The sequence below is a fragment of the Cynocephalus volans genome, chromosome 7 (assembly GCF_027409185.1).
Source record: "Cynocephalus volans isolate mCynVol1 chromosome 7, mCynVol1.pri, whole genome shotgun sequence".
Classification (NCBI taxonomy): Eukaryota; Metazoa; Chordata; class Mammalia; order Dermoptera; family Cynocephalidae; genus Cynocephalus; species Cynocephalus volans.
In genome coordinates this window covers 110,960,485-111,104,663 of record NC_084466.1, presented here as the reverse complement: position 1 = coordinate 111,104,663, position 144,179 = coordinate 110,960,485, and the positions used below count along the sequence as shown (strand labels likewise).

Here is a 144,179-nt window from a genome sequence, read left to right as displayed (position 1 = left end):
AAAATTTCAAAAATATGAACATGAGGATTTTATATGTGCAAGCAAGGAAAGTCATTAGCCTGGAAAGATGTTATTCTACTTAAGATGACCTTCCAACCAGATGATTTTCCTGACCTAGATTTTTCACTTTAATGGTGTCATTTTCATCCTATTTGTCTAAATGCTGATTTGATTTTCATTTATATGTGCCAGAAAATAAATCTGAAAACAATGTGTGCTACATTTTAGATATCATCAATGAAATTGTAAGAAACTTCTGCTTCTGCCAGTAAAAAGCTCCTATTAACTCTTCTTAGAGGGAAACTGCAGCATTACACAAGGAAGCTTAAACATCCAAAGAACACCTTGAAAAAGACCAAGACTCTGGCTAAATAACTAGCTTTGGAATTTGGATTACAGGACTTAATTAAGGCCAGTTAATCTACTTACAACAACTAGAAGAGGAGCAGGTTCTTAGACAGGGCTGAGGGTCCAGCCAAAGGAACTGTGATCAGCCTGCTGGTTAACTGCAATGATAGTGATATGACAAGTTTAAGGGCCAGGAACCATACAGAAGGTAAAAACAGTAGGGGAGTAGAGTTGGGGACAAAGCAAGGAGGGTTGAAGGCAGTTGGTTTTAATGAAAGTGAAAGAAATTGAGTTAAGGAAATGAATCAAGCTGACTTCAGGTTATGAGGAGGTCACATGAAAACTCTAAAGATATTATTAATATTTATCTTAGGATACGCACTGACTTTATATATAAAATAAGGTGTGTGATTTAAAGCTTGTCCAAACACTTTCTTTCTTAACATCATCTAACTTCTTTAGCAGTCACATTCCTAGTACTTTCATGTGTCCTTGCTGTATTACAGATGCTCCTGCTCCTCCCACTACTCCTGACAGGGGCAGGGTGTACTCATATCCTGGATATAGCTGAAAAGTCCAGTATTGCACACTTGATCCAAAATCAGGCAATCTAGTGTCTAATAAGCAATCAGTAAAAGTATCCCTCTCAAGAAAAAATTAGATGTATCTCAACCGTACTCAACGATTGAAAGTTACTTGAGCTGAAAGGCTATGTACATTCTAAGATTTCCATGTATCTGGTACATTTAGATAACCAAGGAGAAGTCAATCTTCCTGTGAAGAGAACGGAGCAGAAGTAAGAGATGGGGTCCTAGAAAGAGTGAGAGAAACATAGAAGTCTGTCTGCCTTGGTAGCCCATAGCTTATCAGGCTCAGCTGTAATTTGTATGAGGCCTACCTACATATAACTTGTTCGGTGACATCTCCATATCTTCACATCAAATCCTCTCTTCTTTATTTGTGTTAGCCAGGGTGGATTTTTATCACTTGCACCTAAAAACACTTTGGCTGGAGAGCATAATTATTATCGCTACTATTTTCAGATGATCTTGAGTGGTCAAAGCAATCATCTAAAGGGAAAAATAACTTTAGGAAAAGAGCAGAGAAAGGAGATTAGAGAAGATACTAAGGATAATCTTTGCCAATATCAATGTTTTCATGAGAGTTCAGCCTTTATATTCTGAAATGTTCATGCCTAAGCATATGCACATTTCCATTAAAACAGTATAAAATACCATAGACTCATCATATGACTTAAAATTACTATAGTTTTTGATGGGCTTAGAGTTAACTTCAGTCACACCTTATAATTGTTCAAAATGTTCTTGGAAAAGTGCAATTAAAAGATAATATGAATCTATTTCTTTTCTTTTATATTCCTTGTTCTATAAATTTACAATGACTATTCTATATTCTACTAAAAGGAAAAGCTGAAATATCTGTTTCTTTATGCCACAAAATAAATTCTAGCTGTGTTGTAAGAAAAGTTGAGCAAGTAAAATTAAAAAGGACAATTTCATTATTTTTATGATGAAGGAAAGAAAATTAGATAATTTTGCTTCTGAACCTTTAGGGGAAGGAAGTTGCAAAGGAAACACGTGCTACTTAAAAAACAAAAAACACATTTTCTATCAATGCTCCTTGACTGCAGTATGCAAGATCACAAATAAGAAAGAAATAACCGGAAATTCTAGTTTATTAAACAGGTATTTCCAAGTTCAACATAAAGGTAAGTCCTCTAGTAAAAGGCATAATAACAGATATTTGAAAACTATTTAAGGCTTTCTTTTATAAAATGAACAAAAAAGCATGCAGGTTTTTTGAAGTTGCTCTATTTCTTTGTTTATTTTTTTTATTTTATTTTTTATTTTTTATTTATTTATTTATTTATTTTTAATTTATTTATTTTTTTTAAGTTTTATTTTGTTGATATACATTGTGGCTGATTATTGCTCCCCATCACCAAAACCTCCCTCCCTTTTCCCTCCCCCCTCCCCCCAACAATGTCCTTTCTGTTTGCTTGTCGTATCAACTTCAAGTAGTTGTGGTTGTTATATCTTCTTCCCCCCCCTCCCCGGTTTGTGTGTGTGTGTGTGTGTGTGTGTGTGTGTGAATTTATATATTAATTTTTAGCTCCCACCAATCAGTGAGAACATGTGGTATTTCTTTCTGTGCCTGACTTGTTTCACTTAATATAATTCTCTCAGTGTAGCATTGGTAACTAATGAGTCCTGTGGGCTTCCCCTTCACCATCGGTCAACGTCTGAGCCAACTTAGTAGGGGGAATCCCTGACCTGCGTGGGTGCTAGTGCTTGCTGCTATAGGATCTCCAGGCACACCTGCCAGACAGAACCTAAAGGAAAGCCTTTTTATTTTGGAAAATGTTGACTAAGAGACAGAGGGTAAAGTCCCATCTGCCTCTCTGATTGACCGAGGGCTGTGATTCATACAGGTAAATGTATCATGAAGACAAGATGTAGCATCTTCAAGCATGTTGTACAGCTGCTTCCTGACATTATCTATGAGACTAAGGTCTAGTCTGGTTTCCCTTCCGTGATGCTATGTTTGAAAGATGTATCGGGTGAGACAGAATAGTAGGGTTTTCGAGCGTGATGGACAGCTGCTGTGATACAATCTTAGTTAATCATTAAGGTTAGCTGCCAAAGGAGAACAAAATTAGTTCTATAGCGTATATGTGGGTATGGGCTTTTTTTTTTTTTTTTTTTTTTTTGTACATTTACAGTGTTTTGTTTTGTTTAAGGCCATGAAAGGCAGCTCTTTGATAACCTTTAAATTTTTCTGTGATTGTGGTAATTTTAAATGTAAGTTTCATTATTGTCTATTTTATCCAGTCCTCCAAAGTTATTCATATATTGCCTTTAATTATGTTAGTATCTTTTGTTATGTTCTGTTTTTCCTTTCAGGTTTACTTTCTCCCTTTTTATGCCTTTGAGTAGGTTAGTCAGTGATATGTATATTTTAGTGCTTCATTAAAAATATTAGCTCTTAAATTTATGTATCAATTTTTTCTGCTTTCTGAATTATCAATATTTTATTGCTTTCTCTTTTCCTACCTTGCTTCGCTCCTTCCTTCCTTTCTCATTGTAACAGGAATTTGAGAGCTGGAGCAGACTATTGTTTAGGGACACCTGGACTGGACACTGATTACCTCCCTGGCTCCCACTCAATATGGATAGGGCTTTTCTGCCACAACACATGTTGCAAGAATCAAGATAGCTTGATATTTATAAACATATCATCAAAGAGAAGTGAATGAAAAAGTAAGTTGTAAAACTGCATGTATAGAAATATAGTAAGCTCTCATCTTTAGTAGATAACAATATATCCCAGAGATTTGTGTGTTGAAATAGTGTTATTTCTATCTACATGGTGGAATAACAAATTACTCTATTTATATCTTTCTTGATGATCTCTATTTTCTGAATGCTCACAAGAAATACATATCACTACAGTAAATTGTTATTTTTAAGAAAAATGTAAGTGAAATTTTGATCAAGCAGAAATACCTCTGCCAAGTCCTTGTTTATTCTGATACTATTCCAAGTGCTAATAATAAGTTTTAAAAAAATTTTTGCTCAAAAAATAAATAAGTTAGATTTATAAGTCAAAGACACTTGAAAAGAAGTTTTTAAGTTTTTTGTTGTTGTTTCTTTGTTTACTTTTTAAAGCAATCTGACAGTCTACTAGATAATAAATCACCATCTGGGAAAAGTATCATTTAATTATCATTATAATAGTCTCCAGTAAGAAAATAATCTGTTCTTTCTCATATACTTATCTTCCCACTATTTTTCCTTCACACTATTCAGTGTGAAGAACTTATATAGTTGATCTTTTCAATCTCTAATTGTTTGTCTAATCCTTTGCAATGTATTAAAGTGTACAGGAGATAAAACAGAAGTTGTCAAATTCCAAGAGCAGAATCATAGAATATTTATTACAGCTAGAAGGAAACTTACAGACCCTGTTACCCACCTCCTCATTTAGATATAATGACAGTGAGGACCAGAGAGCAGAATGCTAGTTAGAGTCTACCATGCTAGTTACTGTCTTCTGCACAAGTTTGTAACAATCACTAGTTCCTATGAGCAGAAATAATGATTTATTATGAAATCCACATCCACAGACATTAGAAACTTAAATCAAATGCTAAGATCTTGTCAAGATGATTTTGGCATTGTCACCATTACATGGTGACCTTGCAATACAGAAAACAGAGATGCCAACAACATTTAGCACCCAGAGTCTAAAGGGCATCACCAGGAGTGCAATGGACTCTGACATTAGACAGCAGATCTAATCATAGCACCCCAGGGCAACTGGGTAGCACTTTAGAGATAATATGACGGTTTCCAAGCCTTTCACGCATTCATTCATGTTCACTGAGCACCTTTCCTGGGTGAAGTACCATGAGACACTAAGGAACTGCCAGAAGGTGAATCAGAAAGACAGGCCTCTGCCAGCATAGACTTTACTCTCTGATTGTGGGGTATAGCAACTGCATAAACCAGAAAACAAATGAACAAGTATTTAGAGAAAGCTGTTGTATTTTTCCATCATGGTTTAAAAAATGCCTTCTTTTAATTCATCTCAAGCCAAAACTTCAGAAAGTCATGTTTATCATCATGCCCATTCTGTTTTCTATCAAAAAAATGCTTGTTGAAATTTCCCAACTAATTATCAATAGCCTCTGTCACTCAAGTATAGCTTTTCCATCTCCAATTGATGCCTAGAGCCAGGAAATTATAGAAATGGAATTGTTTGGTAAAGACTAAGCATGTTTTGTCTTTGAAAGCTTTTCCCAAGGAGTTTTGCCAGAACAAACAATTATTCTAAGAGTTAATGTGAATATTAACATTCAGACTATGAATAGCACTCTGCCTCTGTTCTTTGTTTGCCAGGATAAAAGATTGCCACAGCCCTCCCCACCCAATTCAGAAACAAAAAAAGAACAAAGACAAAGAAGAAAAGATAAGCAATTTTATTACAAGTCTCAAGAAAGTGACTTTAGCTCCCTCAAGGCTACTGCTTATAACCTAGAAAATGGAATAAATAAAAATTTCAAAGAAGATATTTACAAACTCACCAATAATTCTTCAGATGTCCATTTTTGACCATATTATAAAATTTTGAATTGGTCCACACTAAGGTAAATCTTAAATAGCATTAATAAAGTAATTTACAAGAAGGATGAATAAATGCATTAAATCCTCATCAAAATTAACTGGCAAAAGCCCAGCCAAGAGCAGAATCCAATGTGCACCTGATCTTTTGTATCTAACAGTTTATAAGGCAGCATCTTTCAGTAAATGAAATTGATGGTTTCATCCTGAGGCTCATACAATAATAAAACTGTTTATACTGATTAACACACAAATGAATTACATCTCCATTTCAAAGCGTCTGTTTGATATCTGAAATGTTTGCCTTACCTCATAAGCCCTAACCTCTTATCAACAGGCACAACCTCCTTTAGGTATGTTTCTTGCTGCTACTATTGATTACAGGAGCTACAAGTAATTCTTAGGGGAATAGCTAGCAAGTAGTAGGCACTCTTCACTTAAAATTTACTATGGTAATAAAGCCCTTAGGAAGAAAGCAATTTGAGAAAGTGTAACTTCCCTGTAAAAACGTAAACTGAATGGAAATTTTAAAAAATATATATAGAGAGAGAGAGCATTCACCTCTGTATCTGCTAGCAAGACACTGAGATAAAATGGGATACATAGTTTATTTATTTATGTTAAAACAAAACAACAAAACCTAAGCATAAATTCAAGGAAGCAAAGAAAGAAGATAACAGATGTCCTGGATCCTAAGTGGAAAATTCCACTGAGATTTGGATTATGCCTTTCCATCTAGCTTTTGTCAAAAACGTCAGAGGCTCCTTCAGGCTATTAAATACTCCAATGCAGGCTATTAAATATTCTAATGCATGGTCTAAATTAAAATGGGATTAGTGTCTATTCGAAAGATATTCATAGGATTGTGGAAGTGAGGAAGAGAGAAATGAAGAGAAGTAATCCTATTTTTATATCTCATCCAAATATGAATATAACATCAGAAATCTTGGGTAGAGAAGTTAGGAAACTACTTTTGTGACATATGAACATCATCATCACTGCCTAGTTTTTCATTATTCTTTAAGGGATTCTTGATCCCAGTACTTTAGATTTTAGCTCTTAGTTGATAGCCTGTAAAAGATCACCATGAATTAAACATGGAAGGATCACAAATTTCCCTTACTACAAGGGGAAGTTGATCAGGTTTAGCTTTATATACACATGGTTAAATAAAATATATGAATAAATCTTTTCAGAAACAAGCTGTATACAGGAATATACAGAAATGTGATAAAATAAATGGTTGACAAATGTACCTTCTGCAATTGGTTTTCTAAAGAAGAAAAAGAAACATGAAAAACAGGTCCAGAGACAGTGTCTTATCATTTATTTATTGAATATGTGCATGCAACATACTAGGAGCTGGGGGTAAAAATAATGAATAAGGCAAAGACGTTTCCACCTGCATGCAAATTATATTCTAGACTGGTGGGTGGGGAACATATGATTAGTAAGTAGTGACAAATAAAGATGAGGGTACTATCTTTTGAGGGCTCACAATCAAGGTGGGGAGAAAGACATACAAATAAATAGTAACACCAATATAAGAAGCAGTAAAGAAAACACTGTAAATAGGGATGGTCAATATTTGGTCATTTATTACCCTGTCCTCATCTGATGAACAGATGGTTTCTATGAGGACTAGTCCAAGGCCAACAGAGTCACATTTTATCAGTGATGTTAGTTATGAATGAGAGCAGGAGGAGAAAATAAATGGAGAGATGTCTCAAACTCTTAGAAAGTTGTGACACACTAGAAATCTCCCTAACCATGCGTAAGGGTCAAAAGCAATCTATTTTTATGGAGAGACATATATGAAGAAAATGCAACAAACACAACAAAATCCTGTTGTTTGCACTATAGGAAAAGGCTTTAAGCCTTGATTCCTTACTCAACCAGTTGTTCTTCTGTATTATTCTCCAGAATTAGTCCCAATAGTCAGGAAAGAGGGGCCTGCAGCAAGCACCAACTTTCCTATCCCGTACTTTGCCTGATCAGTGTGGATTGAGAACATTTCCAACCTCTGTTTTTATCAGTCTCACCACTTAGTCCATAAATATTTCTGTATTAGTCCATTTTCTGTTGCTTATAATTAAACACCTAAAACTGGATAATTTATAAAGAAATGAAATTTATTTCTTACTGTTTTGGAGGCTTGGACGTCCAAGGGCTAGAAAACACGTCTGGTAAGGGTTGTCTTCTTGGTAGGACTCTTCGACAGAGTCCTATGGCAACACAGGGAGTCACTTGGCAAGGATGGTATGAGCAAGAGAGTTAATGTGCTCACTTGCTTTTCTTATAAAACCATCAGAATCACTATCTGATAACCCATTAAACCATTAACTCATTGCTCCAAGAATGGATTAATGTATTCACAAGGGCACAGTCCTCATGGTCCAATCGCCTCTTAAAGACCCCACCTCTCAAATACCATAATCAGATTTCCCACCTTCTTAACACTGTTACAATGGTGGCCAAGCTTTAATAAATTTGGAGGGGACATTCAATTCACAGCAATTTTCTTTGAGGCTCAAAAGTCAGACTCAATGTTCTTTCTTGGGATTTAGAGTCTGAAGGCCTGAATTCATATTCAAATGTGTTATGTGGGATTTATGATATTTTAAGCCATTAATCACATGGTCACCATCCATAGCTTCTGTGATGATGTAACTAAGGGCAGTAACTTCCCACCGGATTATGCAAAATTCCAGGGATTCTGAGTATATGACTCAGAGGTCATGGAAGGAGGACAGGGAAAAGCAGGAGCGCCTCCTACTTTATGTGACACACAGCCTGATCTTCAGTATAAGACTTTTTGCTTTGAAAGAACTTTAAAAGACACTAACGTAGGTCCCATAGAAGCATCTATATAGGAAAAACACAACATAGTGTCAGTAACATAGTAGACACTTCATGTTAAAAAGTTACTATTTTCAAAAGCAGTTTTCTGGCCCTGTCCCCAACCTCAAACCGACCCTGAAGCTTTCTTAAACAAGGACACATTTTGAGGTTATTCGTTTTTACTAGATAATAAGCTCCTTGGGTTGGATGTGCTCTTTACATTTTGCCATTCAATGAATCGTATTTATTTCTTTCACAGCTTCTTTCTGTTGCCTCCGATGGCTGGTAAAGAGCTCTTTATGGTGTCACAGTCATACATCTGACTCTCCTTCAAGACCATACCAGGTAGCAATAACCTACAGAGCTGGAGAGAGAAAGGAACGCTGGTACCAATTTAGCTCCTACCTTCTGAGTGCCCTAATCATTTCACTGGAATTTGAGAAATGATACAGAAAGACTCATCAGGAACTCACTTCCGGTACCATGGAAAACTAATGTGATCACCAGGACAACACAATTTTGGCCACAAATGAACCTTTTCTTCCTTGCCTTCTCCCACCCTGGCCATTTTTTGTGTGTATCACCCCACACAATTCCTATGTTTTCTTTTTTCTCCTTCCTTCACCCTTCTCTAATGTCCTTTGCCTTTTTTCTCCATTTGCCTTTTTGTCTACTTTTCTTCTCAATGATTAGTCCTAAATGTGTAGAAAAGGGATAAGCATCAAGTCACGAATCATGGATTCAGATTGGGTCTCATTATTTCACAGCTGTGTGTTCATAAGGTACTTACTTAACTTCTCCAATTTTGTCTCTGCCTTCCTAAAATGAAGATAACAATACCTATATTATAGGTTATTGTGAAAATTAAATGACGATAATGCTTTTAAGTATCTTAATATTATTTAGGCTAGAGTAAATGTTCAGTGAAGGGTGTTTGTTATTATTTATTACTTTCATCATTAAGCATAACTTCGTGTGCTTCCCAAGCACCCTCCTTTCTTTCCCAAATTATACTATTTGAAACTCCACTGTTTCTTACCACTTCATATTCTCCAAATATGATGATAAAGCGAACAAAAGAAAAAAAAGAGGAGGAGAAATAGGAGAAGGAGGAGGAAAAAGAAGAGGAGGATGAGCACAAAAGGAGGAGGTGATGAGCACGGCCGCTGTAAAGAAGAGAACTTTCATTCATTTTGTTCTCACTATAGGTAGGAATGCTGGTCAGAACTCACTCCATCTTCATGGCTTTTGAGGCTCTGGCTTCTTTAGTAACAATTTTTCCCCCACACAGGTCAATTAGCAACTGAGGGAGAGACAGGAACAAAATGCTATCTATGCTCATAAGATAACGGGAATGACACTGGCAACCCCAAAGACAAGCAGCAGGAGGCCGTGGAGAACCTGGGAATCTTGCACTTCTGCAGCCTTTCTCTTTTTGGCATAGTTTCACTTTTGTCTCTGAGCCATTTATAAGGCTCAACTCTCCCCCACCCCAGGATGCCGGGAAAGCAGATGCATAGAACTCAGATGGATTTATACTCCACCCGATCCTTGTAAGTAACCACTCATCAATATGATGATGATGATGATGATAAACTCCTAGTAAGCCATGCCAGCTTTTTCTCAGGATACCTTTCAGTTTGGTGTGCATTATATTCTGTTAGCTCACACTTGGACACTATATCTATACATTCCGTTTCACATTTAATCCTCAACAATTTTAGAATGTTTGCTCTATTATTATCCTCAACCCTTTTCTTTGTTGAGAAATGAGAGTTTAATTAACTTGAGGATGTTTACATAGCTAGTGTGCTGGTTTGTTTCCTTAATAAACATATGCCAAGATGAAATTAGATGCTCAAGAGATTTTATTGACAGAAAATGCCTGTGAAGGATAGAGAAGGAGGGATAAGGACCGGAGGAAATGGGGGGAAAAAATGTAAATTATTTAGTAGAAATCGGTTGAGGGGTTTCTCTGTTGGAAGAAATAATGGATTTAAATAATTCCAGATAATTAGTATCAAGAAAGGCTTAAAATCCTGCTGGAGCATAAAATTTCACATATGACCATGAATTTATTCTGGAGCAGTTCTAGCTGCAACATAGACTACACTGTTGCAAGGAAAAGCTAAAGTGGTGTTCCTAAACTGGGTCACCTCCTAATTCAACAATGAAGTGTCAGGAATGTAGAGGGGCAAAGAAGAGAAAAAAAGAATGGAGGTTTACGTGTGCAGAAAGAACACTAAAAGGAAGGTGGAACCCTCAGAAAAGTGTGATGATATTTTTTCAAAAATTCAGTGTTTTATTTTTCCCTTACTGAAAGAAGACAAATTATATTAGATATTAATTCTCTCATTTCAGGATTTGAGAGTGGTTTTGTTGCAATGAAACTCATAATGAGAGATTAATCCTAAATGAGTTTCAGGCCACAGGTGCTACACTTTGGAAAACTGTCATAGATTGACCCAAACCTCAACAAAGCTGATTTTTTTTCTCTACATATTTGCTTTATATTTTATATAAAGTAAAATAAAACTCTATAAAACTCGGCTATGTCTATAATTCATAGCATTGATGTTGTTCAAAATTTTAATGTTTGTCATATTGTGCCACTAGTGCTTTTGTGGGAGAAACATTACTCTAATAGCAAACTGGTACTGAGATTGGTGGCTGCTGCAGCTGGAGTAATAGGTACCGCAAGCCTTATGCATTCTGTTTTTCTTCTTGGAAAAACAAGACACATACATTTACAGTTGAGTGAATAATGCAATTTGAAAGGTGTTAATGGTGCTAAATAAACAACTTTAACTCCATGAGAGGACAGTTCAGGCTACAGTTACTGAAAGGAATCAGATATCTCACTAGACACTGCTGCCTGGAACTGTGTGAACTAAGAAAAAATATCAAGTTGGCTTTGTACTTAGAGATGTTTATTTTTCTGAACTAACAAAGGGATAGAAGACTTTTACACTACGAATTTAGTTTCTGTGAGGAAATAGGTATCACCTTATTAAAGAGATTTATGTTGTGCAAATTTAGAACATATTTTATCATATCATAAATCATATATCATAAATGGTTATTAATCATATCATAATCCATAAAACATAAATTATACATAATGAAACAGTTATTAACAATGCAGGATTCAAAAATAGAAAGATCCAGATTGAAATCAAACATTCAATATTTTTCGATCAGCCTTCTGAATTGCAACTTGAACTTTCTTATCTTAATTACGCCAACTTTAATATTGGCTAATGAAACACCATACCTCATAGTGTGTGATGGTTAATTTTATGTGTGGTGTTTTTCTCATGGTGTTCAACTACAGAGGTCTGGCGCTAGTCAACCCCAACAAAAAGAGCCCAAAACAACAGATGAACAAATATATTTGACCATAATGGCTAAAAAAATATGCTGTAGAGCACCAGAAAAGTGACAAAATCCATGTGATGTATGGAAGACGAGAGTGGCACAATAGAGAGCAGAGTAGGGCCTCTAGCTCTAGCTACCGCAGGAACCAGGTAAGAATCAGGCAAGAGAAGGTAAGCTGGAAATGACCCCAGATGTTTCCATTACAACAACAAGTACCAGTGATCTCCACCACGAGAGGGTTCCCCAGTCTTTCTGGGATCCAGACCCAGTCAGAAAGTAGCTGGGAGTCAGTGTTCCTGCACAGTCTCATAATGGAACCCCAAAGAGAGGAAAACCCTTCTTGTGGTGAGTGGCTGCAATACAGTACTGTCTTGATGCTGAACTCATGGCTGGAATGCCCTCTATCCCAGACCTGGTGATAACTCCTCTTGTCTGGAGGCCCTGCCTATATTCTATCACATTCACATGAGTGTCAGAGGGATCACAGTCCAGGCTGTCTGGTGCCTAGAACAAAGAGAAAGACTGAGATCCCAGTGTCTGAACCCATAAAGGACCACTGCCCCCCATCCCTGGCAAAGAGGCAGAACAGCTGAGCAGAAAATATAGGCACAACTTACCAAAACCTAAGGGGTACTGCAAAAGCAGTGCTAAGAGGAAATTTTATTACAATAAGTGCTTACATCAAAAGAATAGAAAGACTTCAAATAAACAACTTAACATTAAATCTCAAAGAACTAGGAAAACAAGAACAATCTAATCTTAAAACTACTACAAGGAAAGAAATAATTAAGATCAGAGCAGTACTAAATAAAAGAGACCAAAAGAATGATACAAAAGATCAACAAAGAAAAAAGTTGTTTTTTTGAGAAGATGAACAAAATAGACAAGCCATTGATTAATTAAAAAAAGAAAAGGTCCAAATAAAATAATCAGAAATGAAAAAGCAAACATTACAAGCAATACCACAGAAATACAAAGAATAAGTAGAGACTATTATGAACAACTACTTGCCAACACATTTGAAAGCCTGAAGTAAATTGATAAATTTCTGGACACATACAAACTACCAAAACTAAATCAAGAAGAAATATAAAACCTGAACATACAAAGAACAAACAACAAGATTGAAGCTGTAATCAGGAATCTTCCAACAAAGAAAAGCCCAGGACCAGATGGCTTTACAGATTAATTTTATCAAACCTTTAAAGAAGAATTGACACCACTTCTCTTAAACTTTTCCCAAAGATTGAAACAGAAACCATTCTCCCAAACTCATTCTATGAGGCCAGCATCACCCTGATACCAAAACCAGATAAAGATATAAGCAAAAAAGAAAAGTATAGGCCAATATCCTTGATGAATATAGATGCAAAAATCCTCAGCAAAATACTAGCACTCAGATTACAGCAACACATCAAAAAAATTATACACCATGATCAAATGGGATTTATCCCAGATATGCAAGGTTGGCTCAACATATGCAAGTCAATAAATGTGATACACCACATCAACAAAACCAAGGACAAAAACCATGTGATTATCTCAATGCAGAAAAGGCATTCAACAAAATTCAATATCCCTTCATGATTAAGACTCTCAGCAAATTAGATATAGAAGGAAATTATCTCATCACAATAAAAGCCATATATGACAAACACACTGCCAACATCATTCTGAATGGAGAAACCCTAAAAGCTTTTCCATTAGAGCAGTAACAAGACAAGGATGCCCACCCTCACCATTCCTATTCAACACATTATTCAGAGTATTAGCCAGAGCAATCAGTCAAGAGCAAGAAAGAAAAAGCCTCCAAATTGGAAAAGACCAATTGTTTGCCAATGACATAATCCTATTTATAGAAAAACCTGAAAACTCTACCAAAATACTCTGAGAGCTGACAAACAAATTCGGTAGAGCTGCAGGATACAAAATCAATACACAAAACCCAGCAGCGTTTCTAGACACTAGCAACAAACAAACGGAAAAGGAAATCAAGAAAGCAAGCACATTTAGAGTAGCTACCAAAAAAATAAAATACCTAGGAATTAATTCAACAAAGGGTTAGGTAATGACATAGAAACAGACAAATGGACCATTGGAATAGAATAGAGAACCCAGAAATCAATCCATATACTTATAGCCAACTGATCTTTGAAAAAGGCACTAAGGACTTTCATTGGGGAAAGGACAGCTTCTTCAGCAAATGGTGCGGGGAAAATTGGATATCCATGTGTAGAAGAACGAAACTAGACCCATACATATCGCCATACACCAAAATCAATTCAAAAATGGATGCAAGACTTCAATATAATACTTGAAATTATAAAACTCCTAAAAGAAAACATAGAACTGGGAAAAGACTTTAGAAGACTTCAGATATACGGGCAACAAAAGGTAAAATAAACAAATGGGATTATATCAAACTAAAAAGCTTCTGTGAAGCCAAAGAAACAATCAACGGAGTGAAAAGACAACCTCCAGAATGACAGAAAATTTTTGCAAACTATACACCTAACAAGGGAATATCCACAATATACAAAACACTTAAATAACAGTAGAAAAATAAATTCTCCAACTTAAAAATGGTCATGGGAGCTGAATAGACATTTCTGAAAATAAGACATACAAATGGCCAGAAAGTATATGAAAAATGCTCAACATCACTAATCATCAGGAAAATGCAAATCAAAACCACAGTAAGATATCATCTCACCCCAGTTAGACTGGCTATTATCAAAAAGACAGAGAATGACAAATTCCGGCAAGGATGTGAAGAAAGCAGAACCCTTCTACGCTGCTGGTGGGACTGTAAATTAGCATAGCCATTAGGAAAAACAGTTTGGAGGTTTCTCAAACAACTACAGATGGAACTACCATATGATCCAGCAATCCTGCTACTGGGTATATACCCAGGACTGGAAATCATCATGTTGAAGAGATAGCTGCACACCCATGTTTATCACAGCTGTTTTTACAATAGCCAAGATACAGAAACAAGCTAAATGTCCATTGATGGATGACCAGATCAGGAAAATTTGATATATATATAGAACGGAATACTACTCATCCATAAAAAAGAATGAAGTTTTGCCATTTGCAGCTACATGGATGAGCCTGGAGAAAGTTATGTTAAGTGAAATAAGCCAGGCAACAAAAGAGAAATACAGCATGTCATTTCCCATAAGTGTGAGCTAAGAAAAGAAAGAAAGAGAGAAAGATCACAATAATTCCTTGAACTTTCATAAGTTGAGAACAGCTGTGGTTACTAAAAGTGGGAAAGAGAGAGGGGGAGGGGCTCAGTGAGAAATTGGTTAATGGACACAAAGGATGATTGCGTTTTTTATGAGCAAGCTAATTATCCTTATTTGACCATCACACATTGTGCACAGTTATTGATATTCAACTTTGTACCCCATAAATATGTTTAATCATTTATTTTTCAATTAAAAAAAAATGTTATGTGTCAACTTGGCTAGGCCGTGGTGCCCAGATATTTGGTAAACATTATTTAGATGTTTCTGTGAAAGAATTTTTTAGATAACATTTAAATCAAAGTTTGAGTAAAGTAGATTGTACTGCTTTTTTTTTTTTTTTTTTTCATTTTTTTCAACGTGGGTGGGCCTCATCGAATCAGTTGAAAGCCTTAATAAGAAAGGAAGAAGAGGCAGTTCTTCTAGCGAACTATTTCTGGACTCAAACTGTAACTCTTCTCTGAGTCCCCACCCTGCTGGCCTACCCTGCAGATAAATTTTGGATTTGCCAAGCCTTCACAAGCCCTTAAAATAAGTTCCTTAAAATAAATTTCTCTCTCTCTCTCTCTCTCTCTCTCATCTGTATATATACACACATCCTATCAGTACATTTCTCTGGAGAACCCTGATGATACACAAAGTTACTGTGAGGATTTAATAAAATGATGCACGAAAAGTAGCCAGCACAATGGAAAGCCATCAGTAAGTGCTACATACCGTTTTAGTTGTAATTAATATTTAGACTTTACTATTTTCTGGTGCAAATAGCATGGTGTTATCTGGCAAGCTGGTTTGGAGATAGGGTTGGGGGAGTGAAAAACCCCTCAACTTGATTGAGCTCTTACTATGCGCTGCAGCCTTTACTGGGTACCATCATCCAGAGTATGTATTTTATTCCCGTCTTTAACCCTGTTGCAGATACTATTATTGTGCTATGGAGGAAAATGAGGTTGAGAAAGATGAAGCATCAAATTTAGGGTAAACAGAGATACCTATTAATAAATCTAAGCTGCTAAATTCAGTCCTTCAGACCCTACTCTTGTAAATTGTGCACTACAGTTCTTCAAAGTAAGACATAGTTGAGCAAAATTCATGTCAAAAAATATAATGGATTAACTTCTCCTTTACTGAGTAATATGACTTTGAATTTAGCCTCCAAAAGACTTTGGGGCAACATCAGAGGCACTCACAAAAGCCATAAGGAACAAAGCTGCCCATCCCACAGGTCTGCAGTGCCGAGGTGGGGATTAAGCCAGGTGCCCCTTGAAGGTGGGGGCAGGACTTCCCTCATGTTCACCTGTTCTCTCTCTCACTCCACCCTAAAGGAGGAGAAGTTCACTATGGGTTGGACCATTGGCTTTGGATTTGCATCTGTTCAAAGGAGTTAAATATCATGTCCATAAATACCCTCTTAGATACAAAGTCCATTATTATTGTTTTTCTTCTGCTGAAGAAAAATAAATGGAAAGAACTCTCAATCTTAGCACAAGGAGGGGAGAAGGGAATGGAGGACATTAAGTGTAAACTAGAGATGTCATCTCATGTCTAAATCCGGAGCTGCTACTCAGCTCTAATCAATTGTATTTATGCAGGTCAACAAGACCAGTTACCCAAATCTTTTGATTTTTCAGGAGATTCCAGAAATATTAGAATTTACGAGAAATATCTGAACGTGTAATTGTTGGGAATGACTAGTAATTAAAAAAATAAAATAAGACAACCAACACAGTTTAGCAGACTATCTCCATAGGAGAGTTTTGACATAGGGAACTCGCATTTACAAATGCGGAATATAATTGAGATAATTAGAATAATAAGAAATATACACTCTCGTTTGACTTTAAAACTAGATTAATTCTCATGAAATCTTTGTGCTATGATTTAAGAAAGATTGAAGAGAACGAGATCTCATCACTATTTATCATCTTTTCTAGTCTCCAGTCAAAAGTTAAGTGATTTTCTTTCTTTCAAAGTGCCTGTTGGCCTGATCACTACAACTCAAACAAGACAAACAATGGATGTAATTGCCTGGATAATTCTTAGTAAGCAGGACATTCATATAGCATTCAGGATATTCATTGAAATTTTTATTTCAAATTAGGCAAAATAATGTATCGGTAAATCAGATAAAGACTATTCACACTTATCAGGCAAAACCAATGAGACGATATGCAAATATCTCAACCTTTCTTATTTTTAATCACATGAGGCAGTTCGGTTAGTTTATCTTTGAAAACACCTTTCAGATAGCAAAGAGTCTGTGAAGGCTCAAAGCAAAACAAGACTTTTCATATGGTCAGTTATTATTCAATCACTGTATAATGTTACTTATTTATAACTGAGTGGTTACTGAAAGTCAAAAATAGGGGAGAACTTTATTTTTTCTTTCCTTGAGTAAACGTTGAATTTTAAATTAAAAATATACATATACATATATGTAAAACACCTACCACTGAACACTATTTTATTAATCAATGACTGCTGACCTTCTGATGATTTCAAACTTGTAGTCATTATATTCTACCAACAAGCACAGAACTGAGCCTGATAAAACTAAAAGAAGCCATTCTTTCAAATTGGCGTGTTGTTAGTCTTATCCTAACCAGTGAGCATTTAGGTAATATTTTCTTCCCAGTGAGCATAGCAGGAATCCTGAGTCTTGTTTCCTATGAGTCTAAGAAATAAAAGCATTCAATGTAAAATCTAAAACAAAACAAAACAAAAACGTGTTGCCAAAACTCCATCTCTGAGTTAAAGCTTTAAGAGAATATTTTTGTCCCAATGAAATATTCATGACATTTTGCCTGAAGAAATAATTGCAATCTCAATAAATGCCTGCACAAAACAGTCTAGTTTGGGAAATATAAGCTTTCTATTTTTTTTTCTGATTTTACATATCTTTCAAATAATAAAATATTAAATCAGTCATGAAAGAGCCTTTACAGTTTACTTCTCCAAAGAAGTACCTAACAAAAATGTAACATATAAAACTTAGAGACTCTGGCTGCCCTAAACACATGTTGATCAGCCTTGTATGAAGACTTTACTATACATTGTATTGTTATTGTACAGAAATGTGATCATTTGTTAGGAACTAGAAGAAGATCATGATAATTATTGGAAAGTCAAAAAAGACTGTTTTCCACATGATGTGTTTTTGAAACTGATTAACCCAATGTACAACCAGAGAATGCCAAATGTCAGTAGCACAGAACTGATTTTGGTTACTGCCTTTCTGGAGTGTAATAAAGAATGTATTGCTAGAGAGTTTTACAGCAGAAAGTTCTGGAGTTATTTAATTAACAAGCAGGACGTGGGTAGCTAATTCAGAGCTGACAGGAAGGAGGTTTGCCCCCAAATGGAAAATTTATTCTGGTTATTTTTCAATAGTTGAGGCCAGCAAGGTCTGATTAGCTATGAAATGACAACACTCATACTTAAAGCTACATTTAATTGGAGGGCTTTTATACTTCACATCACTAAATGACAAGTTCAATTGATTTTTTCATTGAATTGACTAGTTGTTAGACACAATTGTCTAAAATTGACTGGTAATTCCACCTGTGCCTACATAACACTAAAATAACAGATCAACCCAGAGGGGAAAAAAATAAGAATCAAGTAGACTGGGTTCACACAAATTTAGATGATTGACAGAATTTTTCACCTTTTGACCCACCATTTCTGTGTCAGAGATAAACAGTCTCAGCTCAGCAGCAATTCTGTCTAATCCCAAAACCTACACACAGAGAAAACACCTAACCCGGTCTTCCATTTTTGCCTTTAGGAAATGAACACTGTTACATTCGCATTTGCCACCTCCATACTAATCAGTGAGCTTGACCAGCCCTAGGAAAAATAGTAAAACAAAGTCTGCTTTGGGGATGTTTCAAATACCATAACCAAAGTTTTCTGCTTCTTGTAACTTTTCTAAAATTCTCGTCTTCCCAACATTCTCTGGATAACATGTGAACTTCGGTGCCACAAACTTGCACCTGTCCTTCCCAAGTTCTCCTCAGTGCTTTAATCTCAGTGCATTACTGATGACTTTTGATAATATAGTGAACTACTTAAGGATTTTAAAGGTAAGAGCTGATTGTTGATTACATTCCAATTAACTGTCACATTTTAACATAGAAGACTTTGGCACAAATAGTGACCGGTGAGACCATCAGAACCTCCTTAGGTAGAAGGGGCAAAAGGATTTGGAAACCCTGGGTTCTTTGAGTGTTCCTGAAACTACAGGTTCAAGCTGTGACTACACGTGAGGCTGATCCTAAAGAACCTGCTTACTCTATGCTTAAGAAATTACAAATGTTACTCCAAGGGCAGAATTCTGCAGCTTTTCAAATTTAAGATGCCCATGCCCATTATCCATCTCCAAGGATGCTGACTCACTGTACCTGGGCTAGACCCAGACATCTTCATTTTTAAAAAGCCACATAGGGAAGTTTGAGGCATAGCCAAGGCTGAGTGTTATGTGACTAGATTCTGGTCATTAGATGTGACTAGATCATTTTTGTGACTGGGCATTAGATTATTATCCAGAAACTTGAAAACATTATGCTAAACTAAAAAAGTCAGTCACAAAAGATCACATATTATATAATTCCATTTATATGAAATATCCGGAATAGACAAATCTATAGAGACAGAAAGCAGACAAGTGGTTGCTAGAGTTATAGGAGAGTGGGGAACGAGAGATAATGTAGTGATAGCCAAAAGGGTTTCCTTTTGAGGTGAAGAAGATATTCTAAAATTGACTGTGTTGAGTTTTGCACATATCTGTGAACATACTAAAAACCATTGACTGGTACACTTTAAATGAGTGCATTGTATGGTGTTGTGACAGCATGTATCAAGGACAAAAACTGTTCTCAGCTAGTTCCACTTCCTGAGAGGGATGCTATTAACAGAGTTTCAGGCTGTTTTTCAGGATATAAGCTGAGCATGCACAGAGAAAAAGACCTTTCTCTGTACAAAATAACCTTGGAACCAAGACTCAGCCACCTGCCTCTGGAACCCAAGTATCGGAAATATTGCCACCAGAGCCCTATATGAAGCAAGAAGTCCTTCAACAAGGAAGATCTGGCATCCAGCAGCTGGGTCGCCATATATGGACTGATTCAGAGCTAGCCAATCAACTTCTGCCAAGCATAGAGATTCTCTCAAACTTCCTCATTTCTACCACTACTTAAATTTGTCTGAAACCCTAGATCAAGGAGACAGATTCTAATCATGCTTCCTGTCTCCTTGCAGGTTGACCGACAATAAGAGCTTTCACTTTTCTCAAAAACCAGTACCATTTTACTGGCTTCTACGTGCATAGAGCAGTGCACTTTTTGCTCAGAAACAGTTTGTTAATTATATCTCAATAAAGCTGTTACGAAAATGTATATGACATGAAATGAAACATATCTCTCCACAATTGTGAGAGAAAAGTACATCACTCTGTCTCACTCTTTTTGGGCCTGAAGACTTTATAGACAGAGAGTTTCAGTAGCAAAAAAGCTGCCAGGTTTTAAAATTCAGATTTTATTTTTCTTCTAACACTCACCATTAACGAATTAGTGGCTGAAATCCTACGGAGACTCTACTGTGCAACTGAAATGAACTGACAGTCCTCAGAAAAGCATCAGTGCCAAATCATTGATAATATAAAAGAAAGTTCCCTGTGGATGACAGAGTTCATGTCTTTATTGATGCCAGTATGCTGTTCAGTTTGTATGGGTGCTTATTTAATTAAAAGAGCCCATTATTCTGTCAGGGTGAAGTTGCTTTCCTGGCCACTCATCAAATCTTAACGCAAGCACTCTATCATCTCCTGTTCAAAGCCAGCACAAAGATCTGTCAGCCTTGAGAGAAAAGTAGCTACTTCTGCTCAGGCAGATTTGATGTTGGAGCTGCAGGTCCTCGGATTTCCTGAGGGAGAAATCCCATCAGGGACCCACAATAGCTTCAAGCTCACACCGCAGAGTCACGCTACACTCAAAGTTTATTGCAAAAGTCAAAGTACCCACAGGAGATGTATATGCGTCTCCTTGTGAGGATGAGAACCCTGTGACTTCTTAAGGAAGGGTTTATATGTTATTCTTGGACGAGGATGTTTATCTTAACTAAGTGGAGGAATATTTAAGAAAAAGGGGGAGAAAGTGGGGATTTGGTGCCATTTTGCTTGAGCAAGCTCTTTTCTGAGAATCAAAGGAAAAAGGGGATTTTTGTACTTTGGTGGTTTTGTTTCCTGTTCAGAAAACCACAAGGCTCTGAAGAAAGTCAATTCGTAGGGCGTAAGGTGTTGCTGTCACCTTGGGCAGCTTCCCTGGGGCGAGTCCTTGCTCAATCCTGCCTCAGATTTAAGCTTTTATTATCTGTAGCCATGGTCAATTCAGCAATGCTCGGTGCAATCAAAGAACCAATGTTAAAAGGCATAATCCTCTAGATATGTATTAAAGAACAGTTTTACTAAATGTTTTTGAGTGAATGAATAAATAAACGGACATACAAAAATTTTATATTTATTTTGGCAACTATGACTATGGCATGTTTTGAGGTGCTCCTAGTGCTTTCTGATTTAAATACTCTTGAAATGAATGGTACAAGCTAATAATTGTTAAATATCAATGACAATTAAATTTTATGTGTATTTATTGAGATCTGTGTACATATTGAGACTTAAGATGAAATGTTTATCCAATAGGTTTTTAAATGCTAAAACAGAGCATGTTTTAACCTTTTTGTCAACACTAAACTTCCCTTTATGAAGCTTAGTTTTCACATATGTATTTTCCTTGGAAGGAAGCTTAATCATATCTCTTATTCTCTAGATAAGAGAAAGAAGGCCAGAGATGTGAAGTGACTTGTCCAGTGTCACACAGCCAGGAAGTGGAAATGCTGGAGCCAGAACAAGAATTCTAGGGTGGAAGCCTCACCTGGAGGCACAGGACTAATTTAGACCCCAAAGCACCACTCAGTCTGGTCGGGCTTACAAGTACCTCAAACTCAAATATCATGATCCACGAAAACAGGAAATAGTGGCCAGACTGCCATGTTGCCTCTGACTCTGTTGAGTCTGATAAGCCAAAAATAGCACTTTCTTTTCCACCCACCCTCAAGTTTCAATTCACTTATTCAGCAAATATTTAGTAACTACTATAAGAATCAAGCACTATGCCAGGCTTGAGATACAAAATTAATGAGCTCACTTCTTGTTTTCAGAGTACTTATGGTTCAACCTCACTTGTTATCAAGAAATGCACCAATAACAGTAATTCCTTGACCATCAAATTAACAAAGATTTGTAAAACACACTGCATCTTCACAATGAACCTGGCACTCTTTATAAATTGCTGGTAGTTTATAAATGAGCATAATCTGTCAATGCTTATTTATCAACTACTATGTGAAAGAACCTTTAAAATTTTTAATACATGACTCATTTAATGCTCACTACAATATGATATAATATCGTCTTTCCTTAGCTGAGGGAAACAAGACAGGGATGAGAGAGGACTTGTCTACGGCCCCAACGATGTCATTAAATTGCTTCCAACAACTTTGTCATCTACTTTCCTTGTCTGCTTTTTATTCTCAGTCCAACAATGACAGCAAGCCACAATCAAAGCTTTAATGTCATAATATTTAAATTTGTAACAAAAATGAAGAATTTTTCTTGTACTGCTACATGAACAGGCTGTGGTCTTCCAGTTGGCCAGGTGGAGAAGCATCTGCTCTGCAGACCTGGCTGCTGATCTCAATACCTACTTGAGGTAGTCAGTGAGCCACTATCCAATCTGGCTTTATTTGCAACCAAGTAAATTCTACATTTTGATTTCTGCCTACCTGCTAGGCTTTTGGGGTTAGGTCTCCTAACTCTCATATACATTGCTTGCTTTCTCTTTCTCTACCCTTTACACACACACACACACACACACACACACACACACACACACACACACACATGCATGCACATTATCCTATGTCTGAACTTTAAAAAAATAACTTTATGGCTAGTTATCTTTACTCTGAAGAGAGAGACACACACTTTACATATGCTCTTTGTCCCAATATGCCTCAGTGTGGATTTTGTAAAGCATTATTGTAACTCCCACCCCAGAAAAAAATCAGTGCCAGCTATTCCAAAATGCTTATAAAAGAACATTCAAACTCCTCTTTCATGTCACCTCCTGTATGCAAACTCCATTTATACTGCAGGTAGAAATAGAAAGATACTTTTGTTGTCACTTTTTAAAACTGCTGAGGTTTTTTAAATAGCATTGGTTTTTAAAGAATCAGGTAAGGTTGTAATGGAGAAGCAAGTGCAGCTCCCAATAGTTTTTCCTCAGTCTTTTAATAACTTCCATTGCCCCTATGGAGAGCTTCAGAGTACATTCCAAGGGTAACCAGGAAGAAAAAGAAAGAAGAAAGAATTTCATACAGAGAAACAATAATGATACCAATGAAACCTTCCTATGTTTAAAGAAACTATCTTTTCCAGCTTTTAGCTACATAAAATCAAATATCTCAAGTCTGACTTCGTCAGATTGGAATTGGTGATAATACACATTGCTTTGTTTACTTTTTTTCTTGGATGGAAAACAAAAGTTTACTGAGAAGTCAGAGCATTATCAAGCATAGGTGAAATTTTCTTAGAAAAAATTTTAGAAAGTGTTTAAACAGTCTTTGAAATTTTTTGTAAATATGGTCTTCATTTAAGAAACAAATGCTGTTGGCTTGTTAACATATTTTATTTTGTCTTTAGTAGAAGATAAAGACAACACAGTCACACACCAGCTGTGGTGGAAGTGTTTTCTTCCATGCCTATTCTTACTAACTGGCAGGACTCACCTGAACAGATATATGACTCCAACAAAGCAAAATTAACTGAACTGCCTGTATATAATCTGGAATTAGTGAAGATTAGCATACAGTCCTACAAGGTTCTAAAATTTCTCTTCTATCGCTTCTCGGCCTTTTGGCTAAGATCAAGTGTAAAATTTCTCTTCTTTCACTTCTTAAAATGTCCATTTACTCACAATGTGACAATAATATTCTTAGACTTGTGTTTTCGTGTGTAAGTGACCAACCATTATATTTATTCTATTTATTAAAAATAAGCTGTATAAGAAGTTTGAATATAAGTAAGTAGATGTGAAAGAATGCAACCAATTTTTTTCTAAATATTCTTGTATTCAAAATTTCATTCTAGTTTGCACTAATCCAGTTAATCTTAATTAGTGACATTTGGACAATGGCTGTTGAATTTTTTATGACATTACCTGCTAACTCTCTATAAAATACTTTGCAATAATGAGATGTACTATAACTGGGTTCTTTTGCATTTCTTTTGACTAGTTATGATTATATATTCTTCATCTTTAACTGATATTTTAAAATAAATTTTACACTAAAAGGTAATATACAAAAATTCGCATATATTTGTATATGTATATATGAATATATACACATAATAAACATGAATGACATCTATTTATAATCATACAAAATTTATCCTGATATTTTTTTCATATATTTCCTTTTAAAAATATTGATGTTCCTGGCAAGTTGGGTTTCAAGTAAGGAATGATTTATTCAGCATCTGCAAATATTCATTTTACATATGGGTGAGGTGAAGGAAACATATTAACTGGAAAAGAAAATGCATTGTAACCTGCAAGGATATTGATTTGACCATACAGATGGGACTTCACTACTGTATTTACTAGCAGGAATCTCTGGTTTCACCCCTTAGGGTCAATATTCCACTATAATTTCAAATTTTTTGTTTTTTGTTTTTTGGTTTTCTTCTCTCTTTTCTTGGCAGCTGGTGTATACAGGGATAAACCTTGGACCTTGATGTTATCAGCACCACACTCTAATTAACTGAGCTAACAAGCCAGTCTGTAATTCCAAACATTTGAAAGTCACATTCTTTCACCAATTTACAAAATTATTCCTTTCTGACATAAAAAATTGATTCCTCTGAGTGTTTTCTATTTTAGCACAAATTGTTTATTGCTAATACCTTTATGAGACAGCAGGAACTATGTTTACCTCTTCAATATCTTTTTATTACAAAATGGACAGGAATCCATCAGGAACATTTAGTCACATTAGGAGGGAAGGAAATTTGACTAACTTTTTATTTTCTTATGAAAGTGTTTAGAAGGGGAATTTTCTAGGGCTGAGCCCGTGGCACACTCAGGAGAGTGCGGCGCTGGGAGCGCAGCGACGCTCCTGCTGCGGGTTCGGATCCTATATAGGAATGGCCGGTGCACTCACTGGCTGAGTGCCGGTCACGAAAAAGACAAAAAAAAAAAAAAAAAAAAAAAAAGGGGGGAATTTTCTAAATAAGTTCTGGTCTTTGTTAAATATCTCTCCATAGAAAAATGCCATTATTTGACTGAAGTGACAAAGCAAAGGTATCCCCCGTTTATACTTTGTTTGCATGATCTGGGTAGAAAAGCATAGAAAGTAAAGGGAAAACTAATATTCTTTAAACTCAAGAAAATAGATTGTTATCAATGCAATAGTGTCATGTGCAGACATGACACTAGCTTATTAATCGTTAATGTAAATAAAATCAGCATCCTCACCATTACTAACGATCTTCCATTCTATGTTTGTTATAGAATTCCTTTAAAACAACTATTTAAAAATTGGGAAACGTGCTACAACATTTTTTTAGAAAAAATTGTTTATTTAAGATGGACTTTGAAGATCTCCTTTCTGTCTATCCATTCCATCCTTACACAGACAAGGAAACTAGGTACAGGAAGAGTGTATCAGTAAAGGTTCAGCCAGAGAAACAGATCCAATAGGATATATATTTCCCTTTAGATAGATAGATAGATAGATAGATAGATAGATAGATAGATAGATAGATAGATAGATAGACAGATAGACAGACAGACAGACATATAAATGGACATTATGGGTTATATTGTGTTCCACGAAAGATACTGAAATCCTAACCTCCAGTATCTGTGAATGCGACCTTATTTGAAAAAGAGTCTTTGTAGATGTAATTAAGTTAAGGATCTAGAGATGAGATCATCCTGGATTATATGGATGCACCTTAAATCCAATGACAAGTGGCCTTGGGTTGAATGTCCCCTCAACACTTAACCTCCACTGTAACAGTTGAGGGTGGGAAATCCTGTTATGGTAATTGAAAAGGAGGGCCTTGAAGAGGTGATTAGGTTGTAGGACTGTACAGTAGAGAATGGATTAAAAATGATGGTCATGGGCATGGTTTGGAGGGCTTTAAAAGGAGAATGTAAGAGGAGGTTAGTTTCTCTCTGCTTCCACCATCTTGCAGTGTGCGATACCTGGGTCACTGTCACCACCACCAAGGTCTACACCAGTTGTGTTCCCTGGAGTTTGTACTTCCCAGCCTAAAAAACTCTAAGCAATAAATTTTGTTTTCTTATTAATTACTCAGTTTTGTGTATCTTGTTATAAGCAACAGAAATTGACTAATACACAAGTGTTCATTTAAGAGACACGTAGAGGAGAGACACACAGGAAGAAGAAGACACAATCATGTGAAAATGAGGCAGACACTGGAGATATAAGTGCGGCCTCAAGCCAAGAAATGTCTAAAGTCATTGGAAGCTAGGAGAAGCACAATGTAGCTCTCCCCTGGAGACTTCACAGGGAGTACGATCCTGCCAATATCTTGATTTTATATTTATGGCCCTCAGAATTGTGAGACTATAAATTTCTGTTGTTTTAAGCCAGTGAGTTTGTGGTAGTTTGTTAAAGCTGCCCTAGAAAACTAGTACAGGATAGGTCATCAAAAAGAGAAGGCTAGAACTCTCGGGAATGAGCTGAAGTTGCAGCTCACAGGTGGAATTTAGTCTTTGTCCAGAAACCTCAATTCTGTTTTTAAGTCCACTCAATTGGTTGAATCAGGCCCAGTCCTATTATCTAGGATAACTTCTTTACTCAAAGTCTACTAATTATGAATGTTAATCACATCTACAAAATACCTTCAGAGCAACTCCTAGATTCATATTTGATTGAATAACTGGAGATGATAGCCTAGCCAAATTGTCACATAAAACTTCATCATAGAGGACAACCGACTTGCTCAAAATCACAAATTTAGTAACCATTTTTATTCTCAACCCAGTCAAATATTAAGATAGATCTTAGATCTGCCATTTAACCTGGGGAAAAAGATGGATACCATCTAACATCTATTTATATGTACAGCAGACAAAGAAAATAACAACATATAGTCTCAACCTACTCTTCCTTATAAACATGGTGCCAAGAATAGAAGAAAGACAAGAATTTCATCTGTAGATGAACTGGGATGAGAAAAGTCCCCTACAGTGCTTGTTTGTGTACTAATAGATGGCAAATGTGAAATGTATACTAGTAGATGGCAAATGAAAGGGCCTTCTGTTTTGCTGAAGGATCATTCACACAGTGAATGAATAACAAATTGTCCCAGACCACATAGAGGCTTACAATGGACTATGCAAATAAAAGGGGGAAAAAAAACATTTGGAGCACAAGGGGACAGGACAAAAGCAGAGAATGAAATGGCAAATTTGATTAAGTGGTTTTGTTTATACCACGTCAATCCTTGTCCATGTATCATTAGGAAATGATTTGTTTCTTATTAATGTAAGAGGAATTTGGATCCATTTGAGGTTTGTTTCAAGTTGAGTCACACTTCAAGATAAACCCAAGACAAGAACATTGTCTTCCCTCAGGAGCTCTGTTGCACTGGGTTTTTACTAAGATGATCTTAACTAAAATTTCCCTAAGCTTGATCAAACCTCAGACAGGTTTCTTCCTGACTATAGTCCCTTGACCTCCCCCGCTTTTCTTAAAGCATTAGTTTAGAAAATTTAAATTGCAAATTCCTTCTCTGCCCCTCTGGTCTAAATCTTCTCCCAGCCACTTGCCAGTTTCACAACCCAGAAATGTCTTTCCAAAGAACCTGGGAGCCATCCCTTTGAAATTTAGTTGGGCTGGCCGGTTAGCATCCCTTTGAAATTTAGTTGGGCTCGCCGGTTAGCTCGGTTGGTTAGAGTATGGTGCTGATAACACCAAGGTCCAGGATTCCATCCCTATACCTGCCAGCCATAAAAAACAAAACAAAACAAACAAACAAACCAAGGAAACAAAAATAATTCACACCTAGAACGAGTTCTAAATAGGATCCTAACTTTGATAAGCACCAGTTTGCAAACTCAGACTGCCTAATCACATTGACCAGCATCACTACTAACATCCTCCATTACTGACTTTTGCACTAGTTCACTCCAGTGACTAAAAACCCTAAACTTTTTGTTTCAGCAGACAAAACTGTGCAGTTTTTTTTTTTGACAGTTCACATAGATTATAATTTCCCAATCATGTGCACAGACATGAGGCGTGCCGCACATGAGTTGGAGATATGCTGCAATATTTACACCCTCTAGGCAAAGCTAGATGGAGCTGATGTACACAGAACCACAGCCCAATAATCTCTGGGTACAAGGAGCCTCTTCCATTTAGCCAATAACCATTCGCTTCTATATAATTCTTTATGTGAGTTCTCATGCAAAAGAGGTGGGTGATCACGACATGGGTGATAGAAAGCACTACATTCCTTATTTAATATATATTTCTAGACCACCTCTTATGTAAATATTGCATTCAAATCGAAAGGGGTTGTGAGAGAAGCAAGGGAGGTGAGAAAAGACTAAAGTGCCTGAGGAACTTGAAATATAATATCAAGTAATAAAAATACTGAATGGGACACGTTGAAGAACATAAAAACAAGTTATATAACATCACAAAGATCAAAAGGAACTATATAAATTGAATTGATGGAAATGAAAAGGATGTCCGGTAAAGAAAACGTAGTATTGTGTGTAGTGAGTGAGCACAAGATTGAGTAAAGGAAGAAAGTTGGCTGAGTTGTGGGCAGTGTTACTCTGGAAAAGCTTCATAATAAAAAATGTGAATTCTCCAGATCTGATCTATGTCCTGAGCGGCAAGTAGGACAGGCTGCCAAATGCTTTTCTGGTGACCCGGGAGAGCAGCCGTGGAACCTTCTAAAAACAGACTTGACTTGCTTCATCTCTAGCTAAGGATTGCCCCCACCTGGAGAACCATGACAATTTCAGTTCTTTTTGAGACTAAATTCCTCTTTCAGTACCCCTTGTTCTACAATTGGGCAGATGTTTGAATCTGGAGGCCTCACCAAAGTCCATAGAACTGCGGGAGCTAAGACATGATCTGTCACAACCTGCCTTTCTGGGAGCCCCTGCCTACCTCTTGTTCATTCATTCAGCAGCTGTGTGCATTGAGCACCAGCTGTGAGCGAGGCACAGTGCTCAGCCTGGGGCACAGTCATGACAATCTTTGCTCTCAGAGGTGACAATCACTCAGGAGAGCAACTGTAAGCACATAAATGCTGCAAGGAGAAGCATGGGCTGCTGCAAAAGGAGGAGGTGGCTGAACTTTGTCTGAGGATCAGAAAAGGCATCTCAGAAGAAGTGACCTGTTGGCAGCTGAGGCTTGAAGGATGAGCAGGAATTGGCCAGGTGCCTGTCTTGTCACCCCCATGTCTCCAGACCCAGGCTCCAGAGGACATCCCCGATTTGGTGCCTCATCCTAACTTCCCTTTCTCAGGAAATACTGCCTTCCCCATTGTCACTCCCCAGCCCACCCCCCAAAATGAAAAAGTAAGTCGTTGTCTCGGGGCCTTTGTGACTAGTGCTTGTAGACACATCATCTGAGATCAACATTCTAACTGCACAATAACAAGCTTTGTGAATAATGGAAGTCATATTGCTTTACTGAGCCCCATACTCCACACATGTTAAATAGGATAATGTCTGACTGCTTGACAGGGAGAAAAGTGAATAAAAGTATATTGTTATATTGCTACATTTTAAAGGAGAATGAAAGAAGAAAATTATTAATTTCTGATGGGAAATTTTCCCTCAAACTACCTTCTTATGTGTTTGCACTTAAACATAATCTTCATCTTCCTCCTCATCACCATTAAAGCTGATATATATTGCTTGGTGATAAGGTGAATGTGATAGAGACCCTATAGAAATACTTATTCTATCATCTAATCCCCCCCAAATTCTATAATGATAGTAATATTATATGCCAAGTTTAACAGTTAAAAAATGTCAGGAAGAGATTAAATACCTTGCCAAAAGAGCTGCTGTGCCTGTGAGTACATCATTGCTGACCTTTCTTTATTTCCCAACTATCTGCTTCAAGACCCCTCCCCGTATTGTGCCCCTGGTATTGTTCTCTGTGGTCTGGATTAAAATCAGCTTGGTTCACCCTTTCTTTTGTAGCACCACCACAGAGCTGTCTTTTACATGTTGAAGTCATACAAAATTTCAACACTTTTCTTGAACATGCAGTCACAGTGTGTTACAGAATGCGACAGTGCCGCACTCTACAGTCACTGATGGAAAACTAATTCCACTGAGTGGTATAGAAGAAGCAGGTAAAGTGAAAGCCTCCTGCCAAAAGTGTTAGATGTCCTTTTAAACAACAACATCAACTTCTATTTACAGACAATGGCATGTGCATCCATCAAGCCTCATGACTCATTGCTTCTATTCCAATATCTGGATTAGTTTCAGAGAAGCAAAAAAAGAAAATGTGATACTATCAGAGAACCCTGTGTCTTTTTATTTCTCTGCAATGTTTTGGCTACTGATTATCACTATCAATGCACTAGATAAAATAAGATATTTGCTTGTTTTCTCAGTTAAAACTCATGGGAGGCTTTCTTTGGAATAGACAGGAAATTGAAAGTCCTAGATATATGCCCAAGGCACTCTCAAGAAGCCCATTTTCAAAAGAAAGCTGAATCTGTTACCATGTAGGGGCACAACTAAGAATGTTCTATATATAGTGAGATAATAACAGAAGAACCAAGGCTATAAAACAAAGAGCTAAAAAACAAAAACAAAAACCATAGTCATTCAAATAAAGTATTCACCTCGGGAAGCTAAGTACTTATCGATAAAATGTCAAGCCATCCTATATGCTGAACAACCCTAGTGTCTTTCTTGCAAGATGGAGCTGGATGAGCCAAAGGGCTCTAAGGTCACTAGCCCTTACTGGGGCTAGCATAGAAATTCCCTAACTTATTGATATCTGGGCTTTGAACTTTCCCTTTTCCCAAAAAGGCTATTTCTTATAAACAGAAAGCTTTTGTTGCCAATGGGTTAGCCTGATGTTTTCTGCTCCCTCTTAAAACTCTTAATAAATATATCAAATAGCATAGAAGTGAACTAACTCTCTGGGAAAACTTTTCATGGTACAAGTAGCTGTGGCCAACCACCCATCTCTAGCAGACAATAAGAGATCTAGTCACACTGGATAACTGAAAGTAGAAATGTAGGCAGCACTAACATTTATAAAGCAAATGTATTTCACAGGGCCTATTTTCCAAAGCCCTGTAGTCTCAGGTTTAGCCTAACCTTTTGGAATTATGTATAGAAATGTTAACCTTGCAAAAGACAGGAAACTTTCCTCAGGCTAAGGTCTTTGTAACACAGCAAAGGTGCTGGCTCAAGGACAGACAAGTCACTTGACTGATATGTAAAAATACTGGGGAAATTGCTGTAGGAAAAAACAGTGTTTGCTAAGATGTCACTTTGCTTGTTTCACTGATGTTACCAGCCTCTATTGTTAAACTATACTTGGCCATAACCCCATCTATGTTCTTTTCCTGTAACTTCGTGGTCTGGAGAACAAATGTGGGAAGAGAACCCCAGTTTGTGGTTAATTTCCAAAGGAAGGAATGCCTCTCTCTTGAGGGTTCTGGGAAATTAACCCCTTCAGGGTCTCTCACTGCTTGGAAGAAATGGGCTTTGAGTAATCCTTTTGTGACTCCATCACCCAGGGGAAGAGAGGTTATAAATCCATGTGAGGCAAAGCAGCATAGAAATAATATTGTTTTTTGAGCAGTAAATGGGCCTGGGTGTTACAGCGGGTGAAGCAGTGCATTCTGATTTCTCTTTGTTTGGAAGTCTTCTCTAATAAACCTTGATTTATGTTTGGCCATTTGACCTGACCCTTATTTGTCATGCCTTATTGATAAGGAAAGAAAACTTAAGCAATTTATTAATTTCTCAGATGTAATTGGAATAATAATCTCTTTCATCTAAGTTCATATAAGGATTAAATGAAAAAATTCATGTAAAGCTCTTAGCACCGTGGCTGGGCCAAAGCATGTACTTGACTAATATTAGCAGTTGTGCATGCAAAGTATTTGGCAAAAGACCTAGTGCATTGTAGGCACTTTCAAAAAAAAAGTATTCTTCTTCATGTCCACAACTACCACAACTACAATCCATACCCTTTAGTCTTTTTAATTAATTACAAAATCTGACTTCAATTGCATTTTGGCTATTTGCAGAAATGACATCATGTTTTATAGAACAAAATGTACCAGTTATAAATACAGTGTGATAATGGCACTGTCTCTGTGGACAATTTCAGAACAGCAGCTTCTGAAATGTATTGAACAATGGAAGCATCATTTGTTGAAAGATTTTGCAGACAACAGGCATTTTGTTGTATAGGTTAGGGCTTGTTTGAATGAAATTACTAAAATGTCAGATAATGTCAGTCATTACTGGAATTTTCCCTCAACTTAGTTCTATAAACATTAAGAGACTCTTCCCCTCACAATATGGTGGAAGGCTCTGTAGGGAGTGCAAATAAAGTTAGGGCTGGCCAGTCAGCTCACTTGGTTAGAGCATAGTGCTGATAACACCAAGGTCAAGGGGTTGAATCTCTGTACTAGGTCAACAGCCAAAAAACAGACTTAATAATGTAAACCTATATCCTCCCAAATTAATGAGATTGTTATAAAAATTAAAAAATAAAATGTGTATGTTATGGCTTTTGTGAAGTTCTAAATAAATACTGAAAGTATTACTAAGAAACTTTTCAGTTACAAATAACAAATTCAACTAGTGTAAAAGTGGGAGAGAGGGTGGGATAGGAAGACACATAATGCTTGAAGGAATTGAAGTCAGGGAGAATTTAGCTTTAGGCCTGGGTAAATCCTGAGGCCTAAGTGATGTTATGTTTTTTTTTTGTTTTTTGTTTTTGTTAAATTTTATTTTGTCGATATACATTGTGGCTGATTATTGCTCTCCATCACCAAAACCTCCCTCCCTTCTCCCTCCCCCCCAACAATGTCCTTTCTGTTTGCTTGTCGTATCAACTTCAAATAATTGTGGTTGTTATATCTTCTTCCCCCCCTCCGGTTTTTTTTTCTGTGTGTGTGTGTGTGTGTGTGTGTGTGTGTGTGTGTGTGTGTGTGTGTGTGTGTGTGTGTGTGTGTGTGTGTGTGTGTGTGTGTGTGTGTGATGTTATGTTTTGTTTCTCTTCTCTGTGCCATCTTGGTTTCAGCTGAGTTTCCCCTGCACTGACTTCTTTAATAATATGATTTGCCTTTACTGTGCTTTTATCTGTTTAGCCATGTCCAGATTCATACCCTTATAGTTTAACATTCATGAAGGAAAGAGAGCCTTTCTTCCCCAAAAGGTTTAGCAAAAGGCCTGGGAATCTGAACCATTATTCTTGTTTAGACTGTGTGACCATCCAGACACCAATCGCTCTGGCTCACGGCATGGAATGTTCTGGTCGACCAAGACAGGGTCATGTTCTCATCCAAGAACCTAGAAAGTAAAAGCAGTCTTATCCAAAAAATTTAGATTAAAAATAGTATAATTAGTGTAGAATTTTATGAAGAATAATAAAGGCATGCTGGGAAATAAAACAAAAAACACTGCAGGATGCATAGTTAGGATTATGTTAAAAAGTGTCAGAAGCATCATTCAGAATAACAGCACTTTACATAAAATAAATGTTTCTCTCTTACAGTTAAAACTGAAAGGAAGTCAGCCACCAATTGATGAGATACACAACAGTATAAGAAATTCAGGCTTATGTTTCTTGCTCCAAAATGGGTTTTATTCCTCAAAATATGATATGGTCCAAGATAACAGCTGTAGTTTCAGTGATTACATTGCATTCTATCTAACAGGTAGCAGGAAATACTTATGGAAGAATCCCCTCTCCCTTAAGAGCACATCCTGCCTGTAGCACATAAATTTCCACTGGCCAGAGCTAAGTCACATAGCCACATCTAACTATAAATGAAGCTGAGAGATAAAAGGGTACTTCAAAAAGTTTGTGGAAAAAATAGAATTGAAAGATATTAAGAATCCTTCCATGAACTATTTGAAGTACCCTCCTATGTAGTCTTTGATTTGGGCAGCTAAAAACTGGGGGTTATATTATTGTGGAAAAAAGGATTTGGGGCCAATTAGACGTCTTCAGCAAACACGTGGAAATAAATAAATATAATGGATTAGTGCTGTATATACAGACACAATAGAAAAATAACAAGTTTGGGATTTGTCTTTCTGGAAAGCTGTGAAGCTCTAAAATCAAAACACCTTCTTGATAACTCTATCAAATCAGGAAAACATTGATTCTTCTATACATTAAGATAATTCTAAATAATGATAGAATAAAATTGTGGCAGTCAGCTACTTCAGGCACATCACAAACATACCTTTGAAAATATATCGGAGACAATCTTCTGAGAATAGTAATGATATAATTTCTTAGCCTTGGGATTTCAACATCTTACGTCTTCCAATTATTTCAAAAATAGTAACAAGCAGTTTACATGACTATTTAAGGATGAAGTTAAAGAAATTAGGGCCCCATTCTATCATCAAGAAACGGAGGGCAAGTGAATTAGGGTGGACGATAGCAAAAAAAAAGAATTTAAACCAAGCCAATAATCTCTAATGATTCCGCGTAGTTTAGGACAGTTGTTAGCAAAATTTTTCTGTAAAGAGTAGATAGTAAATATTTTAGCCTTTGAAGGTCATGCATGGTTTTTGTCCAATCTATTCAATTCTTCTCTTGTAGCCCAAAAGTAGCCACAGGCAATATGTAAGCAAATAAATGTGGTTGTGCTCCAATAAAACTTTATTTGTGGACACAATTTTAATTTAACATAAATTTAATCTCACAAAAATATTCTTTTGATTTTTTTTTCAACCTTTGCCCTCATGAATGAAATTATTGCATATAAAAGGGTTTAAGGAAATGAACTAGGCTGTTTTGGCCTTGTGTTTCTTCTGCTGTTTTAGGACACAGCATAAGTCCGTTCCAGACAATGCAACAATAAGGTGCTGTCTTGGAAGCAGAGACTGGTACCTCACCAGACACTAAAACTGCAGGGGCCTTGATCTTGAACTTCCAGCCCCCACGGGTGTGAGAAAATAAATTTGTTCTTACCCAACATCAAATATTTTGTTATAAAAGCACAAATGAACTAAGACAAGCATACATTTCTCATTTATTATCTATGGATTCTCTAAACCTAACTAGTACTACAGTAAAACTAGATTATTCAACCTGAATATTCCCATGCTTTTCCACCTGTCTCTTAATATGCTATTTAGTCCTGCTGAAACTTACTGAGAACATTACAATCTATTGACACTTATCCTTTCCTTTACAATTGTAAAATCACCAAAGAGTGAGAACAGTAAGTAAAACTAACAACTCCCCATCAAAATGAGAGTGTACCTACTCCAAAACCCCCAAACAGATGAAGAAATCTAATGTTGAGAAAAAGTAGCTATAAAAATCAGCTTAAGATAATTTGATTAAAAAAACCAAAATAAGTATGTCTAGAATGGGCAGATACAAAGAGCATTGTTAAAAGGAACACTGAAATGCTAAAAATCTAAAATGCTTTCTCAGAAACTGATATATGAAGCAGAAAATGAATAAGGAGAAGAGATAACTGAAAACCTGAACAATAAATTATTTTGCTCTATTCAATACGAACAAAACTAATAAGAGAATGAACATCAATAAAACTGTTTTAAAATGTACAGAAAAATTTTCCTTCAATTTTAAAAGCCTGATGAGAAGGCATTTTTTTAAAATAAAGAGCTTGAAATTTTTATCTGTTTTCAATATATTGGAGGCACTAAGCATTGAGATAAAGACCGTATCTTGGAACCCCCAAAATGAAATCAAACTGACCCATTACTTTTAATCTAATTAACATCTAAAAACAAACCACTATTTTAAAACTTTTTTCAAACAAAATGTAAAAACATCTTAATTCCAGTAACATCAGTAATTTTTAAAAATTAATTTCAATTGTTAACTGGTTTGATTAGAAACAAAGCAAACATATATCTAAATACAGCAATATATAATAACACACACACACACACACACACACACACACACACACACACACACACACATATATTTTAAACATATAAAAACTCAATTTGTCTTTTTATTTCCAGGGACAAAAATAACATTTGACTCATTAACTTGAGTATGTATTTCATGTTATCACAGGGCAATGTACTTTCGATTTTAGTGTTTTAAATATTTTCAATGATTCATTTTTAATTTTTAATAGAGATTGTGGTTGAAGAACTCAGAATCCTGGAGAACCTAATAATTTCAGTTAGAAAAAATAGACAAGAAAAATGGCAATCCACATAAAATTAACTTATAATAAATTTTTGGTATCTTTAAAAGTTTGATAGAATTCAGCTGTAAAACCATCAGGACCTGGACTTTTCTTTTTTGGAAGATTGCTAATTACTGCTTCAATCTCCTTGATTGTTATTGGTCTGTTCAGGTTTTCTATCTCTTCTTGGTTCAGTCTTGGTATTTTGTACGTGTCTAGAAATTTATCCATATCTTCCAGATATTCATATTTGTTGTCATACAGTTGTTTATAACAGTCTCTAATGATTCTTTGTATTTCTGTGGTATCAGTTGTAATGTCTCCCTTTTAATTTCTGGTTTTTGTTATTTGGGTCTTTTCTTTTTTTGTTAACCTAGATAATGGTTGGTCTATTTTATTTATCTTCTCAAAAAACCAACTTTTTGTTTTCTTGATCTTTTCCATTGTTTTTTGGGTCTCTATTTCATTTAGTTCTGCTCTGATCTTAATTATTTCTTTCCATCTACTACATTTAGGTTTGGATTGTTGTAGGTTTTCAGGTTCTTTGAGGCATAGTTTTAGGTCATTTATTTAAAGTCTTTCCATTCTTTTGATGTAAGCATTTATTGCAATAAATCTGCCTCTTAGTACTGCTTTTGTAGTATCCCACAGGTTTTGGTATGATGTATCTTTATTTTCATTAGTTTCAAGAATTTTTTTGATTTTCTGTTTAATTTATTCTTGGACCCATAAGCCATTCAGGAGCCTATTATTTAGTTTCCATGTATTTGTATAGTTCCCAGGATTATGCTTATTATTAATTTCTAATTTTAGTCCATTGTGGTCTGAAAAGATACTTGGAATACATTCAGTTTTTTAAAATTTGCTGAGGCTAGATTTATAACCTAATATGTGATCTATCCTGGAGAATATTCCATGAGCTGAAATGTTTTAAGAGGAGTTAATACCAATTCTCCTCAAATTTTTCCAAACAATTGAAACAGAAGCTACTCTCCCAAACTCATTCTATGAGGCCAACATAACTCTGATACCAAAACCAGATAAAGACACAACAAAAAAAGAAAATTACAGGCCATATCCTTGATGAACATAGATGCAAAAATCCACAACAAAATATTAGCAATCAGAATACAGCAACATATGAAAAAAATTATACACTACGATCAAGTGGGATTCATCCCAGGGATGCAAGGATGGTTCAACATACGAAAGTCAATGAATGTGATACATCACATCAAGAAACTCAAGGACAAAGACCATATGATTATCTCAATAGATGCTGAAAAAGCATTTGACAAAATTCAACATCCTTCATGATAAAGACTCTCAACAAATTAGGTACAGAGGAAAATATCCCAACACAATAGAAGCATTTCTGAAAAGCCCACCACCAGTATCGTTCTGAATTGGGAAAAACTGAGGGCCTTTCCCTTAAGAACAGGAATGAGACAAGGATGCCCACTCTCACCACTTCTATTTAACATTACTGGAGGTACTAGCCAGAGCAATCAGGCAAGAGAAAAAAATAAAAGGAATCCAGATTGGAAAAGACAAAGTTAAACTTTCCCTATTTGCAGATGACATAATACTATGTATAGAAAAACCTAAAGACTCTATCAAACACTCCTAGAGCTGGTTAATAACTTCAGTAACACTGCAAAATACAAAGTAAATGCTCCCAAATCAGTTGCATTTATATATTCAAATAATGAACTAACAGAAAAAGAAATAAAGAAATTAACCCCGTTTACAATTGTCATGGAAAAAATAAAAAACCTAGGTATCAATTTAACCAAGGAGGTGAAGGACCAGTACAATGAAAACTACAAACCACTTCTGGAAGAAATTAAAGCAGACCCAAAAAGATGGCAAGGTATTCCATGCTCTTGGATTAGAAGAATTAACATTGCAAAAATGTCTGAACTACCCAAAGTGATCTACAGATTCAATGCAACACCCATCAAAATACCAATGAAATTCTCCACAGAAATGGAAAAAACAATCTTACCTTACATATGGAACAAAAAAAGACCCTGAATAGCCAAAGCAATCCTGAGCAAAACAATAAAGCCGGAGGTATGACACTACCTGACTTCAAATTATTCTACAAAGCTATTGTAACCAAAACAGCATAGTACTGATATAAAAATAGACATTCAGACAAGCAGAATTGAGAACCCAGATATCACCCCTCAAGCTTATAGCCATTTGATATTGGACAAAGGCAATAAAAATCTACATTTGGGAAAAGACTGCCTCTTCAACAATTGGTACTGAGAAAACTAGATATCTATATGCAGAAGAATGAAAGTAGATATGCATTTCTCACCATACACGAAAATCAACTCAAAAGGGATTAAAGACTGAAGTATAAGACCTGAAACTGTAACATTACTAAGGGAAAATATAGGTGAAACACTTCAGCACTAGGTCTGGGCACAGACTTCATGAACATGAGCCCAAAAGCACAAGCAGGAAAAGAAAAAAATAAACAATTGTGAATACATCAAACTAAAAAGTTTCTGTACAGCAAAGGAAACAATCAACAGAGTGAAATGATAACCTACAGAGTGGGAGAAAATTTTTGCTAACTGTGCATCCAACAAAGGATTAATATCCTTAATATATAAGGAACTCAAGCAATTATACAGTAAAAAAAACAAATAACCTAATTAAAAGTGGGCAAAGGAGCTGAATAGACATTTTTCAAAGGAACACATACAAATAGCCAACAGGTACATGAAAAAAATGCTCAACATCACTAGTCATCAGGGAAATGCAAATTAAAACTACATTGATATACCACCTCACTCCAGTTAGACTAGCTATAATCAAAAAGATGGTGAATAACAAATGCTGGCAAGGGTGTGGAGAGAAGGCAATACTCCTACACTATTGGTGGGACTGTAAGTTAGTACAACCACTATGGAAAACAGTATGGATTTTTCTCAAACAACTACAGATCTTCCATATGGTCCAGAGATCCCACTTCTGGGTATATACCCAGAGGAATAGAAATCATCATGTTGAAGGAATACCTGCACTCCCGTGTTTATTGCTGCTCTGTTTACAATAGCCAAGACATGGAACCAACCTAAATGTCCATTGATGGATAATTGGATAAGGAAACTCTTGTATATATACACCATGGAATACTACTCTGCCATAAAAAAGAATGAAATACTCCCATTTGCAACAACATGGATGAGCCCAGAGAAACTTATGTTGAGTGAAATAAGCAAAGCACAGAGGGAAAAATACTGCATGCACTCACTCACATGTGGGAGCTAAGAGAGAAAGAAGGAGGGAAAGAAAGACCACAGTGGTGTGTTGGATTTGCAGAGGGAGAGAACATTTTCTTGGGCTACAAAGTAGAGTGGGGGGGTGGAAAGTGGGAGTGGGAGGGAGGTTGGGAATAATTGGGTGGGGAACACAGGGTACAAATGCAATTGTAGTAATGGGTATGCTGCCAGTATGAATTTGCCCCTCACATCATGGGCATGAAGGGTAACAATCAGCTTCATATCTCATGAATATTCATAACCAATAATAAAAAGCTTGGTATCTATGACTTGAAATTATTATTATTATTTTTTTATCATTATTATTATTATTATTATTATTATTATTTTGGCAGCTGACCAGTAAGGAGATCTGAACCCTTGAACTTTGTGTTATAACACCACGCTATAACTAATATTACTAACTCATCAGCTGTGAAATTCTTTTAAATAACAAATAAAACAATAAAACAGAAGGTTAGCTTTAGACATGCTCTAAACTCTATGTATTACCATACAAGTATAGTATTTTTGATAACACAATATTAATACTAGTCTTCATTGGTTATTAGAACTGAGAAATGAGTAGTGTTTTTCATAGAATCCGTATTGTTGAGGCTGAGGTTATGCAATATAAATTACAGGGTTTACCACATTTTACAACGCAGTAAATATATATTTCATTTTTTTAACAAAGAAAATATTTTATTGTGAATTACTTTTTGCTGGCAATAATAATTGCCGTGATTTCGGAATTTAGTTATCCTTATTGTCATTCCTCCCCTTCTTCTTTCCCTCCCTTCCCTTCTTCCTCCGTCTCCTCCCTTCCCCTCTCCTTCCACCTTCCCCTTCTTCTTCATTCCATAACTTCTTCAATTACTCAACATTATTTTATGCAGCACACTATACATGCACACACACGTGCACATACACAAGAGTACTTCAAAAAGTTAGTGGAAAAATAGAATTAAAAGATAGTACAGATCTTGTCATGGGCTTTTTAAAGTACCCTGTTGAAGAGTATATATATTCTTTTGAAAATGAATTAGAAATTCTGCTTTTAAATGCAACGATTCTACGTGATTTCAACAAATAGTACTTCTGATATGCTGTTCTGAGCTTTACATTAAATTATGAATATAAACACAATTTATATCTAAAGTAAATTTTTAGTAGCTTCGTACACACTCAAAGGCAGTATTTAAAAAACAATTTATGCCTTCAGTAGCTTGATAAGTCATTAGTTTAGCTATGATTTTAGTTCAAAGGTTTATTGATAAACCGGCCACAGAAAGCTAACAACCTTTAAATACTGCATAATGGTTTTTACTGTTTAAGGTAAACAGATGATCAATCCATGCAGCACTATTTTCCCTGTTGAATCCCATTATTATTCATAGTTTTCTAATAGACTATTAATTAGTTTTACTGAATAAGTTTATAAAAAGTTAGCCTTTTACTGTAAAAAAAAAAAAAGAAAGAAAATGTAAACATAGAATCAAACTGTCATGTTTTTACATAGCATTTCAATTGTACATATATTTTTTCCTGCCCTTCAATGTTATTGACCCATCCCTTCAAACATGAATGTAACAAACAGTTCAATTGTTTAAATGTCTAAAATTTAGTTGTCTAAAAATAAAATAAGTGAATGCTAATGTCATCAACATATCCCTGATCTTTTGTGTTGCTAAGGAACACATGAGCAAAATCTGTAATTTGTGCATCTATTTCTATATTCTTCTATTGCCCAGTGGAAAAGTGGTAGAAAAGGTTTTCCAATTGGGAAAGTAACATTTCCATTTAACTCTTCCCATGACATGTTTTCCACACATTGTCTTGCTCTGTACTTTCAGCTTTCAATGAAATCTGATTATGATGCTTTTTTTAAAATACCTTTTTGTATGCTAGGCATACAGTGTTTACTAGTTTTGCCTAGCAGATCCTTTATGCTTCTATTCTCTGTGGAGTTTAGGATGTCAAGGTTATTATTATATTCCTAAACTTATTTTTCTGACAGTTGCCCTGTAAATGACAATTCCCTGTTGAAATTTTGTCATTCCATTTTGTAGTGGTTAGCTAAAATGAACCTCCACAAATTAACAGTAAAAATATTATGTAAAAGTTAAGCTACTTCCAGCTTTTCAACCTCTGTAGGGTATTTTTGCCTTCTGAATACTTTCTTATGAAGATCCTGTTATTAAAAGAAAGTGAAAACTCCTACAGCACGCAAAGTTCCAAGATTATAATAAAATTAGGAGGCAGCTGTAACTTGTGAAGCAAACAATTTTAGTTATGTTTCCCACAATCCATTATAGTTAAAGAGATAATTATATTCTAACACGTAGATTTGAATTTAAATTAATTTTTTATAAAGTTACTCCTAGTAGGAAATGTGAGTAATACATATGTAAAGTGGGATGTTTACTAAGCCAAAAAAATTTCTTTTCTACAGAAAGGCAGGTACTTTAATTTTCTCTCTCTCTCTCTCTCTCTCCATACACACACACACACACACACACACACACACACACACTCTCTCTCTCTCTCTCTCTCTCTCACACGCACACACACACATACATAATAATGAACAAGTCCTGTAGGATTGCCCTTCACCATTAGCCAACAAGAGGCTGGCTTAATTGGGAGAGTCCCTGACTCTAGAGGGTCTGAGTGCTTGCTGCTAAAGGATTGACAATCACACTTGTCAGACAGAACTTAAAGGACAGGCTTTTTATTTTGGAAGACATTGACTGGGAGACAGAGAGTAAAGCCCCAACTGCCTCCTGAATCAACTGAGGTCTGGGGTTCATATAGGTAATGTATTGTGCAAAACAGGATGCTTTGAGAGACGTATACAGATGTAGCATGTCTTCTTCAAGTGTGATGGACAGCTGCTTCCTGCTTTGCAAGATGTTATGCTTTGAGAGATGTATTAGAGGAGACAGCATACTTTGAGAGATGTATCTGGATGTATCAGGCATGACAGGATGTCTACTTTTGATACAATCTCAGTTAACATTTCGGGCGAGCTATAAAGGGAAAACAAAGTTAGTTCTATAATGTGTATATGAGTGTGGGGAGGGTTCTATGTTTACAGGTCCGTTATCATCGAGTCACAAGGGGTTATGGAGAGGTCTTTCAGAACCCAGAGATTGATTTTATAGTGAACTCCCATTATTCAAAAATGATCAGACTCCATTTTCATCCCCAGAAGGGGTGTCCTTTAGTAGATGTCATATACACACAAGTAGGTTTAGCATACCTTCAACTGCATCAGTTGAACCTGATAAGCTATTCAGGCATCCCAATTAAGTTTTTCCCCTACCTCTTTAGATGCAAGAGTGGCATGATAGTCCTGAACTGACTGTGTTTTTGTACTACTTATCTGACAGTGGTAGAGATTACCAGAAGTAGCCAGGGTTCCAGGCCTAGATAATGAGCAGGAAAAGAAATACAATAAGATTAGTAAATTTTATTTAAATTTTAACTTTGAATCTGTAATGGGCTGGACTTCCCAGCTGCCCGGATCATATCTCTTTACTTAGGTGTGATGTACCCTGGTGTTGAGTTCCTTCAGCTTTACTGATGAGTGAGTAACAAGTAACACATCATAAGATCTGAGCCATCTTGGTTGCAACTGTGAATCAGGTGTTTTTCTCTCCAGGTCTTGAGTAAGACTTGGTTACCATGTTTTCTTTTTTAGCATGTAGAGGGACATCTGTTGGGTAAGCCAACCTGTTAGAAGCAAATTCATGTAACATAAAGCAGTTCCAATTTGTTTTATATACTTTACTAATCTATAAGCAATTCTCCTTTCAGGGAAGAAGGTTTGGTAGGCCCCTGTGCCTGATGAGTCAATGGTCTGCCATACAAAATTTCATAATGACTTAAATCTGCCTTGCTCCTGAGGGCTGCCCATATCCTTAGTCAGACCATAGGTAATACTTGGACCCAGGTTAGATTTGTTTACTGACAAAGGATTGCCAGGGTCCTTTTCAGGGTCTGATTCATTCATTTAGTTTTCATCCGTTTGGTCTCCAAGGAATATGTAGTTTCCAACTTATATTTAGCAATATGGCCACTTCTTGGGTGATTTTGGAAATGAATGCTGGTCTATTGTCACTCAGCAATGTTTTGTGGTAACCCAAAGTGGGGAATAATCTGCAAAATGAATTTAATCACTTCTGTGGCCTTTTCTGTTTGAGTGGGGAAAGCTTCTACCTACTCAGTAAAAGTGTCTACTAAAACAAGCATGTAACAAAGGTTTCCTGGAGTCCTGGGCATCTGTGTAAAGTCCATTTGCCAATCTTCAAAGTGGAGCACTGGATAAGTGCTCCACCATTACACTTCTGCTCTTGGAATCTTGGGTTCCTGGTTTTAATACTAGGAATATAAGAGTGTTATAAGGGGAATGACAAGGTCAAAGCAGACCAAGTTGCAAAATTTAGTAACCAATGGCTTAACGCCTAGTTGGGCTTGTAGTTTCAGAGGGTACTGTCTAATTTTGGGTTTCTCGTGCCCAACCTAGGTTTTATTACCACCAGGGTGGTGTCTACTTTCACAGAGGTCCCATTGGCCCATGCTTGAGGGTCTACTTGGTCCTTTATAGCCTCTGGGATTACTAGGTCCAGACTAATTTCAGAAACCAAGGTGGTTTGTAAAGTCCATTCTTGCTCTTCTGGAACATAAATATAAAGTGAATTTTTCACAAAGGTAATTTGTGCTTGGAGTTTGGTTAATAAGTCTTGTCCAAATAAAGGAATTGGGATTCAGGCATATACACAAAGCTATGGGTCAATATATTTGAGCCAAACTTGCATTCCTGGGGCTGTAAGAAATGGCACTGAGCTGGCTTTCCAGATACTCCTATTATTGACATGCTTTCAGGGATAATTCAGCTAAATTTAAATTAAAAACAGCATAGGTGGCTCCAGTGTCAATAAGATAACCAGTTATTTTTCCTCCCACCTCCGAAGTTGTCTGAGATTCTTGGTGGGAAATGAATGTTGCAGGTAGCTTTTCTCCTGACTGTAAAAGAACCTCTGGACCCCAACAGGCAATTTCTCTTCTATCTAAGCTAACCATCTGGAGTATGTTTTTATTTTTGTTTTTCTTTTTAGCTTTGGGCAATCTTTATATCAGTGGCCTTCTACCTTACAGTAGGTGCATTGAGTCTTATTTAAAGGAGACTTAGATGAGGTCCCCTTCTGAGAGGACTTTATATTTTGTGGGCCTCTTTCCATTTTTGGATTTTGAGCTAGGCCACCACTATAAGATGGGCCTGTCTCTTATCCATCTGTTGTTCCTTTAACTAATCCTGACAGAAAAAAACCTTATAAGTTACTTCCACCAGGCGGACACTAACAGGATTAAGGCACCTTTCAATTTTTGCGGGTTTTTTTGGATGTCAGGTAAACTTCATCTGATAAAGGTCATATTAACCAACTGGGTATTTTCTGAATTATTTGGGTCCACATCTGTGTATTTAAGGTAAGTTTCCAGAATCCATTCCAGAAAGGCAGATGGATTTTTGTTAGGTTTCTGTCTTTTCGTGTACTTTCTTGAAACTTTTGATTTTGAGTGCCTCTTTCCACAATCCTGCTAGTGTGCATGACCAAAAATGCTGGAACCTACCTTCATCTCCATTGTTAATGTTTCATTCAGGATTGCAGCAGGTGACAGCTTCCTCAGTGCTGGCTGTTACCAGGTTGTTGCCGTGTAGTCAGTTGGCTTCTTCCCTGGCTTTTTCCAGTACTAATTGGCATTCCTCTGAAGTCAATACAACAATGAGAAGAGTCTGTATGTCTGCCCAAGTAGGGTTGTGGGTGATAAAAATAAACTCAAAGAGCTCAGTTATTTTAGTCGAGTCCTCCCGATAAGTGGTAAGTGGAGGGGGGTTTTCTGGTTTTTTGTTTTTTGTTTTTTGTTTTTGTTTTTTCCAATTGTAAAGGTACTATATACTCACATCATTCCGACTGGTATCCATCTTCATTTAATCTACCTACAAGCATTTATCCTAAGGGGAATAGCCCAACAGTGCAAGATGGCCTTTAGCCAAATTGAGTACACTTTCAGGTACAAGCGGAGACCATGTTCTCAGCTGGGCCAGGTTACTTTTCTTCAAGTAAATCTAGGGACAGGTATAAAGTTGGAGTTGAAACTCTAGGTACCTTAATAGTATAAGGTGAGCATTGAGTAGGGGAAGCAGTCCCAAGCTCATTAGTTGGTGGTTGTATACCTGCTTTTTGTCCGAGGCCAGCACTAGAATCAAAATAGGGGCTGGGCTGAGAACAGGCCCAGGAACTGAATCAGGCAAATAAACCTGGACAGGTAAAGGATGAGGAGCCGAGGGGGTAGTAGGGTCAGATGGTGGGGGAGTCCCTCTCTCAGCCATTCACTCCACCAGAGATGGAGGCAAGGGCCATTCATCTAAAGGATCCAGATGTGGAAGCAAAATTGATTTCATTTTCTTATTTTGGAACTCCTCCAATCTTTGCATCAAGAATTTACAAATTTCCTGATCTGTTTCACTTTGATACAACAACATGAAAGATTGGACATCTGGTATCTCATCCTATTTACTATGATTATGACAAAATAGATGCAATTGTGGAAGTGTATCATAATTTAAGCTTCCATTTACAGGCCACTTCTCCTGATCTCCCAGTGTGTATTGTGGCCATGCATTATTACAAAAGAAAATCATATTCTTTTTCATGGGCATATAGCTATATTCAGCCCAATTTTGTAATATACATCCTACAGGACTAATAACTTGGATAGATGGTTGATCTACCACATCAACTTAAACAAACAACACACTAAAATATTATTCACAACAAATAGCACACTTACCAAAGTACTGTTCACAAAACAAATAGCACTCTTACAAATAGGCCTGTCAAACAAACCCTTGGTGAGTCCTTATAAAATGATGGGCAAAATACTGCAAATAAAGTTCTTTAAATACTATGCAACTGCCCAAGTGGTAGTACCAAAAGGACTCACCTGTCCAAACCAGAAAATCCCATGCTCTCCTTTATGGATGAGTTTCAGTTTTCCACGCAAAAGAAGCTGGCAGTGCTTGGGGAAGCTGGAAATTCCTGGTTATGTCCTCTTCCTAAAAAGGGCCAACCAGCTGCTTGGACAGCGAGGTGAAAATGTCTGTTCCCCAGAGGCACTCAACCGAAAGGCCACTCAAGCTGTGAGCAGCTCTCAACATGTACCCATGCTGGGTACCAAATATTTGGTAACAAATGAATCTCATAGGATTCCCCTTCACTGTCAGCTAACATGTGAGAGGCCAGGTTAGTCAGGGAATCCCTGATCCGTTTGGGTCCCAGTGCTTGCCACTATAGGATTTACAATCACACTCGCCAGACAGAACTTAAAAGAAAGCCTTTTTATTTCAGAAGACATTCACCAGGAGAAAGAAGGTAAAGTCCCAGCTGCCTCCCCAGTCAACTGAGGGCTCAGGTTTATATAGGTAATAAAAATAACATAGTATTCTGGAAGAGAGAGTCTGGGGAGGTCAGACACTGGACCTCAACACCTTCCTCTGCCAGGTTCTCGACTCTGCCACAGGAAAGAACTCAAGAGCAGAGCTGGAGTAGAAAACATAAACAGGTTTAAAGCAAAGAGAAAGAAATACACACTTTACTAAGTGTGGGCTGGCTCAAGATTGAGCTGCAGCCCTGCCTTCTTCCTGGACTTCAACTTCAGAGTTGGCAATTCTGTACATATTCATGCTATCTAATTAATATTTAACTAAGGGGGCGGTTCCTGGTATGTATGGTTATGTACGTAACTGGTTATGTAACCTAGCCTTTCAAATGCTCTGTTGGTCTCCTTGGAGCATGCCGATCCGTCAAATTCCAACATATACACCAAAAATTACTTTTAAAAAATTTGGTGCTCTCTAGTGCCTCCAGTGGAAGGCCATTCAGGATAAACTCCTTTTTACTGAGCCTGCTTGGCTACTGAAATCATGTAAGTTTGCCTTTTGTGGTTTCAGTCTCCCTGTGTTGGTGCTGAAAATGGGTGCAACAATTAACAGTAACTCATGACTCAAAGGAAGGCCTTGAGTCCTAAGGGAGTGGCCTGAAACTCAAACCCAGGGAACTGGAGACCTCCTATCTCATTAACACACAGGAAAGTATAGATAAATTTCAACATCATTAGGCTGAGTGAAAAAAATCCACAAACAAAAGAGCAAATCTATATGATTTTATTTAAAGGAAGCTATTTGATGATAGAATTCAAAATAGTGCCTACTTTTGGGAGGGTGGCAGAGAGCATCAGGGTAATGGATATCTTCTATACTCATGGTGGTTTTATGTCGTACACATATGTAGTCATTTAATTCTATTTATTAAGATTTATGCATTTTACAGTCTGTAAAATATACCTTAATAAAATCCTCTTCTGGGATTACTAAAAATATTTTGATAAGCAACAAATATAGTCTTAAGTGTCATCATTATTGTTTTGTTATCAGGGTTTTTCTGTTTGTCTTTAAGAGTAGCTTTGATTGCCTTTGCACATAAGTCAATCTTTGAGAGCCCTTAGGGAGGAAACATTATCTCTCTTCCAGGCCTCTGAGGAAACATCAGATGCATTATTGTAATAAGTCAGTACGCATGTCTCTATTAACTGTAGCGTTGTCAGTTTTCTCAGAGCTATTGATCCCTCCTTAAGAGAAGGGACACTCCATAGGAAAACGTCTCCGTAGGCCATCTTGAGAACAGTTGCTTACAGTGTACTAAAAGAAGTGTCATCTTTCATTCCTTCACCATTTAGTATGAACGGCCATGGGCATAAGACGATTCGGTCTTTGACTGCAAGGAATTCCAGATCCAGTTTTCACCTACCGGTGACATGACTTTACCAGGCTTCTTCTCCCAGGGAAGGGTCACCAGAAGGCCTCTGCCACCTGACCTCTTGCTGGCACCAAACTCGACAATTGACTTGGGGATACTGTGTGCCCAGCCATCCACTCACTTCACAACGATGAGGACCAGCAGAGACAGCAGAAGAGTAGAAGGGGATGTGGGATTAAACTATACATTTTGGGTGGGATGGATGTAAACTTTGACGCTGGAATTTATGGTATTCCGGGTAAACCAAACAAGATTCAGGTAAGGGGGCAGGTGGAGGACTTTCACTCCAGTGGTGCGAAAAATGACCACCCCCCTTCGCTGGCACACTAAAATCAGGGAGAGGAAGCTCCTAGCTCCTCCGGAGAGCTTCAGACGCACCTGGCAGCCTCTGGTTTCCCAGCCCAGCGACAGATGTGTATGAGGATCCCTGCTGGTTCATACCTGAGGTGAAAATAACAAATGCGTCCCCTGCTGGAGAGGCTGGAGAAGAGCAAGTGCAAAGAGGACAGGCAAAAGCAGCGCCAAGAACAGGAGAGCACAGCCAGAGCTGCAGCTTACAGGACCAGAGGTGCTTCCCCTTTTCAGCAAGTTGACCTCTACAGGTTTGTTTCCTTTTGCTAAGACAAAGGCGATGTTTAAGGGCTTGAGAGTATGTGAGCTCCCGCGGAACACTAGGGTTGGGCGCCAGGGTTCCCTGTCCCTAGAATTTGTAGGATGGACAAGGCAAGCTGTCGTTTTCCCTGCTAAGGGTAACTGACTCTGGGGAGAAAATAGGGGAAAAGTGAGGAGTGGGGCTTAAAAGCTGACAATAGGCAAACATCAAAAAATGGAGTCAGATTCCCCATGACACACCTTTTCCATACTATCCTTCAAAAGGAAGTCATTATATGCAGCCCACACATCAGAGGTAAAGACTCCATCTCTTTGGAGTGTAGGGGTTATCTACATAAATTTTTTGGAATTCTTTTGCACAGGAGATTTGGCCTTTTATTTCTCCAAACATTTATTTATATCAACTCAGACTTTAGATATTTATCTATGGATCATGGATATTTATCTTATACTTTAGGTTATAATCCAATGTAACAATATGTATTTTGTTGCTAAAATTGTTCTAGCATTGGACATTGGAAGCTCTTTCAATTGGCTACTGTGTTTCTTTGTTATAACCCCATAGGCTTTTTCTTTTCTTCTCTCTTTTTTTTTTCTTTATTTTCTTTCTTTGTGGCACTACAATTATACTACAGACTATTGTGTATACTCCCTGCCCAGTCCTAGAGTCAGCCGATTCTCTAGTGAGCTCTAATTCCTTTTAGTGGAGTATACAAATAGACCCTATGATCTGTGTATACAATTTATTTATTTTTAATCCTAATTCACTGAGTGTAAAACAAGCTTCATGGGGCGTTTTTAGTACCGAAAAGTGACCTCTGTTTTGAATGTGGAAGTATTAATAATCCACATTATTAAAATGAAAACAATTCAGAGGAAATGACTACAAGATTTCTTCTTGGACATATGACCCCTCATATATTGGATTGAGTTGTATAGTCATAATTGATGAAGTACAAAACCACACTGTATTATTTGCAGAAATGTATGGGCTAATTAACAAAATGCTCAAAGACTAAGTGGGATTTACAAGCAAAACAATTACTCTAAAGCAAACTAAATCTTTGAAAGAAAAGGTAATAAAGCAAGAAGACAGAAGCACATGTTCGATATTTCAGGTATTAAACACAATGACTTAAAGGCCTTTTTTGAAGTAGCAACTATACAAATTTGCTGAAATCTTAATGAAAGACTATATCAAATATATTTGCTTAGGAATTTTTGATGAATCATGACCAACAAAGTAGTTCAAATACAACTTTACAGTGATACTATACCCAGCACTTCTGGAACTGGTTAATGATATTGAAGATGAACACAAATAGAAGAAATAAAGCTAGAATTTTTTCATGACAGCTGGATGAAAGCACAACTGGATATTGTTAATATGGAAATTTGTTCAGCGTATCTTTTATTTGAACATGAGTACAGATGTGAAAAAATATTTTATGTGGCTTAATTGCCAACAAACCAAGCATCTCTGAAGGATTACAATGTTAAACAAAATTTGGAATTTAAGATTTGAGGAAGAATGGGTTTTGATTTTACAACTGTAATGACAGGAAAACATTCTGGATCATTTATTTTAAGTAACTCTCAGTATATCAGGAAAAATAGTCATCACCTTTACCATTGGGTGAAATGGATTCTTTTTGTATTTTTTGACATTTTTAGTCACTTTTTAAATAATTTACAGTAATGAAAATAAAGAGATAGCAGGTAATAACTTTATCAGAAATCTTAAAAAGAATTTAAACATAGGAAACATCTTTAAAATAATATGCATTTGGAACACATCTTTTTAAAGATAAAAATAACATTGCCACACACCCTTTTAGCAAAATTGGTTTTTCTGGGTTCTTATTGTAAAATATTGTTTAATAGAGTCCTTTCTGTTGAATGACTAACTGCCTCAGAATACCACATTTTCTTTTAGTTCTCAGAAGGAGGTTCTTTTCTCATAGATTCTTGAGGCTGAGAAAATCCATCATTTGGAGACTTCTAGTCTGAGGTTCAAATAGTGAAGAGAATGCTGCTCTGTCTCTTTATCTGTCTCTTCTGATTCTAATAATTTGCACATATCATCCTCGGTCAGTTTTCTTCTCTTTGCCAATATGAAAATAAAATAAAAACCAAAAGCAGATCACAAAGAGTCTGTATTGTAATAGTAATTTTTATTAAATTTTAGCTTTACATTCTTTGTTTAAATTTTTGTTACATTTTAGCTGCTCTCGTCACAAAAAAGTAATTGTGTGAGATGATAGGTCTGCTAATTCATTTCAATATAGTAACCATTTTACTATCTATCTGTATATCTATCTATATGTATCTCATAACATCATGTTGTAAACCTCAAATATAAAAAATTAAATTTATTTTAAAAATACTGCATTATTTGCTTCATTTTGAAAAATATTTTAAAATAAATAACTTGAGGCTGCTAAGGTGGCCTTTAACATGTCTGTTCACATTCCAGTTGACATACTTCTGAAAGACTACATTCTTTACTGTATTAATAAAACCAATCCTGTAAAATTCAGCCATGCTTTCCCCCCTCAAAATAGCATTACTGTCAATCCAACCTAAACTAAATAAGTTGACAAGCAAGAAGCAACTCACTTGTTACATTACAAATTTATACCATATGTTGATACACACAGTATTTGTTTAAAGTATGTATATGTTTTTAATATATGACATCTGCATTTCATTCACAACTTTTTAAAGTTACAATTGCAGAATGACAAAAACAAGTATGAGTTTTATAGTAATTTTCTATATTGATCACTGATACATTTTCAATGAATGGTGTGAATACATTAAAAATTTTTTTCTTCTATTAATGATTGTTTTGCTTACATTTGTTGAAATATATTTCGTGTCTGTCTAGTGTAATGTTTAAACAGGACTTTTTTTTTCTTTCTTCTAATAATTCATTTTTATTGTAGTTTTATCAAATCTAGAAAAAATTGAAATAAAAACATCCTTCACCCTGGATAATTTTAGCAATCCACTCTAGAGTTTCTTATTTTTTCTCCATCATTGGCCCTGAACTGAAAAAATACGGTTAGCAGTCTCTACGATGACCGTCCCCCCAGTGATCCCTGACTTCTCGTATTAACACCAGTATCATCTTCTCCCTTCCAGCATGGGTTGGACTTATTGATTCCCTTCCAACTAAGAATATAAAGGAATGAAGCGAATTTCACTTCTGAGATTTGGTAACACATAGACTGTGGCTTCTTCCTTGGGCTCCCTCTTTGGCTCTCTGTTGACTTTGAGGGAAGCCACCTACCATGCTGTGAGGTATACCCTGTGGAGAGGCCCTGGCATGGCACTGACCTCTGAGGCCAAGAGCCAAGGAGAATCTAAAGCTTATCAACAGCCATGTGAGTAAGCACCGAAAGAGATGCTACATCAAATGGAGTGTTGAGATGACTGCAGATCTAGGGGCCACCCTGATTGTAGCCTTGTGAGAGACTGTGAGTCGGAAGTACCCAGAAACTGACACACAGAAACTTTGAGATAATAAAAGTTGGCTGTTTTTAGCAGCTAAGCTTTTGGGGTAAATTGTACAGCAATAGATAGAATTAATATTGGCAGTCTGACTAAACTATGAGAGGCAATTTTAGTAAAGGTGTTGGAAACTTTTTGACAGGGTGTAAAATTTGGCAACAGGGAACGTCTTTTACTCTTTACAGTGTATGTATGCTGCCTTATCACTCAAAGAAAGATCAGAGAGGAGTCAGGGGGCAAACAGCGTTATAAGGCTCAGGAAAAAGCATCCACAGCATAGATGATACTTAGTATCTCCTTAGGTTACCTGGAAAGAGTTAAAAAACAGGCACTTTTTTCTGCCTACAGTGCGCCTCCCTGCTTAGGTCCCTGAGTCAATAACTGTGCCTTGCCAATTTGGAACCTGAGGCAAATGGAAAAATCAGTAATACTGACCAAGTCTTTATATTTCGTATTTTGATACGTTGTGCATCATGATTTTCTGCCTTAATTTTAACTTTTTAACAATGCACTAAAATATTATTTATCTTTATTATTAAGTTTTTGCCTGCACACGTACTCTCTCCCTGCCCCCACCTGTGCCCAAGGCAAGTGCCTCATTCACCTCACCCTAGACCTGGCCCTCCACAGCGTGCCCTTAGGTGGTCTCCAATGGAGGGCCCTCCCTGACTTCTGCACAACTCAGGAGGAAGAGCAGTGATCAGTGCCCATGGATCGATGTCTGTGAAGACAGATCCGTACTTTTATTTTTATTTTTATGTATTTGTTTATTTATTGTATGGTGTGGTGCCTTCCACGAATGCAGTCTGTGGTTAGCGCTGGCAAACAGGACCTTACAATCTCTTGCTTCTGTCGGTGACTCAAACTCGCGGTGCGGGAAGGGCAGCAGAAGCTAGCAGCAAACGAGGACGCGTCCGAACCTCCAGCGGGAACACGGCATCCGAATGAGGCACGCGGCTGGCACCCGCTTCCTGCCCGGACCCTAGGGCTCCGGGCGACTCAGGAGGCGGATCCACGGTTGATTAATCGGGATCGTAAGGACATCGTGCGGAACGTGGCACCCCACCCCCTTGGGGACCAGATTCTCGCCGGCTCCACCGCCAGACCCGCGCGGCTCCCTCTGTTGGGGGCGGTAACTGGGGCTGAGTTGACACCTGCGGCCTGGAGGAACCACAGCGGCTCCTCCTGGAGCGGCTGACCCGCTCTCCCAAAGGAGGAACGACGCTCGCGAAGGCGGAGTCGCTCCTGGGAGGTTTTGCAGCCCGAAACGTTACCCCGCCGTTCCCTCCCGCCAGGGCGGCTCTGCCTCAAAGCCACACAGAAGGGGTCTCGCCCTCTGCGGTCCCCCAAAGCCTCTGTGTGCCCTGGGCCCGCGGGGGTCTTGGCCACAGACTCCCGGGCAGAGACGCGGCGGGCGGGGCTGCGGTCTCGGCGGCCTGAAGCCAACGCCGGGCAGCTCCCAGTTCATCGGGTGGACGGAGACAGCTGGCCCTGGGCACCCGGGGTCTTCCCCGAGACCTGGGAGGGGTCTCAGGACCGTCCTGCAGCTCCGGGATGCCGGCGCCCCGCTTCCTCCCTGGACACCCACTCTCCGCCTCAGAACTGGCTCCACGGCTTCTGCTTGTTCTCATGATTCCTACCTGGAGTCACCTGTACCCCTGGTCAGGTAACGGGAGGCCTTAGAGACCGTGGCACAGCCGGGCAGTCAGGACAGCGGTGCGAGTACAGGCTGCATCCGTCTGACGCCCATAGCACCACGTTTCCAAAAGCGCGAGGAGGAAAAACCAAGACAAACAAAACAGGAGTCCCCTTGAGTCTACCCACGATGGGTCATTCACTCTGACGTGTGGATGATCTAGCAATCAGGGCAACGCTGCCTTGCAAAACCCCATTCATTCAATCATTCCTTCATTTTAACAGGGCAAGTCTACGACAGGTTATTTGTACTGTGTCAGCTGCAACTAATGATTGCTTTGCTTCTCTTATTGCCTCTACTTTTTAGGTACCTCTCTAAAGCTGGATATTGTGACCTCCTAAAAAGTACCATGTACTAGAAATGTTTACACCATGTGAGAAGTTGGCAACAAATTTGACTCAAATTTTTCTGGAAAGCGACTTTAATAGGAAAACTTGATCGGTTAAGAAGATTATCTCTGTAAAGTGAAGCTAAATCTGGAAGAAAAAAAAAAAAGACATGCATAGGTGAGACACTAAAGGGCGAATTATCACCACATCAGCCTCTCAGTAGGTATGCAGAGTCTGTAGATAATCTCCATTTTGTGCTTGCCATTCCCCTCCACCCCCTGTACAATGGATGCGAAGACAAGAAATTAAGCAGCAGCCCCCTTACCCCCAGCTGTAGTACATGAAGAAATATGTAGGATTTTCATTCCGTTGTACTACATCAGTTTCGCTTTTTACATTGTCCAGAAAAAAAATTCCATCCCATCTTTACTACGAAATAATTTTATTTCCAGTTTTTTTTAAAAAATGAGAAAAATAAAATTCAGATCATACATCTGAATTTGTTTTCACACTACAGGCAGTGCCCCACCACCTGTGGTTGTACCTAGGTTGAAAGTATCAAACGTTTTCTTCATTTTAGACCCTTTTACTATCAAGGTAGATGGTAAGAACCACTTTTCTCTCACAGTCTCTGCTGCTAAGTGTGCCAAACAACAATCTCCTTATACTGTTCATTTTCAATTCCTTATTTTATTCTTAAAACAGAGAAGATCTCGTTACATTTATGGGTGACAATGACTATCTAGGTCATCTTCTTACATAATTTGTGAATGGAAAAGAGAGAAAGGGGTCATGAAAAGATCATTAACATACATTGGAAAAATATTTCTGAAACTTTCTCTTTTGGGAAAAATAAGACACTCTTTCTATAATGTTAACAAATACCAGAACGAAATAAAAAAATTAGAAAAAACTGGGTTTTTGTTGTTATTGTTGTTGTTTCTACTATATCAGCAGCTTTGTCTTTTGCACAAAAGGAAGAACTCTTCTTTATATTTTGAATTTACCTGAGTTAATCCTTAGGGAGAGTAATAAGGCCAGTTATTCTTAATCCACTACAGAAAAAAAGAAAGAGAGAGAGGCAGGAAAGGATGAAAATATAAGACTTTTTGGTAGTCTATGATAAGCATTTTTTTTTTTGATATGGGAAAAATTTAAATAATAACACTGTAATAAAGAAAATACATCAAAACTTTCTAATTATTTTTATAAATAATGGCTACACAATTGGACTAACTTTGTAATAAGTTAGAGGATCAAAGAATGTACAAATATAGCTTTTATTCTTCTTACAACTTTTTTATAATTCTTTTTAATCACTCAGATATATTAAAATTAATTAAATTATGAGACATACTCAGTATTTGTTTTTAAATTTGCGTATATTTTTGAGATTTTCAAGATGACAAACCACTTACTTTGGTAATATTTTATGAAGTGAAATTTTTTTGAATGTGACTTTAATTTCTCAATATATCAGCAGAACTGATGTGTCAAAATTTGGCTCTCCTCAAGAGATTAGTCTTTATTTTGTAAGCAGGAGCATGCCTTTCTCTAGACAGAGTTTACTGATTAAGATTCCAACATTAGCTCACTGTTTCTCATTAAAGCATTGTAGAACTATTTCAAGCATTTTATTAAAATTTAGTTATTCAATAAGTATTTAACAAACAGAATTATCTCATTGCTGTTAATTTAATTTGCATAGACTTAAATGGAGTTCAAGAATAGGCAGTATGAATGACAGAGTCAAAAACAGAATATTTCTGTGTCGTCAGGCATGAATCCAAGTCTAGATATCATTTGCTTTTCCCTTTCTCCTGCTGTGTCTAAGGAGCTCTCCATGATGCATTTTGTAGGTATAGGAAAATGGCCAGAATTCTTTCATTTCCAAATATTTTCTTTCACTCTGCACCTAACTCAAGTAAGTTCAAGAAAAATTTTACCTAGTTACTTTAAGTTACAAGTATCTGTGTCTTTAATTCAATAGTGTAGTCTGAAGCTATGCAATTCAAGATGGAGAATACCATACTACCTTCATGTATTCATTTATTCTTTCATTTAATTAACATTTTCTGGATTTTAATTCATATTCTTTAAATGAGAGTACTTGTCCATCAGAGATTAGGAAATGAGTAATTGAGTGAGAGGAAAAGTTGATTCATAAATTTTAAATTCCAAGTGAGCCTTCCAAGATAGTTTGCTAATCCTGATAAAATATGAACTTGAGAGTTGTTACGATTTGAACATTGCTTCCCAAAAAGAATCCATTGAAAACTTAATCCGCAATGTGGCGATGTTGGGATATGGGGTTATTAGGCCATGAGAGTGGAATGAATGGATTGATGCCATTATGACTGGAGTTGGTTTATTGTTGCAGAAGTAAATTCTCCATAAAAGGGAGTTCAGCCCCCTTCTATCTCTCTCTCACCATCTCACCTTCCTCCCTGTGAGCACTCAGCAGGAAGGCCCTCACCAGATGCTAGTGCCTTGATTTTGGGTCTTTCAGGCTCCAAAAGTGTGAGCTAATAAATTTCTGTTCAATAATAAATTACCCAGTCTGAGGTATTCTGTTATAACAGCACAAAATAGACTAAAAAAGTAGTCAAATATCAATTCACAAATATCTGCTATGTACCTAACACTGTGCTTAATATGAATGATTAGAAATAAATTGTCTATTGGTGAATATTCCAAAGCTCTTGGTATGGAGAAAAATTAAAATACATGGAATAACATAAATTATGAAAGGTATAATTTTAGGATCTTAAAATATTTTTTTCTGCCAGAGTTTAAATCAAAGGTCAGAAGCTTTTTTTTTATTAGTCCTCTGTTAAACATCAATATGGACAGAGATCACAGAATGAAAAATTCAGTAGAAGCGTTTTCTCATGTATTTTAAAGGTCAGGTGGGTCAGATTAGATTGCTAGTTCTGATAAAATTTTAACTCAAGAAAGACTTCCTGCTTTGAAACCCAGAAAAACCAGGGACTTGATCCTTAATACTGATTCAGTTACTATGAAATTAAAAATGAAAAAAAAAAGAGGTTAAATACCTTAAATAAAACATCTAAAGATCATTAAGTGGTATCACACATTCTCAAAAGTTTTTCAGAAAAGCTGCCAATCAATTTGAAAGGATTTTTTCTGAAATCCATGACTCTAGTGGCCTTTCAATTTTGATTTAGTTAATGATACAAAATAGATGAAACAAAATGTTTTAATAGTTTTCAGAGATATTGTATAGTATTAAGTACACTTTTGATGAACAATAATTTCTTGTCCCTTTTAATAAACATATGTAGTTACTTTCTCTCTCTCTCTCTCTCTCTCTTTCTCTCTCTCTCTCTTTCTCTCTCCCACACACACAGGCACACACAGACACACACACACACACACACACACTCCTAGAGAGTTTTTAAAGTGGATCATTGATTGATTACATGTGGAACTTGTGTGTATTTATGTAAAAAATGAGAATTAGGCAAATAAAAATGAAAACAACAATGCAATACCACTATTGGCTATATAATGAAAAAGAAGGAAAATACCAGGTGTTGAACTGTTTGCAAATTAACTGAACTGTCATACCCAGATCGAAGGTCTAAATTGATACAACCAATTCAGATAATTGTTTGGTTGTATTATTATGACACAACAATTCCATTTCCAGATATATATACTGTAATGCATATGTATTCACGAAAAGACATACTTTAGAATACTTATAGAAAGCCCAGACAAACAAACAAAAAAACCAAACATGCATAGAGAGTATAACAAGTAAAAAAAAAATGTGGGATATTCATGACATGTATTACTACACCACAATGAGAATGAATAAGCAACTACATCAATGTGGATGGCAGTCTGACATCACGTGAATCCACTGATTGTGTGAGAACACTGAAAGTGGGACCACCAGACATTGTATTCTTCATGCTATGATTCCATAAGAAGTACTGAGTATCATCTCTGAGGTATATTGCCTAACATTGAGCCTGAGTCTAATCACATCTTTAGTTGTAAGTACCAGAATATAAGAAATATAAGGACATAAGAACTGGGTAGATAACATTACTCATTGGTCAAATCAAGAATGTGGGATTTTCTAAATGATTCAGTTTCATAAACAAATCATTGTCATGATAAAAAAAAAAAAGTCAGGTAAGACTGTTATTGCAGGAAAGTTCTCCAGTGGCCTTGGACTGACCCAGTTCACCCTTTTTTGCTTGTGTTTCTTAAGAACAACTGTAGAATGTGCTGGAAATGAAACACCCTGAGATAAGTGAGGGACTGACAGGAATAGCTCTCTGTTCAAGACTCCAGCCATCCTGGGTAGAATTTATCTGTATGTAATACATTCACTTCAAACAACTTGTTATGTCCATGGGTGTTCTGTCTCCTGGACTCAGACAAGATTGTAAATAGCACAGTGAACCCGCTTCACAATTATTGAATAAACGAGATTCAATGGCACCTATAAGACGGTGAACCTAATGGCACATGATTAAAGATTATATGTAAATTTTACTTCAAATCTGAAATAATACGTGTTCTGAGAAAATAATAACTCAAGTGAAGGATCCTCTTTTCTCTCAAATTAATGCCACAACCCAACCACTCCAATGATTCTCACCGTTCATGGAGAAGAACAGGGATGCATCTGAGACCTTGAGAATTTAGGGCAGGAGGTGTAGATTCAGAGCAATTTTGCTTAGGGCAGGCCTAAGAATTCAGATTTGGGGAAAAAATTTGTCTCTCCAGACTTTATCTATGCAGATGCCTGGGAGTGACTCAGGATAGGAAAGATTTGGCAGCAACCCTCTTATCCAATAAATCTCCTTCAGAGCACAAAGGTAGAGTGCCCTGCTGAGACTCGTGCTCAGGAGTATCACTGAAAGAGGTTGAGCGTTAATCTGAGACTGTCTCACATCATTTGTACTTGATAAATTAGAAGCTTCCTTTACCAAAAGGAAAATCCCCAACATGCTATTTCAATCACTGCTAGTTCACTACAGTATTTCCATCACTTGTGTGTCCTCTATTATTAGAGAGAATTCAGCAGTCTAAATTGCACAGATTTCTCTCAGCAGTGGTTTGTAGTTCTCATTATAGAGATTTTTCACCTCCTTGGTTAACTCAATTCCTAAGTATTTTATTTTTTTTGGTGGCTATTGTAAATAGGCAGGCTTTCTTGATTTCTCGTTCTGCATGTTCACTATTGGAGAAAAGAAATGCAACTGATTTTTGTGTGTTGATTTTGTATCCTGCTACTGTGCTGAAATCATTTATGAATTCCAACAGTTTTTTTGTAGAGGTTTTAGGCTGCTCAATATATAGGATCATTTCATCTGCAATTAGAGAGGATACAAGAAGATGGAAAGATATCCCATGCTCTTGGATCGGAAGAATCAACATAGTGAAAATGTCCATACTACCCAAAGTGATATACAAATTCAATGCAATCCCCATCAAAATTCCAAAGACATTTTTCTCAGAAATGGAAAAAACTATCCAGTCATTTATATGGAACAATAAAAGACCACGCATAGCCAAAGCAATGCTGAGCAAAAAAAATAAAGCTGGAGGCATAACACTACCTGATTTTAAGCTATACTACAAAGCTATAATAACCAAAACAGTATGGTACTGGCATAAAAACAGACACACTGACCAAAGGAATAGAATAGAGAATCCAGAAATTAACCCACACACTTACTGCCATCTGATATTTGACAAAGGTACCAAGCCTATTCACTGGGGAAGGGACTGCCTCTTCAGCAAATGGTGCTGGGATAACTGGATATTCATATGCAGAAGAATGAAACTAGATCCATACCTCTCACCGTATACTAAAATCAACTCAAAATGGATTAAGGATTTAAATATACACCCTGAAACAATAAAACTTCTTAAAGAAAACATAGGAGAATCACTTCAGGAAATAGGACTGGGCACAGACTTCATGAATACGACCCCAAAAGCACGGGCAACCAAAGGAAAAATAAACAAATGGGATTATATCAAACTAAAAAGCTTCTGCACAGCAAAAGAAACAATTAACAGAGTTGAAAGACAACCAACAGAGTGGGAGAAAATATTTGCAAAATATACATCTGACAAAGGATTAATATCCAGAATATATAAGGAACTCAAACAACTTTACAAGAAGAAAACAAGCAACCCAATTAAAAAATGGGCAAAAGAGCTAAGCAGGCATTTCTCTAAGGAAGATATACAAATGGCCAACAGACATATGAAAAAATGCTCCACATCACTCAGCATCCGGGAAATGCAAATCAAAACCACATTGAGATACCATCTAACCCCAGTTAGGATGGCTAAAATCCAAAAGACTCTGAACGATAAATGCTGGCGAGGTTGCGGAGAAAAAGGAACTCTCATACATTGTTGGTGGGACTGCAAAATGGTGCAGCCTCTATGGAAAATGGTATGGAGGTTCCTCAAACAATTGCAGATAGATCTACCATATGACCCAGCTATCCCACTGTTGGGAATATACCCAGAGGAATGGAAATCATCAAGTCGAAAGTATACCTGTTCCCCAATGTTCATCGCAGCACTCTTTACAATAGCCAAGAGTTGGAACCAGCCCAAATGCCCATCATCAGATGAGTGGATACAGAAAATGTGGTACATCTACACAATGGAATACTACTCAGCTATAAAAACGAATGAAATACTGCCATTTGCAACAACATGGATGGACCTTGAGAGAATTATATTAAGTGAAACAAGTCAGGCACAGAAAGAGAAATACCACATGTTCTCGCTTATTGGTGGGAGCTAAAAATTAATATATAAATTCACACACACACACACACACACACACAAAAAAAAAACAAACCGGGGGGGGGGAAGAAGATATAACAACCACAACTACTTGAAGTTGATATGACAAGCAAACAGAAAGGACATTGTTGCGGGAGGGGGGGAGGGAGAAGGGAGGGAGGGAGGTTTTGGTGATGGGGAGCAATAATCAGCCATAATGTATATCGACAAAATAAAATAAAATAAAATAAAATAAAATTTAAAAAAGTCACAAATTACTTAAAGGGCACAGTAGTTTGAGGAATGAAGACAGGCCAAACAAATGATTGCTCTTGTCAACTATTTGAACTAAGGATGCCCTGATCAATTCTCTATAAATAAAGTGATAGTTCATCTTTTGGGAATGAAATAACTCGGTCTCAAAAGTCAAGATCAGCCCAGATTTGGTATTTATAGAGATAATTCAAAATAAGCTCCTAGATCTTAAAAGATACGTAAGTAGTCACCCTCTATATGCTGCAAAGAGAAATTGGACTTAAATTGTAAGAAGTGACCTAGATCTGTAGATGTCTGCAATTAGATTAAGACAAAATCAGAAGTGGTGGTTGGTGTACTAATACTGTGAAAAAGATACTTTGTTAATTTCCAGTTTAAAGCTCCTATTTTTTCCTCTTTGTATATAAGAACTAATACATATGAATTTAATAGAGTATTACCATCAGGATGATTATTTAGTCAGTCATGTTATGAATAAGTGAGGCCACCTTCTAGGAAGTTAAAAAGAAAAGAAGGAGAGTATGTAGAAAAGGGAGAAACTGTTTTTCCAAAGCAATTATTAAATCAGAGACCTCTTGTCCATAGTTTGGTTAGGGTTAATAATCATCATAAAATAAGCTTTAACATATATACCAAATAACTAAATGATACTGCTCAATGAAAAAAGAATTCATAGACATAGATATTCGTCTCCTTAAGCCTGTGTTTTAAAGTGACAACATCAAAGACCAAAGAATGGGAAGCAAAACTGTAGAATAAAATGACAGTCTAAGTAATTAAGGCTGAAACCATTCTTCAAAATTACCTATTTCATTCATGAATTAAAATAAACTAAGGGGAATTTAAAATATATAGGTCTCTGAAAAGAAAGTAGCTATATTCAACATAATATACCTACCTGATTATGAGCAAAGGAGTATGAAATATGGATTAAAGAAATGTAAAAAAGGTTGAACAAATAAACACATTCATGGTAATTTTTGTTATTTTTTATCTTGAAATAATTGCAAATAATATTTTGGAATATGAATTTTAATACATTTATCCATGATGACAATAACTTAAAGACAGGCCTAGGGAAAACGTTTTAAAAGAGTAATTGTTTTGTAAATTATAATAACATTAAATAATTATTAATGGTATTTATAACAACCTTGTCATTGAGAAAAAATAGAATAGTTTAAAACAGTGAACAATCTAAAATAAAGTATAAAGAATCTTGTTTTTAAAGACAGCATACTGTTAGGCCGATTTCTTTAAAAGAGCAATTCTGAAACTGAGAAGTTAAATATAGAAAGTAACAGGATGATACATAGTTACATACTTTAACATTGTAACAACCAAAATAAAGCTTTTGTGTGTTAAGGATAATTCAAAAAAATCAACATTTGTTGTTAATCTTGTATCTAATATATTAGAGAATACATTTTGCCACTCCAGCCACTTGAATATACAATACTGAAGACAAAATTTTATAACATTTGAGACTTCTGGAACATTTTGAAAGCCTGATAAGTCATAATATACTGAAACTGTAAATGATAGTTAAGTAATAATGAAAAACCAAACTGTGATCAGCAAATACATTTTTGGTATTCATTCTGGTGGAAAAGAATTGTTTCAAAGTATTTTTCAAAATGAATAAAATCTATTCAAATAACTCTAATAGTGCTAGTAGATAAAATGTATCTAGAGGTATAAGAACATCATGCAATCATCACAGGTAATATAAAAGAGAGTATGAGGTAAGTATTCATTTTCTGCTAAAGGTACATAAACTAATTTTGAAAAAATAGGAAGGAGAAAAAAATGTTAAAATATATTAATATAAAACAAATATGTGTGATCACAGTTGTCCTTATACTTGTGCATACTTCAGAGCACACCCACGCTACTTCACACCTACCCATCAATTTTTCACAAAACATCTCCCCTATTCACCCAATTAGCAGTACATGAAACCACACAATATTCACTACTTTATGTTGAATACCAGCAGACTGTACCTAAAAAAATTACTATATGATTTTCTATGAATTTATAGTCAACTGTACAAAGCTCAGTGCCTGAAATTGAGCATTCGCTTTTCATCTTCATTCTACAATAGATGAACTGTAACATTGAGTCAATCTTGCTATGAGAATGCACTAGGAATTCTACCTGAGTTTGCTGGGATAAAGGAAAAGCTTTATGCTTACTTATTTTTCAGTCTTGGTAATTGAGAGACACTGATAAAAGATCTTTTGTCTCCTTTCTCTCTCCCTAAGCTCTTTCAGTGAAATGCGAAATTTGTTTCAAAGTGACACTGTGAATAAATACAGTCAAGCCCTTCAAATAAACTTAAGATTTATAGTGTTGAAGAATAAAGATCTGGGCTGCAATTTAATTGCTATGCCAATCATAATCAGAAACACAATGTCTTAAAATGGAACTCTTAAAGACCAGATAGCATTTATTTTATGAATTTTGTATGGTTCAACCACTTGAAGAAAATAAAGTTAAGCCATTTGATTATACATGGAAAATTAAGCATTTAAATTTCTTGCAAATACAATTTACTATTCTATTTCTCAAAATATTAAAATTGTAAGTGTAAATCAGATATGGCCAAGGCCTTTGGAACTTGTCTCAATCAAAAAGGAAGATCATTTAAAAAACAAAATAAGAAATTAAAATGCAATAAGGACACCGAGATAAATATAGGCAAAAAAAATGCAAAAACAAACATTTGGAAGAGAGAGAATGCAAATTAGGTTTAACTAGATGTTAACTTCTTAACAGTCCCTATGGTATAGAGCATACAGTTAGTTATTAAATATAAAGAATGAAGAAATAAACATTCGTTAGAATCCGTAATAATAAATGAGATTACAGATGCATGTAGTACACATAATCGTACTTTGAATCAGTTTATTTGGCTCTTAAGAAAAGACTAAAGGATAAATTAACTTTTTTATGAAAATTTAAAATTTAAAAAAAAATTTAATGTGTTGATAGGATAAAATTATGCACTGTTCTAAAAACATACATTAACCCCAGAATTACCACTTACCTTCCCAGGTCTGCTCTTTTTGTCCCAATATCACCTTATCCCATGTTTGCTAATCCCTGATTCTTCTTACCACACATATCATCGAATACCTCTCAGCAATAAAAAAAGGAACAAACTACTGATAGTGCAACAAGGGTGTATTTAAATAACGTTATTTAGTGAGAGGAGCCTGGCACAGAATAGTATATACTGCATCATTCCAAAACCTACTTTATGATGGTAAAGTAAGAAGAGTGGTTGTCTCTGGGGAGGGCGAGGTACACTGAAGAGTGTTATACAGAAACCTCTTGGAGTGAGAGAAATGTTCTTAATCTTGTTTGGCCTTGTTTGCTTGTGTGATTATCCAAGGTCATATATTTGTCATAACTGTTCAAAGTGTTTTCTTAAAAAACCTGTACAAAAATTTTATTCTATGCAAATTACACCTCAATAAATAAAAATAAACAAACGTTGGGGAAGAAGGGAACATGATACAACAATCATAACAGATGTTGTTAATCTGGGGATCCTGGATTTAAAACAACATTTATGGTTGGGCTTTAGCTCCTTAAATTTAGTGCAAAATGTTGTATCTTAGGAAGAAGAAATATGCCTCTTCCTGAAGATGGATAAAGTTATCATCAGATTATCAAAAAGGTCTATGACCTCCAACAAATATAAAACCCTTAGTTAAAACTCCTAAATTTATGAATAAAGAGCAATTCCACCAAGGACACATGATTATTAGCATGTGTCTAAACCATTATATTTTCCTATTCAGTGATACTTTTTTCACTATCAACCTAATTAATCTTATATGCAAAACTTTGAAAAACAGTACCCATGCTGTTTCAACTTTATGTATCAGAAAAGATATTTTATGTTACAAGTCGGTTTTTAAACACAAACAAAATGTTTTCCAGAATTAAAATCCACATTGTGAATGTATAAAAGCAATGTTGCTAACAGAGTAAGCATTAAAATTAGAATTTAGTTTTAGTATGCAGAAACACAACTGTTTTTTTATATGTTGATGCTATATCCCAAAACTTTACTGAATTTGTATATTAATTCTAAAATATTTTTTGAGGAGTCTATAGAGTTTGCTATGTATGGAAACATATCATCTGCAAACAAAGATAATTTTATTTCTTCCTTTCCACTTTGGATGCCTTTTATTTCCTTTTTTTGCCTACTTGCTCTGACTAAGACTTTCAGTACTATGTTTATGCTGAATAGAAATGGTGAGGGTGAGCACACTCGTCTTCTTTCTAACATTAGAGGAAAAGCTTTCAGTTTTTCACCATCAAGTATGATGTTTCCTGTGGCCTTGTCATATAGGGTTCCTGTTATGCTGAGTACATTCCTTCTATACCTAGTTTGTCAACAAAAGGCATTTTTTCCCCAAAAGTTATTGAATTTTGTCATGTTTTTTCTGCATGTGCTGAGATGATCATCTGATTTTTATTCTTTATTTTGTTAAGGTGGTACATAATACTAATTGACTATTAAGAAAACAATCCCATTTGCAATAGCACCACAAAGTATAAAATAAACAGGTAGTAATAAACTTGGACAAGTACATGAAAGACATGTGCACTGAAAATTACAATATGTTGATAAAAATATTTTAAAAGACGTAAATAAGTGGAAAGACATCTATGTTCAAGGATTGGAAAACTTAATATTTTAAAAATATTCATACTACACAAAAGAAATCTACATATTCCGTGCTATTCCCATCAAAATCCTAACGGCATTTCGTACAGAAACAAGAAAATCCTGCAATTCATATGGAGCAACAAAAGACCCATGAAAACCAAAGTGAACTTTAGAAAGTAGAACAAAGCTGTAGACCCCACACTTCCTGATTTCAAAGAACACTAAAAAGCTGCAGTAATGAAAACAATGTGATAAAGACAGACATATGGACCAATGAAACAGAATAGAGAGACCAAAAATAAACCCAAACATTGACAGATGAGTGGATACAGAAAATGTGGTATGTATGTACAACAGAATATTAAGCAGCCTGAAAAAAGAAGGAAATCCTACCACTTGAGATGACATGGAAGGACCTGGAAGATGTTGTACTAAATGAAATGTGAATCACAAAAGGACACATACTGCATGATTTCACTTACCTGAGGTATCTAAAATACTCAAACTTATAGAAGCAAAAAAATAGAATGGTGATTTCCAGGAGAAAGGGGAGTGGGGGATGGGGAGTTGTTGTTCAATGGGTATAAATTACAGTAATATGAGATGAGTAAGTTCTAGATATCTGATGTATAACATAGTTAGTGCCTAGTTAGTAGTACACTTTTGTGGGCTTAAAATTAAGAGGATAGATTTCATGTTAAGTGTTCTTATTTAAAAGCAGCAGCAGCAGCAGCAGCAGCAGCAGCAAAGAGACATAAGGAAACTTTTGGAGGTGATGGATATATTTATTTCCTTTGTTGTGGTAACGGTATCACAGATGGACGCATGTGTCCAAACCCATCGAATTGTATACATTAAATGTGTGCAGTTTTTTATACATCAATTATACCTCAATAAATCTGTAAAAAAAATAGAGGTAAAATATCATGCTTTCAACTGAATTGAGTGGGAATATTAGAAAATATATATATTTGAGAGTCTGATATCCAAGACAATGACAATTACATTTTGTCTCTGGGAGGACAGTCAATATTAAGACAATCTGTCTTTTAAAGTCCTGATGCAAATGGAAACACTCACAAAATATAATCTCCTTTTGGAAATAAGTATGCTGGGGTCAGAGCTGCTAACATCTCAATCAAAGTAGGAGCTGATTTCTCACCAGCATGTTTCCACGAGAAGTTAATAAATCCAAACACGGTATAAAACCATTTCATGCAGAGAGCAGGAAAGCAGGCCGGTCACACTGGAATGTTTTTACTGTTCATCTGTCCTATAAATACCAAAACTGTTAGGTCCCTGGAACTGAGAACCTGACTTTTAGAAAGCCCCAACCCTTGGGTTTTGTTTGTCTAAGTTTTGTTCCTCTAAGTTTCTGTCTCCCTAAGTCTCTGTTCCCACAAGCGGGCTGAACAGGTTGCACCCAGAGTGTAACATTGTAACTGCTTCCCCCAGCTAGTCCAAGGTTTCTGTCTCCCCAAGCCTCTGTTCCCATAAGCAGGCTGTATCCAGAGTGGAACACTGTGACAGTCTTCCCAGGCTAGGCCAGATGCCAATCTTAACCCTATAAAAGGAGACACCCAACTTCCTCTCAGTGCCGATGCCATTTTTTTGGCTCAGCCTGGCAGGTCCGCTTGCCGCTTGCTAACAAAATCTTTTCTTTGTTTACCTCGCTAGTGTCTCCTTCCTCAGCAACCTTACAAAAACTAAGAAGGATTTCTAGCTCCTGTAAATAACTTCACCATAGTATCACAATTTATGATGGAAAAATTACCAGACCATATCTTGAGTTAGCAAGTGTTTACCATAGGATAAACTTGCCTTTTCATTTTTTTCTAAAGAATATATAGGTTATTTATTGATCTCAGTTTTTTCTTTTCTTTTTTATTTTCCAAAATCTTGTAAATTCTCTGAAAGGAGAATTATAGAGAGGATTGTGCAGCAAAATTATCTTATATATACCCCATGCTTTAAATTCAAAGCAATCTAGAAAAAAAATAGAAGAAGAAAACACAAAGACATGGCTGTATTAGTTTGCTTTCTGTCTCTGATAATAGGATACCTGAAACTGGGTAATTTATAAGAAAATGAAATTCATTTCTTACAGTTTTGGAGGCTGGGAAGTCCAAGTTTGAGGGGCACATCTGATGAGGGCCTTCCAAGAGGCAACGCTGTACAGGGCCCCACGGCAATGCGGGGTGTCACATAAGGAGGGCTGAGTGTGCATTAGTCAGGATCTTCCACAGAGACAGAACCTATAAATATATGTAAATATATGAGGAGAGATTTATGAGGGGAATTGGCTCACATAATTATAGAGGCTGAAAAGTTCCACAATAGTCTGTCTGCAAACTAGAAGCCGGTAGTGTGGTTCAGCCCAAGTTGGAAAGCCTCAAAACCAGGAAAGCTGATGGTGTAATTCTCAGTCTGTGGCCAAAGGCCTGAGAGCCTGGAGGTGCCTCTGGTGTAAATCCTGGAATCCAAAGGATAAAGAGTCTCAAGTTCTGATGTCCATGGACAGGAGAGAAGAGTGTACGGTATCTTCAGCAGATAGAGAGAGATTCCCCTTTTCCTCTGTTTTTGTTCTCTCTGGGCCCCTAGCAGATTGAATGGCGCCTGGCTGTACTGAGAGAGAACATTTCCCATGTAGTCCACTCAGGCTTACATGCTAACCTCCTCTGGAAACACCCTCACAGACACATCCCCAAATAATACTTTGCCAGGTTTCGAGGTATTCCTTAATTTAGCCAAGTCAATACCTAAAATTAACCATTGCAAGTCCACCCCTGGTCAACTTGGTGCCCATAATTATATCCTTAAACCTCTTTTAATCTCCAAATGACACAATAACAAAGTAATAGTTTTGCCTGAAATAATGCAACTATCCTGGATACAACAGAAAACATGTTAATCCCTTTCCCACAAGAGGAGGTTAAGTCTCCAGGTAATGTTTGCTATTTTCCTGATATCCCATGACTTAAATAAAAATACTATGATGCGATGTTAACAGTATTTAAATACTGATATAAAGCATTAACTTTTATTTTACATGATAAAGAATAAGAGGAACCAAACCCAAGATAATTGTTTAATGTATATATATTACATAAACACACAGAGAGATATATTCTTAACAAAATAGGGAGGACAATTATAGTCCTTGTTTCTGTAACTGGTCACGTGGTTGTAGCTGGTATTTATAACTACCTTCTACTCCCTGATCTGTATTCCCTTTGTCTTCAGCAAATGGCTCAACTGGTCATGATTTTCTACCCAGTGGGGTGACCCAAACTTCATCCCTGGAGTTTGGGCCATTCATAGTCTTCCCTGGATTGGATTGTTGTAATTTCCATTTTACCTTAATAATAGCACATGGTTGTACTAAGAGACAACTTAAGGAATCTCTTGTATTCCAGACATAATCTTCCTTACCTCCACTGTGAAGTGGTTGTCCAACTTCCCCTTGGTAGTCCAGATCAATGCCCCAGCCAAGACTAAAACTCCCTTCTTAGCCTGTTGACTCAGAGGCATTAGGAACCCAAAGTTGCTGAATGGTAGCCTGAACTTCCAGTGCAACTAAATCATTGTTGTGTCTCCTGGTGGAAGCATTTCTCCCTCTGGAACTAAGACCTCTAGGCTAGCAGAGCATAAAGCTGAGGAGACAGAAAGCAAACATTTTTCTAGTAGGTCACTAGGGGTAATAATGAGTGGTGTCACTTCCATTTCTACCCCTTGATTCCTGGATCCATCGATCCAGGCTATGGGAGAAATAGTACCATATACTGGGTGCTGATTTAGAGCACATACAGCCTTCTGGTGAACATTGTCCCAGCCCTGCAAGGCATTGTCACCTAGCTGGCACCGTAACTGTGACTTCAAAAGACCATTCCACCATTCTATCAAACTGACCACTTCAGGATGATGGGGAGCCTCGTAAGACCAGTGAATTCCACAAGCACAAGCCCATCGCTGCACTTTTTTGGCTGTAAAGTGAGTTCTTTGCAATGTGAAGTTCAGAAGCAATGCTGTGCGGATTAAAATGATGGTGAGTGAGGCATTCCATGAGTCCATGGATGGTAGTTTTGGCAGAAGCTTTGCATGCAGGGAAGGCAAATCTATATCCAGAGTAAGTGTCTGTTCTAGTAAGGATAAAATGCTGCCCCTTCTATGACGGAAGTGGTCCAGTGTAATCTACCTCCCACCAGGTAGCTGACTGATCATCCTAGTGAATGGTGCCATGTTGGGGGCTCAGTGTTGGTCTCTGCTGCTGGCAGATTGGGCACTAAACAGTTGCCATAACCAGATTGGCCTCAGTGAGTGGAAGTCCCTGTTGCTAAGCCCACACTTAACCTCCATCTCTCCCACCATGACCTCTTTTTCATGAGCCCTCTGGGTGATGACAGGGGTGGCTGGGGAAAGAGGCTGACTAGTATCCACAGAACGGGTCATCTTATCCACCTGATTGTTAAAGTCCTCCTCTACTGAGGTCACCCTTTGGTGTGCGTTCACATGGGAAACAAATATCTTTACATCCTTTGCCCACTCAGAGAGGTCTATCCACATACTTCTTCCCTGAATTTACTTGTTACCAATTTTCTAATTATGTTCCTTCCAAGTCCCTGGCCATCTGGCCAAACCATTGGCTACAGCCCATGAATCAGTATATAACTGCATGTCTGGGCATTTCTTCTTCCAAGCAAAGTGCACATCCAGATTCACTGCCCAGAGTTCTTCCGCCCATTGAAAAGATTCTCCTTCAACACTGTCCTTCAGGGATATCCCAGAAAGGGGCTATAGTGCTATAGCTGTTCACTCTTGGGTGGTGCCTGCACATCACATAGAACTGTCTGTAAACCAGGACCTAGTCTTCTTTTCCTCTGTCAATTGATCATAGGGTACACCCCATGAGGCCATAGGTGCAGGCTGAGAGAGAAAAGGTAGTGTAGCAGAAGTAAGAGCCATGGGCATTTGGGCCGCTTCTCCATGGAACTTAGTTGTGCCTTCAGAACCTACTTGGGATCAATCACATATATACCATTCCCACTTGATGATGAAGTGCTGCAGTGCATGCCCAACCTTGTGGCTTGCTGAGACAGATAACACCCTGGTTGTGATGGGCAGCTCAAGTCACATGGTAACTTTGTGGCCCATAGTCAAGTGTTTAGTTTCTATTAAGGCCTAGTAGCAGGCCGAGAGCTCTATCTTAAGGGGGAGTAGTTACCTGCAAATGATGGAAAGGTTATGCTCCAAAATCCTATGATTCACCTCTAGGGACCTGCTAAAGACTCCAAAGAGCATCCCTATCTGCCACTGATACCTCAAGGACCATTGGGTCTGCTGGATCATATGGTCCAAGGGGCAGAGCAGCTTGCCCAGCAGCCTGGACCTGTTGCAGAGCCTTCTCCTGCTCTGGGCCCCACTCAAAACAAGCAGCTTTTTAGGTCACTTGGTAGATGGGCCAGAGTAATACTCCCAAATGAGGAATGTGCTGCCTCCAAAATCCAAATAGGCCCACTAGGTGTTGTGTCTCTTTTTTGGTTGTAGGAAGGGACAGATACAACAACTTATCCTTCACCTTGACATGCCCCACATCACTGAACCTGTAGAAATTTAACTGAGGTAGATGTTGCCTGAATTTTAAAAGGATTTATTTCCCATCCTCTGACACACAAACATCTTACTAATAAATCCAGAGTAGTTGCTACTTCATGGTCACTAAGTCCAATCAGCATAATGTCATCAGTGTAATGGACCAGTATGATGTCTCGTGGAAGGGAAATATGATCAAATCCCTGAAAACTAAATTGTGACATAGGGCTGGAGAGTTGATATACCCCTGAGTTAGGACAGTGAAGGTATGTTGCTGGCCTTACCAGCTCAAAGCAAACTGCTTCTGGTGAACCTTATAAACAGGGATGGAGAAAAGTCATTTGCCAGCTCAATAGCTATATACCAGTTATCAAGAAATGTGTTAATTTGCTCAAGCAATTAAACCAAATCTGGTACAGCAGCTGTAACTGGAGCCACCACTTGATTAAGGCTTCAATAATCCACTGTCATTCTCCAGCATCCGTCTGTCTTCTTCACAGGCCAAATAGGAGAGTTGAATGTGGATGTAGTGGGAATAACCACCCCTGCATCTTTCAAGTCTTTAATGGTAGCACTAATCCATGCAGTCTTTCCAGGATTGCAGTCTTATTTTTGATTTACTATTTTCCTAGGTAGAGGCAGCTCTAATGGCTTCCATTTGGCCTTTCCCATCATAATATTCCTCATTCCACAGGTCGGGGAACCAATGTGAGGATTCTGCTATCTGCTAAGTATGTCTATTCCAATTATGCATTCTAGAACTGGGGAAATACCACAGGATGGGTCTGAGAGCCCACTGGACCTACTATGAGTTGGATCCAAGCTAAGACTTCATTAATCACCTGGCCTGCATGAGTCCCTATTCAAACTGGTGGGCCACTGTGACATTTTAGGTCTTTAGGAATCAATGTCAATTCAGAGCTAGTGTTCAGTAGTCCCTGAAAGATCTGATTATTTCCCTTTCCCCATTGCACATTTATTCTTTTAAAAAGCCATAGGTCCTTTTGCGGAAGGATGAGAGAAAGACTAATTGTATAAATTTTTGGTAGTATACTAGTGTCCTTACTCAAGAGGAACCAGCCACCTCTTTGTTCAAGGGGTTCGGGGAATGAAACTAGCTCAAGTTGGGGAGTTTATAGAGGGGGTCCTGTTCCCCACTTTTATGATTTGAATTAGATTTTGTTCACTTGACCTAGAAGTCATCTGCTTATACAAATCAAGTAAGAATTTACTAGGCTTCCTACCTATTTGACTTCTGGGAACAATATGATTAACTAGCCAGTGCCATAGATCTACACAAGTCAGACTATTCTGGTTGTTGTTTTGCCTCTGCTGTCAGTTTTGATAACTATGCCCACCTTGCTTTTGAAGATTGACTGCCACCACTGGGCCACTGTTACCTCAGGATCCAATAATCCCCATTTCATTTAAGTTTTCCAATTGAGTGACTGTGGCACCCACTATAAGGTTCAGTCTACAGAGAAGAGCCAGACCTTGTCAGGGATGTTGGAGCTCCTCTCACAAGTCTATTTCTCAATGTATTGGTGGAAATTATGTCTTCTGGAGCCCCCCAGTGTGAGTGACTAAGTTTTATATGACAAATCCACGGTAGCAGTCCAATCTTCCTAAGCCTTTGACTTTCTTCCTCTACAGCTGACCAAGGGAGATTGGGCATCTTTAGCTTGCTAACAATGAGCCATCTTTTGATCCATGTTTCAGCCAACCAACCAAACAAAAAACTGTTGCACCTTTCCTAACTTCCTGAGGTGCAACATTAAATGCAAAATCTCTGCTTATGGGCCCATATTACTAAATCCATCCTGATCCAACTTTATGTTCCTTCCACCATTATCTCACACCTTTACTATCCATTCCCTTACAACATGCGCTCTTACTGTCCTTATAAAACCACCAATGCCCCTCCCCACTATAACTCATTAAACTATTAAACCATTAATCCATACATGAGTGCATAGTCCTCAGAATCCAATCATCTCTTAAAGGATCTACCTTTCAAATAACATATTAGGGGTTAATTTTCAACATGAGTTTTGGAGCAGACAAACATTCAAACCATAACAATGACAGACTTCCAAGATAAAGATAAAGATTTCTGTAAACCAGAAATAAGAAGAAAAAGTAGTGAGCAAGAATAAAGACGGGTGGTGAGCATCAAAAATTTAGCTTTTTTTTTGGTTAACACAGTGTTTCACTTAAAATAAGGCTTAAAACTAGGATCAATAATAGAATGTAGAGGCTGCTAATAATTGGAAGCCTCAAGTGGGTCTGCTGCCAAAAGTCACAAAAGAAGAACTGTATATACCAAACAGAGGGGCTGGGGAGTATGATACAAAGTCATGACTTCTTGAGCTGGAACTGCACCAATCATCACATTAGATTAATGGCAGGATCTATGAAATTCTCAGTATGATTGATGCTGGAGGAGAGGATCTGGGGAGGTCCGATGGCCAACCACAAACCACGCTGTCCTCTTACCAGGTTCTGGACTCTGCCACAGGAAAGAATTCCAGAGCAGAGTCACAGTAGAAAGTGAAAAAATGTTTAATGTAATGAATAAGAGACACAGACTTTACAGAGAAAGTTCAGCTTAGCTCCAGAAATTGAGCAGGGCCCACACAAAGTTTAATACAAACATAAGAAACACACATTTAAAGTTCAGTACAGAGTACAGGCTGTCTCAAGAGAGTGAGCAGCCAGCCACTTGCTGAAAGTGATTTGATGCAAAAAGAAAGAAATACACACTCCATAGGCAGAGTGTGGGCTGACTAGGATAGTGAGCAGAAGCCCCATCTTCTGCTGGGATTCAGCTTTTCCAGTGTCACTGTCCAATGCACACTAATGCTACCTAATGAATATTCACTTGAGGGTGTGATTCCCAATTATGTAACCTAGTCTTGCATGTGCTCAATTGGTCTCTTTTTAGGGCATTTTCATTGGTCAAATTTTATCATATGCACCAGACATATTCAAGAATATTCTGTGATCTTAGCACCCCCACTGTAAAGTCATTCAAAGGATAAACTCCCTTCCTTGAAGCATGCTCACTCACTGGGGTCATATTAGCCTGTATAAATTCCTTTCACTGAGTATGCTCATCTGTTGGGTTTGCATAAGCCTACCCTTCGTGATCTCAGTTTCCCTTGGTTGGTGCTAAAAATAGGTCCAACAAGCAACAGTTACTCTCCTCTAGGGCATGGCCTAGAGGAGGGATGTAAGACCTTGGGGAGTGGCTTGAAACCCACAGGTGTGTTCTGAAACCCAAACCTGGGGGAACTGAGCACCTCCTATTTCATGATCACAAATAAGTGAAACCTTCCTCTTATTGTAAGAGCAAGTTCTAAACTGGGTTTTTGATACAAAAACATCTTTAGATAGAGAAAGCTGAGCTCAAAGAGAGAAGAAAACAAAAATAAACACAAAAAGGGAGTCTATAAACCCAAATTCTAAATCAAAGTATGAAAGCTAATTCTATGAAATTAACTCTACAAAATAAATAGTAAATATTAATTAACTCAAATGAAAATAATTTTATAAAACAGATGTAGAACAATCTATATTTATTAATATAAAATAATCATTGTATATTGCTCAAAATTATAAATTATTAATTAATAAAAAGCAAATGCTACAAAACATGAGTAGTCATAAATGAAAAGTAGGTAAGATGCAAAAAGATTATACTAGAATTCCAAGATAATGCAAAATATAGATCCAGAAATTAATTTTGATGAGCCAAAATTTAATCAAATCCCTGTATATATCTATACTAAGATCAGTTAAAAAGAGAATGAATAATTTGGAAAGATGCACTGAGTAAAACATGTAGATTACAGTTTGTTGAGTTTTCTTCTCCAAATTGCTACCTGTAATTTTTGTCCATTTTATTTTGTTTTTTGTTTCCCTTCATGTTAGAGATACTAATCCTCTTTCTAGTTCTTTTGTAAATATTTATCCAAAAAACATTTTGCATTTTAACTTAGTCTGTATACCTTGCTAAAGATTTTTCATAGCTGAAGCCTTACTAATTCTTTATGTTCTCTGTTTACTTTCTTGTTTAGAAACATTTGCAACAAAATCTTATACAAATATTCACCTAATTTTAAAAATAATTTATTTTAGCACATAAATGTATATTAAATTTATTTTGCACTTCGTGAGCTGTGAGATAATGATCTAAAAAATTTTGACAATACCATATGTTTAAAAATTTCCTTTCACTGCTTAAAATAGCATCTTTATTAAATATTTAGTTTCTCTATTCACTTAAATCCATTAAGGGTTTCTTATTAACTCTAATGCTCTATTTTTTAAATATTGCAAATGCTATATAATTTTTATTACAACTATTGAAGTAAATCATGATATCTCAACATTAATTTAGAACACATGCAGCTATATCATGTATCATATTACGTGAGGCTAAAGAGAACTTCTAATATGAGAAATTTTAGAACATAGAATTGGTAATGGGGGAAAAAATGGCATACAGAGGAATTCTAAATTATAAAGCCTTTGCTGTAAAATTTATAGTGGTATGTTAACCAAACACCACCACATGAATTGACAGTGGAGGAAAAGCCAAAAATATCAGTTTGTTTCTGAGGGATAGAGATCAACTATGTCAACCAAAACTAGGACTAGCGCACTCAGGTGGACATTCAAATATAAGACATAAATGACAGAGTTTTCCATATGGGTTTGTGAGTAAAGGTGAAGATACCCAAAATGAAATATTTTTGAATATTTCACCTACATTAAGCAAATGATCAGAGGAAAAAAAGTTCGAATACTAGAATGAGAAAAATGTTAAAACTTAGGAATGAGAACCAGTCCATTGTGGTTCAAGAAAAAAATCTGGAGAATGAGCCAATGTCACCAAACTACTACAAACTTGTGGGTATAATGAGGGAGATATACATAATCAGCTTCCTTAAAGAATTTGTGGATGTGACTATAGCACTAGCACAAAAACACCACTTCAAAAACATGCAATTTTATTGGTTATAATTTATCTCCTTGAAACAGCCCTTCACTGTCAAGGAGCCTCAGTTTTACCAACTCTATATTTGTTTTTAATATGGTGATAAGCATCACAATAAAGTATAAAATGCCCGGAAGAGATTAAACATCATTTTGAGGCTTCGTTTTGTCCTTGGAGGAACCACATATCAACATGAATGTCTTTGTATGATATGGTTCTAATTTCCATTGTCCTTACTTCAGTAAATAAGAAACTTCTAATAAAATGATTTAATCAAACCAGGTAAATAATATGACACCTCTATCATAATATGATGATGCTAATTTATGAAGCAACTGGGTTGGTGAAATCTCGGAATTGCTTTCTTTTATTTCAAGAGCAGTAAGCAGGCTGTCACAGTGAGTGAATAATTCATTAATTAATTCAACACACAATTATTAAGTGCCTAACAAGTTCCTCTACTTCTCAGACTGTAGCTGGTGCAAATATGAACAAAACATCGCTTCTTGTGAGAGGACAGTCAAGAAGATAATTACAAACAATGTGATGAGTGTTACAATAGGGCTGTGTTTTATGTACTATCAGAATGAGATTGTCTTTCCTTATTGGAATATTTCTAAGAAAGTATGATTGGAATTATGATGATGGTAGACATATAGATTGATATTAGGTTATAAAGATCTTTTTATGCATTCTGTAAAATGTCAAGTATCAATTAAGATTCCTAAGAAAGTGCATGACATAATCACATTTCATTTTTAAATGAGTCTTTTGGGGTTTTTTTTTTTAATCAAAACATAATTGATTATACATATTTGCGGGGTACAGAGTTGAATATCTGTGCCTGTGTAAAACATGTGGTGATCAAATCAGGATAACTAGCATGTTCATCATTACAAAACATAATCATTCCTTGTGTCCATTAACCATTTTCTCCCCAACCCTTTCCCTCTCCCCCTTTCCCTCCTCTAGTCACCACAGTTCAGCTCTCGACTTGTGAAAGTTCAACATATTATTTCCTTCCTTCCTTCCTTCCTTCCTTCCTTCCTTCCTTCCTTCCTTCCTTCCTTCCTTCCTTCCCACTTGTAAGTAAGTACATGTGATATTTCTCTTTCTGTGCCTGACTTTTTAAATATATATTTTATTTATACTTTAAAATATAATTGATTGTACGTATATGTGAGGTGCAGCATTGAATATTGATACCTTTGTGCATTATGTTATGCTCAGATCAGGATAATTAGTATATTCAACATTACACAATGTTATCATTTTTTGTGGCCCTTTACCAATTTCTCACTAATCCTCCCTCTTCCCACCTCTGGTAGCCTCAGATCCACTATCTCCTTTTGAAAGTTCCACTAATTATTGTGATTGTTGTATCTTGCTTTCTTTTTTTATTTATTTGTTTATTTTTTCACACCTACTTATGGGTAAGGACGTGTGGCATTTCTGTTTCTTTTTCTTTTTTTCTTTTTTTTATTGATTATCTATATTTGTGGGGTACAGAATCAAATATCAATACATGTGTAACATAAGTCCATTTAAAATAGTCTCCAAAAAAATGAAATACCTAGGAATCAACTTAACCAAGGAGATGAAAGATCTCTAAAACAAGAACTACAAATTGCTGCCAAAAGAATTTGAAGAGGATACAAAAAGATAAGACATTCCATGCTCTTGGACTGGAAGACTTAACATTGTTAAAATGTCCATACTACCCAAAGAGATCTACAGGTTTGATGTAATTGCCGTCAAAATACCAATGGCATTTCTCTTTCTTTGCCTGATTTATTTCACTTAACATTATTTTCTCTAAGTTCATCCATGTTGCTGGCAGAGTAGTATTCCATTGTGTATATATACCACAATTTCCTTATCTAGTCGTATGCTGAAGGACATTTAGGTTGGTTCCAACTCTAGGCTATTGTAAACAGAGCTGTGATAAACATGGGAGTGCAGGTATCCCTTCGACATGATGATTTCCATTCCTTTGGGTATATACCAAGCAGTGAAATTGCTGGATTGTAAGGCAGTTCAATCTGTAGTTGTTTGAAGAAACTCCATACTGTTTTCCATAATGGCTGTCCCACCAGCAGTGTAGGAGTGTTCTCCTTACTTCACATCCTCGCATTTTTTATTCTGTCTTCTTGATAATGGCCAGTCTAACTGGAGTGAGATAGTATCTCAGTGTGGTTTTGGTTTGCACTGCCTGGATGCTAACTGATGTTAAATATTTCTTCATGTGTCTGTTGTCCATTTGTGTGTCTTCCTTTGGGAAATGCCTGTTCATATCCTTTGCCCATTTTTAATCAGGTTACTTGTCTTTTTACTGTTAAGTTGTTACAGTTCCTTGAGTATTCTGGATATTAATGCCCTGTCAGATGCATAGTTTGCAAATATTTTCTCCCAGCCTGTGGGTTGTCTTTTTGCTCTGTTAATTGTTTCTTTTGTTGTGTGGAAATTTTTTAGTTTGATACAACACCATTTCTTGATTTTTTTTTCTTTTGTTGCCTGTGTTTCTGGGATCTTATTTAAAAAGTTTTTGCCCAGTCTACTTCCTGAAGTGTTTCCCTTAATGTTTTCTTTTAGAGATTTATAGATTCAAGTTCTCTTCCTTCATTAATAACTTGTTATCCTCTGAGTTCCTGATACTATAAAACAAACCTCACAGATTGTGGTTGGGTTTTGAGTAAGTAAAAAATTAACTATATAAACTCATATAAATTAATAAATTTTTTGTAAAATAAAAAAATTATACAAAGACTATTACTCAAATGAATAGGATTAATATAAATTTGTTCAAGAGTTAAATAAATATTAGTTAACTCTGTGTTTCACACAAACAGTGTCATACCTCATGATCTGCATATGTAATACATTGGCCAAAGAGAAACACTGGAGAATATAGACACATACACACAAACACACACACACAAACTACATATATAAATTACAAAAACTGCAATATGCACATGCATATATATGTGATGATTCTTCTTACACTTTTCTCTTGCTTTTTATTATCTCCCTTTTCACATACTAAAATTCTACTTTCCCTTGTATATGCTACTGTTTTGTAAATGAATTTCTCACCAGCCTGCTTCACTCATTTACATAGCCTTCCTGACTATAGGAGCCACTTGACTAAAGCATATATTGTTATAATTTAAATGGTTACAAAATAAACAATGTTTTAGTTTAGAACCTTAAAGAATTACTGCATGTTTCTGAGTTTAACTGTTATAAAAATGCCTGAAAGAAATCAGGTTCTGTGAGATGGATTCATGGAAATTAAACTCTTAAATAAATTAATAAGTACATTAAGTTCTAATCTATTTCACATATTTCAGATTGCACAAATTTCAAATATTTCTCTCTAGGTTAACTATCTTTGGAAATCAATTTATGAATCTAAAGTTTGTGGAGAAAAAAGGGAAAAATATATATTACTTATTGTCAGTCATGAGCCAGAAAATTTGTATACACACAAATTAACATGCTATGAAACACATAAAAAAATATATAATGGAATAATACTCACCAATGAAAATGAATGATCTATTGATTCAGTCAACATTGTAGATGAATCTCTAAATAATTATGTAGAGTAAAAGAAGTCAGGGGCCCTACCCTGTGGCTCATTTGGGAGAGTGCGGAGCTGGGAGCGCAGTGGTGCTCACGCCGCGGGTTCAGATCCTATATAGGGATGGCCTGTGCACTCACTGGCTGAGCGTGGTGCGGACGACACCAAGCCAAGGGTTGCGATCCCCTTACTGGTCACAAAAAAAAAAAAAAAAAAAAAGAAGTCAGAAAAACCTAATCCCTATTGTATAATTCCATTCAGATGAAATTCTAGAAAATGCAAACTAATCTATCATGAAAGAGCTCACACACTGATAGGCAATTTTAAATGCACTTTGGGCCCTTAAAACATATAAAGAATTCAAAATTGCATTCATGGCACAATGTAACTGCTACTTAATGTTTGCTATTCTTAGCATCATTGTTACTAATATTGAGTTATGTTGCAAACATCTCCCATTTTGTGACTTATCTTTTTTCTTTTTCAATGAATAGAAGTTTTATATTTCAATGAAGTTAAATTATTCAGTTAAAATAAACCTAATTTTAGTACTTTAAACTCTTCACTATATGGTGCAGATCTTCATTTCTAATGTACCGCATATTAATTTTTTTGTAGGTCATCTAGATTAATTTCAGTATTCTTAGCCTATCCCAAATTTCTAAACTCCATGTTTCTTCTCACATTTTTCTTTTCCTTTTCATTACTTTCGTTTGAATATCTGCATATTAAAATTCTACTTCTTACTAAAAACTTGAATCAAGTGACTGCTTTTACTCTGATACCTTTTTTTTTTTTTTTTTGTCTTTTTCGTGACCAGTACTCAGCCAGTGAGTGCACCAGCCATTCCTATATAGGATCCGAACCCGCGGCGAGAGTGTCACTGCGCTCCCAGCGCCGCACTCTCCCGAGTGCGCCACGGACTCGGCTCCTTTTTTTTTTTTTTTTTTTTTGAAAGCCATTTCTCCTAAGCTGAAACTCCCACAAGGGTCTAAATATCTCGTGTATTTACTACATTTTACCTTGGATTAGATTTAATGACATACAATCATTATCATCTGCACTAATCATTCTTGACAGTGTAATTTTTAAGTTCTCCCATATTTCTTAAGCCAAGTTTTTTACAATAAACAGTTTTGAATAAATAAAAGTATTGACTAAAAAGTCATCAGTATTGCAAACATTCTTTAAAATTTTATTATTCAATTATAGTAAATGTTTTTGTCTTAACATTCTTCTCTCAAAAAGTGAAGTAAAAATGTGAAATAAGCTAATCTTATTGTTTTAGTCTTATACTTTTGACTCTTTTCCTCTTCTCTGTCCATTTCATGCTCTTGTAGTCTGGGTCCTTGTTTTCCAGACCATTTTTGAATGTACAGACATGGTATTACTCCTGACAGGCTGCCAGTTGCTTCTGACAGCAGTTCCTCATATTGAAAACACCTACTTTTTTGTATGTGGACAAATATCACACTTGATTGGATGCTTCCTTTAGAATTAAAATGAGAAAAGGGGTCCAGAAAATTTGACAACAGAGAAATACAGACATACTTGATGCATATTATGCTGGAAGCAATTACCTTATTGAAAATTTTGATTTTTTGATGACTGCACATTAGTCTGTTACTTCAGAAGTTATGTGACAAACACATATTTATTGCTCTACCAAAACTGAGCAATCAACCCTGACAACTTAAAAAGCTTTTCTTCTATCATGTACAGGAAATTCAACAAAATATACATTACTTTTCTCACATGGCAATGACCTCTATAAACTCAAAATAGCAATCTTCAGTTTTAAAGACAACTGAATTATCTGAAGCACATACATTTGATATAAAATTTTAGACTCACAGCAGGAAATCGAAGACATGGATTACAATTCTTGTGACAAAATAATTACTTTTAACTGTCAGATAATAGGTGTACACATTAGAATGATTATTATTCATCTCAAATATTTGCACTAACATCATTTGCAATCCTTCACTTAAGAAGAAGAGGATCAGTAAATCTTATAAAAATATCTTCTGTAAATATAACTCTAGAATTGATAATGATGGAAAGGGCTTTACAAAGAAATCACTTAATATTAAAATTATATGTTATGTGTTTCATGTGGAAAGGAAAGTGGAAGCATGTCACTCATGAACATAACACCTCTAACAGAGGACATGTGATAGAAAAACATGGATAGTGGACAAAAAACTGGACATAAATTTTATATGGCCACTATCATTGAGACTTTAGGCAAGTTTCTTAACTATTTTGCAGTTCGGTTTCCTCAGCAGGAAAAAAGAATTAAAAAGACTGGTCCCACCTACATAACAGTATTGTTATAAACGGTAAACTCAAAAAATGTTTAAACACTTCAAGGTGTTATGTAAATGTATAGCATTATTATTTCTGTTCTGAAAAATCAGTGAATTTATACAAACTCATTGTCCCAAGAGGCATCAATACATTTAATAATCCAAATTAATAGAGAAACTCTCTATAATAATTGTTTACTGTTACATTTTGAGTAGTTTAGTAAGCCACTATCTTTTGTCAGCCACCTGTGAGGTAATTTTGTTTACATCATTTTTTCTAATCATTTGCAATTCATAGAAAAAAACTTGCAATTATGCTTTCAGCCTTCTTTATAATTTTTGATTAACTCATTGCCTATTGTAGTAAAAACTGAATAAATAATTTGGAAACCATGCAAAATCTAAAAGATTGTATTTGTGTGATTAAACTACCTTTCCCCTTTTCGTTTGAAAACATAGGTTTTGAATTAATTATTTGGGTCAAAAGAAGTTGAAACACAGTAAAGATTAGATGGTATATGAGCACTAGTCTCAACCTTGAAGATACTACAGGAGTGAAACACTGAAACAATCCTGGAGCAAGAGATGGTGATTTAGAACCTGGTGTTGGAAGAAGCAAAAGGCAGACAATAAATGAAGAGGACCAATTGCCACAGAACTTTCTGGCTGTGTTCTTTTCTCAACTCCACTCTTTCCTGGGTGTGGCTCATTGTATTTCCCAATACTGCCTTGAGGCATAAAAGCAGCAGTACTCATGCCTCATAACTTGAAAGGAGACATATAATACCAGGGCAACATCTAGGATTAGCTGAGACTGGAAGTGGACACATTGCCCAACAAACTGGGAGGTCCTGAGAATTCTGTTTTTATTCCTTTCCCCAACCAAAGAGAGTAGGCTATGCAATTTTAACAGATGGCTATGGTCTTTATTCCCAGAAATAAGGATTGCTTGGAGGCAAGAGGGAGAGATTTAGATCATATTGCAACACCCGTACATCCTAGCCCTTTCTTGCTTTCTCCTCTGCTGTCTTCCACTCTCTGTAAACATATTGTAAAGCACAGCTCATGCAAAGAATCTCTCCTTTCTCCCCAAGCACACATTACTAATATACTATCTCTAAAACACATTGATGTTTCCTCATTCCCTATCTCAAGCCAAGTGAAAATGACTTCAGAACTACTTACTGAATTTGAATCCTGGAGTATGAGAGAAATGGGGTTACCAGATTCAGACTTGAAAAATGCAAAAAGCTGGAGACTGGTGGGAGGGACTGTGGAGGCAGAGTGAAGAAAGGCAGTTGCACTGGAAGGACTTGTACTTTTGGAATTTGATGGGGCAGTTGTGTTTGTCCCTTTCAAAAGACAGAGACTCCAAGGAAGGGATCCAGGCTTGATTGATCTCAGTTAAAATAAACACAAAACAAAATAAAACTTATCTAAGTTTTATTTTACGAACCACCTGGAGTCAAGAGAAACAACTGGAGTCAAGAGGTGGCATAAGGAGTGAGTGAGGAATAGTTGCTAGAAGATTGGAGGAGTGAGTTATAAGCAGCCAGACAGAGGACTTTGAATAGCCAGGGGAAATCTCAAGTCTCTGAAGAACCAAGGACAGCATCTGACAAGTGACAATGTTTGAACATGTAACCCCAAAAAACAGCAACAGTGCAGTTAAAACTGCACCGACCAAGTGAAGCTTTTCTGCGCTTCATCCCTCCCGCTTCCACCTACCTTGGAAGTGCTAGAAGCCGCACCGTGAATGGGAAAAGAAGAGTAGAATAAATGGTGGGAAATACTAAAGAAAGTGTATTTTCTACTTTTCAGTCCTTAGATTTCATAGACTGGGGTCAACCTGAGATGGATGAGAAGAGCATATTTGATGTTAGAGTAGGATAAAGTTTGATTTTTTTTAAAAAATTGATCTATCATATGCATAGTGATCTATATATAGAGAAGGTGCACATAATGTACAGCTTGATGAATTTTCACAAAATGAAAACTCCCATGTATCTAGCACCCAGATTAGAAAATGAGATATTACACCTTCATATCTGCCTTCTTTCTAAATCTAATTAATATACTTTAAGGTATTTTAGCTTTCTCTATATACTAAACTCCACATGACTTCAAGTTTTTTTTTTTTTTTTTTTTTGCAATCAATATTAAATTAACATTCACATATTTAGTCTTTCTGGGTTTTTTTTCTTCTTTTTTTCCCTCCTACATTTCCATGTTTCCATCTGGAAATATTTGTGGGCTCCATTTTAATAGGTCATTTTTGCAAGCTTGATGGCAACAAATCTCTTTAAATTTCATTTCTAAGAAACCATTTACATTCTTAGCACTTTAAAAAAGTCATTCCATTTTATTCTGTCTTCACTGCTTTTATTGTAACATCAGCTGCTATGATTTTTATTGTTTTTTTTTTAAGATAATTTGTATTCTTTCTCTGACTACTTTAACAATTTTATACTTGTTTTTTATTTTAGCTGTTTGGCTAATGTATGTCTCAGTATGATGTTCTCTACATTTATTTATCCTGCTTAAAGTTCGCTGATCTTGAATCTGTTTGCTGATATCTTTCATCAGTTTTGGAAAATTCTCTGTCATATATTTCCAAATACTGTTTCTACTCTAATTTTTGCTTTAGTGTGTATTTCTGGAAATCAAATTGTCACAGTACTAGGATTAATAGTTTTCTGTTGGTCTCAAGATGTTGACAAAAATCATAATAATGTATCTATTTAAATTTACATCTTTTAATATTGCCTGACATATAATTTATTAAGAAATGTTAGGCGTTATGATTATTATTACGAAACAGTCTGGAAAATAACGTGGTAAAAGTTAACATTATAAAAACATATCATTAGAAACCTAAAATCATCAAAATTCTTAACTATAATATTATAACAATTGAAGGAGTAGTTATTCTCACTTTTAAACAATGAATTTGAAGATGTTATTGGCTAGGCACCAAGTAAGAAAATTAACAGGTATAAGTATTAGAAAAACATAAATTTAGATTATAATTATTTGCAACTGACATATTAAAAACAAGATATTTCAAGATAATTAATGGAAAAGCCTTTGGGAACCAAATTACCATTAAATAAGCAATCTATATACACCTAGAATATATTAATATCAATAGCTTCTCAAGTTCTAAAAATAGTAAACACGGATTACCATCTCTAATATACTTATGGATTTTACAACTTATAAAAAAAAACAAAAAAGTGAATAATTTACAAAAATAAGGAACATAGTAAATGAACAAAGGACTAATAAAGGGAATACATATGTGTGTATGTATGTGTATGTATATATATGAACAATTTATCTGGTTGAAGTCACATAGTGTCAATCCTCCAACTTTGTTCTCCTTCAATATTATGTTGGCTGTAAGAATCAGTTTTTTCAATTTTCACAAAAATCACAACATGCTGGGATGTTTATTGAGATTGCATTGAATCTATAGATCAAGTTGGGAAGACATCGTCCCAGCCTGACAATATTGTGTCTTCCAATGTATGAACTTGCAATATTTCTTTGTTTAGTTTTTCTTTGATATCTTTCATTAGAATTTTACAGTTTTTCTCATGTAGATCGTATGCATATTTTGGTAGATTTATACATTTTTAATTTTTTTGAGAGTTAATATAAAAGTATTGTGTTTTTAATTTCAAATTCTACTTGTTCACTGCTGGTATATACGAATGTGATTGACATTTATATATTAACTTTGTATCCTGCAATCTTGGTATAATCACTTGTTAGTTCCAAGAAGGTTTTTTTTCTGTCAGTTCTTTCAGATTTTCTGCATATACGATCAAGTCATCTGTGAACAAAGATAGTTTTAGTTTTTCCTTCTCAATCAGTATACATTTTATTCCCTTTTCTTGTCTTATTGCATTAACTAGGACTTTCAGTATAATATTGAAAAGCAGTGGTGAGAGGGGCATCCTTGCCTTGCTGATGACCTTAGCAGGAAAGTGCCAGAGACCAGCTCTGCAGGTTTCGTTGGACCTGAATAGGTGGCGTGGATTTGGTGAAAGAAGAAAGACACGGACCACAGATATCTAGTGCAAGTGTGGACACCAACCACAAGAATCTTGTTTTATTTATATTTTTTACTTAACCTTCTATGTAATGATTTATTTTTTAATTAAAAAACATTTTTTATATCGTATCCATAGAAAGGAAAGATTGAAATGTTCCAAACCATCCATGCTTTCACAAGAACAAAAATGTTCCAAACCACTCATGCTTTGACAAAAACATCTATTCATACATCAAAAGTTTACCTCAAAGTTTATGACCTACCACCAAGAAACTATACAATAGCAACATGTTTAATTCCACAATGTCAGACTTTCGGTCTGAATCACAATTCTTAACCTTTTAAACTTACACATAAACTTATATTCTAAATTCCTATTAAATCTTACTTATATTTAACAATTTAATGTTTTATGTTTTATATTAATTATTCTAATTCTTAACCAAATTCACAATGTCTATAACATGGTTTTTTATAATGAAACTTAATTATAATATTCTATTTTGTAGTACTATTAAAAACAATTACACTTTAAACTAATCTAAACAAAATCTATTAACATCAAAACCTTTTTATATATCTCTACTATTTTACCTATCCATCTCTGTATCAAAATTTTCTGTTTTCTAGACAATTGACTCTGGGAACAGTACAAGGAACAAAGTGAGAAATTAAATGATCCTACTCAAGCTAACAAAAGCACACTGTATCGTTCTTATGACTAAGGAAACAACATGTTCTTGGTAAATCAAATGAAACTGTGGGAATGGGCAAAAACAAAGAAATCTGTAACTGGTTATGATCAAATAATTGTAAACACCACTGCACTTGGACCCACCATCTCCCTGGAGGATGTGGATAGAAATCCAACATAATAACTTTATTCCACACGTACAAGAGCATGACCACAGCCACAATGGGTTAATGCACACATCACTAAGAAGAAAAATTAATAACAAAATTAAATTGAGCCAACCCATACTGAGAACATGCATCAAAAACACCTTTAGTACTGACAATGCCTTTTAAAAAAGCCAATTAATTTTGATGAATTTTTAACATGTCCCTCGAGAAACCCCAGGGCCCTTGGAATCTTCCAAAGGACATGCTAGTATGGCTTTGAGAAACTCCAGGGCCCTTGGAATCCCCCAAAGCCACACTAAGCCAAAAAGTTAGGCCTTTAATTCTGAAAAGCCTTGTCAAGTAAAGGTGAAACAAACGGAAGTCTCCACAGAGCCATGCCACACACACGGGACCCCCTGCAGCCTAGCTGAACAAGGGGTATCGCTCCTCAGGCTCCCTTGCCATTCCCTATAGCAGGATGGCTCTTGACAGGAAAGCATTGGGTTTCACCCAATCACCATTAAGTGTGATGTTAGCTGTAGATTTTTTCAAAATGGTTTTTGTAAAGTTGTGGATATTCCCCTCTATTTCTAATTTTCTGAGTTTTTATAATGAGTGGGTGTTGGATTTTGTCAAATTCATTTTCTGTATGTATTGATATGATTATGTGATTTTTTTTTTCTTCTTTAGCCTGTTGGGATGACAGATTACATTACTTGATTTTGAATGTATTTTTAATTTATTTTATTTTATTTTATTTTATTTTATTTTATTTTGTCAATATACAATGTGGTTGATTATTGTGGCCCATTACCGAAAATTCCTTCCCCCCTCTCTCTCCCCCCTCCCTCACAACAACCTCCTTTCTGTTCACTTGTCCTATCAGCTTCAAGGAGTTGTAATTGCTGTGTTTTCTTCCCTCCCTGCCCCCCGCCCCGGTTATTTGTGTATTTATTTATTTATTTTTAGCTTCTTGGGGAAGTGGGGGAAAATTTTTGAATGTTTAACCAGTCTTGTCTATATGGGATAAATCCCACTTGGTCATGATGTATAATTCTTCTTAATACATTGTTAGATTCAATTTGATAATGTTTCTTAAGGATTTTTGCATCTATGTTCATGAGAGATATCGGTTTGTAGTTTTCTTTTCCAGTAACATTTTTGTCTAGTTTGGGTAGTAGGTAATACTGGTGTCATAGAACGAGTGAGTACATATATTCTGCCTGTTTCTGTCTTCTGGTAGAGATGGTAGAGAACTGGTATAATTTCTTACTAATGTGTTTGGTAGAATTTGCCAGTGAGCCCATCTGGGCCTGGTGCTTTTAGTATTAAGAGGTCACTAATTAATGATTAAATTTCATTAATAGATATGAGCTCATTCAGCTTGACTACTTCTCCTTGTATGAGTTTTGGTAGATTATATCTTTCAAGGAGTTGGTTCACTTTACTTAAGTTATCAAATGTATGTACATAGAGGTCTTTATAGTATTCCTTGATTGTTCTTTTAATATTCATGGGATTCATAGTAATGTTCTTTCTTCCATTCCTGATATTTGTATTTTGTGTCATCTCTCTTTTTTTCTTATTTAGCCTGGCAAGAAGCTTATTGATTTTACTAATCTTTTTAAAAAAGCAACTTTTGGTTCTGCTGATTTTTTTTCTATTGATTTTATATCTTCATTTTCATCAATATCTGTTCTATTATTTTTCTTTTGCTGCATCCCACAAATTTTGATAAGTTGTTTTTATTTTCATTTAGTTCAAAAAAATTTTTTTAATTTTTCTTAAGATTTCTTGTTTGACTCGTTATTTATATGTGCATTGTTTGATCTCCAAGTTTTGGGGATTTTACAGCTATGTTTTTATTATCAATTTATAGTGTAATTCCACTGTGGTCTGAGGGCAGATATTGTGTAATTTCTACTATTTTAAATTTACTAAAGTGTGTTTTGTGGCCCATAATGTGATCTGTCTTGCTGAATGTTCCATGTGAGTTTGAGAAGACTGTGTATTGTGCTGTTATTGCATAATCTGTAGATGTTGCTACATCTAATCGATTGATGGTGTTGAGTCTAACTGTGTTCGTACCAATTGCCTGCTGGATCTGTCCATTTCTGACAGAGGGCTACTGAAGTCTCCAACTATAATAATTTCATCTATTTCCCCTTGTTGTTCTATCAGCTTTTGCCTCACATATTTTGACACTTTATTAGGTACATAAACATCAAGAATTAATATGTCTTCTTGGAGAATTTACCCCTTATCATTATGTAATATCCCCCTTGATTTCTAATTGTTTTCCTTGATCTAAAGTCTGCCCTTTCTGAAATTAATATAGCTACTCCTGCTTTCTTTTAATTAGTGTTAGCATGTTATATCTCTCATGATCTAGTAACATTCAATTTATAAGTGTCTTTATAATTGAAGTGGGATTTTTGAAGACAACATATAATCAGGGCTTATTATTTTTATCCACTCTGACAATCTGTCTTTTAATTGGTGTGGTTAAACCACTGATGTTCAAAGTGATTCTTGACGTGGTTGGATTCGTATCTGCCATACTTGTTACTTTTTTCTGTTTGTTTTTCGGGGTCTTTGTTTCTATTTTTGTCTTCCACTGTTTTTTGCCTTTTGTGGTTTCAGCTAAGCATTGTAGTTCCATGTTCTCTACTTTCTTAACATATCAGTTATACTTCTTTTTAAAACTTTTTTGGTGTTTGCTCTTGAGTTTCAATATATATGTACAACTTACCCAGTCTAATTTCAAATAACGCTATACCACTTCATAAGTAGTGCGAGTACCTTATAAGAATAGAATAATCCTAATTCCTTCTTCCCTTTCTTTGTATCATTGCTGCCTTTCATTTCATTGATATATAAGCATGCAAAAGCATATATCTTATACAAGTATAGATAATAGAATACATTGTTGCTATTATTACTTTAAATTGCTATCTGTTAGATTAATTAAGAATGAGAAAAAATTTTTATTTTACTTTCACTTATTTCTTCTTTGATGTTCTTCCCTTATTTATGAAGATCTGAGTTTATGACCTATGTCATTTTCCTTCTCCCTAAAGAACTTCCGTTAACATTTCTTGCAAGGCAAAAAATTTACTCAATGTTTGTTTGTCTAAGAAAGTTTTTATTTCTCCCTTATTTTTAAAGCATCATTTCACCAGGTACTGAATACTAGGTTGGTGGAATGTTTTCTCCCAAAACTTTATTTTTATTTATTTATTTATATATTTTTTAAAAATTTTACTTCTCAATACACATTGTAGTTGATTTTCATGCCCCTTTACCCATTCCTCTCCACCCCCCCCCCAATATTATCTGTTCACTTGACTTAAATAGTTCAAGGAATTTTTGTGGTTATTCTGTCTTCTTCCCTCCCCCGACCCTTTTTGTGCTTGTTTATTTGTTTGTTTGTTTGTTTGTTTATTTTCAGCTCCCACAAATAAGTAAGAACATGTGGTATTTCTCTTTCTGTGCATGACTTGTTTCACTTAATATGATTTTCACTAAGTCCATCCATGTTGCGAATGGTAGTACTTTAAATATTTAACTTCAATCTATTTTTGTTTTCTTTTTTTTTTTTTTTTGGTGGCTGGCTGGTATGGGGATCCCAACCCTTGACGTTGGTGTTATAACTCTGTACTCTAACCAGCTGAGCTAACTGGCTTGCCCCCTTTTGTTTGATTTTTAAAGCTACTGATAATACATTGCTGGGTCCAAAAGGAAGTCACTATGCATGGACTGGACTTTATGACTTTGATTTTCTTCTCTTTCAAGTATTTCTGACAATTTTCTCAGGTTTTAACTTTAGGGACACATGTATGTTTTCTTTGAGAAAATGCAATATTGAATATTATATTATACTAACATTCCAACCTGACCTTGTAGTGAACCCGGTAACTTTATTAATGGTTGCCAACATGCTGCACCTGAGACAGAATTACCTGTAAAGTAACTAGGAACGGGACTGTGAGCTTGATTTTAAACTTAAGACCAATCAGTTGTGATCTTATAAGATAACCAGTTAAAGGGGTCTAAACCTGAGGTTTAATAAGAACAGAAGGTAGGCCAACATATTATTTAATTTTGTTCTAGGAACTTTCCCTATAAAGTTATATTGGGTAGAATTAAATGAAGAGCTCATAGTGTCAATGATCTTAATCGCCAGGGCTTTGTTAGCTTTTATGAGCACAGCTCAAGGAAAAAGATTTCTATTTTATGAAAAACAATAATTACACATATTTCCTACAGATTAAACTTCCTCATAATTAACCTTCTAATTAACCTCCCATCATCCCTTTTTAAGGATCATAAATATAACTGGTACAGCTTTTTTTTTTTTAACCAAAGAAAGAGGTTTATAAGTATTTACAAAAAACAATCTTTACAGTGATATATTAGCATTGCCCAAAGTTTAGAAGTTCACCAAGCTGATGAGATAAAATACAGTAAGTAGTTAAAAGTGAATAAAAAATGTAAAAATCACTTTAGAATCTACAGTTTTCATTTCATGTTCTTTAGAAAAACTTAAAGGAGTAAAGTATTTAAGATCTATAATCAGTTGGACTATCAAATTTCTGCAATCTGTCATAAAAGTACAGAAAAAATTATAACAAATGGATGGTTTAAGGCCCCAAATTTTCATTTTGTGGATCATAAACATTGATAAACTCATAGTATAGAATATCAATTTTGTTATTTTAAAAAATAAATCCATTACGTCTAGTTGAAATGTTACTTTATAAAATTAAAAGGGACTTTGCTATTTGAGGTTGTTTTATCTCATGGATTTTAGTATTCATAGAGCAGACATATGGCCATTTGATTTTTCAAGCTGCCATTAGATGTCTGATCCTAAGATTGTAATGACAAGGTATAATTATAAAAAAAAAACACACTTAACTTTGGGCATTTTTAATTCATGTAATCTTAAAATTAATCATAATTTAATGTATTCTAATATGACATTATAAAAAATAATATAATTTTAATTGACATAAATATTCACATGCAGGTGTAAAAATAGTACATGATGTGTGTGACTTACTTTCAAATTGTTTAGGAAAAAAAAAGAGGAAGAAAGAGTTCCTATACACAAAGTAGTCACCTATGCACAAAGCAAAAATGACCATTGATTAATTATACCAACAAACATGAAAGTCATTGTCATGTTCAAATGAAGGACCAAGATTTTGTGTGTGTGGTTTTAGATTTTTCTGGTCAGGCAATAGTACAGGGAGATAAATTATTTGTGAATTCCACCCTCTTCTAGATCCTCAGAGGCCTTTATAGTCATGCAGAAGATGAAGACAGAGAAGAAGTAGGAAAAGTACATCAGCTTCATAACTATTTCAGCCAGGAAGTGACATAAATCACTTCTGTTCACACAGAACTCATTTATTAGTTCTTAAAAAGTCTGAATTGATAAGTGTTCTTATAGCTGTCGTTTATGAGTTTACATGTCATACGATATGGAAAAGACATTATTACACACTCAATTTTTTTTTTTATTTTTACCCATTTTTTTTACTACAGGGGTGATATTGTTATAGCACATCATTTATTTGGTTTTCACTAAGAAACTTTTGGTAGTGAGCTATAGGATATCAAATTATGAAATAAATAAACTATAAAATTTAACATATTTAATAACTACTTTTGCTCTGTAAAACTGTTTATTTCCTCTGTGTTTTTCTTCACAGACTCTCCATTCTCTGAAATTGGATTCTATTTGTCTCAGCACCCCTAATATGTGCGTGTCTTTCTCTCTGATTTAATTCTTTATTTTGCATAACGCAATGAAATGATGTCTTGAGTTGGTTCTCATCTGAGCCTTTTCATAGTACTTCTGTGGCCCTAATCAAATCACACAGTTTCTGTTGGCCTCAGCTTTGTGGTCAGTAAGCCAGGGGATAGGATTTTAAAATGGTCCTTTAAAGGCCCTTCAGAGCTAAGGTTCTGCATTTCCAGGAACACTGAACCTAAGCAGTACTCAAGTGTTATATATGTACTCCCCTACAACACTGTAAATCATTAGGTTATTGTTAGCAAGTTTCGGCAAATTTAGTGTTCAATAATCTTCTACCTAAGTCATGAAAATAAAAGCAATTACAGTCAGACATTTGTAATCACTGAAGTTTTCAAGATTCATTTGAAGCAAACTGAAGCTTATTACTTTTTCTAATTAGCAAACCAACTTAAGTGACTCTAATGCTTCCTGCAAATCTAAAGAGAAGTAATAAGTAATGTGAAAGGTGCTGATTAAATTTAATAAATAATCATTAAAGGAAGTTTTATGAACCCAAAAACTAGAGAATAAGAAAGAATTCTTAGGTTACAGGGAACACTAATTTAGAATCCTTTTAAATACTGTGTGTCTAAGAGAATAAAATGTGTTAATAATTTTGTGCATTGGTTTTCTGCCACCAGATTACATAACAATACCTGGCATTTTGAAAATGGTTACAATTCTTAATGTACATTCCTGTTCATTTTTAATTAATTCTATCATCACAACTCAAAAGATGAATAATTATAAGAACATATATAGTTGTGAATACTCAAGACATGCTATTTTGGGGCTAATTTTATTAACACCTTATAAACCTTGTAAAAAGAGCACTAGAATCATACTTCTTTTTCTGATGAAGAAAATGACATGTAGAAACTTTGTTACTTGTTCAACTAATAGGAAGTAGTGCCAAGAAGCTAACAAGGCACTGTCATATGATTAGCAACAATACTGAATTGCCTGTATCTCAAGGCAGGGAATTAGATGTTGACATGATTTGCTAACTCTAGATATTGTACAATGTAATGATGATACCTAAATTGTGGAAAATGATTCCCAGAGAGTTCTCACAATCACACACATCTTTCCCGTTTGGTACTCAAGTTAGGCTTGGTACCCAGATCATCTGATTCAAAGCACTAAATAATTTTTGGTGCACTGTATTTTGTCTTCATCATGGCACAAAATATGGCATGGAATAGAGACATCTAGTGCAAGATTTCTTAAATAATTTCCACTTAACTGACTCATGATAATCCAATACTCACTGTCCCTTTTGAAAAATATACTCTCTCATTCTCTTAACAAGTTGAAGGCTTTCAACTAAAGGCATCTCTTTGGCACCCTACATACTATAGATTCATTAACCAAACCACTGTCATAAACCAGGGCTTCTACTGTACATACAAATAAACAAATGCATACAGATTCAGACTTAGAAAAACATAATCCACTTCAGTTACAAAGGCTATCTTTCCATTTTAGCCCTACCTGTAATAGAAGCGTCTGCTTGGAAGGAAAATATATAAAAGAACTTTTGGGGGAAAATCTGTAATGACTTTCAGGGTAGCGACCTGGTACCCACATTTGCCTGAGAACTCACACTTCCATTTACAGGCATGGCTATTTATACCTTGGAAATTTTTAGAGCCATACTTTAAACCAGTATATAAATTATATGAGAAGAAGATTCTTTGGTGTTTATGGTTCACTACTTTATCTCTAGGGCTCAAAATTGGGTCTACCATATAGAAGGTATGCAATGCATATTTGCTAAATGAATTTGTAAATGAATAAACAAATTCCCCAAAGCCATCACTAAACTAATGCATTTTTCTGTTGATGAAAGTAGGTCTAAACTCCAAAATAGTGTACAGATTTATTGCGTCATATATATAGGGCTCTGTTACAAGTCTTCATAGGTAAAACTGAAGGTCTCAAAACACATCCATGAAACAAATAACAAACCAGATGATAGCTTGTTATAATTAACTATATTCTACACAACTTCTTACTGCATTCATTTTTTAGCTTGGAAAGGATATAGCAAGTTGTAGATGTCAAGAAAGATACTGTCAATTCAAATCAGCATATTCCTATAGTTTTAAATAAATATCTTGGATAACTAGTCCTATACTAAGAAAGCAAGATAATGGAGGAAATAATTAGTCTTGCTGATTGCTAGTTTATTTTCTATTATGCCATAAGAAACTAAGATGTTTTCTCTCTATAGCATATTATCAGATCCTATTTCTAGATCAGTTTTATACTAACCTGGAGAAAAGAGACTTTAATTTGACTGGGAATATTGAAAGACAGTTATAGAAGCAAAAAGACTATGTGATTTTCAATTTCCTTTTGTCGTGTAGCTTTTGTGTGTACCATGCTCATCTAAAAAGTAGATAAAATAGATAATGAAAAGTTAGGAACTATGATTAGCAGGTTTATTTACTGGGCCATGCCTAGAAGGGACACCTGTTACTTCCATTCACATTTAATTGCCTATAAATCAGTCACATGGTAATATCTAACATCCAGGAATGGTAAGAAATGCAGACTTCTAGTGTTTCCAGAAGAAAGAAGAAATGAAGTTTAATACACAATCTCTGCCATGGAATAAAATATAAAAGTTTTTTTAAAAAGGCATTCTCTCACATTTTGTTCTGTGAGTTTTATCAGCACCACGCCCTACCAACTGAGCCCGTTATGTGAGTTTTGCATTTTCTTCATAATATATCCCTGTCATCCTTTTTTACCTCATCATTTTTTCTTTTCTTCATTACTTTATTCCCTAATTAGCATGAAATTCCACAAATAACTATTAAGCAACTAATTAGTTCCCAACAAGTTCTATGTAGGAGGAGTTTAGGAATAGTGGTCTGGCTCAAAGGGGAGTTAGGGAACTTTTCTTGAAGCATCATATAGTGTAATTCCATCATTTTATTAAATTCCACCATTACTTGAAGTGGGATGGCGAGTGGGAAGGCTGATGAGATTTAAACAAGTTGATTAGAATTCTCTAAGACCCCTCTACGTTCTCATTTAGATTCAGTTTGTTAATATGGTAGATATTCTGTAATTTATATGCTCACATGTTCATTCTAGGGCCCGAATAATTTTCTCAAATTCTATAGTTATAACAAGCTATTCTATTCTTTTGGACATTTAAACTAATTGTTTCCTACAACATTTTGGATTTGGCAGATGTTTAACAATCACCATATTAAGTATTAAATAAAATGTTGCCAATGTTGCTTTTATTTGCTTATCACATGCCTCAGAATAGATATGGAAAAGTATTTGTTTTATATCAGAAAGTATATGTTAAAATGTGTTCTTTTTCAATGGAATTAGAATGCAGTTATCACAACCTGTCTTTTTAAAAAGTGCACATATCAAACTAAATCTTTGTAGCTATTATTTTGAGCCACCTTGAGAGAGGTTAATAAAAAAAAAACTATTTTAAAGCAAATTCTAGAAGACACTTGATCAGAACAAGGATAAACTGACAGTTGAGGGGTAAAAAATTTTGAAAATTCTTTCTCTCCTTTTATTCTGAGACTGACTATTCTATTTCAAAACTAAACAGCTCTGTACTTATATAAATGCATTTTATTTTCATTCATGTTTCCACTGAATTTCTCTAGGCTATTTCTCCTTGTGATATTATAAAAATATATATCTGATCTTTGTACCCATCTCCTGATATACAATTCCTAAAATCCTTAGAATCTCCAAAATGTTGTCTTTTCATATGCTGTAGTAACTTGAGAGGTGGCTGCCCCTAGGTACCTTCAGGATCCAGGCTGGTCACTGGAAAGACCACGGCAATTCCATACTTCAATCTCCAGAGAGGGGAGAAGAACTGAAGGTTAATCAATGAAACCTCCAGAAAAACACAAAAGGTCTAGATTTGAAAGCTTCCAGAGGGTTCCTAGGGGTGGTACATCTAGGGAGGGCATGGAAACTCCATGCCCCTTTTCCCATACCTTACCCCATGCATCTCTTCATCTGTGTCCTTTGTAATATTCTTTATAATAGAACAGTAAACAGAACTGCATATTTCCTTGAGTTCTGCGAGCTACTCAGGCAAACTAATCAAACCCATACAGGGGGTCGTGGAAACCCTGATTTACCATTGGTGGATCAGAAGTTCCAGAGGCCTGGTCTTGGGACCAGCATCTGAAAGGGGGAAGGCAGTCTTAGGGACTGAGCCATCAACTGGTGGGGGTCCAGTATTATCACCAAGCAGATAAAGTCTGAATTGAATTGGAGGGCACCCAGCTGGTGTCCACTGCAGAACTGCTTGCTTGCTTGCTGGTGGGAAGAAGTCCCCACATATTCACTCATAGAAGTCAGAGGTTTGTCTTCTGTTGTGATTGTTGCTAAGAGTAGAGTAAAAACAGTCAGTTTGTGTTTTGTATTTTTCATACTCCCGTATCCAGTTTTTCCTCATATATGGGAATTAAACTTCTACTTTTTTGTATTAAGTTTTTGAATAGGAAACTTCAAGCATTATCTTAGATTTGTATGAAAATAGACTGAAAAACCCAGTAGTTTAAGTGAAATCAGAAAGAAATTAAGACAGGGGAAGGCATTCACCCCCTTGTCTCTTCTGTCATGTTCCTTGTTATTTTGATAGAAGAGAGTAGAATTTAGATTCTGTTGATAATAATAATGATAATAACAATAATAATAATACCAACTCCTCCCATTTCTTACAGTTATTATGGGGCTCAAATGGACATATGTGAAAGTATTTTGAAGGCTCAACTATGAAATATTTTTACCTAAATATTCCATTTTGTTCTGTGGCTTTACTTTATCATAATACATGCTTACATACTGGTATATGTAAGTTAATGGCTGAGATGGAGATTTCGATCTTTATTATTTTATCCCAGTAATTAGCAAAAAGACTGCAGACTCTCCTTTCTATCCATGATAAATATGTTCAAGACATTGCTCATTCTTAGCCATCTTTTCAAATAAAAGGAATTAAATGGATGTAGGAATTTTGACAGGAATTTATTATAGTTAAAAAGGGTGCTAAGAAATTTTTTCTGAATTAAAAGAGAATTACTGAATTTAAGACTCCCCATATTTTAGTAGTTTTATCTGTAAGGCATTTAAAGACATTATGAAGGGACTGTGGCTGCATTCACTGCTTTCTTTTGCTGTGCAATGTTTTAAACAGTAATGGACAGACTAGTTTGTGGCCTCTACTTTTTTGGCAGTATAACATTTATGAGTACTTTCTTCAGTGGCAATCACAAATTAATTGAAAAGCAATACAAAAGCAGCTTTCATATTTCAACAGCTGTGATCAATTTCACACTTAGAATAACTAGGGGTGTTTTTGGTTTATCTGCATTATTTTGTATGAATTTAAATGCTAAAGAATTAAACAGAGTAAAAATGAAGCTACTAAAATTCCCTGCGTTACTGAAGATGATTGTTTTATTTTCAAAATTCCATGGATTATTTAAATATGTGTTTAAATTCAGATGAAATGTAAGGAAACATACAGAGTAACAATACTTGTTAGAATATGAATACAAGAGGAATACAGATATTTGTGATGCTTTCTCAGTGAATCACACAGACAGCCATCTCTGCAATAGTGGAACTTCACATTCTGTCAAACTCATTCTATGAGTCCAGCATCACCCTGATACCAAAAGCAGAGAGATACAATTAAAAAAGAAAACTAAAGGCCAATATCTCTGATAAACACAGGTGCAAAAATCCTCAACAAAATATAAGCAATCAGAATACAACAAAACACACAAAAAATTATACACCATGATCAAGTGGGATTCATCTCAGGGATGCAAGGATGGCTCAACATATACAAGTCAATAAATGTGATACACCACATCAACAAAATCAAGGACTAAAACCATATGATTATCTTAATAGGTGCAGAAAAAGCATTTGACAAAATTCAACATTGATTCATGATAAAACCTCTCAGAAAAATTAGGTATGGAAGGAAAGTATCTCAACACAATAAAAGCCATGTATGACAAACTTATTACCAATATTATCCTGAGTGGGGAAAACCAGAAAGCCTTTCCCTTGAGAACGGGAACAAGACAAGGATGCCTGCTCTCACCACTCTTATTTAACGTAGTGTTGGAAGTACTAGCCAGAGAGATCAGGCAAGAGAAAGAAATAAAAAGGATCTAGATTGGAAAAGATGAAGTCAAACCATCCCTGTTTGCAGATGACATAATCTTATAACATAGAAAAACCTAAAGACCATACCAAAAAGCTCTTAGAATTGATAAATGATTTCATAAAGTTGCAGGATACAAAATCAACACACAAAAATCAGTAGCTTTTTTATACTCCAACAACGAACTAGCAGAAAAAGAAATCAAGAAAGCAAGCCCATTTACAATAGTCACCAAAAATATAAAATACCTAGGACTCAATTTAACTGAGGAGGTGAAAGATCTCTACAATGAGAACTACAAATCACTTCTGACTTGCTTAAAATTTCTTGATAATTTGCCCTTTGTGGGAAGATCTCTTTCCTACAGGTGCTCTCCTGCTCTCCCTACTTTGTACCATTTCCCAGGCATCTTCAGACCCCATGCTAGTCCTTAGTATTTTCCTGGTATATGCATATCACCCCCATCCACCTGGCTACATGGCACTGATATTTATAGACGTTGAAACTTGTTTTGATTATCCTAACCATTTCATTCTTCACTGAATGAATAGATTGGAGGATAGACAGTGAGGTAAGATTAGCTCAACTTAGTCCACTTAGAAAATGTATCCCAATAAGTTAATTCTGAAAAACAACCCAATAACCTCAGGATCAAAATTATATCAGCTTAAAAAATCCAATAATTTGTTTCAGGATATTTTGTCACTGAAAAGCACAAATTTAAAGAAAAGAGAATCTCCTAACCATATATTGAAATGAGAATTTCACAGGTTTCACAGGTTTCAGGGCAGTCTTCAAGGGCTAGAGGCCCGTGTTGATCACCTCCCAGCTCCCCAGTGCAGAGAAGAGGTTTGGGAAGAAGAAGACAGCTTATCACTACTTGCATATGTCAAAATTGTTGTTGTCATGTTTACTGTATTTTCAAAGCTATGAAAGGGCATGCTTACTGTAAATGCAAAACTATGGGCTGGAAGCCTAATTAGCCATATAAGGAAAGTTGCATCGAGGTCTTACACTATGCTATGGAAATGAGAATTTATCAAACCTAAAATAACTTACCTATTGACTTGTATCACAAATGAACATGCATTAGTATTAGATGCCAGTAGCTATGAGCTAGAAAAGAAATAACAAGAGGGGTAAAAATAATAGTAGTGAAGAACTGATTTCCAGTCCTTGCTGTTTTTAAACACTTTTCATGTCTCTCCAGCAATTAGTATTATATATATGGAGATATTTATGCAGATATAGATATCTGTGTCTATGCATGAGGGTACTTCAAAAAACTTCTGGAAAAATATAATGTCTTTTTTTTTTTTTTAGATGACTGATCTTCATAGAGTCTCTTCATCTCTCATGGCCTTGTTTCTAAATCTTAAAATGAATGAATTCTAAGTTCCATTGAGTTCTGCTCCTCTTGCTATTCACTACAAAATCAAGTGTAGATTGAACAATTATCAAATCAATTTTATTAATGTGCAATGTAGCCCCAATCCATTCTAACAACAGCAAAAATTTCTGAATTATTCTGTGTTAATACCTTCCAAGATTTTATTATTGCAAATTTAAGTTTAAATTATTTCCTGTAGGCTGCAGCCTCTACTTTTGCATAAAACAAACTAGTTTCTGTCCTTTGAAAGGCTAAAATTACATATTGGAGAATTCCTTAAAATTATTTTAAAATTTGTCAGTAACTGGACATAACAACATATCCACTGAGATGCTTTGATTTCTACATTAGCCCTTTCTTTGATCCTTGTAAATGAAATTACTTTACTGATGAACAGAAGGTGACTATTTGTGTCTTTCATGATATTCAAGGCAACGAATGAGGCGGAGAAGAGAAGAGAGACTTCAGGAAGGCTTACATTTTCTATGCCATTCATTCGTTTGTTGATGTATTTATTAAGAAAATGTTTAAGGAACACCAAACTTAGCATCAGACACTGAGAAAAGAATCTTGAAATTCAGAGAAGAATAGGATGCATTTAGACGATGAGCTTGCTGCCATCAACAAGCTCATCGTCTAAATGAATAAACAGAAACCTAAAACAACAATCATAATAACGTATGATGTATCCTCTTATGTAAATAGGCAAAGGAATATAGGAAAACAATGAAGATAATTATTAGGCATGTAGTTACCTTATACATTTTAGTTTTAGGAATAAACCTGTTTTTGTTATTTTTAGAGTTTTTTTCATTTTATCAATTATAATAATCACAATAAATGAATTATACACATTCTAATATAACTGCTTATTTGGTAAAATAAGCTAATCATGCAGGAACTTTAAGTCATGTTGAGAATAAATATGCCTAAATCACATTAACATCAAAACCATTTAATTCAAATTACTACAAAAATATAGACACTTGATAGTTCCAAATTTCATTACCAACTTCATTAATTGGCATGTCAACTTTTTAAATGAGAAATGTCTTTCACTTTTGCATCCGGAATAAATAATACTGTGTGCACTCGAAAAAATCCCTTTCACAGTGGTAAAAAGCAGGTCAGATGCTGGTGAGTTATGAAGTTTTGTTGCCATTGGGAATTTGTTACGACAATATGTTAGGATGCCATAATAAACCATTCACAGGATAACAATATTATAGACCACAGTTGAAATTGTGTGGGAAAATATCGCAGTTATTGCACAAGATGGCATTCTTGATAGGCAGAAAAACAATGATACCAGCTCTCTGTGGTTGAAGAGAGCTGTCAGCTGCATGTGGTGTGTGTTTATCAAACTCTCAAACTCTCAAACTCTCACTGCATGTGGTGTGTGTTTATCACTTCAAGAAACTCTCAAACTTGCCTTCATGGGGTCCAATCCTGGGAGGAAGACAAAGCTGAAGGATCAGCTCCAAATTAAATTAGGATAATTAATGTAGAATTAATTGAGAAATGATTTTGTTGCAATTAAGGAAAGGAGTACTACTACATAAAATGAATGAAACATATTTTATAAGATGGCCTATTCAGTTTAGTCTTAAATTTTAAGTCTGAAAATTACAAAGACTTAATTTTGTTGTTCTTGATATAATTGGCTGAGCTTTTCAAATACACCATTTATGTCTACAAACACACATACATTTCACTTTCTTCATAAATATTCTATCATAACGTGATCTTTTTAATGCTTTTAGATCTTTTACTGACTACCCTACCATAATTCTCTACCAAATAATATGCATACTTATTGAAATTTAATGCTCTACAATGTACATAAGTCTAATTTAGAAATCTATTCAGTTACTATTAAATGTATTATATTATTGCAATTTTAATTAAAATATACTTGATCAACATACATATAACTCTATACCCCATAAATATGTACAATAAATATGTTTCAATAAAATTTTTAAAAAATCCTAAGGAGATATAGTGAATAAATATAATATAATGTCTTGGATGGGTTCTGGGCTCAGAAAAAGAATATTAGATTAAAAACCAAAGCAATCTGAATAAAGTATGAACTTAACTTAAAAAAAAGTATAGTATTCATTTTGAAAATAGGATTATTCAACCCAGAAACAAACTATTATATTGTTGAAAATGTGTTTCTCAATGACACAATAAGCAATTGAGATATTTTATTATATTTGCAAAATGAATGCATTGTTTATTGAATGAATAACAAATATAGAGAATGGATTAAAAAATGAATGCAATTTTAAATTTATTACATGATGTATGCATAATGTACATACACAAGAGTGAACATTACATATATGTAGATCTCACTTTATTTTCACAAATTGATCACACGCAAGCAATAACCCACAATCAAGAAACAAACCAGTACCTCTAGCAACAAATCTCATGCTCCCTTCCAGTCAGTACCTTGTCCCCAAGCATAACTCATATTTGGACTAATCAGTGGGGATATGAATAGCCTTTTTTGTTTTGTTTATTGATGTATTTATTTTTACTGAATCATAATTGATTGATTATACATATTTTGGGGATTCAATGTTGACATCTGTTGATCGAATCAATATTACTAGTAAGTATATTGTTACAAATTGTACTTATTTTTTATGCCCTTGTCCAATCTCTCCCTATCCCCCTTTCCCTACCCCGTCACACCACTGATAACCATAGATTTCTTCTGTCCCTCTGAAAGAGTAATAGTTACTCTGTTGATTTTTTGCCTAGATTATCTGTCCAATGCTGAGAGGTGTGTTCAGGTCCCCCAATATTATCATAGAGAAGATGCTTCTTCTGTCACTCTGGAATGGGCTTTGTGGAGAGAGACATCCTGTTCTTTTCTTTGGTCTCTCCTGGTGACTGTCCTTGTGTTAATGTGCTCCAGTGGCTGGCGGACCATCTGTGTGGTGGTTGTGACATTTAGCCACTTTCACGACAGCTGTGGTTACTGTGGTGGCTGTGGTGGGCCACCCACATGGATGTGATGTTTTTAGCATGCTCCTTGGTGCTGGTGGTGTGCCTGATTGTGGGTGGGGGGTCTGGTTTCTGGCTCATTGCCCCAGGCCCTGTTTTGTTTTTTCGTGATTAAGATTATAGTTTCATCATCAAATCCTCTGGTGAAATTCAGAAACTCCCTCAGGATTTATTCCCTTTAACATAAACTTGTGTGGTGTTTCTAAACTGGACATTGTTAAAATAAATTTTATAATGGAGCATGACCTCTGTATTAGCGGCAAGTGCTTTAGGAGAAGGTTTCAAATTGAATGGGAACTGAAATATTAGTACCTCCTATTTTCTGAGTTACTAAAATGTGTCAGGCACCATGATAACAGTAGTATGTGCCATTTACTATAATTCTCATGACAACCTTCTGAGATAAATATTAAACCAAATTATAAGTAAGAAAATCAGGATAAGAGAAAACATATGACTTTCTTATAATCATAAAAGTATTAGGAGGTAGAACAAGGGTTCAAATCAAAATCTGTAATTCAAGGGTCTTAATATATCTTCATGTAGTATTTTATTTCACTGTATATGAGTATCACATATATGAAGCAAATGCTTATTGCCTCATAACAGACTTAATTAAAGCAGTAGTCTAATATTTACTATTTATTCTCTCTAGTGAATTAGACGCTTTCATCTAATTGCACATATAGTAAAAGTGAAAATAACGATTCTCTGTCGATTTTTCTTTTCCTTTAATATGAAGTAATTGTTTCAGTTGTCTAAAAAACGTATTTCTATTATGAAGTACTAATGGTATAATTTGTTTCATTTCATGTTTCTATTGTTTGAAGAGCTTATTGACCCATGGTTTCACAATTTAATTTTTCTGAATGCTAATGATTAAAGTTTTGTGTGATCATTTTTTACAAAGTTAAAACACACATCCTTTTATTATCTTGAAATCTAAGACTAAAAGATAAATGAGATAAAATTAAACACACTGAGGTCCTGTGTGTTTTAATATAACAAAGATGCTAAATAGTTTCTAGGATGCTCCTATGGTTACTAACAACACTGACATTTTCTTGAGTAGACAGTTTTGTAAAGTTTTTTACCTATCCAACTCAAAGAGAGAAATTTATTACAATATGGATTTCAATAAGCATTTGACCTGGTTTAAAATGTGAAGCAGATGTAATAAAAACAGCAATACGTGAGAATATATGCCAAATGTGCAAATAAGTTATTCTATGGGATGCCTCAGGCCACAGGATTTCAGAGGTGGAAGAGTCTTACTTGTGCTCCCCAAGGAAAAGGTCCCAGAGAAAGTGGGGTACAAGATAGCTAGGCTTTTAAAACGTGGGAACAAAATATGCAGCATTCCAGAAAGGAGAAACAACTGGACATTTTTTAAGCAGAAAAATGGCAATGACCTTAGCCAAATTTTACTACCAATCTGACAAGCATCACATAAAACAGATTGGAAGGGGAAAACTTAATGCAGGAGCACCAGTTAGGAATTATAAAACAACTCTAATGTGACATGGTAGAAGTCTGAAGATATAACTACTTTTCAAAATGATGTTTTATCTACAGATGTAATGGGCAATTTTGGGATTTAAAAAATAATTCACAGCTTTATTGAAACATATTTTACAGAAATAAAGTCCACCAAAAAAAAAAAAAAAAAAGAAAGAAAGAAAGTTAGTTCACTCTTTTAATTGTACTGGTTATTAACTTTGGTAAGTGCACACAGTTGTGCAGCCACCATCAACATCAAGTGATAGAATAAATCCATCACCCCTTCCCCAAAATTCCCTTATGTCCCCTTGTAGCAAATCCCCTTCATCATCACCAAGCACTGGCAGTTACTGATGTACTTTTTCTTTTTTTAAATAAATAACATTCTTCCTATTGCTTTATATATTTGAATTCATTTATTCCTCACAACGTTCTCTGAGGTAGATACTATTTTTTTAATTTATTTTCTATTGGAACATAGTTGATCGTACATATCTGTGGGGTGCAGCATTGACTATCAATACCTGTGTGCAATATGTGATATTCAAATCAGAATAATTAATATATTCAACATTCTACAATGTAATCAATGTTTGTAGCTCTTTACCAATTAGTCCCTTCCTCCCCTTTCCTCTTTCCGACGTCTGGTAATCTCAGTTCTTCTCTCCTTTTGAATGTTCAGCGTATTATTGTGATTGTTGTATCTTTCTTTTTTATTTATTCAATTTTTTTTTTCTTTTTGCTCCCACTTATAAGTGAGGACATGTGTTACTTCTCTTTCTGTGCCTGGCTTATTTCACTTAACATGATTTTCTGTGACTTCACTCATGTTGCTGTGAATGGCAGTATTTTATTCTTTTATGGCAGAGTAGTATTCCATTGAGTATATATATAACACATTTTAAAAATCTAATTGTCTGATGATGGACATTTAGCTCTATTGTAAATAGAGCTGCAATAACATGGAAGTTTAGGTATCCCTTCAACATGATGATTTCCATTCCTTTGGGTATATACCCTGCAGTGGAATTGTTGCATCATATTGCAGTTCTATCTGTAGTGGTTTGAGGAAACTTTGTGCCATTTTCCATAATGACTGCACCAGTTTACAGTCCCACCAACAGCACAGGAGTGGGAGAATTCTCCATTCTCTGCATTTTCACCAGCATTTTTTATTCTATGTCTTTTCCATAATAGCCAGCCTAACTAGGGAGAAATAATATTCAATGTGGTTTTGATTTGTATTTCCTTGATGCTGAGTGATGTTGAGCATTTTTTCATGCGTTTGTTGCCCATTTTTACATCTTCCTTTGAGAAATGCTTATTCAGCAATTTGGCTCATTTTTAAATTAGGTTATTTATTTATTTTTACTGTTAAGTTGTTTGACTTCCTTGTATATTCTGGATATTAATCCTTTGTCAGATGAATAGTTTGCAAATATATTCTCCCGTTCCATAAGTTGTCTTTTCACTCTGTTAATTGTTTACATTTTTGTTGTCCAGAAGCTTTCTAGTTTGATATACTCTCATTTGTTTTTCCTTTTGTTGTGTGTGCTTTTAGGGTCATATTTGTAAAGTCTTTCTTTGCCCAGTTCTACTTCCTTAAGTGTTTCCCCTGTGTTTTCTTTTAGGAGTTTTATAGTTTCAGGACATATATTTAAGTCCTTAATCCATTTTGAGTTGATTTGGGGATATGTCAAGAGGTATAAATCTAGTTTCATACTCATATATATGGATGTCCAGCTTTCCCAGCACCACTTACTGAAGGGGCAGTCTTTTCCCCAATGCATGTTCTTGTTATCTTTATCAAAAATCAATTGGCTGTAAGTATATTGGTGGATTTCTGTGTTCTCTATTTTATTGCATTGGTCTGAGTGTCTGTTTTATGCCAGTGCCATGCTGTTTTGGTTACTATAGCTTTGTAGCATAATTTGAAGTCTGGTAGTATATGCCTCCAGCTTTATTTATTTATTTATTTATTTTTTGCTCAGGATTTCTTTAGATATTCATGGTTTTTTTGTTGCTCCATATTGTAGTGGATTGAATTATGCCCCCCCCAAACTCATTGAAGCTTGAATTGTGTCCCCCAAGTTTTATGTATTAGAAACTTAGCCCCCAGAGAACATTGAATATGGAGTCAAGGTACTGGATTCACCAGCTTTGAGATTTAATGCCAGCCTTGCTGCTTTTCAGACTTGTTTGGGACCTGTTACACTGTTCTTTTGGCTTATTCTTCCCATTTGTAATGGGAAAGTGTACCCCATGTTTTTCCCACCATTGTATCTTGGAAGCAGATACTTGTTTTGAATTTCACAGATGGGACTTTGAACTTTGGACTTTTGAGTTGAAACAAGTTAAGACCCTCGGGATGAAATGAATGTATTTGTGTGTGAAAAAGACATGAGTTTTGGGGGGACAGGGGTGGAATGTAGTGGATTGAATTATGTCCCCCCAAAACTCATTGAAGCTTGAATTGTGTCCCCCAAGTTTTACATATTAGAAACTTAGCCCCCACTGTGACTGTTAAGAGGATGGGAAATCCTATTATAATAATTGAAGGTGGAGCCTTGAAGAAATGATTGGAATATAGGTCATGCCATAGTGAATGGATTAAAAATGGTGATCAGGGGCATGATTCTGAGGGCTTTAAAAGAAGAGGGAGGAGAGTCTGTTTTGCTCTCTCTGCTTCCACCACCTTGCACTGTGAGACCCCTGGGTCACTGTCACTACCCTCAGATGGACTTTGGACTTGTCAGTCTCAGAAACTGTAAGCAATAAATTTCATTTTCTTTACAAATTACCCAGTTCCAAACATTTTGTTATAAGCAACAGGCATGAATTAACACACATATGAATGTTAAGATTGTTTTTTCTAGAAGAATGACATTGGTATTTTGATGGCAATTGCATTGAATCTCTAGAAGACTTTGAATAGGATGGACATTTTCACAATGTTTATTCTTCCAAACCAAGAGCATGGGATGTCTTTCCATCTTTTTGGACCACTTTAAATTCTTTCAACAGTGATTGGTAGTTCTCATTGTAGAGATATTTCACTGCCTTTGTTAACTTTATTGCTAGATATTTTGTTTGTTTGTTTGATTATTTATTTATTTATTTATTTATTTATTTATTTTTGGTGAATATTGTGAATGGGATTGCATTCTTGATTTCTTTTTCTGCTAGTTCATTATTGGGATATAAAAATGCTAATGATTTTTGCATGTTGATTCTGTATCCTGTGACTTTACTGCAATTATTTATCAAATATAAGAGATGTTTTGTAGAATCTTTAGGCTTTTCTATATGTAGGATTGCCATCATCTGCAATCAGAGACAGTTTGACTTCATCTTTCTTTCTCTTACCTGATTGCTCTGGCTATTACTTCTAATTCTACGTTACATAGGAGTGGTGAGGGGCCGACCCTGTGGCGCACTCGGGAGAGTGCGGGAGCGCCGCAGTGCTCCCGCCGCAGTGCTCCCGCCGCGGGTTCAGATCCTATATAAGGATGGCCGGTGCGCTCACTGGCTGAGTGCGGTGCGGCTGGTCACAAAAAGACAAAAAAAAAAAAAAAATAGGAGTGGTGAGAGTGGGCATCCTTGTCTTGTTCTTGTTCTTAAGGGAAGGTCTTTCAACTTTTCTCCATTCAGGATGATATTAGCAGTGGGTTTGTCACATATGGCTTTTATTGTCCTGAGATACATTCCTTCTATACTTAATTTTCTGAGATTTTTTATCATGAAGTGATGTTGAATTTTGTCAAATGTTTTCTCTGCATCTATTGAGATAGTCTATCACATGGTGTTTGTCCTTGATTTTGTTTATGTGATGTATCACATTTATTGACTTGTGTATGTTGAACCATCCTTGCATCCCTGGGATGAATCCCACTTGATCAAGGTGTATAATATTTTTTGATGTATTGCTGTATTCTATTTGCTGATATTTTATTGAGGATATTTGTGCCTATGTTCATCAAAGCTATTGGCCTATAGTTTTCAATTTTTGTTGTATCTCTGTCTGGTTTTGTTATCAGGGTAATGCTGGTTTCATAGAATTAGTTTGGGAGAATGACCACTGTTTCAATTTTGTGGCATAATTTGAAAAGAATTGGTATTAATTCCACTTTAAAGATGTCAAAGAATTTAGCAGTGAAGCCATCTGGTACTGGGATTTTCTTTGATGGGAGACTGCTGATTACTGCTTGAATCTCCTTGCTTATTATTGGTTTGTGAAGGTTTTCTGTCTTCTTGGTTCAGTCCTGATAGTTTATATGTGTCCAGAAATTTGCCCATTTCCTCCCAGTTTTAAAATTTGTCTATTTTTATGGTTTTTGGTTTAAAGTCTATTTTATCTGATGTAAGAGTAGCTAGTCATGCAAAATTTTGTTTTCAATTTGCATGGTATATCTTTTTCCATCTTTTCATTCTTTAGTCTGTGTATGTCTTTACAGGTGAGTTGAGTGTCTTGAAGACTGCATATAGTCGGGTCTAGTTTATAAATCTAATTTATCAGTTTGTGTTTTTTTGAGTGAGGAATTAAATCCATTTACATTTAGGGTTATATTAAAAGGTATTGGCTTACTCCTGGTAATACATCAATTTTTGTTTTGATGTTTAAAATTTCTTTTGTTCCTTTCTTCCCATTTTATTATTTGTCTTCCATGTTTGTTTGTTTGTTTGTTTGTTTGAGGTGGTTAGATAAAGTTTCATTCTCTTTAGTTTTTTTTTTTTTCTACTAGTGGGTTTTGTTATTTCTTGTGTATTCATGGTAGTGATTATTGTTTTTCAGATTCTGGATGCAATACTCCCTTGAGAATATCTTATAGGGCTGATCATATGGTGGTGAACACTTGCAGTTTTTGTTTGTCTGGGAAATATACTATTTCTCCCTTGTTTCTAAAGTATATCCTTGCTGGATATAATATTCTTGGCTGGCAAATTTACTTTTATTATTTTGAGTATATCATCCTGTTCTCTTCTGACCTGTAGAGTTTCTGTTGAGAAGTCTGCTGTTAGTCTGATGGTGGCTCCCTGAAAGGTGATTTAATACTTTTCTCTCACTGTTTTTAAGATTCTCTCCTTGTCTTTGAGCTTTGCCAATTTGACTATGTAATGTTTCTCAGAAATGAACTTTTTGGATTGACTAAGTTTGGGTTGGGGATCTTTGAGCCTCCTGGATCTGAGAGTCCTTATCTCCCCTGTACCAGGGATGCTTTCGGGTATTATGTCACTGAATATGTTTTCAATGCCTTTCCTTTTTCCTCCTCTTCTGGAACACCCATGATTAGGATGTTTTGTGCCCTTCAAGTTGTCTGGTAGCTCTCTTAGGTTTTATTCATTTTTAAAAATTCTTCATTTTTTCCTTTCCTTTTCTTTCTTTCTTTCTGTCTGCCTGGGTTATTTTGAAAAGACTGTCTTCAAGATCTGAAATTCTTTCTTCTGCTTACTCTAGACTGCTGTTTAGGATCTTGGTTGTGTTTTTATTTTACTGAATGAATCCTTCAGCTTCAGGAGCTTTGCTACATTTTCTTTTAAGGCATTAGTCTCTTTGTACATTTCCTCCTTCAGATCCTGGATAGTTTTTCTCATTTTGTTGTGTCATCTAACTGAACCTTCATGTATCTCATTGAGTTTCTTTAAGATTGTTGCTCAGAATTCCTTTTCAGTGATTACAAGGACTTCTTGTTCTATAGGGTTCAGTACTTGAGAATTATTATATTCCTTCAGTGGTGTCATATTTTCTTCATTTTCTTTTTTCTTTTCTTTCCCTTTTTTTCATATTTCTAGTAAGTCTACATTGGTGTCTAGTCATCTGGTAGAGCAGTTGCTTTTTTTAGTACTCTGGAGTGGGCTTTGTAGAGATTGAGTTCTTCCTGTAGATGTGTTTTATAATGACAATTGAGGGGGGTGTTTTAATATCGGTTCCAGACAGACACAGTAGTGGAGTCTTCATGTGTGTACTTCAGCTGAATTTAGTGTTGGAATTGCACATGAGTGCCTCTGTGGCCTAATCCCTTGGACACTTATTGGTTCCTTCCTGAGGTTAGTGACACCATGTTGGTTTCTCCAAGACATAAACAAGTTCTTCATTTCTTGGGGGAAGTGATCAAGTGTCCTGTCACTCTTTGTCTGTGTGTGACTCTGGATGTGCCTGTTGGCACCCTGGTTAACTCTCCATGACCCTGATGAGTGCACTTAGTTATACTTGTGCTCCTCAGTTTGAATGGGTGATCCTGGGCAGGTTTTCTCTTTCTTCTTTCCTATAAGCAGAGCCTCCTGGGACTTTGCTATCTTTGGTTGGGGAATGGGTCGGTGGTGATTGGGAATTTTCTTCTTTACTCTACTTGGTTATCCTGGGATTCTGTATTCTCAGAGGTTTTGCATGTGTCTTTCCCTGGATGAAGGCAGTCCTGTGAGCTGCATATTTACCTCCCACCCCCTGGTGTGCTACCACATATGACAGCATAATTCCCCCTTGGGTTGGCTACTGGTTCACAAGTCTTCACCCTCCCAACTCTTTTCCTGGGCTCCGATGGTTATTCTGTCTAAGCCAGTGAGTGGTTAGCAGGCCACCTATAAGGCAGCAGTGGCTGCTGGTGTGGCAACAAGCTGCCCTTGCAGCAGCAGTTGCTGTGACAGTGGCTGTCATGGAGCACTTGCTCTGTACTGGTGTCTACAGCAGCAGCAGAGAGTGCTGCTGTCAGCGAGGTGGCTGGTAAGTTGGTGCCATCAGTGACAGAAGAGTGGTGGGCAGAGTTGCTTCCTGGGGTCTAGTGAGGTGGCTGGACATGCTGTTGCCATCAGTTTGGGGTGGGTGGTAAGCCTGATGTGCTTTATCACTATATTTTTCCCTTTTGTGTAAATTAAAATGAGTATAATCTTACAGTATATAACATGATATTGGCATTTATTGATATAGTTGTGTGTATAACTAGTTTTTCCTTCTTTCCTTTTCTTTCTTTTTAAGGCTGAATAATATTTTGTTGTATGTACATACCACATTTTCTTTATCCTTTCATCCACTCGTGGACTTTTAGTTTGCTTCCATGTCTTTTAAAGATCCTGATTTCAGTTCTGTTGGGAATGCACCCAGAAGTGGGATCACCGGCTCATACAGTAATTCTATTTTAAACTTTTTGAGGAATCTCCATATGGTTTTCCATAGTGGCAACACTAATATACATTCCTACCAACACTGTACAAAGTTTCCCTGTTTTCCAAACACTAACTGACACTAATCTCTTGTCTTTTTGATATTAGTCATCCTAACTGGCATGAGGAGATTCCTCACATGGTTTTAATATACATTTGCCCTGTGATTAGAGATGTCAAGAATTCTATTTGGGTCTTTTTGTCTATTTTTTAATCAGGTTTTTTTTTTTTTTTGCCATTAAGTTGTTTGATTTCCTTATTTAGGATATTAACCCCTTATCAGATATATGGTTTGCAGTTGCCTTTTCATTTTGTTGATTATTTCCTTCAATGTGAAGAAACTTTGCAGGTTAACGTAGTTGCAATTGTTTGTTTTTGCTTTTGTTGATTGTGCTTTTGGTGACATATCAAAAAAAAAAAAAATCATTGCCAACACTAATGTCAAGAAGTTTTATCCTATGTTTAATTTTTTCTCTCTGTCTTTTTTATATCTACTACAGGGTTTTTCTTTGTGATTTCCATAAGGCTTGCATAAAAGTTCTCATAGTTATAACAGACTATTTTAAGCTGATAAAAACTTAACTTCAATAATGTAAAAAAGTCTAAACTTTTACCCCCCCAAACCTTATGTTATTGATATATCTATTACCAAATTTTTGGTTATAGTTGTTTTTTAATACTTTTGATTTTTTTGGGGGGGTGGGGGATTAATGAAAAATATTTATTTCCATCCATAAAACACAATTTTTAATTCAATATAACTTTTACAAGTATCTATGTGCCTATTGTGTTTTAACTTTTATGCTAGGATTAAAAATTTATACACTAACATTACAGTATTACATTATTCTATATTTGTCTATATATTTAACAGTGAGGTCTATACTGTCAAAAGCTTTCATATTGCTGTTGGGTGTCCTTTTATTTCAACTGGAAGAACTCTGTTTAGCACTTCTTGTAAAGCAGGTTTAGTGGTGATAAATTCCTTTAGCTTATCGGAGGAAGTCTTTATTTTTCCTTCATTTGTAAAGGACAGTTTTGTCAAATTTAGTGTTCTTGGTGGACAATTGCTGTTGTTTTGGATATGTCATCTTATTCATCTGTGGCCTGCCAAGTTTCTGCTAAGAATTCACTGATAGGCTTGTTAGGATCCCACTGTATGTGAGGAGTTGCTCTTGCTTCTCCCTTGTTCCTTTTTAAAATTCTCTTTCCCTTTGATTTTTGACAATATGATAATGTATTTCAGCATAGATCTTTTTAAATTTAACATATTTGGAATTCTTTGGATTTCATGAATCTGGATATTCATTTCCTTTCCCAGATTTAGGAAGTTTACAGCCATTATTTTTTTAAATAGTCTTTCTGCCCCTTTCTTTCTCTCTTTAACTTTTAAATTTCCATAATTCATATATTCACTTAATTGCTGGTGTCTCATAAGTCCTGTAGGCTCTCTTCACTTTTTTTCCTTTTTTAAAAAATTTTATTCCTCTGACTGTAAACTGTCAAATAGTCTTTGAGTTTGTCCATCTTTTTTCTGCTTCATTGAGGCTGCCATTGAAACTCTCTTTTGAAATTTTCAGCTCAGAATCATTGTATTCTTTAGCTCCAGAATTTTTTAAGGTTTCTATCTCTTTGTTGAACTTCTCCTTTTGTTCATATATTGCTTTTCTATTTTATTTAGGTGTCTATCTGTGTTCTCTTGTAGCTTGCCAAGCTTTTTTAAGATTATTATTTTGAATTCCTTGTCAGGCAGTTCATAGATATTATTTCTATAAAATCAATTACTGGAGGTTTATTTTGTTTCTTTTATGGTGTCATATTTCTCTGATTCTTCATTATTTTGGTGTCCTTACATTGATGTTTGCGCATTTGTGTAAATAGTCACCTCTTTGAGTCTTTACAGACTGGCTTCCACAGGGAAAGTCCTTCAACAATAAGTTAGGCTAGAGATTCTGGATGGGCTGATTGGCAGTGTCTACAGGTGGGCTAGTTGGAAGTATCCATGGGTGAGTCTGTGGCTGCAGTCTGCAGGTGGGAAGGTAAGCTTGGTGCTGGAATCTTTGGTCTGGTGAGCCTGGTGCTGGGGTCTGCAAGTATGAGCCTGCTACTGGGGGCTGGCTGTTGAGATCCACATACTGGTTTTTTAGATTTCTCAGCCCTGTTCTTTGTACTTAGCTACCCCTAGGTGATCCAACAGTGCCAATTCCCTTATTGTTCTGAGTTAGGAACAACAGAGGTGGGCCTTTTGGATAGTGCTTTGAAAGGTCAGGATGTTGGATGCTCACTTTACTCTTTCTTTCCTCACAAAAGAACTTGCCAGCTAAGTGGATCTCTGTCATCATGACACTGTGCTGGTTTGGGGAAGGGGCAAATTAAAACTGTTCTTCTTACCCTTTTCAATGCATCTTTTCTCATTTCCGTTCTTCACCAGAGTGCTGTAGTCTCTTATTTTAATTCAGAATCTTTCATAGATGTAATTTTATCTACCAATATTTGTTAAATCAGTGTTTCTATGAGGAAATGAGGGCTAGAATGTATTTCATCACCTGGCTGATGTCCATAGGATCTTTAAAAAAAAAAATTCTAGTTGAATAAAAGGCTTTTTGCAAGTCCAAACATTACACTGGGGAAAATAAAGTAAGTAAAAAACATGGGTGAAAAACTAAGGATTTTTGACCTTTTTTTAAAAAAATCACTCTGAAATGAAAACTAATCATGAGCAAGAATGCTGGATGTTAGTAGCAATGAGAGTAACTTGTAGCTTGAGGCCTTCTATGGTGGAAGATCATTATCTTTGCATTCTTGTCATTTATTACAAAGCCTGGAATGTGGTACAGCTGAAGAATGCTTGGCCATTGTGTCTAATTAAATGGAATACTACTCAGCTATAAAAACGAATGAAATACTGCCATTTGCAATAACATGGATGGACCTTGAGAGAATTATATTAAGTGAAACAAGCCAGGCACAGAAAGAGAAATAGCACATGTTCTCACTTATTGGTGGGAGCTAAAAATAAATAAATAAATTGACACACACACACACAAAAAAAAACTGGGGGGGAAGAAAAAAAACTGGGGGGAAGAAGACATAACAACTACAATTCCTTGAAGTTGCTATGACAAGCAAACAGAAAGGACATTGTTGGGTGGGAGGGGGGAGAGGCAAGAGGGAGGAAGGTTTTGGTAATGGGCCACAATAATCAACCATATTGTATATCGACAAAATAAAATTTAAAAACAAACAAAAAATCAAATAACTTTCTTTGCACAGTGACGCATATTTTTCCTCCATAAGGAAAAAACTCAATAATGTACAACAAAGAGATCATATACTTTGGGGCATATACAAAGTGCTGTGAATAACAGAGGAGTGAGGTTCTATGTCAGAGATTTCTGAGAGGCTAAATCAAGTGTGTGATTTTTAACTGGTTCACTAGGTATGAATAAAATGGACTTGCAGTATCATGTGGATAGGATATTTTAGACCTGGGTGAAAGAAGGAGTAATCTTTAGTGAAGAGGTCCATTGGTGTGAATGCATAGACAAGAATGCATTTTCTTTTATATGTTTAATAGATCCATCCTCTTTACTGATTTTATAAGCCTCATTTATAACTTGAGAAACACAGTGAAAGGAAATTAAAATATATTTTCATTTCTCAAAAGAACACATACAAATATCCAACAGGCATATGAAAAAATACTCAAAATCACTAATTATCAGAGAAATGCAAATCAAAACCACAATGAGATATCACCTCACACCTATTATCAAAATGATTTATGATAAGAAGTGTTGGTGAGAAGGTGGAGGAAAAGAAACCCATTGTGTTAGTCCATTTCTGTTGCTTATAACAGAAATGCCTGAAATTGGGTAATTTATAAAGAAACAATATTTATTTCTTACAGTTTTGGAGGCTGGGAAGTCCAAAGTCTTGGGAACATAATTAGCAAGAGCCTTGTTGGTGGTAGTGACTCTTCACAGTAAAGCAGAGTGTCTCATGGTGGATGGCAGAAGCAGAGAGGGGGACTAACTCGTCACTCCTCCTTTTAAATCCCTCAAAACCTCACCCATGACCACCATTAAAGAATCAATAGATTAATCCATTTACTTGGGCATGGTCCTCACAATCTAATCAGCTCTTCAAGACCCTGCCTATCAATTACCATAATAGGATTTCTCACCCTCTTCGCACTGTAACAGTGGGGATTAAGTTGTGGGAGTACAGTCAATCCACGACACCATTGTGCACAGTCAGTGCGAATATAAATTAGTACAGCCATTATGGAACATAGTGTGGTGGTTCCTCAAAAAAAATGTAAAAAGAACCCACTACTGGGCATCTATCAACAGGATATGACATCAGTATTTCAAAGAGATATATATATATTTTTTTGTCTTTTTCGTGACCTGCACTCAGCCAGTGAGTGTACCGGCCATTCCCATATAGGATCCAAACCCGCGGTGGGAGCTTCGCCGCGCTCCCAGCGCCGCACTCTCCCGAGTGCGCCACGGGCTCGGCCCTCAAAGAGATATTTTCACTCCCACGTTCATTGCAGCATCACTCAGAATGTGCAAAATATGGAATCAATCCGAGTGTCCATCAACAGATGAATGGATAAAGAAAATATGTTATATATACACAATGAAATACTGTTCACCCTTATAAAAGAACAGAATCTTGTCATTTGCAGCAACATGAATAAACCTGAAGGACATTATGTTAAGTGAAATAAACCAGGCACAGAAAGACAAATACTGCATGGTCTCACTTACATGTGGAATCTAAAAAAGTTGAACTCATAGAAGCAGAGAGTAGAATGGTGCTGCCTAGGCCTGGGAGCTAGGGAAAGTGAAGTGATGTTGGTCAAAGGTTAGAGAAAGTTTCAGTTGTAAGATGAATATGTTCTAGGAATCTAATGAACAGCATGTGGACTATAGTTAATGATACTGTGTTGCATACTTGAAATTTGCTAAGAACATATATCTTAAATATTCTCATTACACACACACAAAGATAACAATGTGAGGTAATGTATGTGTTAATTAGTTTCGCTGTGGTGATATCATTTAACAATGTACATAAAGTGTCATATACACTTGAAATATATAAAATTTTTGTCAAGTATTTGTCAGTAAAGCTGAAAAATTGTTTTTAACCATTTATTTTGATGTCTGAATATACTGAGACTCTTATTTTTCATTGTATTTATTTAATTTAAGGTGCAGAGAAATAAACATTCCTTAGGCTCAAACTTAATATATAAGTACCCTGTTGGAAAATCTAAAAGCAAGACAATATTTGAAAGCTAAGGTTTTTGAGCTTCAAGGATGTTATTAAAGAAAAGAATCTACAAGATAATAGTTTTTTAAATTTTAAAAATATGGACCTAAATATATCAAATGTCCTAAAAAACTAAGATAATACCAGAGCACTCTATAAGTTTAGAAAGTGTCAAACAGATGACCTAGTTATTTTTAATTAAATTATACAATGATGATAATTTTAAGATGATAAGCTAGTAAATGCTCTTAAGTAACTTTGTGACTTACCCAAGATGAACGAGGATAAAATCATACATAAACCATAAAACTGATTATCCTTTATCTTGTTCTCTTTAGTCATCATAGACAATATATAGTCATTATAATGTTTAATGAGTAATGCTGCACTGCTGTAATTTTAGCTTCTATCTTTTCACAAAGCTGTTAATCCTCTTATAAATCTTTCCTCCAGTTGATCAGCTGTGGGATGGACACAGGGTTAGGCAATCAGTCTTGCGTGTATTAGTTGAAGCTTATGGTATAAGCTATAACCTGCAAATGAACTGATGATACAAGGAAATCTGTGTACAAGGAAAATTGACATCAGAATGTCTATTCCTAACATTAGAATATCTTGGGTCCCAATATGGCTAGAAAAAAGTGTTAGTTTTGATTTTTTTCATTTGTTTTAAACCCAGTGATTGAAGACTTGAAGTGGTTGTTATTTCCTTTATCAGAAGAAATAAAATACAAAATGTAGCATAGAAGAAAATCATGGGCTTTACATTAAGGAAGATCTGTTAGTTTCTTCCTTGTTCTCTTTCTCTCTCATTCACTATTTCTAACTTTATTTTACAAACTATTATTGAGCACCCATTGTATGATAGATTCCCAATAGGCATGAAAACTGCTACACAGTAGCTGAGTGGCTATGTCCATGTAATACAACTTCTCTGCATGTGAGCCTCCTTATTACGTTTTAATTGCAGTGAATAGTGAGATGATAGGGGTCAAGTCAATATAATAGGATAGCAGGTAGACCAATTTTACCTTTATGTTTTCAAACTATGAGATGTCCAAATTACTGTTTAATTTCCAGATTAACACCAGATTAAAAGCATATGTTAATATTGAGAAATCATACCAAATATTTTTTATCATAAACTCTTTCTCTACTGTGTTTTAGCAACTTTATTTCTCTCCCACTCTTCATAGTCAAGCCTTTGAATTTAGTTTGAGTCTCAATTTCTTTTTCTTCACTTACTCTTTCCTTCTTAAATGCATGGCGTGACCCTTCTCATTTCTGTTAAAATGATATTTGCAAGGTCTATCACTCCTTATTCCAATTACAATTTGTCTCTCTGAGTCACTGACATTCTTTTATTTATTCAGTGTTTTAAAGTAACATTTCTACAGTGTATACTAGGTGTCGAATTGGGGATATACTGAGTAATATAATGGTAAATACCAAAGAAACAGTCCTTGTCTACACTGATTTTGTAGTCTACTTACATTTTGTATTTTCAGTGTCTTTTCTGTAACTACTTTTTTTGCATTGACTCTTCTTTTAATTAAACTTTTTATTTAATGGAAACTGTAGATCCACATCACATTTTAAGAAAAATAAAAGAGGATCTCAAGTACCCTTTGCCTAGGTTTTCCCAACAATGACACCTTGCAATACCATAGTACAATATCACAACCAGGATATGGACATTTATATGGCCAAGATACAAAATATTTTCACCACCACGAACATCCCTCCTTTTGCTCTTTTAAAGCCACACCCATGTTTCTCCCATTCTCAACCCTTATTCAGCCCCTGGCAACCACTAATCTGTTATCCATTTCTATAATTTTGTCATTTTGAGAATGTCATATCAATGAAATAATACTGTACACAATTCTTTGTTGTATTTTCTCTTGTGTGGTCTTGAGGTCTGTCTCAGTAGAGGGACTATAAACTCTAGCCCTGACTTGACAGGGCTCCAGCAGATTTGTTTGGGAATGTTTACAATGTGCCTTTCATGGGATATTTTTTATGCTGGCAGATGACCTAAGTGCCTAAATGCCCAACCCATGATTAAGTTTCTCTCTCTCACAGAAAACTTGTTTATACTGACAGATGCCTTCATGACTCTTATCTGACCTGTGTCTACTTTACTTCTATCAGGACAGCCACTCTCTAGAACAGCCTTGACTGGGAGAAAAGTAAGATCTAGGTGTGTCATTCAGGTGAGACACAGAGGAAGTAACACAACAAAACACATGAAATAAGCAAAGTAGTTTATTACTTACAGGTCCACAAAAGAAGAGGGGTCCTGACAAGACTGATGGGAAGGTCTCATGGCAATGTGCTCAACCAGCAGGTGAGGAGTGAAAGAAAGAGAAAGAGGACCTATGGGACAGTAGAGGACAGCCTTTATTAAGATCCACGGGCATTAACCACAGAGAAAATATCTATACAGGATTCATTAGAGGAAATGAGAATGGAATTTAAACATTTCAGTACAAAATATCCAATCAAATGACAGAGATTGGCAGAATAGATATAAAAACATGATCCAATTATAGGCTGTCTACAGAACATTCACTTCAGATACAAAGACACAAATAGATTGTAAGTAAAAAGATGGGAAAAGGCATTTTATACAAATATACTAGAGAGCTGGTGTTGTTATGGAAATATCAGATAAAATAGTCTGTAAGTCATAAAATGTTACAAAAGACAAAGAAGAGCATTATATATTAATAAAAGGTTCACTATGGTGAAAAGGTATAACTATTATAAATATTTTTAAAACTAATGATATACCATAACTTGAAGTAAGAACTGACAGAACTTGAAGGAGAAATAGACAGTTCTATAATAATAGTTGGAGGCTTAAATACACTACTTTCAATAATGGATAGAATTACCAGACAGAATATAAGTAAGGAAGCAGAGGACTTAAACAACACAGTAAACTCATTAGAAGATCTAAGAGACACATGTGAAACACTCTACCTAACAAAAACAGCATATATATTCTTTTCAAGTGCACATGGGACTTTTATCATGATATACTATATGTTAGGCAACAAGTTAAGTTTCAATTAGATTTTAAATGGTAGATCTCATACAAAGTATCTTCTCAAACCACAACTGAATGAAATTAGAAGTTAATAACAGAACTAATCCTGGAAAATTCACGAATTTGTGGAAATTAAACACACTCTTAAGCAACCAATGGATCAAAGAAAAAAATCACAAGAGACATTAGAAAATACTTAGAGATGAAAGAAAACAAAAACATAACATACCAAAATTTATGTGACAGCAAAAGTAGTGCTCAAGAGGTAAATTTATAACTATAAACACTTATATTAAAAAACAAGAAAGATCTCAAATCAACAACCTAACTTTATAACTTAAGTGATTTTCTGGTCATTCTAATGAACTATTGAACCTGAGGGGATAGTGGGAACCCCCAAATTTGTAGTCAGTTGATCAGAAGTGATGCTTGCAGCTAGTATATGAAGTAAGGACAGGCAGTCTTATGGGAACGCTCCCTTTCATCTGGGAAGTATGTTCCAACTCTGAGTAGTTAGTGTAAGAATTATATTGCACTCACTTTGAGAAAAATTTTCCTAAGTGTAAGGATTTCAAACACAGATAAATCAGAAAATACGACATAATTTACTAATCTTCAGAATGATTTTTTTACTTTTTCACTAAATAAATAATCATAAAAAATGTAAAATCTTTATTTAATAGGTAGAAAACTTTTACATTTGAAATTGCACACATAGTATTACTAACACTTGATGGGATTTGTTGGAATATGTTTTCCTGATTGTCTTTCTGAGAATAGTTGCATAATCAGAAATTATCTATAACAATATTTTGAAACAAAAATTAATGAGTTTTTTTCAGAGCAAGTTTTAAGAAATATGTCAAATAAAATGCATATAATTTAACTGACAGCTTGAAGTATCAAAAACTGAGCTGTTGGATAAATTGTTAGTGTGCCTGAGATTTTCTAACATTCTAACCCAGTTAGAATTTGCAATTAAGAATAAATGTTGTGTGCTTTTAAGCAGAATATTTGCTTTTTAATCAATATGAAATTTAGAAGTTTGCTTTGAAATTGTTTCATTTGGGAGAAGAGACAGTTATATTTTGATACACAGGTCATAAGATTTTTTTTTTTTTTTTTTTGAGCTCAGTATTCTGTAATTTGTTTTTCTTTTCTTAAGGAAAAAAATTTCCTTTCTGTAAGGAAACTAAAGGCTTATTTCCTGAAAGTCTGTATATGTATCCCAGATGTTCAGCAGCTGAGAGGAGATCCTTGTCATATAGGAATTAATATATATAAATTTGGTGATGGTGTTATTATTTATAAATTCAAATAAAAGCTGGATGCAATTATTATATATGAAATAATTGGTCACCAAGTTGTATTAAAATGATAACAAAGAGCTATTTGTTAAATGTAAGAACATTAATAGAGCCTTAAAATTTTTATGGAGATTAACACTGCTAAATTGCCTCTGTTCTAATATAAAAGGGTAAATTAATGTTTCATAGCAAATTGTTTTATGAGAATAAGTAACAGCTCATCTGTAAGAATATATAAGCTAACTTAAAAAAATGAAATGGTATTTGTATGACTCTAGAAGAAATAAATTATAAATTAAATGAACAAAAAAGGAAGGGGTGATTGAAGATTATAACTGTGGCTTGACCAAACAGAGTAGAGGGTCTGTGGGAACACAGGGGCCTGATTAGACTAGGGAGTGCACAAAGGGCAAAAGCTTTATGTGCACAGGATCAGAACTACACATGCTGAACACAGCACAAGCTGAAAACAGCAAAACTGTTCTGATTGTTTAGTAAGGAACACTGAGATCATTCTTTGTCCTGTTCACACACTCCTTTCTGTACTTCTTTTGATACTATGCTTAGTTTGTTACATAGCCAAAGTCTTGGCATTACAATAAAAGACGAGACAAGCCCGAGCTCGGGGCTGCACCTACTCTCTCCTTTCTTGTGGAAGTTAGCTTGGTGTAGTCCCTCTGGGCCTCTCATTGCTGTCACAGAGTTGGGCTCTGAGTAATCCTTGCATCTCTGTCACTGAGAGGATAGTGACAAGGGTCCAAGTGAAACTCAAATGTTTTTACTCCACTCCCCTGTATCTCTTGACATTGAGAGTCCTAAATAGGGAACCACATGAAGTTCAATGAGTTCTGCCTTACAGGTAGGTCTACAATGGTTTTGGAAGACATTTGTGCCACAAACATAAAAAGACATCAATATGAGGAGTCATTTAAGATACATAAAACAACTCAAATGAGGCTTATTGCTTGACAGAGCTTCGGAATACTGCTGGGATTTTGCTTTTCTTACAGACTCAGGTCAATTATAAATCTATGTTGGTTAAAAAGCCAATTATAAATCCATGTCAGTTATAAATCATGCAGTTGTAGATACACAAGGTCTTCCCTCCCCTATAGCGTGGCATCACTTCTTGTAAAGGACCACTTCATGGGAAATTCTGAAAACTACGTTTCCTATCTCCATGCATGAGCAGGCCTCAAGGTATTCCGTTGCTTTATTTGCTCTTCTTTGTCCTCTTTTGTTGAAGAAACAAGAAGAGAACAACAATAAAATTATCAATAGATACCAGATGGGTTTCAGAATTCAGAAATCCTGAGAATGTAGTAAGACAATGAATGTAAGAACCTGTATTGCATAACATCTCTGTCAGGGTCTGGGGCAACATCCTGTAATCAATCAAGCCTTTTAATAGTTTTTAGTAAAATATATGAACATTTACACTAACTAGGATAAATACACTATGAATAAATTCATATTTTTTTCAAGGCAGCTTTGCCTCTAAATAAACTTTGCCAAATTTTCAGTTTTCATGTATTTTGGATTTCAGAATTTTGGTTCAATACCTATGTACTTGTACTATTATTGTTACTCTTCATGTTATCACTTAATCTTCATAATTACCCCATGAGTAAAGTTTTATTATCCCTTGTTAAGAATTGTATAAACTCACCTAGGGTCCTACAGCTAGTAAATTATGAAGTAAGATTTAAAACCACGTGACTTAAATGCATATGGTACCAACAACTGAATTACATTCTTCTGCAATACTATTAAGACCTGAATATATTTAACAACATATATGCAACAAACATAACCGAAAGTTTAGTTTAAGAAAATAGTGTACAGTTTTAGGAGAATTATTCTTCCAGTTGGTAAATAGTAGCCAAGATAATGAATTAATAGAAAGTTCTACTATTTTCTTGGCTAACATGTATTACAATTATCAGAGGTTACCCAAACAGGTTATTGTTAATTTGGTTCATTTTCAGGTCTTGTGATTAAAGATGGGAGTATGGGACTCAGAAGTGTTTCCCTGGCAGAAGAAAAGTGGAGTTGTAAAAGAAGGTAGAAATGTGTAGTAGAACTTGACTTAAGTGGAAATCATTGTTAGTGGTTCTTTTATATATCATGAGGGGCTTAAGTTAAATGAAAAGAAAAAAGGAAGGTAGGGAAGTTCAAATGAGGCTAAACCTTCTAAAGAAAAGTGAGGTAAATCCTCAGTTGAGTCCAGAAATGGCTCTAGTAGAAGCTGGATAATTATAAGAAGGTGTATGTGTGTAAGAATCTGAGGGCATGGATTTGTCTGAAGATGTGGTTACCTTATTCTGCAAGGTTGTATATCTTTAAAGAGAGTTTAGATTTAAAGAAGTAGGTAAATATTCTAGACACTGCTCTAGGTAAAATGGTATGTTAACAAGCATGCAGTAGAAGTTCATTAATATCCTCACATCAAAGATCACTGGTAACACATCTATAATTGACTGCAGGTGAATACATTGACTTAGCACAATGAGGGAGAATGTATAGGACAGGGAGTCTGGGGGGTATCATTAAGGGTATACTTGAAAGTACTTATAGGATTTGAGTTTATATTAGGTGATTTTGAGAAGAGTTCAAGTAAGCAGCCCTTTGATTCAGATTGGATACTCTCAAGATATAGGGATAATTTAATGATTCATTCTTGAATAAATCTTACCTAAGTGGTTGGTGGAATGAAACTAGGCTAAAGCTGCAATAGGCAAAGGAGCCACAGTAAATCATGTTGTAAGATCCCACCACAGTAAATAGTCATAGACAATTAACCTTAGAAAAGCCAGTTTGTAGAATACAGCTTTAAGAAGAATGCTAACCATAAAGAAGTCTTTTTGTAACCTTGGCTTACAGCATAGCTTGAGAGAAAGCCGTAGGACTTAATGCTTAGGAAGAACGAGATAGTAAGAGCTAATCAGGAACTTGGTGAATTATCCATTCTTCCTTTGGAGTCACAGCTGCCTGGGAACAAAACAGCGTCCAGCTTATGGGAACCAGAAAACACCCACATTTCAAAGATGAACGAAAGAATTACAGAACCAGATGAAAGAGTTACAGTACCAGATCTGAAATAAAGAAAACCCAGAGCCTGCAAAATTTCACATAGCAGCTTTCTGATGGGACTTACCTTCCCCTTTTGTTTCTTGCCCTCTTCCCTTTAAAAACCATTGCTGAGGCTCTAGAACCTCTGAGACAGTTTGCAGCCAAACTGTCTTCCAGGTTGAGCTTCTTGATAATAAAGCTTCCAAATCTCATATCGACATTGTACTCTAGAGTCCTTTATTTCCAGGTGAAGGAGCAGCCATTCTTGGTTACCGGTTTCAATATTAGCAAGGATAGAGGAAAGATGTTTGTGGCTTGAACAATGTTCTTGTTTTTAATTCAGGCATAATTACCAGTTGATTTTATTTTGTTCTTGATCCATCAGGTCACCGAGGGGCCTTGTGTGAATTGGTGTTCTGTGAAAATGTTTACATGCAGTAGAAGGTCAAGGACTAGCTGTAAGTCCAGCTCCTAGCACCAAGTCTAACTGATAGTGCCAAGCCATTTTCCAGATATCAGGGGTTGCTGTTCTATTTCTCAAACTAAAGAAAGATAGCTAGAGTTTAAAAGGACGAGATGATTTGGAGGAAGAACTAAGTGGAATCCACCATCAACCAAGGTGTAGGAATGATTGTGCTTGCTTGGTGCTGTTGAAAGTAAAGAAGAGTTATTTCAACATCAGAATAAGCTATTTCATTGGTTTTGAAGTCAGAAAATATATTATGCCATCAAAGTGCTGGGTGGCAGTTTACGGACTAAGACATGTAGAAAAGAACAACATTAATTTTATTTTGTAAACTTTCTTTATAAAAGATTTTCTATTTCTTTTTTAAAAACATACATTTTATAGTATATATTTAAAGTGTACAACATGATGTTATGGGATACATATTGACAGTGAAAAGGTTACTATAGTGAAGTAAATTAACATATCCATCATCTTACATAGTTACCCATTTTTTGTTTGTTTGTTTTTGTGACAAGAACAGTGAAAATCTACTCATTTAGAGGTCAGGGATAATTGAGTGGATAATTGGGTGGAGGACACAGGGTATAATCACAATTTGTGGTCATGGACATGCTGCCAATATGGATCTGGCCATCACATCTTAGGCACGAGTGGTGACAATTTGCTTTGTACTCCATGAATATACATAACCAATAAAAACAAAACAAAAAGGAATTCCAAATATAGCACTATTTTGTTACCTATACTCCTCATGTTGCACATGCCATTCTGGGAAACAGTATGGAGGTTTTTAAAGAAATTAAAAATAGAACTGCCGTGTGACCTAGCAATCCCTCTTCTGGGCATGTACCCAAAGAAAATGAAACCATCACCTCGTAAAAATATCTGCACTTCCATGTTCATGTCCATTGCAGAATTATTCACAATATCCAAGATACAAAAACAACGTAAGTGTCCATTGACAGGCACACGGATTTTCTGTCTATTTCTGATGTGCGTGTCAATATAGAGTAAAGCAATACATGCTAATAGCTAAGAAATCGGATTTCCTGGGTTCAGATTAGGGCACAGTAAGGTACTACCTGGATAATCTATAACAAATTCAACTCTACGCCTATGTTATATTATTTGTAATATGATAATAAAATATAAAATACAGTAACTATTTCATAGCATTGATTTCAGGAATGATATAGCACTTAGAACTGTTTAATCATTGCCAGCTTATATTATTATTTCTGTGATTATGTTCACATTTAGCAATTAGAAAAATAGGTCTAATACTCATTATGTTTCAAAACAAAGAATCATAGAGAGAAAAGATAATATTTGAATTAAATAGCAATAATAAAGAGCAAAACTAAAAAATATATATAAGCCTCCAACCACATCAAATGGTCCTCATACTTACAAATTTCTTCACTATGGAAAACGACAACTAGACCTACAGTTTTTTTTACAGAGAAAGCTATGCTAGGTTGCCCAGCTCCATTTACACTCAGAGAGGGGCTGGGCTGCATACAAGTGAGGGACCTTGTTATTACCTTCACCTCAAAGAGAATCATAACTTCAGTTTTTGAAAATTGTAGCCAGTCACTCCCTATATACTTTCTTTTCCAAATTCACAACTGTAAAAATCAGGGGGACTAGGGGGAAACATCAAGTTACCTGTCACACAAAATCTTTAAACTAAAATCATCACTTAAAATTATATTCGATTAAAATACATAATCTATAAATAACAATCTTGGAACTTACAGTCATATCTGAATAGCATAAAAAAAGCAAATCCTCAGAATATTCCCAGAACTGTCTGGGCAAATAGAAGACAATTTATAACAATCCAGTGAGTTACTCGATTACCAAACATCAAAAAGTGTTTAATGATCTGGTGGAGAGGAAAAGCACTAAGAATATATAGTTTTGGCATGAAGAGGAACTAGATACCACTTTGCCCATTAATATGCTGAATTGATAAAATGATCCCTAGACAAAGTTTGATAAGAATTTCATAAATAAAATTCAGATAAATGGAATAAATAGATGATGAAACCTGGAAGAAAATATTTTTTTTAATGAAATGAAAGAATAAGAAAAAGGGCTAGGAAAAGCATTCTAGACAGAGCCAAAACTGCCCTCCAGTCACGGGTATATTCTTTAACAGAGTGAATCATTCTGCATACTTATTCAGGAATATATCTGAAATAGTCTGTCTTCCTGATTGAATGGCCTCAAAGCCACTGAGTTTCCACGCTCATTGGTTTCAATCTCTTTCCTTTTCTCTGAAGGTCATTGTAGGAAATTGTCTTAAATGTACTGAATACAAATCTTACCCCTTGTATAAATTTGTAATATCATTCCAGTTTTTATTCTTATCACAGTATATTCCTCAAATCAGAATAGGCTAACATATATGAATAAAATATAAGAACATATCTGGTTTCTTATTTTTGTATAATGCTCAGATCCTAGTCGGACAGTTACAAAGAACTGAGCTTGTGAATTGCCTGCAGTTCTGTCCTCCAAAATTTGCTCTTCCTTCTGTGGTTTTTTTGATCAATAAATCACACTTACTGTCCTCCTATTGCTCAATTCAGAAACACAGATGTAATTTTTTAGAAAGACAATTATGAGTGACTTAAAATTTGAAATAATGTAATGTCACTCCTCAACACTGTCAAAAGAATTTTCATCTCACTTAAAATCCAAATTTCTTACTTTGGCTTACAGGGCCCTATATGATGTGGCTCTTGGCTCTTGACTTTCTCTCTGACCTCATCTTTTAACACTCTCCAGGTCATTCTCTCCACACTAATCACGCTGGCCACCTTGTTGTCTCTCAAACATACCACAGTGCCTTTGCATTTGTTGTTTCCCCTTTAGCCACATGGCTTGCTTCCTCACTTAAATATATCCTTTTCAGAGAGGCCTTCCTTATTCACTTTATCTAAAATAGTAGCTTCATAATGCTATCTACTTACTTTGCTTCATTTAAAATCCAGTTGCACAGATTTAAAAGCAGATGTATAAATCTCCACCTTCTTACTTTGCCAGAAGCTCCTGAGAGGACTTATTAATGAGCTGTGCTGGTAAATTTTTAACATCTGGCTCCCCAAAAAAGGAAAAAAAAAAGTCAGAATAGCATTTGTTGGTTTTGCGATTTTAAGTTACCAACTGAGCATGAAGTTGGGAAGAGATACTAACAACTGGCTTTCTAGTTAGCGTGGGTCAACTCCAGTACAAAAGGGAACCATAACATTAAAGCAACTTGAAATGTTGGAACCTGTGCTTTACAGCTTCTGTGGAGAGTCTGCAGTGGACTGTGCAGGAGGAAGAAATAACTACTGTCTTGTTAAATCACTGAAATGTTGATGCTTTTTGTTACTATAAAGTAACCTAGCCTATCTGGATTTATGCAAATATGCTTGGGGGCTGGGGACATCAATCTGGCTCTAAGATTTTCAGTAGTCAGGCAAATGGCATTGTTACACAATTCACAATTTAATCCATTTTCTGTTGCTAATAGCAGAATATTTGAGATTAGGTAATTTATAAAGAAAATAATTTTAGTTAGCTCACAGTTCTGGAGGCTGGGAAGTCCAAGGGCATGGTGCTGAATCATAGCATGGCAGAAGGTCAAAGGAGAAGTGTACATATGCAAAGGGGAAAAACACAAGGTGGGGGGGGGGGAGCTCACTTTTTATTCATTCCAGCAAGAACTCATCCAGTCTCACCAGTGGGAGAACTCATTCACTACCTTGAGAACTGGCACCAAGCCACCCAAGAAGCTGTAGCCTCCATGACCCAAACACCTCTCCTTGGGTATTCATATCTTAAAGGTTCCACCTCCCAACATTGCCACACTAGGAATTAAGGTTCTAACGTAAGTTTTGGCAGGGACATTCAAGCCATAGCAAAACAGGCCTTGTGATTAAGAAAACAGAGATTGCTTGGAAGAAGAATTTTATATATGGTGATAAAACCAGTAGAAATTCTCCTGAAAATCCTCAAATAAGAGGACAATGTCTAATGTAATAAAGCTAATAATAGTTAATTACACTTTTTGCTTACTATGTTTTGGAAACTGTTCTAAACACATTATCTATGGACTTATTTCATCTTATTCAACCAACAAACCCTAGAGGACTGTGCTGTTATTATCTATAATTACTGCTATAGAAAATGAGGTTGGTGTTTGAGGATTTTTCCCATGCTCAAATAGCATGTTAGTTAAGCAGCTAGTTAGGAGTTTTCAAGATGTTTTACTTTTTGCTATAAAAACGAAAAACAAAATGTATACAACTTTTCTCTTTGATCCAGAAAAATATAAAATCATAACCGTGCATCTCCCTAAAAGCATTAATTCTGCATTAGAGTAAAATATAAAACAAGTCCTTTAGACTTAAAATACATGGTTTTTCAGAGGATCTATTTTATAAACCATTTCTTTCTGTTGATAAGAGAAGCTAAAAATACCAAATATTTAAATTTAGGTTGTTAAACAATGAACCTACCTGCTAACTAATCTTAAGAGACACAACAGTAAAACTGAATTTGATTATTGTAGATGTAGAAAATTTCTTCAGTGTTTTTTCTGCAACTGCACAAAACTTTCCAATGTAAAAGCATGATTTTTTTACATCATTAATTATCTACAGATACATCCGAAATATATTCTTTAGATTATAAACAAGAAAACTACTTCAATCAAGAAATGTTTTTGGAGAAAACAGCGTTATTTCATATATGTTTTACTTAAGTTTTACATTACCATTAAACATTTTTCTCTTACTTTTTTTTCTCCTAACTGCTATTAGGGAAAAAAAAGAAAAAAAAAATTGTTTTTCTCAGATGTATACTATGATTTATTATCTCCTTGTGCAAAACTTAGATGGTATATATTTAAAGTAACAAAATATATGAAAGTGATTTTGACATTTTAAAACATAAACATTATTACAAAGCTTTTAATATAACAGTAAACAGGAGAAACTTAAATATGAATTTCTGCCTCTAGAGCACATGGTCTTACTAAGAACTACTTATATGTTGTCATGTTTCTAAATATAACCTATGGGGTAATACATGCTAATATAAAAATTAGTGAAACATTAATCTGTGCATTTATTTGTCCTAAACATCCAGCTATTACTTATGTCCCCAAAATAATGATTTGCTCCAACTGACACATTCTCTGAACCCTCTTGCAGCCAATGAGAGAAATTGTCAAGGTCAAGGACCAAGTTATATGAGCTCAGGCACCTCAATTTCTTCAGGTGAAGCAAACTCATTGAAAGTATAGGAATTTAGGAGGTTCTTTGGTCTAATTAGTAATAAACTCATACCAATTTGCTTTTCAGCCTGTCTTTATTAAACTTCCATACTTAAGTGTCTGCTGATTTGTAATATGTAAGCACATAATTGTCATACACTAATAAAATTAAGAAAATAAATTATGAAGTAAAATTTTTCTTTGCTAAGCTCTAATTACAAATTATGTGAAATTTCTTGGCAAGTAGTAGACTGAGTTAACCGCTAATCTCAGCAGTTCTTGTTATAAATGTCATGGTTTTGTAGAAGAATTGATTCCAGGATATGACAAAAGGCCAAGGACAAATAATATCTCTTTGTCAGAACTTTAAATCCAACACAAGCAGGAAAGAAAGGTCCAAAGATTCCAATTCCAAATGAATCCTTTGGCAAAAAGTCCTTTCTTATTATTCATAGTAAGCTGCTTTTATACAAGATTTAATGTTCAGCTCTGCTCTGTAGTTATTCAACTGCAAACACCAGCCCCATAAAAATTAGCCCAAATTATAATTTAATTCAATGAACAATTCAATGGAAAGAACAGCTTTTTTGTGTGTGTGTTCTTTGGCTTTTTGCTTTTATGAAATGGAGAAAAGGGGAAGTTTAAAACAAAAATAAGGTAAGATTGTGTCTTAGTACTTTACATACAACAAGTGAAGAAATAAACAATTAAAAAATTTCATGTTCATGTTGTATGAAAAATATTACTAGTTTAAGCATTCTCTATGTTGAGACTGGAATAGATCTTTAGCTAGACAAGTGGTAAAATTATACAGGAGTGAGTTCCATCCTACCCAATTTATCCAGTCTTTAAAGATTGCAACATATTCTCTTGCTCTCTAATCCATCAACATTGTTGATACATTTCTATAATGGCTACTGATTAATGACTTTGATTCAGACTGATTCAGACTTTGATCAAAGCTTCTGTAATGTATTGGCACATTGCATTAAGCTTAGTACATGGAAATAGTAGCAGAGCGATCACTATAGATGTCTTTACTGACATCCATTTCAGTGATTAGAGTAAGTCAATCATGGTAATGCATTCTTCCTTACCAGTGATTTGTTAAAGAGAAAACAAAAGAGCAGAAAACCCATCCCTCTGCCCTCCTATTTGAAGCAATCAGTGAGAATCTTAAATGGTGAAAACTAATACTTGCAATATCACTAAATTAGTTATATCATGGAGTTAATCCAGTTTTGGCTGGGCCAACTTGATACTAAATTACAGATGCAGTTATTAAATCCATTGAACTTCATGTTCTACTACCCTATTCACAGACCCTCAGTGTCCTTAAATGGAAATCCAACTGTCTCTTTTGGACGGAAAAGCAGCGGGGAGGTAGCTGGGTTTTCAGGGCTTAGAGGATGTTAAGCCAGGCATCTGCACTTCTCAAAGACATGGAAACACCTTTGTCTGAGACTGAGAGGAGATGACCTCTACCTAACATTCTCTCCCATTCTGTGAAGGATATAGCTTTCTGATTATTCAGGAAATGATCTGCTGCCAAGCAGCAGATACTATGAAGGGAAGGGTCAGTGCTAAATTACTGAATGCAGAGGAGTTTCACTGCCTGATGGAGCTGAATTTGAACTTCAGCTCTTCCAGTGACTAATTATCTGACTTCAAGCAAGTCAATTTTTTCAACCTTAATGTTTTGTTCCTAAAAAAATATTAACGCGTAGATTTTAATGGTTTGCATAAAATGAGAACATATGCAAATGTAAGCAGCACGTTTCTGGGCACACACTTTGAGAGTTTCCCCAAATAGATTCCCAATTCTGCAGAGTTGATTTGATTCTTGACTCTTAAAAAAAGAGTAAACTCTATTGTGAACTCTATCGAAGCAAAGCCACTGTTATGAAGTGTGGCAGGTGAAAATGACCACAAATTCTTAGACACTGTTTCTACCAAAAGCTTGGGTTTATGTCTTTCTGCATGAATGTTGAGGGGTTCTGGAACTCCTTTGACCACTGGAACAGGGCAGAGGAAATATTCTTCCAGTTTGTGGGCCCGGACATTAAGAGGCTGGTTGACATCTGTTTCCTCTTCCTTGGAATACTCTTTTGTGGAGACTTGACTGGCATTTAGAGATATCACAAGGAAGGATCTGAAATCACTAAAAGTTGCCTAACTAGGTCCCAACTATTCTAGCCCCCAGGCATTTGAGTTCCTCTGACCGATGGTCCAGATATTTTTGTGGAGCAGAAATCAGTTGTCATAGTAAAATCTGTCGAAATTTCAATTTTTTAAACCAAGAAATCAGTGACATTTTAAAACATTAAGTTTTAGTGTTTGTATGCAGTAAAAGATACCCGAAATATGGGATGAGAGATTTTTTTCCCCTAGAGATTAGATGTTAAACAGCTATTGAAAAAGCTGGGCAAGCAGAGGTCTAAAAGAGGGAGTTAGAAGATGAGAGGAATGTTTACCAGAAGAAACCCACTGGTTTGGGTGGACAAGTTGATATTGGCAGGCAATTCTGAGAGCTATGCACTTGCAGCTGCTGAGGTGGGATCCTGAAGGGGGCAGGTATTAGAGAGGTTTATGGGAAGATATTGCCTCCATGTGTGACGACTGCTTCTGTGTCTCTGAGGATCCTCAGTTGAGTATCTAGTGGTAGATCTATCAGGGCAAGTCTTCAAGATGAAGGAGTGGATATAGAAAGAAGGGAAGTGAGAATAAGCTAGAATCTAGGGGCATATTTGCATCAGTCCTCCACTATCTGACCTGGAAGACCTTCACATAAGAATAATTATGCTTAATTTCCTCTTTAAAATCTCATACAAGTTTCTCTTTTGGTTACTTCTTACCTAGAAGAGTACTGAGGAGAGAATTCTGAAAACATATTTCTCAAAGTAACAAAGTTAATGAACTAAAATCCAACACATGTGCAATGTATAGCATTGTGCCAGGCACAGAAAAAATATATATTTCTTCCTTAATTCAGGTAGGTCATCACCTTGTCCAAATTAATGATTATGCTTATACTCTATTAAAAATTTAGACCTTTCTTTTATTCTCTTTGAGTTTGCTACAAATTAAAGCATATATACAAAGAACTATAGGCAAACGGAAAACAAATACCTGGTTTATGAAGTACTAAAATATGCTTTATAAATCGGTTTTTTAATCATAAAAACTGCATTGGAAGACATGGTTTAGGTGTGGGTATGAAGCCAAAATAGTACCTTTTTATCTTTCAGCTTGAATGGGAGAAAGACTTGTAGTAGAAGATGACTTGGTCTCTTGTGCACAAGCAAAGTAGCTGGAGGGGGCGGGGGAGAGAGAGAGATTGGGCATTACCTCCACACCATCTGACCAATCTGGACGACTCCTATTACCTTGAGTAAAAAATGGAAACTGAATGTATTCATTGTTTCATTGTAAGTTCCTATCCTCCATCAAATTGGCATAGGAGTAAACCTTACAGTGCTGATTTTTAATAATAAGGCATACAGGTTTACTGCATATTTCCCCTTTAAATTATACTACTATATAATGATATTTATCCAAAACACAAGAGAGGAATTTATGTAAAACAGAAGTCTTTAGAGGACTAATTTCCAAAGTGCTTAAGAAGGAGCCCTTATGAAAATAACTATTTTAAATGCAAATAACAAATAATTAGATTTGATGTTCACTAGGGAAAGATTACACTCATATATGACATGGGTTGATTAAATTGTATACATAGGCAAGGGGATCCTGGTCCCTTGATCCTGGTCTTACCAGGACCAAGTTCTCCCAAGGGAGCTAATAGCCAGTCCTCAACATGTTAATTTTTAACTAATAAGCTCATGGGAACAGAGATTATAAAACTATGCAAGAGAAACTTTTCATAAATAAGTAAAGAGAATAAGGGTTGATATTTGGTTACATTCTATAGTGAAACTTTTCTTAACTACAATGTTTGGAGAAAAATCTTGGGATAATTTCACAAAAGAGCTTTCATTTCTCTGGATTATTCTCTTCATTACATAATTTAAACAATTTTATCAATGTATAATTGATATTCAGTAAACTGTCTACATTTAAAATGCACAATCTGACAGTTTTGGCCACAAGTATATGCCTGTGAAATCATCACTACAATGGAGATGATAAACATCTTTACCACTCCCCAAAGTTTCCTCATGCCACATATTATTACATATAATCATTGTTATATCCATGATACTATATATATATATATAATGCATTTATTTTTCCATTTTGCAGTAATACACAGTATTTGACATAAATGTAGAAAATACAGAAAGGTATTTAAAGAAAGCACTCAGAAATGTAACCCCACAAATATATTTTAGTACATATTTTGTTTTATTTCCTTCTATTTTTTGTTTTTCATTTCTTTGCATAATATTCTTTATGTTTGTTCAGACATACAATGGCTACACTTGCATTTTAATCTTATTGTGCTTTGCAGCACCATTTGCATATTAGTGATTCCACCCTTGACTCACTCCGTTCCCTTGAAATCCTTGACATAACAGAATCTTGGTTTCTTCTACCTCTTTGATGCCCCTCTTCAGTATTTAGGGTTTTCTCTTCTGTTTGTCTCTTAAATACCAATATTCCTCAGTGTGTTATCTTCGTTCATTTCCTCTTCTCTTTCTATATAATGTGATTGAATAACATAAAATCCTACTATTTTTAAAACTACCATCCCTGTGCTAATGGTTCACATTTTTTTTCTTCAGTTCAGCCAGAACTTCATACTGAAATATATATGAGTTTGTGTGTGTGTGCATGTGTGTGCATAATTACTTGTGGAATATTTATCATATTCCAGGCATCATTCTAAGTCTCTGAATGCATGATTTCCTATACATAGATTTCGTTTTTAACCCTCTTTAGGTGATTAACACCTAATTAGCTTTTGCTTCTCAGCATAGAGGACAACACCTCCCTCAAACATTTCCTCAAATATTGTACTTCCGAAAATAGTTGAGTTATTCCTCCTATGCTTCTGTAGAGTCCTGTTCACTTGGTGTTTTCCTCTTCCCCACTAAGTTTCCTGAGGGCAGGAATTATGTCATATTTAGCAGCATATACTTAATATCAAGGACAGTACCTGTCATATAATGTATCTTGGATCAACATAATATAAATAGATTTTCACATAATAAATTCTTGGAACACGTTATGAAATTTTTATCTTGCTTTTTTCCCCTTAAGTTATCATGATAATTTTCCCAAGTTAGTAAGTATGCTTACAATTTCAGAAAGTTCTGAAATTTAAAAAATTTCTGAAAGGGAACTACCTAGACCAGTTATAGCATTTAAATCAGTGTTACCTTGTTACTGAAGAGAAGGGACCATGGATATTCCAAAATAATGACGATTTGAATTAACTAAATTTCTTCTTAAGTATCTCCATAGCATATTTACTTTACAACATGATTTTCTATTAAGCCAGTGTAGATATGGATATGAACTTTGTAAATACAAGTCAGTTAATAGCAGAAAAGATAACTGAGGCTGTTCAAGGAAAGGCATCTGGAAAGAAGTTGAGATAGGGAGACATCCATTTTCATAACATACGCAATTTGCTTCTGTGAAACTGCTTGCTGTGTGACAAGGTTGATTAAGTGTTTGAATTGCTTAAACTTTGTTATAAAAATTGTTATTGTTTGCTGTGTGACAACATAGATTAAGTTTAAATAGTGTTTAAATTGCTCAAAAAATGTTATTGTTTAAAAATCTTCCTCAGCTCTTTAGCCCCCCTTAATAAAAGTGAAAGGTTAAATATTAGCCTGCACTTAGAGAAGTTTGAATTTGGTTTGATGTTCCCCACCCAAGCTGCCCTTGAGCAATTAACTGGCCTCTTTCAGCTTCTGTTATCAGCTTGCACTAGGCCTCCTCAAACGCCCTCCTCCCACCAGGAGGGTATGTGTGTATGTGTGTGACTATATTATAACTGTAAGTGTGTGACTATTTGATAATTTTAACTGTGTGACTAATGTAAAATGTGCCTTTTAAAAAACAGCCTAAATTTCAAGTCGGGGCTGTTCCCTTCCGAAAACTTTCTTGAAAGGATAGTCGCCGGCCAGCCAATAAAACCCCCTTTTAAATTCTCAGTTGGGTGTTCTGGTTCCTTTTCTGTGCAGCAGCCTCACAACCAAGTAGTTAGTTTCGATTGCTCCAAAAGAGCATGTAGTTAATGAACATGACTTCCCTTGACAGAATAGGACATCTACATGATTGCAAGAATGTAAGAGATGAGAGGCTGGAACTTGAGGTATAACTTGAAAAGCTTCTATATTATTTGAAAAGTTTCTATAATACTTTGCTGGTAATCTGTAGCATTTGGTTCCTCCAAGATTAGAAAACTAAAACCAAAACTCAATTTACTGTCATGAAACTTGGATCAATTATTTCTCACAATGTTTTCATAACTCTCCTTCCCTGAAGATCCTCATTGTTGACATACTTTAGGAAATAAAGTTGCATTATAAAATTGTAAGGTACTAGCTGTGGCTTAGAAAATGGGGAAAATATAAATTGCTTCCAAAGGCAGCCAGCCATTGTGACGTATAAAGAATGTTGTTGTCTTGTCACTGAATAACTTAAGTTTCAATGAAAATTGCTGGTTGTAAGCTAAGATCCCCAGGGCTCACGTGCTCGTTAAATCTATTTAATGTGTTTATTATACTACACGAATCCTTTGACAGATCTGAGAATGTAATCTCCTTTCTTAGGTTGAACACTCATGCACACATCCATGGTCATTTTGCTTGAATCCATAACATATGTTTTTATAGTACATGTCAACTCTTTTTAATGTTGAAATCAAGGAACAAAACCAATATTTTCCTCACAACTCATCCCTTTGTATGGAGTTTCTATTAACATTTATCATGAATTCAGCAGGCATAAAGTATTTACTAATTATGCAAATAGTCTTAGCTATGTCCCGTTTTCTACACCAAATATATTAATAATTTATGCACAGCCATTTATGAATGTGTTTATGTTAACTTTACATAAAAGACACACTATTAGTATCATTGGAAATGCACTGTGATTTGTAAAATCCAATGTCCTTACAAAAGCCTTGTAAAGCCCTACATTATTTAATCCTGGCTTCATTTCTCAAAACTTTCCTTCTCACCCATTGGGCCCAACACATCGGTGTCCTGCTGTTCTTCAAACACAGTATTTCTCAAACTTAGGTAACATCTTATCATCTAGGCCACAGATTTCTGGGCCTCAATTCCAGTTTCTGAATTAGCATGACTGAGGTAGGGGGTCAAAAGTTTGCCCATCAAAAAGTTCCCAGATGATGGTGATGCTGCTAGCTCCGGGACCTCACGTTGAGAACTGTTTTAATAAATAAATTAAGCATTCCAGGACTATTACATTTTATAATGCCTGATTAAATGTCGTATGCAACCTCCCTCAGTTGCTGTATATAATATTATCTGAAAACTTTTAACACAAAACTTCCTTCAGTACCAAAGGTAGCTTTATGCATTCTTAGAATAGTCAAAAATACTTCAAAGAAGTGTTCTCCCAGAAAAAAAGTGGGCAGTTTAAGATCAATCATTTAATTTGAAAGTGCAGGATTTCAAATAAATGTATAGTAATTATGTATTTTAATTTCCTTGAAATTGGAAGACACAATGCTCTTTTTTTGATCCTACTTTTCTATTATTGGGATTGCCAGATCCCTGATAATGTAGTCAATCAATCTTCTCTCTTTAATTAAAATCACAATAGAGTTCCTTCATTTTTATTCCTTTTTTAGTAATTCAGACTAGTTTCTTTTTTGATGAGACAATGTTAAAAATAAGCATTTACACCAATGTCTGCGTATTTGGTGAGTATCTTTTATATTTTAAATGTTTGAATTATTCTGCCCTGTTGTATTTAAGTCTCAGGCAATGCAAGCACAAATTTTGAAAATAATCCTCTCATAAATGCAGGCATGATTCATTTTTTTTTCAATCAATTAAATGTCAGCCTTGTAAAATATTGAGGATAATGATATATAAATGCTTATATTTGTGGGGCATTTAGTTCGAGAATATGATATTTGCCTTAGGTGATATTGTCAGAAAAAATTTTCTTACACTCTAAGCAGAAAATAGCCTCGTTAATTATTATAAATCATCAGGAAAAGGAATAAGAATGTAATCTCATGGCATGATTCGCCTGGGATCCAAGATTAAAAGAGAAAGAATTTGAACTCTGTTAAAAACTCAGGCTTTTATACTGACATGTCTGGTGTAAGCCAGTTTGGATGGAAAAATAACAGGGCCCAGAGAGAGAAAACTTCCATATGTGAAGGGGCACTATTTTGTGAACCAGTCTCAGGGGCCGGAGCTTGCAGATTGGAAGCAGAGTGGTTACTGGTAAAACGTGAAACTGCACTGGAATCTCCAACCCACAAAACTGGCTTTTTTGGGTAATTTTCTGTGCAAAGAAAGAGAAAGCAAGGTGTTAAACTTGAAAAACTAAAAGGACCATTTTAGTGCCCATTTCTCCGTTTGATAAGTCTAAACCCTCCTCCCGTAAAGGCTGGGCGCTACAATTAAAAGAACTGTGTACACATTGGGCTTGAGTTTGGCCATCCAACATTATCACAGAGGACTTGGTCACTTTCCATACTTTGGCTCTGCTATGCTTGTTCACTAAATTTGTTCATGTTTTTTACCCCAGGGTCCCAAGTTGTTTACAGAGACTTACAATACCAGAACTGCTGAGACAAAAAGCCAGGAGCAGGGCTATAGGGGTGGAACTTGGAGTGTGGGGAGCTTTTTGGTTTATCAGGGAAAGAGTTTCCTTTTCCAAAAGGCTTTTTAACAGACTGCCTTTGAAGTTTCATTGAATAGAACTGTATCATGTCATTAATTTTAGCTGCTCAAGTGATTGGGAAGATAAACATGGGTTTTCTCATTTCTTATTGTAGAAACTGGCAAAGAAAAAATACGTTTGGGAAATTTTTTTAATTGGCCATGAACAGTGCTTACCAAGATTCTGTCACATGAAGCCTTCTTAACTCTGGGCTTTCAGTGTGAAAGAAAAGCAGATGAGTTAGCTGGAAAAGGTTGCTATAAGCAAGAGACAGAGAGAAGTATAACACAGAAATCAAGGGAGGTTATTAAGAAACGCCAGGCAGTGATGACAGTAGGTGAAAACGGTGGTGAAAGCCAGGTCAATGCTATCAACTGGTCTGAGCAGAGCATCTGCTGAGGAGATCAGTGCATCAGGAAAAAGCAAATAGTTTTATTACATTTGAGTTCCTTTAATCACTAACATGCCTCAAAATACAGAACGCAAAGGACTGCTTTTGGTACATGGCAAAACAGTCTACAGGCAGAATTTTAAGATGATCCCAAGATTCCTACTCCTTGGTGCACAGGCTCTATATAATCTCCCAGTGGAGTGTAATTGGCACCTGTGAATATGATGGGTGTCTCTCTTGTGATTACATTACTTGGAAAAGCTAAAGGAATTTTGTAGATGTAATCAAGGTTCCTAATCAGTTGACTGTGAGTTATTCAAAAAGGAGATTATCTTGGGTAGGCTAGGCCTAATCTTGGACCCACCAGATTAGGCCTGAATGATACCTTTCTACTGGGCTCAAGCAAGAAACCATGTTGTAAACTGCTTGTGAAGAGGGGTGGTCTCTAGAGGCTGAGGGTCTGGAGCTGAGATCTGCTGATATTCTACATGAGTGTGAAAGAGGACATAGCCTCACATGAAGCTGCAGCCCTGGCCAACACCTTAATTATAGCTTTGTGAGACTTTAAGCAAAGGACTCAGCTGAACTGTGCCTAGGCTCTTAATTCAGAACAATTGTAAAATAATAAATAGGTGTTGTTTTAAGCTGCTAAATTTATGGTAATTGATAACACAACAACAGAAAACTAATACCAGATTTTAAAATAATTTTATGTGTTTTCTGAAACTAACATACTTAAGGTTATTTAGAGGTATAAAATCAATTAATCTCTCTCTCTCTCTCTCTGATTTTCAAAAACATGTTGTCCTAGTATTGTAGCTAACCAATACTCCTTTCTTCTTGTATGTACTCAAAAACTGGTGGGCAGTGTTCTCTTTTTTTTAATAAATAAAATGTTCAAAGCTCTAAAACAGTTCCATTTTTAGTTAATAATTGTATGAAATAGGTGCTTACACACATTTCCTTTTGCAATGGAATTTATTTCTTCAATAACTTCTTACTGTAGCTTATTCTGTACAAGCAATGATCTACTTAATACATCTGAACAGAACATAACATATAGATTTAAGTTTCAGTTAAGAATTACTTCATATTTTTATCTGTTTAAAATTTGGAGGGAGAAGATTAAGCATGTGATATACTTTTTATTATTTTTCTTAGATAATGAAAAGATAATGTCCTTTTGAGTATAAAGCAGAAATTCTAGAGAAATTACAGAAAGGGGTTAAAATTCATGTATCCTGTTCAGATCTATTAATTAATGAGTTTGCTTTTACTTAGGTGACTGATCAGATGGATTACAAATCAGACAAAATACTGTTTTCTTCTAATACATTATTTTTAATTTAGAATCTCATTTTTTTTTAGCACTATCTCATCAAATATGCACTAGTGAAATTTACTAGAAAATAACTATTAACTTATTGAGGAAGACCTAGAGTTATTGGAGTTAATCTTCTGTCTAAATTGATTAGCTAGAGTTTTGGCTCTAACCTGATTCTAACTTGGAAACAACTATAATTTGTTAACTTTATAAAGAACAGAAAGGGTGAGTAGCTCCATTGGGTTCTGTGAAAGAGAATTCACTAGCACAAAAATGGAAGCTTCTCCCTTCTGGTTACTCTGAGATTAGTTTTCATATTCATAAAGCTGTGATAAAGACTGAGTGGGTCAGTATAATTCAATTGACCTCTAGTCGTAGAATGGAACCCCAGACAGCCCTAAGCAAAATAGAGATATCAAAACCATAGATGCCTTTAAACAGAGCCCACTACTTAAGAAAAAGTTTACACAAAAAAGACCCATACTGTGCCTGTGGACTTCTGACTTTCTAGATCTCCTCTAAATTTTCACCTGTATTCCTATACTTCTGGGAAGCATTCAACTTTATGTTGTTCTATTATTGCAAATGGAATTTAAGAAAAAGTTTAATTTCAATTTGTTGTTGCTAATATTGAGAAATACAATGGATTTTTTTATATTGGCCTTGCATTCTCTGACCTTGCTAAATTCAATTTGTAGTACGTTATAGATTCATTGGTATTTTCCATAAATAATCATGCATTTGAGAATTGGGACAGTTAATTCTTGCTTTTTACTCCTTATGCTATTTATTATTTTTCCTGTGTTATTGCACAAGCTAGGTTGTCCAGTGAAATTTAAACAGAAGTCACAATGCCAGAAATCCTTGTCTTGTTCATTCACAATGTTAGGGAAAGTGATTAATATTTTGCAATTAAGCATAGTGTTAACTATAAGTTTTTCTTAGATGCCTTTTATCTGATTGTGGTACTTTCCTTCTATTCCATGTTTCCTGAGATGGTTTTTCATAAATTGTTGCTTTTTTTAAAAAATTCCTTTTATGTATCTATGGAGAGGGTCAGATTATTTTTTATCCTTCTTCTATTATATGGGGAATTTCTTTAATTGATTTTAAAATTTTAAACTCACGTTCCTGAGAAAACTTTTAGATGTTTTTGAGGGTTTTAAAAAATATTGTTGTATTTGATTTTTTTTTCTTGCTTTTAGTTTGGAATATTTTACAACCCTAAGGATTTTTTGCTTGAGAACTATTGGTTTGTAAGTTTTTTGAAATGCTTTTGTCAGGATTTGCCATTGACTTATGTGAGCCTTGTAAAACTAGTTGAGATAGGTTGTCTCCTGTTCTCTTTTCTGAAACACTTTGTGTTAAGATTGGTATTATTTCCTCCACATATGACTGGTAAAATTTACTAGTAAATCTATTTGGTCTAGGAGATTTCAATGTGGGAAGGTTTATTAGTATTAGTATTAGTATTACTGTGAATGCAATTACTTCAATAGATATAGACCTGTTCAGATTTTTTATTTCATCTTAAGTGAATTATAGTCCGCTATTTTTGATAGAATTTGCTTACATTTCTTAAATGATTAATTTTGTAGTGATATTGTAAAATCTGTTGTTATATCCTCTTTATTGCCGATATTAGTAAACGATGCCTTACTTTTATTTATTGACTAGCCAAAAGAAACAAGTTTTGTCTTGTTAACTTTTTCTATTATTTGTTTATGCTTTAATAATTTATTATATCTTTATTATATCTGTCCTTCTGATCACTTTGAGATTAATTTTTAAAGCTTATATGACTTTCTTAAGTGAAAATGATACCATTAATTTTAAAATGTCTTTGTATTTAATATACCATATAAAGTTCTCCATTCCCTTCCAAGCACTGCCTTAACACCATCTTAAAAAAATTCAAAATCCATTGACACTTGTCTGTTTTGATGAACATTCTACATACATGTTTTACAAAGTTTACATCGTGCTATTTATGACTGTGGTGTTCTATATATTACAATTATGTTAATGTAGTTGATAGTATTATTTATTTCTCTTATACACTTACTGACCTTTTGTCCATTAATTTTAGTGTGTTAGACATTTCTAACTATATTTGCTTAATACTCCCATTAGTCAGAAAGGT

At 35.5% G+C, this 144,179-nt stretch overlaps 1 pseudogene; it reads right to left on the bottom strand.

Annotated features, from left to right (window-relative positions):
- Positions 1-69,716: 69,716 nt before the first annotated feature.
- On the bottom strand, positions 69,717-125,949 carry LOC134381715 (uncharacterized; annotated as a pseudogene).
- Positions 125,950-144,179: the final 18,230 nt, after the last annotated feature.